Source organism: Diplotaxodon limnothrissa, linkage group LG18, assembly GCF_057381915.1.
Source record: "Diplotaxodon limnothrissa isolate DT_005_m linkage group LG18, D_limnothrissa_male_GT1.1, whole genome shotgun sequence".
NCBI lineage: Eukaryota > Metazoa > Chordata > Actinopteri > Cichliformes > Cichlidae > Diplotaxodon > Diplotaxodon limnothrissa.
The window spans coordinates 16889941-17032207 of record NC_140613.1 but is presented as its reverse complement, the minus strand read 5'-3'; the positions used below and the strand labels follow the sequence as shown (position 1 = coordinate 17032207).

Sequence of the window (142267 nt, the reverse complement as noted above, 5' to 3'; positions counted from 1 at the left end):
GACCACCGGTGAACCAGGGCCATTTGGTGAACCTAATAACAATGTGCATGGGAGAGCCAAGGGACAGGAAGTGCAGCCAGACAAGCTGGTGCTGAGAAAGGCACTTTTTTGAGAGGGAGGCCTCCTTGGAAAAAAACAGTGACAAGGCCTATTTCAGCCCAAATCACTCTCATAGCTTACTTCCAGATGACAACAGATCACTTGACACTTTTGCTCAAAACATAGCATAAACAATAATGATAGGGGAAAATGTGAATCTGGTGAAACTAGTCACAGCATCATACAAAAAAGTTAACAGAATTTTTTTTGAAATGCAGAAGAACTTCAATTTCTAAAGATTTCATCTGTCTTCTCTCCTGTAACCCAGGTGCTTGGTTGAAACCAAAGCTCATTTGACAGTGATTTGGGACCCCACGTGTTTAACTGCCCATCAACATGGGAGGCTCGCGCTTTACAGCCCGGGCTTTACTGGGCGACAGCTTAAACGTAGCTCATGTTTCACACAGGCGTTTTTCACTGTTCAACCCTCACCCTTGTCCCTACTGGAGTGTGGATAATGAGGAACCGACGCTTTAAGTAATCTTCATCTTAAAAACCAGATTAAGCAGACAATTTCGACATACATGACGAAATCAATAAACTGCACAAAGAAACATCTGAATCTCATTATTCACCATTTGTTTACGCAGTTTTTGCAGTTTGAAAACATGACCCGCAAAACGAAACCTCTCTGAACTCACCGTAGCGTTTCTAGGGGACATCCATCTTGAACTCTAAATAATGTAAAAGGATAAATTCCAGGAAAAAGTCATTCTCATATTCAAAGATATATGAATAGAGTGGTTTTGCACCTTGTGCAAAATTTGAAGGTCACATATGTCCAAGCTATAAAAATATATTTTCAGCCTATACCAGCCTATAAATATCAGTACTTTGCAGGATCATTTAACAGTTTATTTCCTGTGATATGTCTATGTGAAAACAAGGCAAGCCAGCAAAGTCATTAGTGGCTCTGACATCAGACTTGTGTGAGGCCTGGAATAACTCCTTATCTGGTTAAATGGACCAACGGCTGAGAAAGATTTACTGTTCAGCATAAAGGCAGCCCTGAAAAAGGAGACATTAGACCGGTGTTTTTCAATCACTTTGAGCACTGTAATTGCACAGAAGGGAACGCACAGCAAAACGATACTCTGAACTTTTGAGGGAGTCACAGTTTAGGTATTCCCAAGCTGTCATTTCAAACAAAGGTGCATTCATCTCTTGTATATGTGACACGGCAGCATACTGCGCATTTATTGACTGTAAATATCAAATATTGGTGTGGAATTTTCATTACAGAAGATAATAAAAAATCTGCATTGTGAACAATCATAATGTTTTATTTTTTTATACTTGGTCACTAAGAAACAGTTCTGGATTTTAGGTATGGCTGAAACAGTTTGTTATATCTGGGGAGCTCATTGGCTCGATGTCAAGTCTGCTACGAGAGACTGAGGAAAGATGAAATGAAATGATGCTTAGCTGGATGGAGATCCAAATCCGCAGCTATAACGCTGACCACTAAGACCATCCGCCATAAAAACAGGCGCAGCTTTTTCTTTACCATGAAACCCATGAGGCAGAGACGCCGAAACTAAGAGAAACAAATATAATCTATTTTTATAAACAACATAACTACAGTATAAACACTGAATAAGCATTAGTAGTCACTGAGATAGTATAGGTGCTGTGTCATTATCTGGACCAGCAGTGCATTGCTGTATAGTGTATAGCATATATTTCTGACATGTGTGTTTTCCTCACAACAACAATCCTTTGTATCCAAGTATACTCGGAGCCATTTGTTGTAAAGGAGGGGAGCATGTTTCATATTTTTGAGAGACACTGAAGCTCTATGGTTTAGGGGAATTAGCTACATCAACTTTCAGAGAACTGTCAAAATATCAGTTTATCAAAATAAATTCATAAATATATGCAGTGAAACACTCCTAAATAAATCATCTTTATTCCGTCATGCAGAGCTGTGACATAAATGTCAATTTGTCTGACCGTTTTTTGTTTCATGTGAACCATTACTATCTGGAACAGAAATGGGTGAATTCTGGGAATTTTGGAGTTGTTGTCTGAGGATCTCAGCAGTTTTGAACTCCTTCTTGGCAGAACTTCATAAGAGGACTCATGCAGCTCAAATATTTCAGCTTCAAATGATCTAGAAAAACACATTCCCACTGGGTGGTTAAAAGTGGGCATGTACAATGTGTGCACTTGTAAGGATGGGGTTGTGTGAGTGTGTATGTTTATGAGCAGGTCAGTGTAAGACTTTATTTGTCTATAACTCGTCAGTGTAGTGACTCACAATGTTTTAGATCCCGCCGATTTCAGATACTCGTCCAAAAGATCTATCTCTTCTACTGTGATTATTTTTGTGATTAAATGAACCCAAACAAACTCTCCTCCTGCAGATGATAATGAAAATGCACCAAAAGGAATTATATCACTGACAAAGAGATTAGAAAGCTTTTGCAGCCACACAGTAACTTTTCCTGGGACCGGTCATGAGAGAAAGTCCAGAAGCCTCATCATGAAAGTTAAAGTTACACGTTCTAATTTCCATGTTCCTCATCCAACCGCGCAACATATATTTATTAGGTAAGCATCAGTGTTTAGGCTCATGGCCAAAGAAAATGAAATGGAATTTCAGTTATCAAAAGAAAATGTACAAAGTTACACGAATGGCTTTGTGAGGCATTTGTTGGGTGGTTAGTAAATCAGAGACTATTGCTATAGTTCTGTAAGACCACCCTGGTTTTCAAGCTCCTAAAGCCTGCCCACAGGCCAGAAAACAACAACCCGCTCAACTGCTGACCTTCCCTTTTCTTACTCAAACAGACATTAAAAAAGCAAAGTCCATCAGCAGCCTCAAACCAGAAAATCATGATCACGTTCATGGTCCGGCGAAGATGTTGAGAAGACTAGATCTATTGTGTCACAGTTATTTTTTTTTTTTTTAAATTATTCAAATTAAATTATTTTTTCATCTTGTGGACAAAGAAAAATCTATTCATTAGATCTATAAGCTGTGACTTATAGATAATAATTCTAAGTTCCCTTTATTAGCTATGTTCTTAGGATGTATATCAAATAAATAACAGGCAAATATCACCTAGTACTCTCAACATTACAGCAACTAGTTATTGTCGCATACTATTATTGGTTTGGTTATTGTCGCATTTTTACAAGAAATATTTTGAACATTTCTCTTCATATTTATAGTCAGAAGACATTTATTTTAATGACATTTTTAATGTAAAGCAATTCCATGTTATTTCTACATATTTACATTTTATTAGCTCCTGTGTATATATACTGCTCTTTATTTTATTAAAACACATGCAGTAATATGTTAAAAATGCATTACAAGATCCATTAGAATACATCTGCAGTATTAATATATTCATGTATTCCTGTGTATTCAGTATTACCTCCACATAAATGTAATCCAGTAAAAACTAAAACCTCTTAGATCTTCAAAACATACATATAGTATGTTTTTTTTAATATGGGGTAAGCATTAATATTTACATTTTGAGGTACACAAAAATACATAAATAACATTCCTTCAGATAGAGAAGAGAAAAATAGAGTTATCCTTGAATGCTTTTTATTTTAAGTCCTCTCAGCTGTGTGATAATATTTGTTTTATAGTGCATACTCATCAAAATGGTCTTGCTATTGCTTATAAAACTGAATTTACTGCATGCATATGTGTGTATATACTGTGTATATCAATTTTGATGTGGGTACTTGAATTTGGGTGCACCTCAACAGTGAGCCCTGTTGGAATAAAGTTTATGCTATGCTTGGTCATTCTGATCATAGATATTACAGATATTGCTTTTCTTACACTGGAGTAGCCCACGCTTTCTTTAATATGAGCCACACATAAACATATTTAATCTCTCGTGATTCTCATGTAAATGTATGCTGGAAAAACACACATAAGATTACACATAAAATACTCATAAAATGTCATATTGAAGCGCTCTTTCTTTGAAAAGTGTAAGTCGAGCAATAATCAATCACTAATAATTGTTTGTGAACATACAACCAGGGTGGTTCAGATTATTTTAGTAGGTTGTTATTGAATGCAACTTACCTAAATGTAAATGTAAATAAAAAGTAGGGGATTCTACAAAAATCACATCATATAGTTATGAATTATTCAAGCACCAAATATATTTCCTTAATGGTCAGAAAATTAAATATGAATAAACAAACATACACACAGTGCTAATGGTGGGTCAAATCAGATTAGTAATATATTTTAAAAATTAGATGCACTATAGCAACAATGTTTCTTATAATGAATTCAAGACATACTTTCTAATGTAATCTGGGTAGTTGTTGTTTCTGTTTTTTATAATCCATTTATAATATATCACTGCACATCTTTATATACAGCTAATATAAGGCTAATGTAAGTGATTCCGTGATAAGTGAAATGTTTTGCTCTTTGCTGGCTGATGATGGTGTTAATTTGTTTGCCTCAGCTGGCGGCAATTATCATGGCCTTATGAACAAAGCAATTAACACATAAAAATACAACCTGCCTCAACAGTTGGCCTTTATGTTATGTTCTAGTTTTGCATCGCTTTCTCGAAGAACGTTCGGATTCATGTAATACAAACATAGAGCAAAAACTCATATTTTGCTAACCCAAAGCTCCTATAGTGTCCAGGTGCGGCAATAAAAACACAGGTGAGAAGAACTGGGGGAGCTCAGTAAATTCCTGTGTTATATTATGTTAAACCTCTTGAGTTGTGATTGAATGTGCCAGCCCCTTGCTGACCGCCTCCCATGGGCAAAAGTGGTAAACAGGCCCTGTGCAAAAACTGAGAGGATGAAGTAATTTCCTACTCATGTGGGCTATAAAATCTGGCAACTGTGTGGCACTATACCTCCCCAGCATTTCTGGAGACAATGATGTCATAGCTGTTACCTCAGCCCTACAGACTAAGTGCTGTAAAGTACTGGTGAGGCCACAAGCAGGTGACTCTTAGCATCAGTAGTGGCCCCAGCTGGGCTGTAATAATATCCTGATTTTTCATGAATACTGTCCCTCAAGACTTATATTTCACAAATTTGAGACAATTATGTGCTTAAAGTTAAAGTTGAGCAGTACTGAGACTCTTAATCATGGTGTCACACATTCTGTTTGTCTATTCATAGCTCATAAGAAACTTTAGTAAATGTTTAATGCGTGAATTAATATGCTCATATTAATCTGGATAAAACTGAATCTAACATTTTTGCTGGAAAATGTTTCCACCCGTACAGGAAAAAAATCACCAAAATGAGATTAGTCAAAATCAGTTTACAAATATGTCATCACCAGGCGTTTTTCTACATTCTCACATTTTATTCTACAAGCACTCACATTTTGCAACATATTTACCTTCATAAATTTAATCATCTTTATTTATTAATTAATTGTAACTTAAAAAAATATGGTAACAAATTGCCCGGTAACAATGAAAACACACAAGTTGTTCTAGCTAACTTTTATACATAAGAACATTTTTAATATTTCTGAAAAAAAAAATAATAATAACAATGTTATAGTTAATACTATTATTTTACTCTCTGTCTGTCTTTATGTTTGTGTAAGAAATTATCATGAACCCAAGAATTGAAGATTACCCAGCAAGAGGCTAAAAAGACCTATTTTAACATTTATGCACCTTATAACACCTTAAGAACGCTCCATATCAATTTTGCAGCATGTAAACAGAAAAATGTCAGTTATGTATAATCTATTAAAAATCAATCACGTTGCCCGGCAACCATTTAGTAGCAAGTTAAAAGTGGCTTTGGTTTGTTTTGTCTTTAGCCACCTATACCTACAAGCATCATATTATTTTAATGTCATATACAACAGCACAAAAAGGCCAAATAATTCTGTAATAGTAATAACAGTAGAAACAATAAAATTGCATATATACCTGTTAATTATATATAATTATATATATTATAATTATTGTCTTTATCTCATTATTATTCTCAGTTTCTCATGCCTAGTGGTTCCGCTGACTATTTAAAGGGCTAGTTCACCCAAATTATCAAGTGACAGACAGTATCTATCAAGCTGCAGAAACATTTCTTTTACCTATCACTTCTAGTTCACCTAAATAGTGTAATTCATAAAATTTTGGCTGCAATGTTTTTGGGTTTTTTTTTTTCATTTTCCATTTTTCCATTTTTTCTAATTATATTAGTGAATTACATTAGTAAACTTGCAAACAATCAAGATGATGCCTCAAGTTCTGATAAAATAAAATTGTTGATAAAAGTCTATTGAGTTAGAGAAACAAGTTGTGTATCAGTCAAACTGGAGTTTGATTATTTTAACCAATCTTCATTTCTATGTAGTGATGTTAGTAATGCTCTACTCTGTCATGCATGCACAGGCATGACATCTTTCCAAATCCCTTACTGAGCTGAGTTATCAGGTTGTGCCCGATCCAGAATGGTCTGTTACAGTCATTATTTACAATGGCTCCACTCTGCTTGAAGGGTGCAAAGTGCTTCTAATAAACGGTTTAGGGTTTCCTCATCTCCCCGCTGCTGCCAGCCCCTTTACAAAAGACCATCACACTACTGACAGTAAATGGGAGAGCTGAACCCTTTCCAAAGCAAAAGCTGTGGAGTAGGTGATGGTGGTGGTGGTGGGGAGGCAAGTAAGTAACTGCCCTATGAAGCAGATGCATGTTAGTCAAATGAAACAGACAGATTGACATAGAGTATAAATAACATGCAAGCCATAGCATCCATAACTGAAACCAGAGAACTGCTAGGCCTTGTTGAAAGAGCTCTTATGTGGAGACAAGCCAGGCGATAATATTTCACAGGTAAAAAGATGTCCACCTCATGATAACACCTTCTAGCAGAGAGGATGAGAAGGGGTTGAGTGAGAGGTCCCAGACCCTTAAACATCCCCCACCTCGCCACTCACGGCTGAGAGGAGATACCACAGAAGTAGGGAGTCTGTTATTCCCATGGCTGCCTGGTTCATCAGCAGATTCTTACTTACGCCCAGAAATTCCTCAAAATGCTTAAACTGTGACCGTAATGTCACTTGAGGTCAGATTTAATTAGTAAGGTTATCACTGATGCAAATAAAGTCAAAGGGAGATTACTGACTTTTAAAGTGGAAATTTTATCTTCACCAGGCTCATCACTATACTGTAGCTTGACACGCCTCTTGTCACAGCACTGTTAGTGCTGCATTTAGCCAACAAAGAGTATGAAACTTAATCACTCCTCCAGGTTATCTCCTCAAAACATTAGCAGGTTATGGAATGAGAGAATTTAATATTTGATAGCACTGTCTTTTCCTGTCTTTTCTGGGCTTATTTTCCTACACAATGGCCAGTATTTCCATTTTTGTGATTCCCTAGACCAATGCCATGGTTTCTCTCTATGCACACTATAAATTAAAAAAAAATTAAAGCTTATCTAAAGCAATATATTCATCTTAAAAAATGGCTTGCCTGGATATTACAAATTAAATCCAATTTTAATGCTTTAGCTTTAATGCTTTAGCTTACTGCTAGTAGGTCAATATTTAAAAAAGATCAAATCCAGTCCAAACACAGAAAGAAGATAAATGCTAGCATTCCCCCAAAATCAAATTATGCCTCCGGGATGATAAACATTGTGCTTCTTGATATTTACAGGCAGAGTTAATGTTAAACTATGTGTTCAAGTTGTGCAAGTCTAAAAGTAATTGTGAGTATTTTTTACCTGCACTGTTTGTAAGATAAAGATGTTGTTTTCATTAGTATACCACATTTCTAATGTCACCCTGTTTCTAACTCAGTACAAGAAAAAAGAAATGTTTTCTTCTCTGTAAATGGATGTGAGGTTAGTAGTTTCTTAAAGCTGTAGATTTGTGATTTAGTGCTGTCTTAAACAAAGCAATGAAATTATCTGGTAGATCTGGTAGGGGAGGTAACATGTGGGGTGGAAAGTTTCAGCTTAAATGAGTGAGATTTCCAGCCGTCCTCCCTACTGCCCTCTGAGAAATGGAGAGGGACAAAGATGCCTATCTGGCACTAATCTTCTGCATCTCTCTGGTCAGTGAACTGTAGTCCACTGGCTTAGAAGAAATGAGTGAACACAGAAAGAAGACAACGAGGTAGGGAACGTGATAATAATGAGGTAATGGTTATTCATGGTCTCTCTTTCACTGCTATTATATTTTTATGTAGGTTTGAAAATTAAGCCAAATGAACATGTAGTGTAAAAACAGCAGGGATTAAGGTTATTCATCAGATAGTCGTACATGCTTTCCAAAAAGGAGAGGTTAAGATAAGAAAATAAAAATGTGGTATGATTTTGCTTAAAAGTGGATACAGACACTTTTGCAGGTGAAACATCTAACGCTATAGCAGATGCACGTTTTCTGTTAGAAAATTGGAGCAAAAAAAGTGCAACCTAAATCAATCACGATAACGTTATTAGTGTTTACTCACCAAGATGACAGAGAAAGTCAAAGTAACTGAAACATTTCTCAAAAAAATCTGAAATTTGTAGAATCTTCTTCCCTAAAAAGAAACCGCAGAAGAAGTTTTTCAGGTATGAGCTGATCTGTGACAACTGGTTAAAAATGATAAAACAATAGAGACCAAAACAAAAATGATGTAGATTAACCAAAAGAGCGGTTCTTTTCCCATCACTTCCTGAATTCACTCCTTCACTGCACATGTAAAATTGCAAAATGGTCATTTTTGCATCCCTAAAGGTTGACACTGCTGTAGGATTGAGGCTACGGCCGTGTATATCTCACTATTTCACTTTAATTCTCTCACCGCTGTGCTGCTGTTTATATTCATGTATCTTTTGTTATTATTGTTGTTTTATTAAAAGCTGTCTAATCATTGCTAGGTATGTAAAACCATGGAAACAAGGTCATCTGACCGAGAAAACTCATACTTTAAAATAAATTATGCTTTGTGATATATTCAAGTGCTTTCATGCTGCATGTGGATTCTTCATAACGCTAAAAAGTTACTTATTTCTGGGTAATATTGTATGAAAATACAAAAAAAACAAAACCCAAGTGACTTGAAGTAAAATTCTTGCATGTTAATTAAATGTTAGCAAAACATCATTAGGAAAATACAAAGCTGCTTTTTAAATTTAGCGTGCGCTGATATTGTAAAAGAGGATGTGCTGAAATACTACTAAAAAGAAAAAACAAAATCACTCATCAACCTCTGTACAGATAATAAAGTACAGCGCTGTTCTTTCTATTTTACGCTTTACTGCCACCCCGTTTGCCGAGTTCACCTCTCCATCTTGCACCTCTCAGTCCTTAAAGGAATGTGTAAATATGACTGATAAAGGAGAAGGTGAGTTGAGCAAGCAGAGGAGGGAGAGCTTAAACTGCTCCTTGTAATAAGCAGAGCTGTAAAACTGTGTCAGAGAAATGTTGCCTCGTCGTTCTTCTTCTCTCCCCTCCCTTTATTCTTTATGGGTCTGTAACCGCATTTGTTACTCGTTTGATGGGCTGGGGGAGCCGTCCGGGCCCTGGAGTACAAGATATTATTCTTCACTCGCCCCCTCGCCCCTCAGCCCTCCCGAAATAACAGCCTTCAGCCTACTGTTTAAAGTCTCTCACCAGAGGGAGCGAGGGGGAGGAAAACAGGAGAAGTGAGAGGAGGGGTATGAGGAGAGGAGCAGAGAGAGGCTGAAAGATGTCTCCATAGCTCTCCTCTGAGGAGATCAAAGTGGACTATTCCTTCAACCCTGTGGCACCATAATGGTTTCGTGGAGTCAGAGTGAGAGCCCTCGCTGCTCAAGATGTTGTAACATGGATGATTAGTGACAGTGTAATACTTTGAACATTCTCTGTACAAAGGGAGAACCCAGCTGAGAAAGAGGCTTTAAACTTTTCTGGCTGGGGGAGGGGGTGGATATGGGGGTTCCTTGGCCACCGGAGAGCATTAAGGACTGAGATGTAAAAAGATATCACATTCATTTTTTCCCCCTTTTTTTTATATGCGTCATGGGAATAAAGGACAACAAATAGAATGTGGGAGGCAGCGTGCATGCCTGTCATACTTTCCCTTATTAGAAAAGGGAAGTCTGGGACATGTTTTTCAATGTCTCACTGACACATTTAAACAGAAAAGTGTAGTTATTTGATACACACACTTTATCCATTTAACATAATATTCAAGGGGATGTTGTTGATGGACATTCAGCCAGCTAATCTGTAATTTGAATAGTTTACTGAGAGTAAGTCTTCAGCGACAGTGTAGAGGTTTCTGGATGCCTAAATTGAGCTGCTTTTACACATATATAGATCATGTGCAAGGTTGGTTAAGGTAATGCGGGACTCTAGTGAAAGCTGCTTTGTAACAAAAAAGTGACAAATGTGTGGGAAAAATTATTTTCAAAAAGTCAGGTAATTAGATCCTCTTGTTTTGAGTGTCAGCTAGTCATAAAAAAGGGTAAAAAATAATACTGTTTAAGAAGAAGAAAGTTTGCATTCCAGCAAAACAAATAAATACTAAAGCTGAATAAATTGTTATATAGTGACAACAAATACAGTGGAAGACATGTTTACATGCAAAAAAAGATGCAATGCTTGCACACAGAAATTTGTAGGTTTTTCTGCTCCATATGAAAAGTTGGTACCTTAAAACTTAATGAATCTGATGTACAAGAACAGAGCAAAGCAACACCGAGAGCTCCTCAGTTAACCCGGATGTCAGTCAGACTGGTGCCTGCCTCGTGACTTTGTGCAGAGTCTTGTCAAAATCTCCAAATACCCAAGATGTGACTAAGAGAACATGCTTCTTTTTTTAATGATTACTCGCTGAGAGCCTTATATAGCAAAAACATCACAAGCTGCTCTTTTTAATTTATGAAGAAACAGTGTTGCTGTATATTGAACAGACAGTTCCAGAGAATTCAGTCATTTTTGGATTGTTTAAATACAGACCATCAAGCTCAGTTTGTTTTGTGAGCTCCAATTGTTTGATTTCTCTAAGTGGAAAAAGTTGGAAGCCAGTGGCCCAATTGTAAAAAACCACTTGATTGCGCTGTAATATCTGTGTAAGACTACAGCTCCATTTCCTCTGTCAGTTCAGAGACGTGGAAGTGATCGTTTGTCTTTATTCCCTCTGTACTTTCTGTGCATGCTTCACTCAACAAACCCCTTACTTTCTACACTCTATCACCTACTGACAGAATAACTCCAACACTACTTAAAGAAACTAAAGAAAGAAATTCAACAGATATTTGCATTCCGCATAATTGTGCAGCTACTCTTGTGGCAGGAAAAGTGATTGTTCTGGACAGGGGGTTGTAAAGAGGTCGCTTACTGTATGTATTCCCAAAACAAACTGCACTAGTTGTCCCATTCTCACGCCTTGCTCTGTATCTTTTGGTTCTGAGAGATGATTCCAGTTGTGCTCTTATCGTGCAAGAACACGTGGATCTTCATTAAAGCTGCTGTAGTTCATTATATTAAAAATGAATTGGGAGGCAAAAGGGGGGATTTGTAGTAATGAAACCACGCACAAGGGTGTCAACACAGATTTAAACCTTAAATAAATAAATATTAAAGACAACAAATTGTAATCTTAGGGGAGGGCTTAACCTTATATTGTTATCAGAAATCAGTATTTATGTATGCAGAAGTTTCAGTAAAAGTAAAGGTGAAAGTTTTTGGTGCATACTCACGCACCAAGAAAACAACACAATAATGAGAAAGACAATATAGCCTCGTGTATTACGTAATGCTGTGGGAAATCTCTCGATAACATAAAAAATGCTCTGATGGGTCCCATACAAAAACACAACCAGTGTGTCGGCGCTGGAGACCGATACGGTCACTGCAATGCTTAACATACAGGCTATGTAATCCACTTATCTTAAGTGGGCTTTGCCTGCTTCACCTGCCCAGCTTTTAAGAAGAACAGGAAAGAGGGAGGAAAGGGATCGTTCACCTGGCCTCAGGCAGCCATGACAGAATGAACCACTGCGCTCTCAGATCTATTATCACATGCTGGATCGCTTGACAGGTGGAGGTGTTTTGGTGGTCGCTTTATGGTTGCAAAGTTCAAAGCCGGATGTTGTGATATAGTCTTTTGCATGTTCCACAGTCACGTGTAATGCCTTGCGTATGGTGTGTGTGTCTGTGTATACATGTGTAAGTGTGTGCATGTGCATGTTTAAAACCAATGTCTGTCTTTTTTTTAAGTCTGTGACCCTCCTCATTTAGTCTAAAAATACCACAAATATTCCTCTCATAAATAAACAGGTTTAAAAAAAGACAAAAAAATGAGCCTTTTATGGCTCAGAATAGTCGCGTCTGTTTCCGTGCGTCTTTCATGTTAGAGGAAGTGCAAAACAATCATATTGTTACATTGTTACATTTCCTTCTCTGGCTGTGAAAGCCTCACATTGATCTTTATGAGGTCGCAGACAGTCCTTTGGGCTCCTTGTGGGTTCTCTTAACGCCATATTTAGAAATAAGAATACCTCTTTATAATAGTTCATTAGAAAATCATAATAATAATACATCAGTAATCACAGTCACAGTTTCAAAAGCTATTTGTAATTCAAACTGAATAATCGAGGCACATTCAGATATTTTTCCTTCTTCTATTCAGAGTAACACTGAATTTCTAGACTAACTGCCTGATTAGAGCCTAAATTCTTGAGACTCTTGAGATAAAAATCATTTAAGAGAAAGTAAAAATACATTTATACTAATTCAGTGCACATTTTTAACAGAATTACAGAGCTTATTGAAACGGGATACTTTACATGTAAAAATGTTTAGGAGTCATTTTTAGGATGAAGTTTCTTTTTCAATCAGATGTTCAAATGATAATAATTGCAATAAATTATATAATAATGTTAATAATTTAGCTTTTGTTTGTTTGTTTGTTTGTTTTTTGTAAAGAATACATTTTGCAAAAGATCACTTCTATAGTTAAAAAATAATCATCTCAAACACACTTAAAATGCATAATAATGCAGCGCGAAAGAAACGAAACACGGAGAAAAGGCTGAAGTATGGAAAGTTACACAAGACCTGGACTGAAAATGTCTGCAGTGGCTTGGGGCTGCATTTCACCCAGCGATGTTGAGAATCTTGTCAAATTGATGGACTTATGAATACTTAAAAGTACAGAACGAACCATCTGGAAAGCATGTGATTGGCAGCAGCTTCATTTTTCAGCATGACAATGATCCCAAACACCCTGACAATGCAGAAAAAGCATACCTGGATTTGATCACGTACAGCAGAACACTATTAGTCATGGACTGGTCTCCCCAGAGCTCAAACTTCAACATTATTAAAGCAGTGTGGGATGGTCTTGTCAGAGAGCAGAACAAAAGGCATCCAACATCCAAAGAGGAGCTTTGACTGTCCTTTAGGAAACTTGTGAAACTATTCCTGAAGACCAACTAGATCTAAACAACAGTTAATGTATTAATATAAGACCAGCATTGCGTCTCGTTTGGAGTTTATGTTGGTCTTACATTAATAGGATGATCAGAAATCAATACAAGTAAATGCTAATGTAATCTTTATGAGTTAAAAATACAGCCACACCATGCTTGGGTAATAGAAATCAAAGTTGGCTGCCTATAGCTGTTATTACAGCAACTTCTGAGAAAAGACCTTATTCAAACAGCCAACTTTTTCAGGGCAATCTATGGGAATTTATTGTTTGATAAAACCAATCATTTGTCTTTTCAGGACATAAAAGCTATAATGCACCTCAGCCACTCAGTCAGGTGACTAAAGACACACACGAGAAACCAAATAGAACATGTTTTCCTTTTTTTTATTGTCTCGTAAAAATCACTGGCCTTTAAATGGCCGTGTGGCAGGACTGTGTAAAAACATATCTGAAAACCAGAGGGAGGAAGACTGACAAGAGCGAAAGAGACAGACAAAATATGAGAGTGAGCTATTGAGAAAGAGCCATAATTCATCAGAGTCAAAATGTTAAGTCATGTACTTAAACATGGCAACAGAAGGTGAGTGATGTGCTGAGCTCAGATGGGGATAAGACAGAGGGCGGGGGGAATCCAAAATTATCTCTTAGCAGTCACCGGCTCACTCTCACTGTCAGGGTCAATCATCCTGGGGGAGAAAAACAGCATTCTTGTCCTGCAGCTGGGATTAATGAACTGACAAACTCTGTTAGAGGCACCTGCCAGGGGCAACCATAGATAACGGCACAAGAGAAATGAAGGTTAAATAATTCCCATCAGTGCAATTAGCAACTGCCCTTTTTGCCTTGAACACATTATACGTCACAGAGATGATAAAGGCGCAAATGAAATTCCTCAGAACCATCTCACTAAATCCCAAATCTGAGATACCGTGAAGACCTTTTTGTCCTGTAATCCTGTGTGTGGTGTCTTCAGATGATTACCTTCAACCTCCTACCCCCACACTGTTGTAGAACCCAGCTGTTGCTGCTTCTGCTGGCCCATTTGGAGGTAATCAGGTACAGGCCAGAAGGCACACATCCTCTCCCTGATTAACACTTCTCAAATTCTAACACAGCTCTCAACCCCTCCTCTTTTTACATATTGAGTCACAGACCGAAGATCTGCGCACCTTCTGAGAGATGAATAACCCCGTTGTTGACATGTAAAGCAGCTCCACATCTTTGCGACCCAGCTGTAGACTCTCTTTTTACTTTGCTCCTTTGGAGAAAGAAAATAATGTGCCCTCCAAGCCGATCCCAGAACCCTATTACAACTGATGGGTTTCCATGCCATATTTGTTTATTTTACCAAGCCAGCGGTGGAAGTGTTCCCCTTTTTTGTAATCAGCTGAGTTTCTGAAAGGTTCCTGGCCTCAGGTTCTCTGTACCTGCACGGGAATCTGGACCATTCATACGCTCCATTACCCGGGCTGTCAGGCCCAACAAAGTCAAGGCACAACACACAGATTAAACTCCGACTGCCTGTTACAGGACATTTGGTGGAGACATTTTTTCTGGCAAGAATAGTTTCGTGAGATGGGGGTAGAAGTCCCTCGAAGGGAATGTTGTCCTGTCGAGTTTCCCCCTCTGATCTCAGAGTAAATGTGCCAAAATCTACAATGTTTCAAAATTCGAAGGTGCCGCGTAGACCTTGTGACATTAACGATGCTCTCTGAAGGAATGTGTGATCAAGTGTTTATCAGTTTGTTTGCATGCTGCGATCTGCACTTCTATTGTACAGATGGACATTTAAACAATAAGAATTGATTATTGCAAACCGATAAATGTTCAAGCTGTAGGTTTTAGCAAACTTTATAAATCCAGTTTTGCATCTGGTTTAAGAGTCTTTTAAAAAAAATTAAGCTACTTTTGCCAAGAAAATTGAATTATATCATCAAATTTGGGTCTCTTGTTTGTGGGAATAAGCTATAAAATTGACATTATGTTACTTCAAGAGCATTAAAGCCAATAAACTGCAGGTTACTCTACTGGCTTCCTAATTTGAGATAGCAAAGAAAAGCAAGTTTGTTGATAAATTTGTATGTATGTATAAATATTTATGAAGTAAATGTTAAATAAATTTATTTTATTGATTTCTAATAGTAAAAGCTATTGTAAACATTATCCTATTAATGTTTTTAAAAAGTCATACATTTCAATATATGGCAGCGCCTTCTTATCAAAGCCTTGTATGTCTTGTGTGATATCTTTATTACTCACAGTCTGAGTCGGATGTGATTTATTTTTCGGGCCTGCGATGATCGCTCAGTGTTTCTGTATTAGTGCATGTTTGTGTTATTCGGATGCAGCCAACAGAAACTGGAGCTGGCTTTGTGGTTAAATAATCAGAGACTGCAGGGGTCTCTTCCCTCCTCGGCACAGGCTGTGAAGTTTACAACCTTTCCATCCTCCTTTTATTTATCAGTTATTTTCCTTTGATACATTGAACATGCCTGACCACATTTCCCTCCGGTGACACGCTTCTTTTCATTCAATCCCAAACATGGTCTTTTGTGGCATGGCACCCCACTGTCAAATCTACTTAGAAGTGTCTTTGAAGTTCCCCCCTCCTTTTTCTTTGCTTTAGTAACCCTGGATCAAGGGTGGTGACATTTTTTACTTCGTAGGTGTCTCACAAACGTACGGAGCAACTAATCTCCATGTGTCATTTTCATAGGTAGAGACCACAGACAATGAATACCTTGCCTTCCTAATTTGAATATTTGTTCTGACTGTGTGGGACACATGCAAACGGCCAAATTAAACAGTAATGAACAGCCTTTTCTGCAATCCTATCAGTGGTATTTGATTACAGAAGGATTGTTTGGCCGTGGGTCTATTTCTAGTTTGGCATGGCATGAAAAGGAAGAGACCTAAATTCATCCCGGGCTGATTGGCAGATGCATCTGTTTGGCACGGTTCATTCTGGACAAAGTGACAGTCACTCTATCTGTCTTTTGTGTCTAACTGTCTCTCAGATAAGGATTTTGTTTCATTGTTTATTTAGAGGGATTGATTTTTATTGATACGTATCGTGTAAAAAAAGTGTTTGTGTACACAAGGTTTAGGTGTACAGTAAACGTTATTTTCTAGGCAAAAAAACATGCTTTTTCAGTTTTAAACATCACCTGAACTACTCTTGTCTCTTTTCTCAAAGACAGCACCAGCCACTGGACACCAGGGGAGTTATTTCACAGGATGGTGACAGCATGCAGTAGAGGTTACTTACCAGCTCCAAAAGTGTAGCCACCTGGCAGAGATGAGCCCTCCTGAGAACATTTACAATCCCCACAGTCACAAGTACCAAAACAATCTGTCTCTCTTCCTCTCTCTCTCTGTCGCTCTCCTTCTAAACCACCACAATCACTTCAAGTCATTGCCTCAGCTTTTATGAAATAAAAAAAAAGTTAAGGGTAAAACTGACAGACTAGAGTAAGATTAACATTATTTATCTAATTCAGGATTAAATGTTCCAGTATCTTTCAAAGCTGGACGTTTCCTGTTCCTCTTCTCCCAGTTGTCCTCGGCATTCTTGCTGAAGCCGGAATTATGAGGAAAATCTGCATCATTTTCCGGCAGTTGGCGGAGTGGCTAGTGATCTAGTTTCACTACATTTGCATTCAATCTAAATTACGACTTAACACCAGCGTTAATGGTTTATTATCGTGTTAGAGAATTGTAGGGCTCATAATCTGGCAGAGCGTGGAGATGCAGTTTCACTGGACAAAACTAATTCAATCACATGAGTGCGATCTTCTTTCCAACGAACAATCTGACTTTTAAACAGTTTAGCGAGGCTCTCGTTTGCGTAGGGGTTCTATTATCATATGTTGATTTTATTGTTTGTTCCCAAATCTCCTTTTTCTTAACTTGCCCCTCGAGGGTTAAATATGAGTAATTAGAAGCGAACTTGAAAACAAGGAGTCTTTCTTTGTGTGAAGTGAGCCACAGAGACGCAGGGAACGAGAGGAGAGACTGATTTTTTTACACTTTCTGCACAATTTCCTCTCTATTTCCTCCCTGAAGACCCTTGTCTGCAGAATGTGCAGAGTATGCTTTCCGTGGACAGGCTATGAAACCTGCCAGAACAAAAAAAAAAAATGAAAAAAGAAGAGAGAGAGAGAGTAACACTCCTCCCTCCCTCGTGTGCTGTGTTACAGAATGATGGAATTATTATACAAAAAACCTACTGCCTTATTTTTTTCACTTTTTTATCCCGGAGTTCCCGGAACACTGAGCTACTATTATAACCAGAATACTTGGACCGCACACACCGGTTACCCGCTCTGACGTCGGGAGAGAAGAAAACACAAATGCTCTTTTTGCAAAGTGCATCTGACTTTATTTCTGTCCTGAATCATGCTTAATTGGTGTTCATGTGAGAAAGTCCATGGTAGACTGTGGCTGAGGTTCAGCGACGAGTAGTGTTAGAACACCGGGATTTCCCAGCCTGCACCTTCTCAAACATATGTCGGGACTTTAGCTAATGATAGTGACAAGGCTGTTATTAGACCATACACTGCAAAAACGCCCTTGTGAATTTAATGCTGTGCTACAGTAGCAAGAGTAACATTGAAATCCTCACTAACTCTGACGCTCATACAGGTAAAATTGACCATTTGTATTTGCTGAGTGATCGTGTTTTAGAATTTTGGTGTAACTCTCACTCATGACTTTTTTGTAATGTGCATTTTGCATATTTATTTATTTATATATATTATTTATCCTATCAAAAATAGGATACCAGTACATGCTAATGCTCTCTTTTTTAACCAACCCTTTAAGAACCAACACTTTTGACTGTTGTATCTTTTTCGGTGGTGTATGTTGATTTAGTGCAACATGCACAAAGTCCTTGCTATTACCATGTTCTACAATATGTTTACCCTTGCTGCAATCAGTCAACCAGTATTTATTTTCTGCAAAAAGTCCACATTTAACAGCCTTGCTCTTCTATCAGCGACACATCCATTTTGGTCGTTTTAGAAGGAAAACAAAAGTAAACATCAACAAACCACCTCGACAAGGACACAAGTTTTCATTCTTTTTTTAGAGCCATGGTCAATGACAACTGTCAGACAACTTTTCACTCTAATAGGTGAGAATCGCTACGCTCGGTGAACATTTGTCAGCGAGTTAAAGCAAAGGTCAGAACAGCCACATGAAGGCACCTTCTACCGAGAGAACCTGTGAAGACGCCCATTGTGCACACTGGTGTTAGAGCAAAGGAAGTTGGAGAAAAAGAAGGAAGGATGCCCTCTTAAAAATCAGGAAATGAGACTCCAGGATGCCAACTGCTCACCCTGCAGTGTCTTTTTAACCTCCTATAGTAGCAGCACACCTAGTGTTAACACGGGTCCGACATAGTGATGAGGCACATTGGCAAGAAAAGGTGTTAAAGGTAATTAATGCTCTTAGTCAACAGTGTTGCAAGTTTCAGTTCCCAACATATGCTTCAGGTTATGACAGGTGTGTTTTTGTTTGTATCGTATTTGTTTCTCAGACAACATGACATAACCGTTGTTTTCCACCTACTCTGTCGTGAGTCATCAGCAACTGCTGTTGCTGGCTGTCAATAAAAGATCATTTTATAAGCTCCTAAATTACGCTTCACTGCAAACTGTGAGGCAGCGCGGCAATAACCTCCTCCCTCCAGTTTAGCGCGCACACACACACACAGACATACACACTTAATGGCAAAAATCAGCTCTGGATATTTTAACAGTGGGAGGATGGAGGACCAAGGCCAAGGGCTGGGAAAGGGAGAGGAAGGAAAGGGGAGATGGGTAGATAGAGGGAGTCATTAAGATAGCTTGGGTGTCAGCGTAATCCGTCAAGCCTGATAAGGCCATGGCCTGCTGCCAAAGAGCAAGGTGTGGCAGTTTCCCTCACCAATCACTGTCACTGGTAGCATCCCTCATAACAAATTTGTTGTACTTACTTTTGGTATTAGTACCAAAACTGATTAAACAGAAATGAGGGAAAACATCTGGCATATGAGGGTTATTTAATGTTGTGTAGTAATAAAATCATTTCAATTGGCCTCTTTACACTTGTCCCCTAGATTAAATCTGTTTTTCCGGCAAAGCCACATTAAGCCACTGGTCCACGCTGATTTTGAGTTTTAATGCGTTTAAATGATTTAAACACACTTTAAATTGTCCTTTTGCCAAATCACTGCTTGTTTTGTCAACACAAACGCGGAATTTTTAAGTATAAGTATTTATGAAACTACCAAGAACACAGAATACAAAATTTCCGAGCAAGAATGTTTATTAAATATGTTATTTACAAAAGTGTTTTAAAGTAAATAAATAAATAATTACATTAAAAAACTATTTCTTCCAGCAGGATAAAGTCAGAAATAAACTGCAATGCAGCGACATACACGCACAAGATAGTACATTCACAGTACAGTCATTTTAATTGACATTTTTTTCATTGCAAGTTTGCAGCAAATATGACTAAAACAGTGGTAAAACAATTATTTCAAAAGCGTTTTGACTGTATGCAGACATGACAAGATGCTTTGTGAAAGGAAAGATATGTAGATAAACTTTTTTAATGACAGATTAAGAGGGAGAGCTTTGAGTAAAACACAAAAATATACCAATAAATGTAATAACTAAGTACAAAAAAACTGTATAGATTGATTTGTTCATCAATGTCATGGCAGGGTTTTTTGTTTTTTTGCACTTCCCCACTTCTTGCAGTTCTTAGGTGATGACACAAAACCTGTGCAAAGAATGAACTTTGCCTTTGCATGTTAACTCTCCACCCATGACTGCAATTTATGGAAACCAACTACACCTGAAGCAAGATTTTCACTTGCACAATCGATCAGGTTCACACACACGCACACTCTCCCAAGCAGAAACAATTCAAACATACTTTTAAGTACTTTAAGCATCTAAAAAGACGTGGCTAAACCAGAGGAGTGATCGTGTGTGTTTTTCCTCTTTAAATGACCCAGAAAATGGTGTGCATCACTATAAGTGCTGTCTCCCCGAGGGCGATGATGGATGGCTTCATCAGCCCTGTTGTCTCCTGATTAAGTGGCTCTTACTAAATTCCAATTTGCCAGTTTGGTGCAGTAGCAAACCACACTGACTGACTGGACCCCTCCAGAGCATTTCACTTTCACACTTCATTCTCTCTCATCAGCTTGCTCCGCCTGCCGAGCGCTACCGTGACCAAGGTGCACTGCTTCTCGAGTGGCTTGCCTCGCAACAAGCCGTGCACAGTGAAAAGTCGCACAAATGTTCATTCATACATTCGGTCACTAAACATCATCAAAGAGAGTTTCTGTTTTCATTGGCACTGAGGCAAACACACCCAGTCCTGTTCTGCAATGAAAAGTTGCCTGTGCCTGAAATTCAAGGTGCCAAGGAAGTGTTTCAGTAACGGTGAGGTTCTCTCAAAAGTTTTTAATCAGCAGCGTGCAGGTGAACCTTGGGAATGTTTCAACATTTCAACACTTGTGACAGAAGCTTGCAAGATATTTGATATTATTTACTATGCACTGATGAAAAAGAGAACTATGCTGATCTACAAAAGGAGGTGAAGAGAGGAGGGAAGGGGGAGAACAGAGGTTTGAAAGATGACGCATAGGAGAAAGCTGAAGCCTCCTACTTGCACTTAAGGAGGTGTGAAGAGCTGTTCAGGTCCCTCTTGTTCTGGATTTGTCCCCCGAGCAATAAGAGGTAACGTGTGGGGACGAGCTTACCTTGTTGCACAAAGGATATCCTGTGTTTTTCACACAGACTCACACACTGACCCACACACTGAAATACAAAACCCCTTAAGCTTTTCCCTCTGTCAGAAGGCACACGTTTCTGAGCCCCAGCTTACAAATATTTGTTTGCTGACAGCCTGCTGGTTTTCTGAGCCACAGAGGAGAGAGAAGAGCTTTAACCCACATCTCTTTCCCTCAGGCTGATAAAGTGCTCTGATAAGCTGTGAGGTGCTGGTGAAAAGTGGCTAGCCCTCAGCCCCCAGGGTTACAATATAAAAGAGTGGCTTGTTTGGAGAGAAGCAGAACAGAAGAGATGATGAAGCCAGGGAGAGAAAAAAATGTAGAGAGGGAAAAAAAAAAGTCCAGAAGAAAAGAGCTGGATTAATGATGAAGTGGTCTGGGTGCAGCTAGTGTGTGTGTGTGTATGAGAGAGAGCTAGAGACTGAGTGTGTGTGTTTGCGTGTGCTGGTGAGAACTTACTTTTGCCACCAGCTGTGGGCAGTTGTGGGGGTGGTGGGTAGAAATGGGGGAGCCATGCCATGTGTTTATGTTGACTAATGAGCTAATTACCCAACCCCTAATCTACTTCAACTTGTGTCATTTCACAGGAATGCTGCAGCAGTCAAACGCTTGCAGATTATGGGTCATTTCCTGACAGTTAAAGGCAAACTACTACAGCAGTAATTCCTCCACACCCCAGGCATTAAACCACAAGTGCTACAGCCGCTCCATTTGCCTCTTTATGACTTTATTGTCGTGAAATTTGACTACAGGATTAGAAAGTGACAAAGTTGATTCAAGCAGGGGTTTTTTGTTTTTTGAATATCATTTTTGCTCTAGAAGACTCAACTCTCGGTGAGCACTTTTCAAAAGCATCCCTTCCTTTTTTTATTGTTTTGTGGAAACCGGTTAAGGTCTGTGCACCATACGTTTATGTAGCATTGTGCCTAAATGTATCTGCGTGAATTTGTATTTAAGTTTAGTCTGTACTGTTTATTAAAAAATAATGAAAAACTTGTCACCTGTTGTAAAATGACCAAACATAGTCATTTTATAATTTATCAATCAGTAGATAAACATATATCTTCTTTTTTTTTTTAAGTTAAATCTCATCTGAGAAATGCAAAAAGAAAGTATGGCTGTATGTTTGGCTAAGCTAAGCTAGCTAACTGCATGTCTTTGAGTTTTACGAGTTGACCTGACATCCTGGATAAAAATGATGATGCATGTGAAATGGCTACAAATGCTTGGACCACATGAGCACTGACTGATTTGATCATCAACACATATCTCTTGAAGAATTTCTTCCTTTCATCTAAGAATATAACGCATAACTAGAATTGCTGCGGCTCCATAATTTATTTATTTTTTAAAAGTCATATTTTTTAATGGAAGTGATGGACATTTTAGGATAAACAGGCAAAAGTTTTTCTGAGAATGAAGTCTAATTTCAAGTCAGCATGGGAGGTCTCCACCCGCTCCACCCCAGAGCAAGAGGTGTGAGTTTGGATTTGGTGAACTCTCCCCTGCTCTCCCACCCCCTGTTCATCATCCTCCCCTCCCCTGAGGTGTATGCTGGCTGCTCTACTCCCCCTCAACAGCCTCCCATCCATCACTCCTACAATTTCACTTTAATAGGTGGTCCTCTTCCTCCTTTCACACAGCCTTATGGGAAAATTCGGCCAAAGAGAACAGCAAAGACAGCAGGGGGTGAAAAGTATAGGATTAGATGCTGATGAAGATATTTACCAATAACTTTCTACGACACGTGAACTTCATTATTCATGCAAAAATAAATAGCTTTATGCGCTATTTATTTTGGACTAAAGCTATCATTTGTGTCATTAAATGCTCAATCACAAACAAGTCAACAAATGCAATAAATTTACCTTTGAATGCCATCTTTTACCATTAAGCCCTCTGGATTTGTGTGGTTTTCTGTTTCTGGGATAAGCTGCCTTATATTAGATACTATACTATAATAATTTTATACTATAGCCTTGCTTTGTTGTTGCTTCTCAGTTTGCTTTCCAACCATGAACCCAAAGCCTGAACACGTTTGCACCACAGCATACCGGACGAGCTGAAGCCGAGCTGCCGCAGTAGCCCCTCCATTCAAACAGAAGGCAGGTTTGGTTGATATTTAAATTGCCTCTGTTTATTTTTCTTCTGGTCCCGTGTGTGCATGTGAGCCCAGTATAAAGGACATGTCCTTTTGAAGGGGATAGCACCAGGAAAGTGAGGGGGAAGGAAACCTTGCTTTGGTGTTTTATATATCAGCGGAATGACTTCCCTCAAATAAAGACGTGTTCCATTCTGCCGGTGGGTCTGGAACAAGCTGCTCGTTTCCTGTCCTGAAAACTCTCAGTGTGCTCGAACAATGCTCTGGGCCAGAATAGAGGAGATGTCACGTCTCGAAGAGCCGGTGTGCTGCTTTTGTTTGACCGAAGGTTCAGCTTGAATCTCGTGTTTACAGTATTTGTGACATTTGAATGAACCGACACAATTGTGGCATTTGAATTAATATAAATGCTGAAACAATAGAGAAAGCGGCTTTTGAACTGTCATGTGCGCAACAAAAGGCAAACATAAACGTACCTGCCCCAGAGGGTTAAAAGTCTCTTTAAACTGGCTTTTCAGCCTAATATAGTAGCAGTGTTATAAATCTGATAATGGGGATTTTTTTTTAAAAGGTCTCCTGCAAGTAATTTATCTCAGATTCATCAGATTCATCTAAACAGTTACATTTCTACCAAAAGGCTTGGTCGCGCCACGGACAAAGGCTTCTCTTTGCCTCCCGTCTGCCAGGAGCTTGCCATGCAGAGTTTCTCACTCGCGCAGCCCCCTCATCAAATTACAGCCCTGCTCCCTCCTGTCATGTTGGCAAACAAAGGTCTTGAAGCGCACTCCCAGTGTAATTGCCTCTAATCTCAGACATAATGTGGTCTTTCATGTCAACTGGTTGCAGAGAAAAGGGAGCTGTTGTTCTCTCTCAGGCGTTTTTTTTTCTCTGCCCCTTGAGTTGCTCCACTTTCACTTTGAGAGAAGTCTTAAAGCTCTTTCACTTTGTTTTGTGGAATGAGAATTTTATTGTGATGTTGTGCAATTATTTTTTTTTTTAAAGAAAAAGAAAAACAGCCTCAGATTCTACAGGCAAATGCTTGGTGCTGCAATTAAAATAAACACGATATGGACTCAAACCCAGAGAAATAGTTGAGCTCCACTTCTCCACCTTTGGCCTGAATTCTCTCTGTGGTGAGCATCAGGCAGCCTGCAGCTGGAAGTGTTTCTGTAGTTTGGCCAGGTGTCTCTTTGCGCTGCCCATGACAAGGCCTCAGCGGGGCCTGGGACTCGAGTCTAGGAGCAGGCTGAAGGCATTGAGAGAGCTGGCTGCCCCTCCGTGATCTAAAATCTCCCGCAGACCCACCTGACTGGTGGTCAGCTGTAACTGATACAACACGATAGCAGAGCTGGAGGGGGGAAGAGAGAAAATTAAGATGTGTGTGAGCATGTGGGGAAGAGGCAGGGAAATGTAGACATGTGGAGAAAAATGTGGGAAAAGAAAAGGAGAAAGGGGTTGATGGAAATTTTGGACAAATTCTTCGACTTAAAGAGGCCCATTGGTTGAAAATATGGAACACAGACTTTAATACGGTTTCCAGGGGCTTTGGCAAGCAAAGATGAACATATCAAGTAAAAAACACAGTATCTGATATCGGCGCTGTTCTCGATGGAGAGTGAGTGTGGGGTAAGAGGAGCTGCAGTGTTTCTAAAACCATTCAGCTGGGCTTTTTTAAGGGACCCAGCTGTGCGCCCTGGAGGTCCTGAGCTCTAACTGGGGAAAAATCAGCACAGTGAGGCCAGGCTGCCGCTTCAGAGCCTGGTTAGCCATGACCTGATGTTCCAGGAGGCTCGGCGAATTGATGGGCCCCAGGAGGGTTGTCACAAGGGCCAAAGAACAATCATCCATTCATCCCTGCAGCCACAGCGAGAGGGCAAACACTCTGCAGTCTCACAAAACTTGCAAAAAGGCTTCAAGTGCAAACTAGCAACACGTGATCGTTTTTGGTACTTGAAGTGGCACAGAAGTTTTGGTGAAAAATTAAATATTATAAATATTTTTAAATATTTTTATTGGGTATCATTTTGTTTCCACCGACATGGAAATTCTCAGGCAAGCAAACTTGGCTTTCAGTTTTGAAATTTTAAGAACTCCAAATACGCTTATATTATCCCATAAATACGGCTGGTATATTTTTGGATTATGTGGCTGAACTGGCTTGAGCCCATCACGCCTCATCTGTCACGACTACAAACTGCTGTTACATAAGACAGCTGAGCCGGTCCAGACATCAAGACCGGTCTTTATGTGGACAAAATGGGTGTGCTCACTGTGTCCCTTAGCCCAAATCCATTTACCATGTCTGCATCAGCCAACTTTTCTAATGCTTTAGTTGCTTCTTTTCAAAGTGTCTTTCACTCCCAAAGATGAGGGGCTCAGAGGTCAGCGGCGCATCGGTTACATTTTTCTGTGACTTATACCGGCCAGTTATTTATAGAGCAAGAACAAATATACAATGGAAGGCGAGTGGTGGGTAGGTTGGGTAGGAGGCAGGCTAAGCCCAGGAACATCTGTCCTTTCAAAGGCATCTCCTCCTTGGTATGCTCAGAATCCACTCCAGGGGTGTCGGCACTTCACTCTTAGTCAGAGAGCTGGCATGCTAGTCAAAACATAGATGAAAAGGAGGGGGAATGAACATCCTCATCCGAGCCTAATCTTCCATATCAAGAAGTGCAATGTATGTTTCCAAAGTCACCCAACTCTTAACAATACTAGGTTGGTCTTATGTAACAGACAACATTGTCCCCTTTTGTCAGTGCCGGGAAGAAACTTACAACAAAAGCAAAACACAAGGTGCAAAAAGAGAAACCACAGTGAGGGGTTGCAGGATGGGGATGGGTGGGTGAGTCTGAGGACTGTTTCACTATAAACATGACTTTACCAGTTACGTTTTCTGCTGACACCAGTATAATTTTCCTTTTAAGAGCTGCAGCCACGCAGCAGCCACACGGCCTTACAGTTCGACTGGTCAATGGATAAAATAGAACTCATCTTTATGATTAATTCCACAGTTTGGCTTTGTGCTGTTTTTCATGTCCCGTGATGTCTTCTCTGATGAGGGCAGGATGTATGTATGTGTTTACGTGTACGCACAGACTCTGTTTAGTCATCAGAGATACTTCACGACACACTCATAAATTCAACAGCGATGGCAGTCCCACCCCGACCTCCCACTCTCTATTTCTTTGTGACAAGCATGAAAACAAGCAAACACACACAAACATTAGAATACACGCAAATGGCATGACGATGTCAACACCTTTATTGACCACAGAGAAAGGTGACTTCTGGGGAACTGAAGAAATAATTCATATAACATTCCTGTTTGACACAAACATAACAATATACTTACAGGACGGTTTAGTCAAAGTGCAGCACAGTAAGAAAGATCATCCAAAAATGATTCAGCTCATAATGTTTATATATTTCATCCTCAAACTTGTTTCAGTCCAAGCTTTTATAAATTCATACATGTTGACTAATAGTGTTTTTATATAGCAAATAGCAAATAATAAAATAAAACAAAGCAAAACTGGTTAAAAAAAAAAAGAATTTGTTGTGAGATTTCTTCTTTTTCTTCTCGTCTTCTTCTTCCTATGGCCCTGGTGTGTTTTACTTTCTCAGCCATGCTCTGCAGAACAAGTGAGGGCACTTTGAGGATGAATAGCAGACTAAATAAACTTGCTGAAAGCAGCAATGTCACATACTTGAACTGAAGGAGAGATGTAATATTCATGAATCTGTAAACCTCTATAATGTCTGCTCACGGAAAATTTCCAAACCTATTATGTAAATTCCATCACAAAATTAATAATTCATTCATTTTAAGTATTTAAGATTTGTGACAGAGTTATCGTTATTATCATAATCCTGAAAGTAAAGCCAACAAATATCTGTTCGAGGCCCTATTTTTCGGGGCTGCTTTGATGTTTTAAAACACGTGTAAATCTTTAACATAACAAAACATATTTTTCGGGGTTTTTTTTTTTTTATTTTTTTTATTTTTTTTTTATTTTACTGTGAATAAAATGTAACCTGCCAGCTTTAAGGCAGATTGTGGATTGATCCAAATTTGAACATGTTTAATTTCACATGTAAATTAGCCATGACGTCTGTTAAATAGAAGTAGTGTAAAAATAGCTCACTCATTACTTTAAAATCGTCATAAAAACAAGTGATTCGCCTTTCCGCTCCGGTTATCCGACAATCCTTAAGTTTAAAAAGTTACTTTACAATCAAAGCAGCTGAACCTCGACTCACCTCATTATGTTTTTAATCCACTGTAGGCTCTGAAGGCGGTCTACGCCACCTCTTCAGGTCGCGCTAAATTCCGTGACCTGATCCTGGTTTGTGCGTAACTGTCAGCGACGAGGGGAGAGGCATCAATTAGAGATCTAATACAGTCCCGATGGGGTGGACTGCGCCGCGCTGGATCTGCGCCATCTCTAAACATCAACACACACTCAACATTAAGGTCTGGCCTTAAGGGAATACATGCTTTTAGAAAAAAGCATATACTAGATAAACCCCACAGGCCTAATCTTTATTTTATTTTATTAAAATCCCTTAATTAGAGGGGGAAAATAGGACTTGTCTCTTTTACATAAAAAATGGGCTGTATTTATTTAAAATTGAACACGGAAATTGTTAACCTTTTAGCATACTTTTAAAGAGGAAATTTTTATTCTAAATCCTATTTATAGGGAAATCATATTTATATTTTTGTTTTAGTTCAGTTGTGTTTTGTTTGAAATTTGTCCATAATGTGTGTACTAAGCTGGGCTATATCTTGTAATAATTGAGAGTAAAATTTCAGTGCACTTTGAGTAGTCCAACATAACATCAATATTTGGCCTAGTTCGTTGTTTTCATTATTTTTCTTTTACATCATTGTAAAAGCCAAAACACAATCACACACTTCCACACTAAAATACTTTTATTCCTACTGTAAGATATTTATTTATATAACAAAATAAATGTTTGTAGGTTTTACGTTTATCTAAAATAAATAAATTAAAATAATGCCCCTCCTTTTTTTTCTTCTTTCTTTACAAAAATCAGAAATTATGTTAAATAACAACTTGTGAATATTAACAAATCATCTTGGCTCAATATATTACGCAAATGGAAAATTTAAACAGAGTTGTCAAATGCCTGTGTCAAAAAATAAAATAAAATTCACCCTATAATTACATTTTAAGAATGGTGGAAGGGGCCTGCAGTGAACTTGGGCCTCACCAGAGACTCAGATGTACTCTCACACAGTTGCACTGCTGTAAATAATAAATGTCATATCCACGAGCACCAAAATCAGGGGTCAGGATCAGGGTGCGTGACTGCTCAGTCATGTTATTGAAAGCATGTATACTGAATGTGGGTTACTTTTTAAATTGCACAAAAAATATGGAGCATATTATCACTCTAGTATATCATCCAGTCGCCTATTGTTAAATTATAAAAAACTGCTTCTGAAGTGTAACACAATCAACAGAATCTGCCAGTTTTTCAGGATGGGGAAAGATCAGTAAGCAGCATGTTGTCACTTGTCTAGTAGCGTAGTGCCACACAATATCAGCAGACTGTAAACAATAGCAGCAGCATTCTTATAACAACCGCTGAGGTGACCTATGGAGTAAAATATTTTTGGCTGAGTGAAAACAACAGGTTTAATTAGAGAGAGAGTGAATGCGTTGAAACGCACAGAGACGTTTGCAGGATTTCCACTTGAACTGAAATGTGATATCCAACACATGCCATGGAACTTCTATTCTTCATCTGCCCATGCTTGTCTTTGATGCTGTTGCCAAAGCTGTCAGTGCAATAAACTTCTATGAACCTGTGGAGATATGCATTACTGAGATATTACACTTCAATTCATTTCAGTGACAAACAATTATTGTGAGTGGTTTTAAGATCAAAAGCAAAAACTTGTTTGACACTGAAATAACAGGGTCATACTAGCATCTAGTGCTCTTTGTAGGTATTATTTTTATTTTATTTTACCATTTATTTATTTATGGATCCACTTTTTTTTTTCTTTAATTTGCATTGAAAAAAATTAAAGCTGGAAGTTTAAATCATATTTTTACGCTTTTTTCTAAAGGTATTTGATTAAAAAGTGGTCAATATCTCTTTTCAAAGAGATTAACCATCAATTAAATCTCAACTGCTCAGACCTAAGAGACGTCTATGAGCTTTGTCCCGAGCTTTTGAGCTGTAGCTCGGTGATTTAGGTTGAACTTTGTAATCTTCAGGTCAACATCAACATTGTTTCAAGGTGGCACAGCGAAGCGGTGTTGATGACACATTTTGAAACATTGGATCTGAGCACTAATTGAGGTTATAACCTTAAAAAAACCCTTCTACTTGCCTTATCAAGTACTATTGTTTTGTCTATGAAGATGCCAAATGAAACAAAACAAGTAGACTGTCAACTATAGGAAAAACAGAAACAAACCTACTACTCATCCATATCCCACGCTTATGGTCTGAACTATGCAACGCACCAAATATTTAGAGTAATAGCTAGTTACTGTGCTATCACCAACACCCAGAGCTGTCAATCTGTACCCTGGAGCTAATTAAAAGGGCTGTGGCATTTTATTTGTTTGCATACACTTTGAAGGCAGACTGGAACAGTCAGGTGAAGGGCATGGCAAGCATGCCATGCCTCCTTAAATCACTCCCCTGTGCCAAAATGCTGACACCAGACCAAAAATGCTTTTAAAAAAAGGCCCTCTGTGTGGCCATAAAAGACATAGGGAGAAAGAATCATGATGAACATATTTTAAATATGTGATTTAATTAAATGGCAAATCATCAGCTTGTTCAGTTTTTTCATTAATGATATCACCTGTGTGCTAAAGCCCATTTGCCTTCCATGAAATGCCATTCAGACACTCCAAATGACATAAAACATGTTCAAGAAATGTCATTACTTACAGTGTTATCCAGGGCTTGCGTCCCATCACCAGCATGTGTGTGGCTTCATCTTCTGCTCACTACATTTCTTTGGCTTTGTCACTTCTGCCGTTGTTCCCTTGCTTTTCTACCTTCTGAATGTCCTGACACTAAGATGGAGCTGGCATGGAATAAAAGACACATTCTAATTGTGTTGCATGGGACCCCAGGGCATTAGCTGCTCTGGCCTCATGGCTCTCTGCTGCCACCTGTCTGTTCCTAAAAGATCACATGAAGAGCTTGCATGAAGACCTGCAGAATTTGCTGAGTAATGCAAAGAGATCACATTAAAGTCGTTTGCTGTTGTAATTTTTTTTATTGCAATCAAATGTCAAAATTTGACTTTGTCAGTATGATGAGGGGAAATTCAATTTCCTTTATTCTACACTTTTATGGGCCCCAAAACTGATACACGGCTTTGTTACTTTAAAAGTACTGTATGTTTTACCTTGAAAGATTTCTACAAATAATCACATGATCTCGCTCTATGTCTAAAGACCTCATGTGAAAAAATGGGAATGTTAAGTGACCGGACTTGCATGAAACATAAAAACAAAACAATTTCATTAACTCTAAAGAGCGGCAGAAAATGTATCTGTAAAAGAGCGTTTGCAGATTAAACCCCTGCTTTGTATGATGTGATAGCCCAACAGGAAGCCATTGAAACTCCAACATAAATAGTAATCAGGCCATGGGTAAACCAATCAGCAGCGCTGTTTCAAAATATGCACCAATCAATTAGCAAATGTATTTTCTTTCAAATGTGCAGACCAAATCAAAGCATTTCAGGAAACAAGTTACGGCTAATCTACGTTTTGTTTTTTGTATCTAAGGCTCTCGTTGCAGTTTGCACTCTCAACCTCCTAGATTTAAAATCTCAAAAATGTGTTTACATTGCAGAGATTTTAATCATTTGTTCAATCATATGTGTATAAAGAGGATTTGCAGTGAGTGCCTTTATATTTTTTGCAGTTACCACCAACTGTGCTCATTTTCTTCTCACACTTTCTCTGTTGGCAATGTCTTCTCATAAGCTCTGCAGACACTGAGCAGTTAATCAAAGGCTGATTATCTCTTGTTCATTACTGCTGTTTAAATTTAAAACGCTTTCGTTACCGAGTTTCTTTACAGGTTTTGGAAGCCAGCCTCTTGGCTTCATATGTACTCCAGTCCCACTCACACACAGCTGTCTTCCAGGCTCCATCACCTGCATCCAGCTACAAACCACAAACAGATTGCAGTATTCCCCCGGAGGGAGATTTTGTGCAGTCGGGTCATCATCGGCACGAAAGATGAAGGGGCAATATATTAAGTAAAACCTCACTGCTCATCAACCAAGGACATTTTGCACAACACTAAGCCCCTGTGCCAGTAAGGACTGACACAGTAGTAGCTAACAATGTTGTCAGAGCATGTGACAACATTTCCCAGACCACTAAACATTGAAAACAGACCAACGAGGCAACATACTGCTTTGATTTACTTATTTGAAAAATAGCTTTGGAATGAATATCCTCGTCCAGTTGTTCCTATGTGGCTGCCATACAAGTAGGGGATAAAAGGAAACATGATTTCTTATTTTAAGCGCAGGAAATGAGACAATGACAGGAGACAAATTTATCACATATTGATGTGATTGTGGCGATAAATGCGTTCTGGATGGTGATTTTATTGTCTCTCAGTGGACACATCTTCTCGTAGTTATCCCATTCATAAAAAATCTCTCATGCTTGTGTTTTAATGTGTCATCTCACGTCTGCGTGACAACAGGACGGGATCAGATCAGCTTCCATGTCTTTCACTACATGCATTGTTTGGCTGAGTCTGTGTTGCCCTTTTACCACAGCTATTTTTATTTAGTAGGATAGCCATTTGACTTGTTTTAAGAAGAAACAGGCTCAGTCCTTTGTGGTGACAAATATCTGAAGTATAGCTTTAACTTACAGTAATAATCATTTGAACTAATGTGTAGCCAAGCCCCTACTCCGATTTCTCTGAAAACGGGCAACAGCAGGAGAAAATCCTCGTGTGAATCACTGCAGAGTTCTAATTTAATCTCATACGAAATGTAAATACAGCTGCTGGATTCAAAATTATTTGACTACAATCGTCCAAAATTTTCTTTTAAAATTTATCAACTCAGCCAAAATCCATATTACACATAGCACACCTGCCCTATGTGCGAACAAATATTTTAATTAGCCGCATCTGGGAAATCTGCACCAAGCACTCATCAAGGCTAGCAGAGTTTTGCCTTGTCAAAACAGACTGATTGCCCTCCATTTGATTTTCCTAAACCCTGCAAACACCAATGTGGAACTTCTGTTGAGAGCGAGAGGAGGGCAGTTGAATAAACAGGATTACTTGCTATGGCAACACCTGCAAGCAGCACGTGCGAGCAGGAGAGGGAAAAGGATCCTGGTTAACTGCTGCAGATAATGACGCTGCTATATTTATATTTGTCTTTGGCAAGGGATCCTCAGCCATTCTACTCCAAACCACAGCCAGCGTTTTTTGTTTTTTTTTAGTCTGAACAGTGCCAGTACGTCTCTTAGCTCAGTGTTAGAGTGAAACACAACAGAGGAGTTTCAAAATACTCACACAGCCAGTGTTGAAGCTGAGTCTGCAGCGTGCCAGTGAATCAAAGCAATAATGTGGCAAACAAAGAGTGAACACACGTGAACACAGTAGAATGTCTTTAATTATGATAATGACGCGGTGATTAGTCCATACATTCATGTGATTACGATGTACCACCTTCCAACGTTGTGTATGCTCATTTGTATATTGGGGAAAGAAGCGTGCATTTTCCAGAATCCCAGCTAAAGAAAAGCTTAAAGACCAGGAGGGAGCTGCCAAATGTGTGGTTTCAGAAAGGGAGACCTGATGGACCACCAAATGCAGGAAGGGTATGCTATCGGATTTCCTCAGAGCCCAAACAAAAACACTGTTTTTAACGCAAATTGAGTTATTAATTGTGGAAGGAAATCATCGGCGCTTAAAGAAAACCACACAATACACAAACAAACATATTTATGGTGTAGAAACACATAGTGTGAAAGTGGTCACTGATGATGACGAGCCCACAGGCTCCATTTGTTGACAAATCTTTTGGGGCTTTCTGTGGTCTTTTAGCTCAGTGTTTCAGTTTTTACACAACAGTTGAACTGATTAATTTCACTCATTAACATTCCTTTCAATGGGAAGCTATGGTTGGAAAAAAAAGACCAGTGAAGTTATATTAACAAACTTAGTTAGTTCCCTGGAAAATACCCAAAGGATGATCCCAATTTATCCATCAGTCAGGACAGCAGATAATACCTACCCTCCCAGGTTCAAGGTCAAATTCAGGTGGAGCTCCCGTTTGACGCCATAGAACTAAAATCCCACTAAACAGGCCCCTTTTTCTAAATAACTCTGTGACCCAGAGGTCCCAGACAGTACGCCAGGCTGTGTTCTGGGCCCGTTTATCAAGGCTTTTCCGCTCCATCGGTGCAAGCATTGTGCCAAAAAAGATGGCCACTATCAAACGAGATGGAGAATATGAGGTGAGAAAGGGCAAAGTGATGTGAAAACAAAGAGAGTGGACAAGAGATAAGGTGTCAGACAAAGAGATAGCGAGAGCAGCAAAGTGAAAAATGTGTTATCACCATGCCTGTTCATCACAAGCTCAGGTCAGAGGGGCGTGAACCGCGAGTTGGCAGAGCTAAGAGCAGGGGCTAGTTGGAATATGTGTGGGGCCATAGGAAGTGCTGTGTGGAGAAGATAACAGAGTGCAAATGTGTATGGGTGTGTGTGCGTGTGTGTGATGGAGAGGAGGCATGGGAGGTGGAGTGGGGGAGTAGAGTGAGTAACAGTGTCCATAGCTCTGCCCCGCTTTCCTCTATTCACTGCCCGCATCCTGTCTGCGTGCTGCTCCTTAATGGCTTTTAATGAGCCACCGGTGAATCGTGCTCCTTCCTGCTTTCGCACATACCAGGCAAGAGCAAGCGAAGGGAAGAGAAAGAGTGAGAGAGAGTTGATCAGTCAACATCACAGGCTCCTGTGGTGGTCACTCGCTCCCCTCCACAAGTCTGCGAAACCATCCATTAAAGGACCATGGCGACTAAAATGATACACTAAGGTCATGATGAGAGGGTCCCACCCTGGGTGTACACAGTGCACTGTAAATAAGGCAAGACGTTCAAAAGTATTTCACATATTTGTCTTTTTCAGTACTTTTAATAGATGCCTTGTTTCCAGAGAAAAGAAAGATGTGAGCCTGGTTGTTTGGATTTTGCAACCATTTCTTTCCAACCAATCTTATATAAAAATAAGAAATCCATAGATAGAATTCCTCTATCGCTTTTGCTCAGTATCTGATAATCAGGAGAAAAAAATACACAAGAAAAATGTAGAAATATAAACATTCATAATTTCTTAATTAACATGCAATTTCAAGTCTGCTCTCAAGAGAACTTAACATTAAAAATTGCCGTTTTCTGCTATTAATTTATTATGTAGTATTGTCTTCAATTACTTATTTAGAATCTACTAATTAGGAATCCCTGATTTTCTAATATTACTAAGTTAAGTGTGCAGGTTGAACCTTTGCAATTTGTCACTCGTGTAGAAAGGTATGAAGCACTCTTTAACACCACCTTAAATGTCACGCTCTCATTTGCTCTCCTCTGTCTGCTTTCCCACTGGCGGGATTTCATAGCTCACAGTGTCTCGTCATTGTGATAGATGACAGGTGAGAGAGTTTCTCTGATCCCTCTGACACTCTGTAATCGAGTTAAGAACGCTGGATTAGAGGCTCCTTTTGAAAGGAACTGAGGTCAGCTCTCTATTCTGCTTGATGCATAGCTTCAGAGAGTAAGAAAAGTCCTGACATTAATTGCAGGAATGTGTGTGTGTGTGTGTGTGTGTGTGTGTGTGTGTGTGTGTGTGTGTGTGTGTGTGTGCGAGAGACAGGGAAAGGGGAGGGAAAGAGGCCCCACACATAGTTCATGTAGAGGAAAATGTGTGGGGCCTAGAGGGTGCTCTGAGTACCGAGGCCCGCCCCCCTCGGTTACTGTTGCTATCGCTGTCAATCTTTCCATTTTTGCCTCAGCAAAAGAGTGGTTTGCAGTGGGAGATATACCACCTGAAATTACAAGTGGTTTTTGGATATGCAAGTTTAAAATTTCACACAAAATTACACAAAGGCTTCAATTTTGTGGCAGTTGTTACTCGGGTAAAACTGATTCTACAGTTGTCTATCTTGGCACCAAAAATAGAAGATCTACACATTATGATCCTACAGGTAAATTTAAGCCTCTTCAGCAGCTGATATATGTTGTATTGCAGGTTAAAAATATTTTAAAAAGACTGTGTTATTAAGGTGATCTCAAAAAACTAAGTCGTTAACAGCACACATGATTTAAATGTGACACGCTCTGTCTTATCCGTATCATCCAAACAGACATGCATCAGCTTGAAATTAATTTAGGGTAGAGGAATAAGTCACAGCAAGCCAAATCTGGCTTCTAGGTCAGCAAACGTTGTGTATGCGTGGCCAGTAAAACTCAAGCCTTCTCAGTTTGCTGTGAATGGGAGCAACTGTCCAAAAAGTTCTCACCAAGAAAATTACAGAAAGCTCAGTGCTGATTTTCAGACTCTTGGGAAGAATTCAAAATGCACAACATGCAACTGGAAAAAAAATAAAGATAAAAATAAACCTGGTCACGTTCTTGTTTGATCTCTGGGTGGTAGATGATCCTCAACATAACTTTTCATGTCTGTCAGAAGTTGATGTTCACCCAAGCTTAAGGCCCATTATACATTATACATGTGCACGTGCAAGTGGTCATTCAGAGTTGGACTCCAGGGAGCAATCTAATATTAGTAGCAGTCAGTGTTGGGGAGTAACGGAATACATGTACCGCCGTTACGTATTTAAAATACAAAATATGAGTAACTGTATTCCGTTACAGTTACCGTTTAAAAAGGTGGTATTCAGAATACAGTTACTTTGTTGAAATAAATGGATTACACTGCAGTACTTTCCTGTTTCATATTGTCGCGGGTCAGGACTGTTTCGGTTTTGTTTGACAGCTACGTTCTTTTGTTCCAGGCGGCAGCGTTACGGTTGCCATGGTTACAGGGCGACGCTCTCTCTGCGACTGTGTGTTTCTTGGGTGAGAGAGCGCATTTTCGTTGTTGTTGTGCTAAGCTAACAGGCAGAATGCTACAAGAATGTAGCATCATGGGCAGTGTAGTCCGTGTTGCAGGGAGAATGGACTGCCATACACGTTATGGGTCTGTGAGCGCGAGGAGGGAGAAAAAGGGGAGTGGAAAGGTACGAGTTGTCATCGAGGAAAAACGGGAGCTGGAAGCATGTAAATATAATAATAACCACTGCAGCCAAGAAGAGTGCCTGACGAGCCCAGTTGTAAGTAAGCTATTAAGACTCGACTGTACACTGTGTTCGTGTTTTCCTCCGAAAACAATAAGTTCCGTTGGAGCAGTCTTTCAACGCCTCTCTCTGTCTCTCGCAAGAAAGTTGACCCACACAACAAAGTAAAGCTATTTTTCGGCTACGAGCCGACAGGGACCCCGCCGTATTAGTCAGAGGTCCCTTTACTACAGTTCGGAGTCGCGGACCTTCAGTAATAGTAATAAATCACACAGCAATAGTACATTCACGTTGTTGTAAAAAGCATGATAATATATTAAGTAATCCAAAGTATTCAGAATACGTTACTGTCATTGAGTAACGTAACGGAATACGTTACAGAATACATTTTGGGGCATGTATTCTGTAATGGAATACATTTTAAAAGTAACCTTCCCAACACTGGTAGCAGTACTGAAAAAGGCTGATAGGCCCACAAGAGCACTGAGCACTTTTTCAATTCCTTATGAAATGTTATTGCTATCAACACAATCGATCGTAGTTGGACAGAATACAACAGAGAATGAAAACGGATGGCTCGATGATGGATGCAGGATGAAAATGAAGGTCAAGGTTAACAACAAACATATGTGACAAACATAGTCCTTTCAGATTTGTGTTGCTGCATAACAAACCGAATAAACAGGGATGCCCTAATGTACTTTACTCTAGTAACAACAGAACAAATCTTCCATAAAGTCCAGCCCACGTCCTCACATTGTAAGACAGAAAGCAGTGTGAAATGTGGCGGGATGTTTACTGTTCAGCTTTCACCTCTGATTTGAAGGTGCGGGTGGCTCCACTCACTAATCTGAGGAAACTGGGGGTGAACCACCACCCAGCTGATAAAGATCCGAACATTAATGCATTTTAGTAAAATAAGAAACAGCTTTAATAAAACTTGAAAACAAATAAAGCAGACTTGCCAAGTAGTGTTGAGCACGGCCAACAGATGGTGGTTAGTTTAACATTAGTCATAATAGTCATGAAGCCGGTGATGATGACAATAATAGCTCAAGCAGCAGACTACAGTCGCAGGTGGGGATACAAGAAGGAGGAAACTGTGTGTGTGTGTGTGTGTGTGTGTGTGTGTGTGTGTGTGTGTGTGTGTGTGTGTGTGCAAACACCTGAGTGTCTTGGCAGCCCTCAGAGGAAGGGTCCCGGTCATCGGACATCCCTGCTGCAGGACCCACTCCCTGGAGTGGACCCCCTAATCAGTGGGAACAAAAGGGTGAGGGTGTGTAAAAGAACCAAAATAGCACAAAGAGTAGTGGAAGGATGGGGAATTTGATGCAATGCTTCAAACTGCATGCCTTGGTTATGGCCAAAGTTGACTCTAGTACAGTACACGTGCATAGGTGATATCTGCCACAAAACTATACAGGAAACCAAATGTTTAAGTGAGAAAGTGCAAATGAGAAAAATGATTCCTGCGTTTGATCGAGTGTGTGTGTAATACCCATCGTATTCAGAGGTCCCTCCTCTTAAATCATTACTTTTAAATGCAAGCTAAAGGTGTGAGGAATAGGTGAGTAGTAGTTAAGGTTGGGGCTTTGAGTGAGTCTCTGGGAAATGAATGTGAGTCAATGTAATCTCTACTGAGGGAATGGAAGCGTCACTCTGCATGTGTGTGTGTGTGTGTGTGAGAGAGAGAGAGAGAGAGAGAGAGAGAGAGTGAGGGAGAGAGAGCACATGACTTCCTCAGCTGTTCATTATGGAGTGACAGCCTGACAAACTGTGGCTCTAGTGGTTGCATCGACTTCCTGACCTCACAACCCATGGTGTTTTCCCCTAATTGACTCTACCTCTTAGACGGGGAAACAGGGAGAATTACATCACTTATCGCGACACAGATCTGGTGTGCTGACTACATTAAATATTGTAAAGATTGTATTGATTTGTGCTTAATAATGAGTGCACACAAATGCATAACTGCAGCAAAGACAGCAGAGAGCTTTTTTCCATGCTTAGTAACCCCCACGTTTCAGTGATACATGCAATCTTACTTAAAATTCCCTTTGTGCCGCCCTCTTTGTCTCCTGTGGCTCTTTTTCACGAGGAGTCCCTGTCCAATATGAAGAAAGGCCCATCAAAAGCAGGAGATGATAAACTGGACAATAAGCGGGGGCCACCAGGTCCCCCATCTCTGGGGGCCACAGATTAGGTCTCCTGCACTTCCTTTGGAAAACAGGCACCGGACCCAGAGGAAGCTCCTGTCAGCTGCGCTCCCTTAACTCCCTGGCCTCTCTCACTCTAACTCCTAGCTCCCTTTCTCCACCGCTGTCTGTCTCCCTCATTCTCTTTTTTCCTTTCTTGCTTTTATTCTTTCTGTCTCAGAGATAAAATGCAGGCCTTTCCATTCAATACTTGCCATCAAACGCCACTCGGATACTACAGAGCAAGCTTCGTCAGCCTACTGAGCAAGCTGACACTTGGCTGCTTTTTTTTTTACTTTCATACTGCCACGTTAAGTTGCAATATCTTATATGAATAGCATCCACAAATACATAGTCACCCGTGTGTGGGTGGAGCAGTAATTAAAGAGGTACAGAGATCTATGAATAGAAGCTCCTGCTGTGAATATCCTGCATTCTGCTGTCTGGTGGAGGTCAGGTGGTCACAGTAATGGAGTGTGGACACTCCCCTTAATGCAGAGCCAAATCACAGTTTAAGTCCTTAGACAGATACACCTCCACCCTTACACTGTCTCTGGGATGACCCAGAGAATTATGTTTGGATTAGGTGGATCTTTGGCCTTTAACATCTCAGGAGTATGTCTGGCCTTATCAAAGTAGCTGCTGCATACTTGAAATCATTCATTTGGTAGTTTTGTTGAAAGACAAAGAATAAGTAACCAAACAACTAATAAAAACTCAGAGCAATCAATACACACACACACACACACACACATATACATATATATATATATATATATATATATATATATATATATATATATATATATTTATATAGTGTGTGGGTGTGTGTGTGTGTGTGTGTGTGTGTGTGTGTGTGTATAACCTTAGAATATATCAGATATGCAACAGCAGTCTGAAGAAAGTGCTTGCAGATGGATTAACATCAACATTTCCCATCATAGTTTTTAGATCAATTTTTTGGTTTACCTTTAACTTTGAGTTTCAGTCCGCCTCGTTTTCTTGTGCAATGAGTAATTATTGACATGTTTAGTGTCACATGTGTGGCTATTATTCCATCCAGGATTGCGTTCTGGTCTTTGTAGACATGACAGGCACTTCAATACACTGCAGGACTGTGGATTCTATTTCCAGCAAGACGGCCACAGGCAATTTGGATCTCCTACTAGCCAAGTAGTGTGCTTGGTGTGGGCGCACATGGAAAGCCTAAGTAGGTAACTCTGTCAGGCTTTCATGCAGGCCCAGTGGCCAGTGAAGGTTGGCACATAGTGCCCTCCTCACCGCAAACACTGCCGCAGGTAATGTTTTCCTGAAGTCACGCCAGTCTTTTAAGAATTTCCATGCACTGAGGAAAAAGCCCCAGGCCTGACTTCTGAAATACAAGTAGTCTTTTCAGCCAAGACCAGCACTAATGTAGTCTGCCGTTACAGACAGCAAGCAGACTAAAGCGCCTCCTGTCTTGAAACCAAAGAGGTGAGAGGATTAGGGCTTGCCACAACATTTAACGACACTGAACCTTGTTTGATTCAATCAAGCGTGGTAAAAAACAGGCACAGGCAAATCTGACCTAAACCTCCTGTTTTTGACCCTGCCATCCAATGTGTGGTTGTGTTTGGGCTTCTGTAAGCATGCGTCTGTTTATGTGTGTGTGTGTGTGTGTGTGTGTCTGTGTGTGCCTGCTGAGGCTTCTGGCACCTCGCCACACCATGAGCAAGTTGAGAAGACAGATTTATCTTGAAGCAAATTTCATCATGTTATCCCCTGACAAATCTGACAAATTTACAGGAAAAGCCCATCATTTGTAATCAACACGCACTTTAGGTGTGATTAAAGGTGAGGCACGGTTCTTTTCAAAAAGGGAACCACTCAGAAAAAGTTTTTCTTCCTTTTTTTTTAACTCTCTGCTTAATCTATAAATGTCATCTCCACGATTTCTAAAACCATGTCAGTGGCATTCAGTGCCTGAATGACATGCTATCATTCCCACCATAGCCAAAAGCTAGACCTCAGCTAGACACCAACCAATTCCACTTGCTCCTTTGGAGCGTTGTTCAGTGATTTTACAGGGTCTAAAACTCAATCTGGTCATTCCAGAGATAGGAATGACATATGATAAATGGACCTTATCTGGAAGTTGTGGTGTTGGGAAGCTGACTCTGTTTCCCTCCGATTACATTAGCAGGCAGGAAAATGGGACACTGGGGAAAGACTGGAATTCCATAGAACGAGGGGCAGACACCCATTTTTACTTGTTTGCCGATTGATAAAGAGACCAGAAGGAGGCATCGGGAGTACTAGACACCTTCTGGGTGTATAATAAGTCTGTTTAATATGTCAGTATTATTTATCTGACAAACCACAGTCTAAAGTGTCACAAGTAAAGGCTAAATGGCAGTTCAAGTCCACGTTAACAATTCAACAATTAACAATTCAACTGATGTTCATCTGCAGGATGGTGGTGCACCATATGTGTTGTTATCTATCTGACCTTCCTGGAAAAACAAACTGTTTTAGGCCAAAATACTGGTGCCTGCACTGGTCCATACTGGGTGATTGATTGCTTGATACACCTGCACCACTTGACTACACTTGACTGGAGTGTTTCCTGTTCGCAAACCTTTTCAGGGAGACCAGAAGTGTCAGAAAGTGAATCTGCAGTATGATGCTCAGGAATAAAATAACCCAGTTATTTTTAACAGTTTTGGTTCAAATGTTGATAACGCAGCACATTTTGACACTAATAGCAATATTTACCAGCAGATGCATATTACTTTAATTACTGTAGATACTAAAGAGAGCTGTTGTTATATTCTTAAAACATTTTATTCAGTAAAGTTTCATTATTTTGCTATCACTATGTTCAATTGGCTTTTTCTGTTCCAAAATATAAGTCTTGAAGATAAAGTATTTGCCCAAAACTAGATAAACTCCTTAGAAACTGTTTGGGGAACAACATCTGAGGTGTCCCCCCAAAGAATGATGAACAACTGTGCACGTTCCCTCAATATACAATATGTTTTTAGCTACTACTTGTAATATATCACAACCCAGTCTACTTTTATCAATAAAATGTAATGTCTCTACAAACTGGGAGTGTAGATCATTTCATTCCATGTAATTTAATCCATTATCTGTGTGTCAGAGCACCTTTGTAGACATGCCTGACGCCGCAATAGCACAAAGAATAAATTGTGGAATTTTATATATATAAATGACACAGTCAGGTAGTGAATGTGGGCATCTTGACCACATGAAGTCTTCTTTTCTGCCTACCCAGATTTAAAAAGGTCCACAGTTTTCAGTGTAAAACTCGGTCAGCAAAAATATCAGATTTGTGTGTGGACACAATGTGTAAACGTAGCACAAGTTTCACATTTTGTGTGGAAAAAGCCAAAGATAGTTATCTGGTGGAAATACTGTGGCTCTTTGTAAACCCACAGCTCAGATTAGTCAGGGTCCATGAGTTGCTAAGTATAATGCAAAGTTATCCCTTATCAGTCATATGTATACAGTATATGCACAAGCTTTTTACAAATGAGGCAGCGGAGCTGAATATTTCTTTTTAAACATTTTATAGCAGTGTTTTGCTTTTAAATATAGTTTCTCTGTTTTTCTTTTTAACATTTTATTACCAAGTGTCCTGCACTTTTTATATTTATGCCCATGAAGGAGTGACAGTTTCCAGGCTTTCCAGATTTTTTGAAACATAGATAACACAGAGATATAATAATATGATATTGAGGCTGAGCTCAAAAAAGGAAGAGAAAGAAACTGAGATAAGAAGTAGGCAGCAGCCCAGACGAACATGGCGTGGCCCTTCCTTACTGACATCCTGAGGAGGAAGCTATGTTGCTCCGGCCCCTCGGCTGCAATCCCAGAGAGACGAGCTCCTCCAACGGGTCATCGGAGTGAGCCAAATAATGCTTATTAACACTTTCCCTTCCGCTTTTCCTCCAGTTCCAACTCACTTTTGTTATTTATTTTTATATTGAACTCAATAGAGAGCAGCCTACCAAAAAGGCTTTCTGTCTGTCTAGATATCTTGGTATCTATACTATATCTATTCAGTTTTCCTGCCTTTTTTGCTCCCACCATTGTCTCTTTTCTACAGTCTGGCTCTTTTTCCACAATTTCAATCAACCTTTCCCCTTTCCCTTCCTTTCCACTCGCCACATCACTTATTCCCCACACCTGCTTGTCATGATTTTATGTGGATATCATATACCAAACAACTGCAGATATCCACCAGACATGCAGGAGAGCAAGCATAGGGAAAATCTTGCTCCCAGCTCCATAAATCACTATTCAGTCAATCAAGCTAATTGCTGCCCAAATGGCTTCTAACGAAGCTCTAATTGAATAAGGTGGCTGATGCAGTTAAGCAGCACAGTGAGTTGAACTGGAAAGAATATTTTGTTGTGTGTGTGTGTGTGTGTGTGTGTGTGTGTGTGTGTGTGTGTGTGTGTGTGTGTGTGTGTGTGTGTGTGTGTGTGTGTGTGTGTGTGTGCGCACCAGGCCTGCTGGCACCAGACACACAGTGGTAAACGGCTCAGTTTAGCATTACAGTGGTGACTCCCCACGGGCCTGTCCTCCACTGCAGCAGCAACCTGAGGAATTGCAGGCTCTTAAAGAAAAAAGGCTGGAAAATAAAGAGTGAGACCAGAAGAGAACCAGACTGTGCCAGTAAAATATGTACTCTGCAAACACACAAAAGCAAGCAATATACACATTAATCCAGCAAGTTGTTGTGCAGTTTAAGTCATAGTTTATAGATTTCATTTTATTACATAGACACACCAGGCAGAAAGTAAGTGTTTGTCCAATCCTGTGTTGGCAAAGCACATCTGACCATGTCTGACATGGGTGTGCAACTTCTGGGGTGGGCCTCGGGTTTTTGACACCAGGACTTTGACACAAATTGTTTTGGTCTTGAGACTTGTTAGGTTCTGCATCCACAGATGCTCAAGCACATTGGGTTCTGGAGGTTGGATCCAGATTCCTTGAGCCATTCAAAAGTCGGCTTTGCAGTGTGGCTTGGAGTCGGTGTAATATTGCATTTTAATGAGATAATCAGTGTTATTCACTTAACTTGTCGCTGTTGTGGCTGATGAGTGTATTTCTATCTTGTTTTGAAATGTGTTCCCAGCTATCAAGGATTGGAGTCCACAGACATGTTTTCAACAAGGTGTGGTCGTCCAAGCATACGCCAAAAAACAATGGGAGAGTCACTCTTTTTAAAAAAAAAAAAAAATACCATATTGGGTAAGTATGACTGCCATGGATTGTTATTCCCCTTTCATTTTTTTCTCACATCTATTCATCCTCTATCATGGTTATCGGTTCTCTGCATGCCTGTTCAGCACAGCAGGGTTTCCCCGGGAGAACAAACCCAAACTCAAGGGTATGGAGCAGTCACACAGTCACCCCTCTCCCTCCTCCTCTCTCCCACTCTGTCTCCCACTGTGTCCCTGCCCATAAGCCCCATCAGTCTGCCTTATGACTGCATTGCTGATAAGACCAGGGGCCCCCACAGTGCCCAGCTCCTGGTGCCAGCACTTTCCTCTCATACAAAGTCAGTCCCGCTGTGTCACAGATGTTATGGGTGATCAAAAGCAGCAGCCCTCCTTAGCAAAGACCAAATACTGTAAAACAATAGGGTTTTGCTGATATGGCAGCATGTAGCAACTTTCTCACCAGAAGAGATTTCAGTTTCATTTTATCCAATAGTTCCTTTGGTTTGTGACCAAGTGTAAGCACAATTAATTACATTCTCATGTGCCACAGCTATACTCCATGCTTAATGCTAAATGGCACTTGTTAGCATGATGCAATGCTAAACTATTATTGTTAACATGGCAAATATTATATTTGACTAAATGTGCAACAGCTGTTTTGTTCGCCAGTGTGGAGCAGAAACAAGATGCAAACAGACATTAGCATGGCACTGAAGAACTGTATCAGAGTATTTCTACTCATTGCCCAAAGGATCTGCTGTGAGAACATAACAAAACTTTCTTTAACCTGCCAGGTGTGCCCATACCCAATTCAGTCATCATCAGTGTTGGGGTCATTACTCAAAAAAAGAAACGTGTTATACATTACTCGTTACTTGTCTTAAAAGCAATATAGTATGTTACGTAATTATTTACCAGAGAAAGTAATTAGTTACACTACTCATTACATTACTTTGTCATTACTACATAAAATAACTTGCAACACACTGTCTCATAATTACCAGTTATACAATAGACCGTCAGCATCACAGCAAAACGTGTAATGCACACACCGGTCTAGGGTCTCGGGCTATAGTTCCACACACCAACACAAATCCATATCCAAAGAGGACACATACAATCTTTCTGTTAGGTTAAACACAAAGTCGAAAACACAAAGCATGAAACCAGCCCTCAGAGCAATCACCACAGTGATTCTACTGTAGAAACATGAATAAGTACAAACAGAGGCTTCTAGTCTGCTTGCACATCACTGCTTTTGTTATCTGTTGAGGATCAGGCTCAGGCTGCTGGGCTGGGTCAAGCTTAAAATCACTCTGGGTTCTTAGCTAGCTTAGCGTTAGCATGCTGTCTGTGCAGACGCTCGCAAAGAGCCAAAGTTTTGTTAGCAGTATAACTGTTTCTGACTTGGATGAAGTTTCTGTGCTCTAGTCCTTTTGGCAATAAAAACAAAAGTCATGTCCATATCTCCACTCCTGAAAAGTTCTAGACCGCTCCACCATTGTCCTCCTCCTGCACACAAGCTGTTGCAGAAGTGCCCAGGAAGAAAAAAGCATCCTTGTTCTATCTGCCCAGTGTGCAGATAACTAAAGAACTTCTTAAATGAAAGTAGCAACTGTAATGTAATTACTGAATTTACTACAGTAGCATGTTGCATTACTGAGTTACTGAAAAAAGTGATTACACCAACCAGTGGTCATGATCAACCTACCATGGATGTACAACTGCAGCAGTGCGAGAACAGCACATTCACAATGAGTGAGTGTGTATCTTGTGACTTTTATCAAGCACCAAACCCTTCTAGGCCTAACAGAGCAGGCCTATTTCCAACTGGGAACATGTGTGAAGCAGACAATCTCCTGTTATGCACTACATGCTAGGAAAGCTGTTTGGAACCAGCACTGTCTTGAGTTCATGTGCTAAAAGGTTATTGTCACCATGTTAACATGATTAAGTTTGCTTTTAGCTCAATTATGCAGCAGTTGCAGCAGTTCATCACTCAAATTCTTTTCCTTTCTCTATTTTGGATTTTTAATGAAGTTGCTTGACCTGAGACAGTGAGTAAAATCTATTTGTCTCCTTGCTGCCACAGGCCAACGCTTAAACAAGGAGGCACACGCCCTCCAGCTTCTCCAAAAGATACATACAACCCATAACTCATCCTCTCACTGATTCAGCCAATAATTCACTTAAGAGCACACCTATTGAAAGAGAACGTGTGTGTGTGTGTGTGTGTGTGTGTGTGTGTGTGTGTGTGTGTGTGTGTGTGTGTGTGTGTGTGTGTGTGTGTGTTTGCTGTCTGGCACAGCTGAGTGTAGTCCCTGTTACTATTTGTCTGGACATATATAACAAGGCTCATCAATCTTCTTCAGGGACTGTTCGGAGTTTGGATTAAAAACACCTGGGTCTCGCCAGACTGACTCATGAGGTGGAAACATGCTCCTATACCCTGTCAGAAACCAAATAGTGGTCAGTTTAACACAGCCTCACACAGATGGGCACACATGGGCAGGGTGAGACTGGTGGTGTGGTGCTCTGGGAGATGTCTGACATATTATATCTTCTTCCAGAGCAACTAATGGAAAGAATAGACAGAGAAAGACAGCATGTGAACCTCTTTGTTAAAACTCATAATAAATCTCTGGGGGGGGGGGGAAGAACTATATACCAGGAACAACCAAAACCTTTGCTTATTGATGATAAGTTGATGACTCAGTATGCATTCAGCCTCCTACTGGCTGAAAGTAGAAGAAAAACATCAAAACGCCCAGCAGTGAGAAGGATATTGGCTTGCTTTGTGGCCTGTTTGCCTTTCTTAGCTGTTCTTGGCACTCAGAGAGATTAAGTCAACTATGAAACAAGAAAGGTGAGACCTGAGGTGAGGTAGACTTTAAAGTGCACCCTTATTGAAAGACTGGTATAATCCACAAGAGGAAGGAAGAACAGGCAATCTGAGGGTGTTTCATAAATACATTCCTGTTCAAAGCTGAGGCAGTGCAGACAATAAATTTGTCTAAGTTGACATTCAAGTCTTTCCCTGAAAAGAAAAGATGATGGACAGTGTGTGTATCTGCATACGACTTTGAGTTCTTAGTCTGTGCGCATGCAATCATGGGTGTGTGGCTGACAGGGGTGCTATGACCCCGGTCAAGTCACTTGACTTCTCGGCACCTCAGCCTCCCCCAGCTGTAACAACACATCCCTGCTCTACCCGTACAGGCAGGCAGGCAGTGGGCCGGCAGTGTGTCAGGAGCCTGGCTTCAGCCCATCACATGGAGACTGACTGTTTGTGTGCATTGTAGGTGGAGGGGACCCTTCACCACAGCTCCACTCTGTGGAATTCTAATTATTCCTCTCCACCCTCACCCCCAACTGGCAACCATGCCCTGTGTAAACAAGCAGCTGGGGTCAGGGGCAAAGCAATCAGCACCACTGGGTAGCTCTTAATGGATTGCTGTGTTTGCTGACAGGTGGTTTGGTGGCACTTTGAAATCAATATGGACTCAGTAGAGGCAGGTTTTGGGATGTGTTGTAAGACCAATATGTATGTATGTTACGTGGCTCATGCTAATAACAATAACACTGTTATTGCTGTTATTGCAGGAGGTGCAGGTGGTGCAGTATTTAATAACAATATTAGACGTTAAAGTGTGATAAAAATCTTTGAATTTAATTCGCTATTTTCCACTGAGCCAAAATTTTCTCTAGTCTTGTTCTCTTATTCATCGTTATCCCTACATATGTGGATTTACATGGCTTACTTAGGTAACAGTGAATGACAAATGCATTTTCAAATGTAGGGACCACAAATTAATCAAATCTACATTTTGTGTTGATAATATGCTAATAGATGCATTTTCATCTGAATACATACCTGTAGCATTTTCCTATAAGTGAAGGTCAAAAATTTTATTGAAGTCTCTTGAGATGTAAAACGCGCAAGTGCTCGACCTATCATGGGACAAAGGGCAGTTAGCAAAGTGGAATCAAAAGCAGCCAACAGGATTCTAGAGGACAGTTAAGTTTATGGGGACCAGTGTCTACGAGAGAGAGGAGACGTGAGTTGATCTAGGTGAATCCTCAGATAAGGCTTCCACAGGAATGTATTGTGTATGTACACTCCTGAAATGTATTGTACACAGTATTGCGTTAGATGTGAGTAAAATTGTATATTTAGGTAATCGGAGGAGGATTCTTAGGAGGCGGGCTTTGGCTTCATTTAGTCCTGACAAGAGTCATAGGACGGTGGGTCAGCAAGTGAGTTGATGTGCTCTTCAATCCAAAGAGGAACAATAGGAAACAGAGAAATGCAGACATTAAACAAGAAAGGTTTACAGGAATATGATGGAAAGTCCTGATCACCACAGTAACGTAGCAGATGATCAGGTGTAGAATGGACTTAAGAGCTGGTCCTTAAATACTGGCTGACAGTGAGAGTTGATGATCAGTTGGTGTGACGACCAAAGAGCGGAAACTCAGGGAAACCTTCACCTGCGCAGCCCAACCAAGACTTTGGAGACTTCTGTATTGGGTCTTCATAGAGACTATGAGTCAAACATATTTGTCCCTCGAGTTTTTCCATTTCTTTGTACATTCCCTCGCATCCATTCCAATTACTTTTGTGCACAACATCTGTGAGTTCACTTCAAACACTACGGTGTAAAAGTATCCAGAAATACACAGGAGGACTCCATGATAGTGAGCATGCCAGTCACAATAGTTGTGGGCTGTGTTGATGCTACGTGTTGTTACATCTCCAGGGAGGTGTAGCTCAGGTTACAGGGTAGGTTTAACACAGGAGCATAAATCTCCTCTAACACTTGCTGTTGACCTTCTATTATACTTATGGTAACATAATACCTTGTTGTCAACATTGTAAAGTACTATTTCACTTCAGGTGACTGCTGTCAGCTCCACACCTGTGTGCAAGGAGGAGAAAAGGAGAAATCAGTCTTACTGTAAATTTTAGCAATTTGCAGCCTAACGACTCTCACTTTGATCCAAAGTAAGACCAGTGAAAATAAATGAGATGTATCGCACCAGCAAATTGTTTATTCGTTCCCCCTATTCTTCTTGGGCTTGTTTTCATTTATTATTTCACTAATAAATATCAACAGTTTGGTAACTTCATAATTTTTTTATCATCAGTGCTTCGCTTCACCGCAAACATCTTGTGCAGCTGTAACTTGTGTATCTGTAGGTTCAGGCGCAAAGGTGAATCACTGCATTGTGTTATATGTTTAGCTTTAAGTAATGTGATAAACGTTTTAGGCCCCTTTGTTGTTGAATCCCATGTAATCCTTTCCACTTGCACAAAAAATCTGGAGAGCAAAGAGCCTGAGTTTAAAAAAAAAATCCTGCTTTCATCCACCTGAGGTCATGGCAGTTTGTATATGTGTTCATATCATGCTTCACTTCAGGCTCACTACGGAAGGTAGCCGGAAGAGGATGTGGATATGGGTGGAGGGATAGAGTAGTCGAGCTACACACTGCAAAGGGTTGTTTGTGTGGACATTGATACGAATACCAGGAATGAGCATAGGGTGTATCTGACCCTGGGATACAAGTGCGGAGAGACGCGCTTTTAAAAGAAATAAACAAACAGGTGGTCTTGTTAACAGCTAAGATTTTTAACACCCTTTAACTATTTGTCTACCTCACTTGGATTTGAAATATTAAACTTCTATAATTATAACAATTATAATTACAGCTTACATTTATAAAATCCCCTATTGAAATGCACAAGGTGCTTAATGAGTAAAATCACAGCTTTAGGGAAAAACATGAAAATGTTTTCCATTTTCAAAGACACATAAGGAAGATTTTCTTTTTAAAATTGCAGCTCTCCTTACGCTGCTGTTAAAATTATAATGCATGGCTTTAAATGATGACGCGCATGATGCATGTTTAATTTCTGCCCATTGGTTTTTATGTGGATTAAAGGATGCTGGATGCCCTCGTAAGTGGCATTTAATTTAAAAAATAAATTAAAGTCTGCCACTTTACTAATCCTCTCTCAATCTCTAATATCATTACGTTGATAAATTCATCTTGGAGCGGGAAGAATGAATGGGCCTCTTGTGTTATTATTATTATTTCTGGCACGGAGCACCACACACACGCCTGTGTAGCACTGACTGAAGGTCTATGCCCAGATGGCAATGGTGCTACAACTTATTGTACAACAAACACAACTTTCAAGTCTCCAGCCAGCACTGGCCTCAATATGGGCTGGGACAAGGGCCAAACAATGCATTACCTCTCACCGCCTAACCTCCACCGCTTCCATTTCACATAGTTAGCCCTCCACTGAACAGGAGCATACCAATCCCCAGGTTGATTTACTGTCCGAGGGATGCTATGGGTTTCCCTGCTCCAGAGTAGCTGAGGAGCTGCTGTAGAACACAGCATGTAGACAAATAGCCTTTAACACAATGGCACAAATGAAGAATAAAAGGGAACATTCATACATTTAATTGGTTATCAAGTTTTGTATGGTTTCCACTGGATGACTAATGACTATTTGGAGTTGAAAGCCTTGGGGCCTTGAAAGCTTGGGTGTGTGGTTCTATACAGTCTGTGTTCTGACAGCTGGTAGAGGGGAAAAAAATAACTTGGCAGAAGTTTGCAATCCACAAAAAAAGTAGTCAATAACAGGAACTCAATCAAACTGCCCTGGTTTCCGGCAAGCTATGTACTCTGGACTGCCTGGTCTGACAGGGGCTGGCTTGCAGAAATACTGTTGGCAGCAGGTTGGCCCCCACTGCAGCACAGAGTGCACTCAGTTGGCTCTGTTGTGTGTGCCACACTCATTTGTACCTAATCTCAGTGAGGTTTTTGTGTTTTATGCCGTATACTGCAAAAGAAAGTCATTGTCAGAAACATATATGACTTGTCACAAGTCAATTTACTGTAACCTGATCTGAGTTATTCTGTTTGCAGGATAAACAACATGTGCTAGAAAAGGAACATTTGTGGAAACAGAAGTTTCACATAAATAGTGGTGTGAGTGTGTACAATACTGATCAGCAGAATGTCTCGAAACCATGGACGTCACGAGCTGATGCCTTTACCCCCTTGAGATGCGTTTACTGCAGCCATCTTTAATTGCTGCTGGTCTGTGGGTCTCTGCGTTTTATATTTAGGAATTGGAAAACATGTTGTGTTGGGTTGAGATCAGGTGACTGTCTTGGCAATTGAAGAATATCATATTTCTTTTCCGACTCTTGGGCTGCTTTTGCAATACGTGTTGGGTTATTATCCATTTGCACTGTGATACTCCACCCAATCAGTTTTGCAGCATTTGGCTGAATCTGAGCAGCGAGTATAGCCCTGCACATGTCAGAGTTTATCCTGCTACTTCTATCAGCATTCAAATCATCAATAAACACTAGTGACCCACTTCCTCTGGCAGCCTTTCATGCCCATGTCATTAGCATTCCCTCTACCGTGTTTAACCAATGACGCTCTAGCATCTTCTCATTGACTGGCATCTAAGATTCCAGAGATGATTTCCTTTTATACCACATCCCTGACATAATATGTCATCTGAAACAAAGCTACATATTTATACAGATATAAATACAGTCTTAAAGATTTGGTTTAAAACTTTCCATACAGTTAAGGTTAGATCCAGTGAGCATGAATCATCGTTTAGTTATGCTGCTGTAGGTCTAGGCTACTTGGGCTTACCATGATGTACTTAGCGTTTCTTATTCAGTCGCCTTTTTTTACTCACTGTGTTTATATGCCACTTTGCATTTAATCATTAGTTATTATTTGACTCTGGCTCTCTTCCACAGCATGTGGTTTGTCCTGTCTTCCTTCCCTCACCACCAACTGGTCGTGGCAGATGGCTGCCCTCCGTGAGCCTGGTTCTGCTGAGAGAAAAGGGCGATAATGTTGATGCTCACATTGTATGATTTTGTGGTACACGTTGAAAATAATGTCATAGCGAGTAAACCTCCAGAGTGACATGCAGCGTTAGCTTTCCACACTTGGATTCCACAGCACCTGTCATCACCGCTACCTTGTTTAGTCTAAGTGTCTCTGTCTATCAGCTCACCTAACACAGAAGAGGCAATGCTTTGAAAATCAGATCCAGAAGTGAGAAATAAAAGAGATGTTTACAGGAGAATTTTTAGCATTAGACAGATTTTTATTTTCGTAATAATGGCCAAAATCACAAAATCATGGCTTCAAGTGTAATCTGTCTTGAACTGGTAGGGAGCGAATAGGTACAAATACTGTGCTTAATTTGTACTTTATTGTCGTATTTATCTTTCTGACAACTTTTTACTTTCACTCCCTACATTTTTAAACAAATATCTGTGCTTTCTACTCGTTACATTTTCAAAACACCCTTGTTGCTTTAGGGTCAACGTTCACAGCGTTTATACTCGGAAGTTAAAGTGGGCCGGATGGACTGCAGGTGTCCGTATATTATGTTTGCGGTACTTATTTATCTAGCCAGCACTACAGAAGAGGTGGAGGGAGTGATGTTTTTTAAGTGGTAGGTAATTTAAAATTCAACATTTCTATCAGACTGAAAACTGTTTGTGTGCAGTTTGTCGCATAGTGTGTTGCTAGCTAAAGGTCTAGCTGCTGTATTTAACAGGAAGAGAAAAGAGTGCGACATAACTAAAGTGAGAGATGGAGAAAGATGTAGGAACACAGACAGGACAGGAAAGGAAGAAGAGAGGTTTGATTTAAAGGTAAGGTCTGCTCATTGACACCTGATAAACTCCAAATTTAAAGCTAAATAAACTAACACAAACTAAGCTGCGCTAACTTTGTGTTATTCAAATGTTGCATGAAAATACTGGGTAGCTTTGTCCAGGATAAACAGGTTAGCTTGCATTAATGTGGTGAGTTCACAGTAAAGCACTGTGTTGGATTGGTGCACGGTGCCTGTGGTGCTCATGACCAGAGGTAGGTTACATCAAGTGTAGCAGAGATGAATTTGGGTTTAAGCTGATGATGCTTAGATTAATTCACTGAATTCCAACTTTACACTGTGTAGTGTAAATACACAAGACAGTACAAACAGTATAGTGCCAGTGTAGGATAGACGTCAGCCATTATAGCTTGTGAAACTACTTGAATTCAGTTGTGTAAATCCACAAAGAGCAGCATCTTAGCGTTTTCCGACCTGCTGAATCTCAGGTTATAGGTTATAGGTGTGGAGGCAAGTCACCCTCTATAACATAGCCAACAGAAAATAGTTGTTTTTTTATTCTCTTTCACTGCTTTTGTCCTACATAACAGATTCAAGTGCAGTCATTAGAATTAGAATATAAATTTGAACATTTTTTCTTTTCATGTACTAATATTATTTTATTGTTATATTCATATAACCAAAGGGTTGCTTTGTACAAAAATTGTTAGAAGAATTGTCCTTCAAGGAGCTACTTTGTGCTTTCTTACTTTTTCACTTTTACTTGAGTAAAAGTTAATTCAGTACCTATGGTATTTTTTAACCTAGGTATTTCTATTTCTACTTAAGTAAAGAAAGTCTGTACTTTTGACACCTTTGTTCAAAGCAGCTTACTGATGACCCATCAGGAATGAGTCACAGCCTATTTTGTATCTTTAATCAAGCTCCTGTAGTTATTTACGCCTGCTTATGAGATGTCATATAGGCGCCACCCTCTGGCGGGAAGCCTCATCTACACTTAAGAAAAAATTAACATTATCCAGCGTTATCAGTCCTCTTTAAAGTTTGTGTCTTCTCCTGTCCTGTTTGGCAAAAAAAAAAAAAAAAACCATAATCATTGCCAGATCAGAAAACATTTGGGGTGGAGTTTTATCACATATGCCTCACACCACCACCTCCCGCATGTGCAGACCACCACAGTCTATCTGTACACTTTCTCACACTCTCTATTGCCCTACCCCATGTTTAGAGCCATGGCTTCAGACTAATTGAATAAGCAGCGACCCTGTGGACCGCCTCTCTGAGGGATTAGGATATGATCTCAAAAGAGCGCTCCTCTGAGGGCAAACATAGCCAATCTAGAGCCATTTCATGCTCTGGGCTCCAGCATATGAGAGGTCGGCATGGAGGCCCACACACACACCAGAGAAAAGTCATTCATGGGGTCTCAAATCAAACATGTTTTAAATTCTGGTCTTTCTCTTATGAAGCACAGATGTTCTTTATCTTTCTGTCAACCTCCCAAAATAATGGCAACTCTATTAAAAGTCAAAAACTACTCTGGCACTTAAATTCATCGCGTTCATATAGCACTAATTGTATTATAAAGAATTACAAAGGTAATATGTTTTGACACTTTTATTGATCAAGTGTTTGTGATGGCCTGCCTGAATTTCAGATGTCTGGATTTTTAAATCACTGCTGTCACACTTTTGCCTGCGTGCCATTCATCAAATTAACTGTATGAATCTTCTAATGACGCTTGCTTCAATTACAGTGATTAACGTTAGCTCTGTGGAGTGGTTCTCACACGTAACGTTGGCTACAAATCCTCCGATCCACCACTTTATTTTTGAGAAAATGCTGCAGTCTGCGAGCATTCACCTTGAGCAGCATTTCTGTGAGCTTAAGGGTTCAGAGGAAGCGAAGTCAAACAGTGTGGGTTTTATTACATGCCTCAGCAATCCAGGAAAGGGGAAGCACATGTCTCAGTGAAATATGATCAAATTTAGATTATCTGTGGATATTTTGCCCCATTTTAACCTCTCACATAAAATGAATCATATAAAAGTCTACCCTAATTCTGTGTGCATTATTTGTTACATGGAGCGTCTTCTTTTCCCCGTGGGCAGCCAGTGTAGCAGTTTATTTCTACCTTTCTTTTTCCAGCTGCCTATTAGGATTGTGGCTTCCCTGTTGCCGGTGTATTTCTCCCCTATGGCAGAAAGAGAAGCATGCCATTGGTTCACCAGACCTGCCATTGCTGTCAAAATATGAGTGGGCAGTAAGCATATTAGATACCTATATTTCCTAGTAGAGCAGCCTCCATCGCTGCCTTCTCTTTTGGCACGTGGAAGAGAAAGACAAAACCCAGATGACTGGGTCCAAATCTATGAAAACATGAACTAAGTACACTGCTTTGGATGTGGATTCCGAAAGAAAATAATGAAAAAGCCACTGGTGGAAAAAAAAAAATGCTTCTCAAATGACAATTCCCCTGAGAAGACAGTTTGCTGTCATGGTTAGCTACAATCCCAAGTGCATTGTCGTGCTTTGTTTACCTGCTTGCTCTTTTTTTTCACGAGTTTGTTTCATGCATTTTGTGCTGTACTGAAAGAAAACGTGTGTTTATTTACTTTTTTTCCAAACGCAATAATTCTATTTTTTTTTTTTTCAAACAGTGCCAGTTGCAAATGCTCACAGTGCTACTTCACCTCATCTATCTTCATCAAGGGACTCAAATAGTCGGAAGCCATTTTTTGCTATTTAGTACTGGGTTTCACTTCCACAGTGAAGCCAGTTTGATTCCTTAAGTAGCAGAGGGAATGGTGCAAGAAAGATTTGTAATAAAAGCCTGCACAGGTAAATCAATTTTCAACCTGTCATCACCCACAAGGGTAATATTATTGGAAACAGGCGGTGTGTATAGCATGTGGATGCTGGCAACTGATTTCATGGTCCCTTATGACTTGGGCACTGTTGAATTCAACACTTCTTTGTGAATTATCATCAAATATTGATGTTTTTTTTCCTCATTTTTTAAAGTTCACTTTTTTGTGCATAGACCCAACTAGCAAAGAAAATCCCACCTTGTAGTAAATATCTCAGAAATGTCACTCAGAATTTTATATTAATCTTAAATTAAGCATATATACACAAACTAAGACACTGTTATACCTGCCCTGTGCTAACAACAAGCTAAACAAAACAGGAATGTGTTAATGATAAATCATCAATAATGATAATAAAAGTTTAAGATCAGATTATAGTTTAGTTGTGTTAATAATCAAACAGTAATATTTAAATATATATTGTTGTTAATTTAATACTGTATTAAGCAAAAATAATTTCAAATCAATGTATAATCTCAAGTAAAATAAAAACTTTGTAATAGTTCAGTTCAAAACAGAGAGATTTGAAGGTGACTAAATAATAAACTCATTTTCTGGATTGATTATCTTAAAAAAAGGTTAAATATATTTATGTAACTATATATAGTTTGCTTTAAATTAAAAAAAAATCTAATTATTGAGTTTGTAAAAAAAATTTAAAATGTATATTTTTTTCCCGTCACAGGATTATTAATTCTGCAGTTATTTGAATACTCCCTCTGTCTGGCCAAAGCCTTATCCACTAAGCTGAATCTCAGGGCAGTCCACAGTTTGTGTGAGCTCTGAATCTGCAGGCTTTGCAGGCTTTCCTCTTCCCCGGGCAGGGCGGAGAGGCTGCTGACTCCACATTCTCATCCCTCTATCCCTTTTCCTCCATCCCTCCATCCCCCAGTGTCCTGTTTACTCTCTGTAGCCCTGTGGCCATACCACCTCGGAGACTCTCCAGACCACCAAGGCCCTGGCGGCCTCCTTGGATTGGTTGGTGACGGCCCTCACCATGGGAACTGCAGGGAGAGGTGCTGGAGTGGGTGGGGGAGTGGCACGGACAGTGGCTTAGTGGTGGGGATTTTTCATGCTGCGGACCAGGCCAGAGGGTGAAGATATGATTACATGTGGCCGGTCCTTGACATTCAAAATATATAGGTAGGATGTTGCATTGTGTGGCCAGGTGACCTTTTATAATGCTCCTCTGCTGCACTGGAGATTTTTTTTTATCTTTACACTGGCTAATGACTATTTCAAAACCATAAAAACCATTATGAAAAAGAAAGGGGATTTCAGATTATCGTTGGAGAAACTATAAAGATGTTAAAAGTTCCAGTTCGAATGTCTTCTCTCAGATTCTACCATTACATTCAGTCTCGGCTCTGGTTGGCAGGAGGTTTTCATACCATCCTTCTTAACTTTCCTCTATTGCCATGAAAGTAATAAGAGATGTTATTTTTGACACTCTGAGAAAACGGGAGGGAGTTATGCTGGCCTGCTAATGTCCTGGGATTCTTTCCAGAGCATTGGTCGCCCTCTGCTGGTCAGAGTCTACAATCTTGTCCTTGTCAGCAATAATGTGGTGTGTTTGCACAAAACCTACGGCCTACCACAAAAGCAGCCACAGCAAGCTCCATTATGACATTTATATTTGCATGGGTGGTCCCCTTTACATTGTTGAACTCAGTGACAGCAAGCTCTTACAAATCTAAAAAGACAGCTCGGGTCCAATTTTAGGCAGTAAAAAAACGGAGCTCCGCTTAGGTCAGTCCGTCAGCAACCCATTAAAGCAAACAGCACGGGCCAAACAGCATATTGAAGGTTTTCTCAAAACGTTCACTGGCAGGACATCGTATTCTCTTCAGGAAGGCCTGCCATGGTGGAATGATGAAGGAGTGAAGGAAATATGGGTTTCTAGTTTGGATGCGATATATATGAGGTGTTCAGGGCTAGACTCTGGAATAGAAAGAGATGAAAAAAGGAGGCTGGAAGAGGATACAGGTGTGTGTGTGTGTGTGTGTGTGTGTGTGTGTGTGTGTGTGTGTGTGTGTGACATCAAGGCATTCTGCATTAATTTTCTGCTGAGGTTTTGGAAAGCAGGTCCCAGCTCTGAGTTAAAAGTGTGTGTTTTCCCCACACTGGTGTGCTGACGTGAGCTCTGTGGGCCTACAAGTTTCTTGTGGCCCCCTGAGTTCTTTCAGAAAAGAGGGGGAGGGTCTGCTGAGACAGCACATATAGGTAAAGAGTGTGGCTTGCAGTGGTCAGTGATTAAGCAAAATTTTAGGAAATGAAAAACTTGTTTGCGAATTATTGTAAGCAGCTTCTTAACTGGACAGTGCATATGTGTCGTTTCGTGTTCCCTTTACAGTCTGAAAGGGAAGCTCTAGTTATTGATTCTAAAAACAATTATTTGTTTCCAGCTATATTCCTGAAAAATCTCACCAAACCTGAAGCAGTTCTGGAAAATGCACTTGGGGGGGGGGCTGACTCTAAAGTGTTTGTGTAGGGTCCTCAACATTTTGACAGCCACAGGATATGTGTGGGCCATTGTTAGTCACTCCAAGTGCTACCTCGGTGGTACAGCTTCCTCCTCTCCCACCAACTTCCATGCACCCACACACACTCAGACACACATTTACATGCCATTACACACAACTTTCCATATTACTATCACAAGTTGTTGTTTTTTACTTTTTGGTAAGTTTCAGATAAGGTTAAAGACTTTTCCTGCAGTTGCATTTCATTTACATTTACCCAACAGATACAAAGTGTTGATTCAGACAAGACTGAATAAATAACATAAGAGTAAAAGTACAAGAAATAAAAGCTAGGTTAGTGTTTCAATAAAAACCGTCACAAAATAATATAAAAAGGCATCGAACACGTCATTATTTCTTAAACTTTAGCTATATATGAATGATTTTTTGGGTGAATTTAACTGCTGGAAGAAAAGAGTGTCACCGTTGTCAGAAACATCCACCTGATAGTATTTTCCAGCTGCAATAAATCTCCAGCCTCTACCAGTAAGAGCATGAACATCATCCAAAACACCCCTGAATAGACAGTAAATCTTTTTTCTGCTTGCGCTGCCTGCCACACAACACATAAAATGTCTCCCTCAAAATGGGCTCTTTGTGTGGTCAAGTGAATATAGCCCGAAGAATGAACCGCAGTGCTGTGATTCTTTTCCTGTTTCCCCCCGTCTAAAAGCAGACTGCCCTGAAAATGAAGGCAGGCACAAAAATGCCAAACCAAGAACAAACCAGGGAGGAATTTTTAGCTTAGGTCAGGTATCAGTGATCCCCCAGCAGTGACCGCCAATCTACGATCAACACCCAAATGGATGTTATTAAATGCAGTCAGCAGCGGTGGACAGTAATATGAGGATATCTGGCTGCTGTAGCTGTATAGTGTTTCTCAAAATATGCAGTATTGCAAATGTTGGATCCATCTTTTGCGCTGTACTAAATGTTTCAACAAGACACAAACTAAGCTGACACCCATTAAATCATTAAATCTTTTGCTTCACCTCAGAGTGACCCTTATCTCTCAGTTTCATTGTTGTGTCATCCATATAATTCTCCTGTCCCATCCTGAGCTTCATCGTGGGAAATATTTCATACTACAATAGGAGCGGCTGTACGGGTTGCCATTTGGTTGCCTCGTGCTGTGTTTTTGTTGGCCATGATGGCTGTTTTTGGGAGTCAGACGGAGAACAGGCTAAGGGTCTTTTCCCCTCTGTACGGTCCCTGCTGCAGAGAGTGCAGCTCATCGATCACTGTGCACTGGGAGGGAGGACAAACTCTGTGGGTGGGATGGGGGAACATAACAGAGACATGTACAATATGGATGTAAGAAGCTTACATACATCTAGTATGCTGTATCCTGTAACATATGAGAGCTCTACAAGTTTTATGTGTGCGCAGGCAAGTCACACACTCACACACACACAGTTCATTGGACTAGATGAAGAGGAATCCAATAAAACATGACAGGGGTATGTTGTGGGAAGGATAAGTAGATGTTTGGGGGGGGTGAAAGGGTCAAGAAGGGAATCATTTGTGTCCCTGGAAAAATCCAAAGAGTTAAAACATGCGCACAAGCAGCGTGTTCAGACACCCACGCCTGCACACGAGCTCAAGTTAGCACACAAACCTCAGACACCAAGAACATGCGCCTTCGCCCTGCTTGAACAAGATGATCGGCTCCATTTAGTCACTTCAGCAAAAACTCCTCAGCAAGAGCTAAGGCATAAAAGCGCGAAACACATACATACAGAGGCCTGATAGATTGCGGCTCTTTCGGCCACAGAGGCCTCTCAGCGGGGCTGGCAGGATGAACAGAGACCCCATGCAGGCTGAGGGGTGAGTCGGAGGGATGAGTAAATACAAATCTGATGGAAAGGGACCGCCTAACCAGCAGTAGGGCCCAACCTGGAGATGACATGGAGCCAAGCTGATGACCCAACAGCGGGGAACCGCCAAGATCATTTAAGGTTTGAGCGTGACCATTTGATCGAAGCTGAAACCACTAAGTGAAAACACCGGACGCAGCAAGCTGCCATGTTTCTCCCTCGTCTGGAAATCAATCTGCCTGTGGGTGGGAGCTATTTTCATTCCAAGTCATGATGCACTCTCACTGAAAACAAAATTTTACTGTAAATATCTGTCAACCATATGAGACGTCAAGTTCCAAATAGTATCTGGAAAATTATTGTTAATATCAGACTAATTTGATTTTGGCATACTTTAGAACATCAACGTCCCTGATAATTTCTAGCTAAAGCTCTATTAACTGTAAGTGAACTTCTCATTGAAATTATAGCATTTTAGCTGCCTGTTAGAGATCCTGATCACTATTAGCAGCTCATTATCCAAAAGCATAGGCAACAAACCAGGTAAAATCAGGTTTCATTATTTTTGAGGGACATCGTCCATATTTTCTTGAATATATTAATTATGTTTCTGCTAAGAGTGACCAAAGATGGCAATTAAAGAGCAACAGCAGATGATATAACACAGGATACTCCAGTGTCATTAGAGCTTTTAGAAAAGTCTCTAAAAGCATCTGGTCGTGCCAGATTTAAAGCAGTAGGTGTAAAACCACTGAGTGCACTGAACTAAAAACGAGTGTGTTTTATTGCTTGTGAGTTACACATTGCTTTTTTCTTTCAAACTTAGATCGTCTCGGTTTAACAGGAGAACAGTAGTTTGCAGGTGTGGCTGTTCAGGGTGAAAACTGTGAAGGAATAATTGGACATTGTGTTCTTATTGGTGTCAGACTTCAGCAGAGTAAAAAACAGATCACTCACCCAGCATGTTCCCACCGCTGGACGTGACGACACGTGTACTGCTATTAACTGAACATAAACATGGTCTGTTCCTCCCCTGCACAAATCAGAACCACCTGCCCTCGGGCCCTGAGAACTAGCTGGTCCTCTCTCCGGACCTCCTTTGAGAGAGCGAGAGAGAGAGCACCTCTTGTTTGGACAAACGTCAGAGCCGGTCCAGCGGCCTCCTACATGAAACGAATAGTGGAGAAAAGAGAATCTTAGCCTTCGTGTAGCCTCCTTCAACTCCAGGCTTCCTCTCCACCCCGTTGCACAGAGCCCAATATTTTTTAATTACATACAGGAAACTCCTGTTACAAAGGACACTTTCATAGTCAATCTAATGGCGGGCTGTGAGAAGTGCTGGGGTCACCTCTCCCTGTCTAATTGATTGTGTGTGGGTGGTATTGACTAACAAACTGGAGAGTGTGCAACCTAGAAATTCGGATCCACTTTCTCAAAGCCAAGAAGGCACCAGGTGCTTGAATGCAACATGCTTCTTAAAGACACCAACAGCAAAACTACATGTACAGCTATTGTCTTCACTTTTACAAGCACCTGATCTAGCAGAGAAAGCTGCCTCTGTAGCACCTTCTGTCTTATTTCCTTGTTCGTGTATCCTGGATTAAAATACTTGTCAGTCTTAACAATATTTTATATTGCCAGACAAAGAGTTAGACATGTCAATAAGCTTTTTCAATTCTCAGATTTTTTGCTCTGGTGGTCTCTAACTGACAGGAACTGAGGCGCTATTTGTTATCTTTAGGTCCAATAAGTACATCTGGTTTTGGTTTGGCTCCTCAAGATCGCCCCTGGAGATGTGGATGGAGGGGACTTAGGGGTGAGGTGGGGTAGTGGAGGGGCAGTTCTTGGAGCCTTTTTTCTTCTCCTAAATTGAATTTCTCACCATTCCAACCTGGGCCTTGGACCAGGGATAGAGCGAGAGCTTGCATTTGGCTTCCAGCCCTCAGGCTCCTGAAAAGCTATTCAAAAAAAGAGAAAAGGTAGGGAAAAATCCTTGGCCCAAATCAGTATCACCTGTTTTGCCAAATGACTCGCATGTTCAGAGTAATGGTTATTAAGCGACTCAGATTCTCTCTGCCTGTGTTTGCAATAGAGGAATGTATGAACTCTCTCTGAACCGTTCCTGACATGAAACTTTTAGTGGGATGAAATGATGTGTGAAAGTAAACAAATAGTAGACTAAACAAGACTGTCAGCCTCAGATTGGAAACTATTTGAAATGTATTTTTAGGACGCTTTATGTAAAAGTTTTTTTTATTTTCATTTTGATTTTTCCCCTCAAAATTGGTTATAAATCAGTTGCCAATATTCTAGTTCGGTTCAAGCATCTGTAATATTTATACAATACTGTCAATTGCACGTGTTCAGTAGCCCACAGGAAAACAGCTGTTGTTGGAAGAAAGATTATTATAATAACCCACTAAGGTGGCCTATGTAAGGAAGTGTGTGTTACAGTTTTTTATAATTATTGACTTTAATTATTATATAATTATCATTTCAGATTCAGGGGAGTTTAATGATATAATCAATTTTTTTTTCATTTATGTTCTGAACATTTATAATTGAAAATAAATTAGTCAATTCAGCTTAAAGGAGACATTTGTGCTTCTTGGTTTATGTCTATTAAGTTTTTAAAAATCTGAAAAAGCAGAAAAAAGGCATCCAAACTGTTTTTCTCCCAGGTTGTTTAACTTTACTGTAAAATTGAGTGTCTGTGGGGTTGCCTTTAAAGCCAGCTTCAAATAGCCATTTAATGAAGTTCAGAAGTGACACTTGGTCACTCCAGACATTAGGATTGCAGTCCAATAGAATGCATAAAGAAATGTGTTCACTGAAAACAAAGCATACAAATACACTGCAGTGGTTTGTCATTTTTCATTTACAGAAATGCTCATAAACTTACTTCCTTAGACTCCATGTGCGACAATATGCTGCTTTATACATTATTTGTGCAGTTCAAAGTCAACCAAATCTTTACATTTAAGAGTATTTAATTGAATAAAAAGTGGATTTAATGGTTCTCTTTAACAAGTTTTATTTATGATTCTTATTGTTCTCTTTTGCAGAGTGCATATATTCAAGTTTTTGTCTTAAAGTTTAATTTATTTTAAGAACAAGAACAACAATAAGAACAATGATGAACATTTACCATCCTTAATATATATTATTGCCACATATTTACCTTATATACTCACTTTTCCAATATATATTGGAATAAAAAGCTTGAAAATTATTTGTTGTTCTTAGTGTTTGTTTTTGAAGTGCACTTATTCATGATAAAAAAAATTACATGTTTGGGTATGCTAACAAGCATAGTTTTGCATAAATGCATTTATTGATTGACTGATTTTGGTACAAATGGAGGTATGGGACATTATAGGGTCCCATATTGTAAAATGTTTATCTGCCAGTATTTACCATGTTTTTGACATATATTAGATATTCAGTCCAGCAGATTTTCATGAAGAAACCTGTCAAATAAAAAGCCATTTTAATATGCAAGAAATTTGCATAGGCCTGTTAATTCTGAGAGTCTGGTTTTATGGACAAAGCCAAACTGGAACTAAAGGATCAGGCTGTGGTGTAGAAAGGGCAGTTAAAGAACATCCTGAAATACCCGTTCTTAATGAAGAACAATAAGATTCACAAACTGAAGATAAATCATAGAATTTTCCAGCAAGATATCAAGAGTCGAACAAATATGAAAAATCTTCTTTTCCTATGGTTGTGCCTCATTCTTAAAAATCATCAAACCTTCCATTACAACTACAGAACATTTCATTATAGCTATCATGTTTTCTTTGTATTCAGTTTCGATATGAGATGATTTTTAGTTATTTTCCATGTTCAACTGCACTTTTCACATCATGTTCATTTCCTAAGAAGAAATTCAACCAAAATAATTCAAGCTTCAGCAGATTCCAGGTTTTACAGATGGAAGAAAACCCGTAACTGTCTAATGCATGCTACGCAAAGCAGAATTGCTATATAAATCAAAATAGTTTATTTTCTCAACTCTTACGATTCTGTAGCATAACAATTTCACACTGTAATTGTACTCAAATACTGGGTTCCTAAGGCTTTGGGGGCAGTTTGCATTTCTGGTATTTCTCTACAACTGAATACATGTTTTCCTGTTGTACTCTCCCATAAAGTCTTTACTTATCCCTGATTAAACCCCTGGGTTCTGTACAATAAGTGCGTATAATGCTTGCTTTGTGGGAAAGTTCTACTTTTCCTCACTGTCATTCTCCTTTTTTAAGACTCTTAGCCTGTTTTTTGTTGTCGGTACAATCCCTGATACCCTGAATCCCATTACTGCAACAGCATCGTCACCCCACACACTCAGTTTATTTTCTCAAGTGACTGTATTGCACAAACTGACCCCTTCAGATTCTCCTGATTTTGCTCCTGGAATCTGCTCTACTTTCATTCTGAGTGAAAGTGTGTGCTCCTGTGTTTCACTTATTATGTTTATTACATAAACTGAGCCAAGGTTTAAAAAAAAATAACTCTGCCAAAAATAGAATATTGCAAAGTTTATAAACACACAAAGAAAGCTATAAAGGTCTCTGTAATATTATCTTACTAAATGGATTTAGTTTTTGACAACATGCAGTATACTTAAAATTCAAAAGAAGAAAGGACAACAAACGCTTGAAGATACAATTTCAGTTTAATGAGTGTGTGCACACTTCAAAAATACATGCTAAATATGTTAGCAATCAGTGAGAACGACTTATTTTACCAGAACTACAATAATCTGGCATTTAACACGAAGGTAGATGAAAACGTAGCTCTAACTAGAGAGGCAGCAACAGGTAGACGGTGTGTCACTCTCAGTTAGTGAACCTTCACAGAAGGCGTTTCAAATAAACACTTGTTTTCTTTATTAGCGATTTTAGTGCGATGAATATGCAGAAAGAGAGGCTCTGAAGCACAAGGTACAGTTAAAAAAAACTAATGTAAATTATAACTACGTACCAAGTTCAAACTTTAGCTGCAAAGACATGCAAAAAAAAATGTATATACTTTGCTAATAAGACATATACTGTGTTGTCATGGTGTTTATTTTAAGGTGACATGTGTTGCCGACTAGTCTGTCCAGTGGAACCTCAGCAGCATTGTGTGATATTAGGTCATAAAGCGCACATACTACAGCTTGTTAAGCCAAACACACAAATTTCATTGTCTCCAATAAGCACAATGCACATCCAACACATTCTAATTTGAATTATTAGCACCTATTTACAGCTTACCGTGTTTATAACCAAGAGGGCAGCGCACATAATTACATTTATATTACAACTGTTGCTGTAGCCTTCAAGCAGTAGCAGCTGAGGTATATTTCTAAATGCATAAAGTTGTTGTTCTCAAAAGGACAAAAAAATCAGCAAGGAAAGGCAGTACAGTGTTTTTGGTTAGAGATAAATAAGGATGAGTCCAAGCGAGAATTTTATAGTGAAATAAAAGAGAAGAAAATGCGAATTTTTGTGCTTTCCACAAGCAAACACTATCATACAATATGTGTAATAGCAATTTGTAATAATAATAATAAGTATTAATATGTTTCTATTAAAACTACATCAGATTATGACTTCAGCACCATTTTGAAATGCCAAATAAAAGAATATTGCAAACCACCAGTTGAACATGTATACTTCCCCTGTCACAGTTTCAACAATAACTGAACAGTAGTAGCTTCACAATGATAGCACAGTAATCACACGTCACATAGTAATTCTACTGGATTTTTTAGTGTTATGTGATGGTCTGTTTTTTTTTTATTTACCCTGTTTTTTTGTGACATCATCACCAGTATTTAACACACAGAACTAGCTACTGTTATACCTAAACTGAGCTATTTTCCTTTATATATTTCATCAGGGTGTTGCTTACAATAACACAACACAGTGGATCACATGTCAGGAAGAGGTTTGCGGTGTAGACAGATTTTCAGTCAGTGTCATGAGTACACTGACTAAAATCTAGGTAATTTACAGGGACAGAAGGGTTGGTCCAAGTGGCCACAGGTGGAGCGTCACCTCAGTGTAGCACCCTGGAAAGAAACATTGCGATGGTTTACTGTGAGAGAACCACATCTGTATCGCAGCATCCATTCTGCTACTCCAAACAAAATTTGAGACATGCTTCCCTCTTGTGGATGATTTGAAAGCATAACTCTGACACTGAATTTTTAAGATGTCGTCCCACAGCCCAAAAAAAACACGTCGGTTCAGTTAACTCATGATTCTAAATTGGGCGTGCATGTGAGGGTGTGTTTCTCTGTGTTTGCCCTGATACACTGGCATCCTGCCCAGGGTGAGTATAAGGAGGTGTGTGCATATAAGAAGGGAACAGATTTAAATATAGAGCAATACTTTCAGACCCACCTCAGCTTTCAGTATTGGGCACACATGATGATCTCCGTGATCTGCACATAGTTTTCTGTGAAACAGACAAAAAACAATAATCACCAGTACAACGGTAAGACAGGAATAAATATCCACAACAAATGTAAAGCACAATAAGATGCATTCAAATAATTTTCTTTACTAGGTTCACATATTTTACAAATTTAAGTACTTTTCCAGCATAAAAAGCCTTTACCCTCACAAACGCATGCTTTACCTTTGTGTGAAGACGATGATGAAGAGCAGGGTCGGCAAGCCAAGGATGCCTCAGAGCCTCACATGCCCCCATCCTCCAACTAATGGGAAACACAAAATCACAATATTTGTTTTTACACACTTCATGTATTATTAGCTTTCGTAAGATCAGAGGTCAGTGTATGTGTACAAAATCCAAATACCTTTTATTTACAATCAGGAGTCTGGAGATGAAGTCTTTGGCTTCTTCTGATGTATCTACAAACTCTTGTTCCTCAAAGTTCCACTGACAGGCCAAGATGTTATTCAGAGTCTCATTGTCATCATCGCCGAGGAAGGGACACAGACCGCTCAGACTAGCAGGGAAAAGGGAACGGATGATCAGCAAAGGTTTGTGGATGTGCATGCATGCTTCTGTGTGTTTACTTACAGCATATATGTAATTACACCAAGGCTCCACATGTCTGTGTTGAATGACACAAAGTCATAGTTGATGACTTCAGGAGCGAGAAACTCTGGAGTCCCAAAATTCACTCGGAGTTTCTCCCTTGGTTTATATCTAAGTTTGAAATATGATTGAAATTCACAAAAATGACATGTTGCATGTTGTACGACCACAGCAGTTCATCCAAGTGGGAATAAAACAGAAGTAAATACCAGTACTTACATCCTGGCAAGACCAAAGTCAATGATCTTGACCTTATTTGTGATTCTGCTCACACACAGGATGTTTTCTGGCTGAAATTCAGCAACAACAAAGTATTACCATTTGACTTTTTGAATGGGATAATCCTGTTATGCAATATATCTACAAAGTAATCACTGCAAACATGTGTGACTTTGTTACCTTCAAGTCGAGATGCAGGATGGACATTTTGTGCATGTGTTGCAGGCCATCGCAGATCTGCCTGATGAACAGCACAGCATCCAACTCCATCAAAGTGTGGTTTTCATCAATAATCCTGTCAAACAGCTCGCCTCCGGCAACGCTGAAGGCAAAGACGAGCACATGAAAAGCATTAAAAGAAATTTAAAAAAGAAAAAAAAAAGGCAGGTTAGATAAAATATGTAAGCAAAGTAAGCTGCATATGAAACCAAATTAGAAAAAAGGTAAATAATAAGCTATAAGTAAACCAAAATCCCTTCTGAAATAAATAAACATGTTTTTTAATAAAGGAACGTACTATTCAAGTACAAGGATGATGTCATTTCTTGACTCATAGGCCGCATACAGCTTGATCAGGTTGGCATGGTCGAGATTATTCATGACTTGGATCTCATTCTTCACGACCTCCTACCAAAGAGACAGAAACACAGACACACGGATGCGATGAGAGGTGTCAGCTGTTCTCTGCTAGGACAGACAATGCTTCTTCTCTTCTAGGTCAAATACTTGTCACCTCGGTGACAAGTATTTCCCTCTATCTCTGTTCCAAGAGCGATCTTGTTTTGTACTAGCGAGTGTTTAAAATTCGAAACCAGGACTCTGCTTTTTATATCATGTGATGTAGCTGTCACTGTACTTTGTAGTCGTGACAGTACATGAGAGGTGTCATACCCTTTCTTTCTGACTCCTGGCTTTGATGACTTTCGCTGCCAAAGTGAGACCGGATGAATTCTCCACACATTTGTGCACCTGGCCGAAACGACCCCTTTGAGGAGAGAAAGCAAAGACAAAAGTCAGATTTCTGTAGCTGGAGAGAAACGTGTCAGTTCCATTATCACATCAAGTCAGACGATCCAGCAGTTGGGAAAGATGGTGCTGTGATAGATGTATTTTCCCACGACGAATCAAAAACTGATCTTCCTTCATACGGGGATGTTTCTGGAGAGTCTTGTGCTTAATCTGTTATTTCATTAAATGTGAGCCAAGCTGTGTCTCCACTTTGAAGACTTGGATTAACACTTTGTGATTAGCTACCAGCTGGCACCGGGGATACAGTTTCACATGCCAGTCGGTTCTAAAGTAAAAATAACTGCCGTGACTCTGAAGTTATGAAACATCAGAAAGGCGGGGGTTGGGGGGACTTTACGCGGTTACATTTTACGGGTAATTAAAACCTGTTCTTACCATCTTTGATCTGTGATAGATCAACTTGTCGATATCTTTTACTTATTTTGCATTTCATGGAGATTTGAGGAGAAGTACAGCACTCACCCGCCCAGGATCTCCTGCCAGCTGATGGTATAGAAGTTTGTAATCAGGTTGGGCTTGGCTGACACAATGCGGTGATTAAAAGGAGCCACTGGAGGTGGAGCGGTGTCTAAAGTCGGATGGGGGCACAAGAAAAAAGATGTAATCTGTTTTAATAAGTTGAGGAATGTGAGAACATACAAGCTTCACTGATAATTAGCTACAGTGAGCCTTTGGAGAGTGTAGATAGCTGTCATAATCAAGTTAGCACATTGTGTACTAAAGTGCTATGATAATCAACAGCTACAGAGTTGCCGCTTTAATATAACAGGTTACCATTTCACTTCATTTTGTAGTATTCCATTTGTAATTATTTTTCTTTTTTTATCCTCCCTCCCCTCACCAAGAGCCAGTCATACCAGATGGTCTGGCTGTACCTGCGGTTTCTTCCTGTTAAATGGGAGTTTGTCCTTCCCACTGTCGCCAAGTGCTTGCTCAGAAGTTCTTTTGATAACTGGGGTTTTATCTCTGTTATTGCAGTCTTTACCTTACAGTGTAAAGCAACTTGAGGTGACTGTGATTTGGCACTATATAAATAAACTGAACTGAATTGAATGAAGTCTGCGACTAACTATGCTCAGAGTCCCAATAAAAAGAGTGGGAACGCATATAAATGTATGTACTGATATATAAAGCTATATAAAGACTCTTTACAGATATTTGAGCAGTTCCAGTCAAGCCATTACAAAGACTTCTACTATACAGTGTACTATAAATGATACATACAGAATTTGTTGCTACCTTGAAAAAGCAAACACATTTTCAGTTTAAAAAATGTATAATGCTACAAAGATAAGTATATAATAATTTACTGGTGCTCTCACCGATAAAGTACTGCTCAGGACCATCGTCATCCTCCTTTCCTGCATCATCTTTTTCTCTCTCCTTCTCCACCTGTTGTTTCAGGTTCAGCTGGAGTTCAATTCCATCTGCCTTGAAGACACCCCAACCCTCTGACTCAGCCTTCTTCTCGTCCTTATTTTTGTTTTCTTCCTCCTCTTCCACCTTCTTTTCCAGCAGCTGGCTCTTTGGGTGTTCCTCTACAATAAAGTGTTCCTGGGTGACAAAGGACTTGGTGCTGCTGACCTGTGATATGGTGTCCTGTTCAGCCTCAGGAGATGGTGCTGCATCTTTGTGGTCATCTCTACTGAATGAAAGTCGATGTATTAGTATGTTTTTTGCATTTTTAAAAAAAAAATTTGTTATGTTTTTGTGCATAAATTTGACCAAAAAATAGAAAAAACACAAACAAACAAAAATAATGTAATAACATATCTAACACTGTTATGAATTGTTATTGAATTAATGAAATGTTTTAGATCTTAAATATATACTATACAGTCGCAATGTGACACCATACAGGACGTTCATGAAATATCATGTTTTGTTCAGCAATTTTTAACAGACACTAAAATGTTTAGTATTATAATTGTAATAATAATAAATTATTACAGATTGTTTTAGTCCTTAAATGTAATAATGGACTACCTGATTGGAGTTGCTTCCTTCTTCTTGTCAGGGGAGGTAGAAAGACCTGAGTCTTCTTCAGCTGCAGAAACACCTTTTTCCTCTTTGTCCTCTTGGACTTCAAGCTTTTCTTCTTCTTTTTGCTTCCCTAGATTCTCCACACTAGGCTTGAGCTCCTTCTCTGTAACATCCTCAGGCACCTTCTCTCCACTTTCCTCCTCACTAACTGCCTCAACATCCTCATTTTTCTCAGCAATATCCACTTGGGAGTCTTCTTGCAGGTAGTCCACCAAGCTGCTGGCAGAGGCATCGGGTTCTTGATCTTTAAGGGGCACTCCAGCTTCTAGATCCCGAAAACCAAGGGTGATCTGCTGACCTGATTTCTCAGCGTTCTCCCTGTTGAGTTTCTGAACCTCCTCAAGGAGCAAAATCTGCTTCTTCAGTGAGATATGTTCTACAAGAATACCAAAGAGAAGTTAGATTTAGTCTCTTAGGATCTGGTTAATATTCATCACTTTAAGAAGAATTAACATTTTCACTCTGAAAAATTCCACTCCGATCTTTAAACGTAGTTTCTATCCCAATTAAACGCTAGCAAGCAACAGCTACGTGTAATAACACTGTAATACAGCCACATGTTCCACTCATAGAAGGTATTTTAGAGTATTTATTTACATTTTGCTGCTGCTGTGTCTCAGATTATTTTGACTTGCAAAGAGACACTGGAGTTTGTAGAAGTAACAGTGTGTTGATCTCAGCACCTGCTGTATCTGGAGGCTTCATCTTCTTTTGTGCTTTCAGACCCTTAGGGCTCAAACGGGGTGTATCTGTCCCATCTTTGCCTTTGTGGTCTTTCAACTGTGAAATGCAAAACAGAAACTGTCAAACCAGAGACCCAGACGAGTACATTAATATGAAATGAATGCATGATCAAAGCTTTATTAGAAAATAAACAAAGCAGTTGTGTCGCCCTGGTACTATTTCTTGTCCCAGAGCGATTATAAAATACAAATGGTCTTCTTTTTTTTCGTATCTCTGGAGTGGCGATGCAAATATTTCACATGTTCTCTAAGCACATAAACGTACAAAGTTTCCACATTTGCGAGAGGTGAGGAAATGCTTTGGTCCGTGAAGCTTTATCTTGGGAGAAGACTGCAGAGTACTGGGCTCGCATGCAGGCGTTATCTCTTGTTTCCCTTTTTTCCCTTTATTAGAGGTAGTTTTCTAGTAAAAAGACAAGAAGACAATGCTTAGAAGGGTTACATGAATGCACACAGAATTGGTGGCATTTTGGTAAGTTAGATTCACACGTTAATGCACAGGATGAATCAAAAATCAAAGACATGTTGGATTTAGTGTCACATGTAAAACGCAACAAGAAGTTAATAAAACGTTGAGTAATTTGATGACAGGTGAATGAAGGATAAAATACGAAGCATTTTCTCTGTTCTCAGCACACAAATTAGCACAGTTAGTGCACATCTTTATTGCACTGGTAGAATTGCATGCCTTTGATTATTTGTGGCAGACTTGGATAGACAGGAGCAGGGCAGTGAATTTATAGCTTATCACTGGTCACACTCAGCGATGGAATGCAATGTCGACCCTGAATGGAAAATATTGCAAGTGACTGCAGGCTGTAGTTCAAATTTCTCAGCTAAGGAAACTCACTAAACACTCTCTGATCACCTTAGCATGGAAAAAAGCCTGTCTTGAACATCAGGTGTCTCACATTTGTTTTCTGTATGCTGTTGGGACATAAACAGCAGGGGAGCTATTTCAAGTGCAGCGTCTCCCCAGTGACCACGGTGATTGGAGGGTGAGGAAGTGAATGCAGATGCCGCAGTAGCCCGAATTACTTTCAAGCATGTCACACATGTGGAGGTGGAGGAAGACGGAGCAGCCACCTGGCAAGTGCTCTGACAACAACATAAATTCCCTGAAACGTGAGTCACGGTGAAAACATCACATTGGTATTTGGTCATTAATCATCAGGGTATAATTAAGCCATAAAATGTGACACAAACTTTTAACGGGCTTGATATCGTTGAGTCTGATTTTAACGTAACCAAGTATGGGCATATAAAACCTAAGAGTGCACCACTGCACAATGTGCACTGTTACGTAGGTATTTTTTCCAAGTATGTGATATCGTTATCATGTTACGTCAGAGCCATTTAAGTGAGTTTGCGATTTGCTTGTACGTCATACATCAAGAGAGATACAAGCTGTGTGGCGAACTGATAGGAGTGTGGTGTAAGATGTCAAGCAGCACTCAGTGACCTTTAGTGAGGTTTAACTGGATGTGAGTGGATCCTAAGTTTTCAGTTGGTGAATTGTTTTTCCTTTAAAAAAAAAGTCATGTAAAAATGCATATTAGATTTTTTCTTTTTCTTCAATAAGTTCAACATTTTGAATCTTGGTAGACTTGGGGGCATTGCCTCAATGGGACTGTATTACTTCCATGAACTTGTAGCAGACTTCTGAAACACTATCTGCAGTTTAAAATAAAGACAATTACTGGAAGCTGTAATTCAAAAATACCTTGGCAGCATTGTAACAAGAACTCTCACCTAAGTTTTACATTTTATGTGCTGCAAGAAGTTTAGAAGATTGCAAGGAATCACAATGACAAAGACTTCAGACAATGACTGTTCATCAACAAAGCAATAATGGCAAAGATATGACTTGGATAGTAACACTAATAGGTCTGCACAAGAGAGCCGCAGAAATTAAATGGAAATGAAAGAAATGGACTGCATGACAGAAAAGGAAAGAAAACTCTACAGTTTGTTAACACCTGGTAAGCTGAAGGGATGCAAGACTATTTGGACCACAAACACTGTAGCCCGCATCCAAAGACAGCATTTCTAAACCAGGCCACTCGTATTTCACCGCAGACCTTGCACTGGCCCTCTCGTGCCCTGCTGGAGGTCCCCCCGCAGGCTTCATGCGAAGGAGACCCTCAAGTTACACTCGGAGATCCAACATCGACACGTGTGAGTTAAACTGGGAGTTTATATATGGAATAAGTGACATACTGTCCAGTAGCTTACCCAACACTATAAAACTAGTCTTCTTGCTTACTTTACCTTTAATCAGCAGTTGGCAAGTTTGTACACGCCAAAACTCAGACACTACACCAGTCCATTATATGTGGAATTTCACACACAAGCCAAGTCGCATTTGCTGCTATGATCATTTTCATATGTCCTGCCAAGAACAACAAGATCCCAGTGAGATCTTAAAAATCAAAGTCAGCATGGAAAATACAAGACTTGATGCTCATGGTGATGCATGGGCTATGATGCCTAGGCCACCTTTATATACATCAAAACAAATGCTTGTGAATCTAAATTGGATCAGTAATAAAGGTTGTCCCCTTTTTCTCCAAAACCTCATTCATGACCAAACATCTTACAGTCCTTTTGCAGTATAGAGCAGGTGCACACTTCAGCCTATATGTGCAGTGTCTTACTTCAGCTTGTCTCACCTTGTCAGGCTTTTTCGATACAGTATCTGAAGATGATTTCCTCTTTATAGCTTGCTTCCCTTTACTGTCTTTTGACCTCGAGCCCTTCTTAGCCGTCGGGCCTTTGAGCATCAGCTCCATTATCTTCGAATGTTTCACCGTCTCCCCGATGAAGCTGATCACCTGTTGCATGCTTAGGACCAATTTTTCCATTCCTTCCAGCTTCTGAGCCTGCTGCTCGGACCGCTGGTTCACCACCGACATGATGGAGCTCATCTCCTGGCAAATCTGCCCCACCTCTCGTCCCATGACTTGGGTCTGATTCATTACCCTGGGCGGGAGATGGATCTCCTCCTTGTCGACCTTCAAATTCTCCATATCCTTCTCAATGTCGTCAATGTCGTGAGACATCCCATCTAGTCGGCTGAGGACTTTTTCCTGAATATTGATGAGCTTGTCCATCTTGCTGCTCAGTGTCTCTATGCGATTTTGGATGATATCAAAGCCTGCGTTCTCGCCATCACCCACTGCATTTATTACCAGGGAACTCATGGTTTCCAGTGATGTAAAATTCACGTTAAGACACCAACTTGAGACAAGAATAGGACCAAGAATGCCCTCAAAAATACTTCTGCAAAAATCTTAGCCAGCTCTACAGAAAATGAAATAAAATTCAGAAAAAATATTCTACATCGAAAACTGCCAGGTGACAGATCAAATAAACTATAAAGCTCAATTTGTGTTTATCTCAGTTACTACTGAGTCAGACTTCTGTTCCTCCCAAACCTTATCCCTGAGCGGCTGCTCCTCTCTTCTAGAATTGGTATCTAGAATGGAGTGAGCAGGTGTCCCTAAATGTAAACGGCCAGCCTACGTCAGCAGGGTTTAAGTGATTGGGGTGGGAGCTTGGCAATGCTTGGGACATATGAGACGTTTGAGAGTCTTTAAGTGTTAAGCCCACCACCGTCACTCGCCTGCTGGCTGTCAAAACGTTCACTGTACACATTTCTGCTTCTAAGGACAATGCTCATTAATTTGCACAATTTATCCTATTTAACTGACGGAGGTATTAACTTGTTCCAAGAGACGGATACATGTGGTTCACATTTTTGAATCAACTGCACTAAAAAAAGACAGAGAGCTGAATGTGAAGTCCATGTGTGGCTTTTTAGGCAACGCAAGAGTACGTTTGAGATCATTTCAAAAGAGAAAATGTTCCGTTCGAGTGTTTATTTGTTTATTTGTTGTTTAAATGTTTGTGACATCAAGGGAAGGACTGGGCTGTAAGATATTTGGCACTGATGTATGTGACTGTGCGTGTACTGTTGTGAATGAGAACCATGTTGCAATGCAGATTCCCTCCTTATCTTTTGAATGCCTAAAACTCGCATTCAGTGTCAGGGCAACCTGAAGAGGTCTGTGTTTCTTGGTTGGGTGGAGATAGATTAAAATGTTTATCCCTGACCTGAAATAAGAGATGGGTAACATGGGCGAGTTATATGATGCTTACTCACTGACAGAAACATCCACCGATAACCATCCTTAAGACAGCAAAGGATCCATTTTAACTGAGCTGCTGTAATATGACCGCAATCCAGGTTCACTATATATCAAAATAGGCATGATGTATTCTACCAACAAATCAGAGAAAAAATATAAACACAAATGCAGCCTCGCTGTCGGTCGGGTTTTTGTTTCGTTTTGTTTTTTGCCTTTCTGAGTTCATTCTGTACCCATAAGTACACGGATGCCAAAATGAAGGAAGGATCCAGCTTTGCTCAAGCTACCATGAAATTCTTTTGACAACAGAGGCACAGAGCACAAATTGAGCCACGGTGACCTTAGCCAAACTCGTTGTGACTCGAGCCAAAGTCTGACCTCACTGGTGCAAAGGACCAGGGAAGGTTCTGAACTCTGCAAAGGAAAGTGCAAGCAAGTGAAGTGGGACAAAAAGAGTTTACCTGTCGGCTTATGTTTCATGACAAGTCACCACACCGGGTTGAACATTTGTCTAATTTTTTTTTTTTTTTTTTTTTTGGTGTAGATACGCTATGTTGAACAAAGCCTTCACAAATCCTTCTACACCAGTGAGACCAGAGAGTGAACCGAACCACTGCTTCCTCTTGTATTTGTATTGTCTCGTGTCTCGCTAAAGCAAGACAGCTGCAGCGGGAAGACCAAGTAACTGTGACAGGGCAGAAACAGATGGAATGAAATGGACCATCAGTCACTCAGGGTAAGACACCAGTGCTCACACCTGTCTTTGAATGCCAGCAGATAACAGACAGCATGGGAATTAACAGCATGTTGTGTCAATTTAATGAGCTCGGACACTTTGCTTTCTTACAGTGTACATGTGCATGTAACAAACACAAATATTAAAGACAAGACAGAGCAAATGATTCTGCAACATGGTGTTGTTGTCATATCAGTGGACATTAAACGCAACCTTGCAACATCCTGGCACAATCTCGATAGATCTGTCAGTGGTCAGCGGTGGGAGGTTACGAAACCCAGCAGGAGATATAAAGAGACATTAGACTTATGACATAAAGCAAATGTCAAGTTTATATCACTTACACTTTACAGTGAAACTAATACCAAAGAAAGTAACAGCATCACGGCCAGGGCTCAAAGTCGTCTCTCACCATCTCTGCCAAGAGCGAGTATGTGTACACACAATGTGGAAGCTGTGAAATCTTTGCCCGGTCTGCTGCTGCGTGGTTAAAAGTTGTTACGTTAATGTGACAGCAAAATCACTGGGATGTTTAGCGGCATTGTGTAATGCATAAATGATGAATGCTTTATAAATTATTCAAAATAATTCTTTGTTATATTTACGGGTGCGTATCCCAGTTGAACTTGTAGTTCTCGAGTGACTTCTAGAGTGGAAAACATGTGAAGGTAAATTGATATACAGCACAGGGGACAACACCTTTAAATAGTAGAACTTAGAACTTTTGAGATCACCGTGTACCCTTTGTATCCCCAAAGTCATACGTAATAAAAGCACTAAGAAGAATCAATCTAGTTTATGCCACAATCACTTGGTTGCAACTGATGAAGCTGATTTATCACTCAGTGAATAAGTTCTTTGCCGTGTTGCAAAAAAACCCCCAGAAAACAGATGATGTTTTTGAATGTCTTATTTCTTCTACAACCATTCAAAAGCCCAAATATATTTATTTTCCCTGGTAAATTGCAGAAAAATCCTCTGCGAATTCATAATTATGAACTAACTGTGCATAGATTTTTGTCACTGACCTCATTTTTTTAAGCTTCAATAAATTGTCACATTATTTTGGTTATTTATTATACATTCAAGGGACATGCTTTTGGAAAATGAATGCTTAGAGGCATTTTTCTGCACAAATAATTGCTGAAAGACTTACATGTTGCTTCAAATTTCCGATGAAACTATGTACCCCTCATTGTCCTCACCTGTATGCATACATCCATCTACACATACTGTGTACATGCAGCATAGTATGTTTTTTTTTTGTTTGTCTGTTTATTCATTTAAGCTTCTGTTGACAGCAGTGGAAGAATATAAAAAATGAAAAGAAGATACAAAAATGTAAAAAAGTTTACCTAAATGCCCTACAAATGTGTTTGTTTGCTTGCTTGCTTGCTTGTTTAGACAGCATTTTTTAAAGGGTCAGTGTGTGAATATTGTGGCATGACCCTCTGCATTAGGTTATTTGTTTGGCACTGAGACAAGATTAAAAATGGGCTGCCCTTACAGAGAACACAATGTCCTGGGAAGCTCTGGGGATGTGTGCTATGGCCACCATCCAGTCACCTCTCCGTCTCCGCTCACACACCGCTCTGTCTGCCAGCTCTGGCTATACTTTCTCTTGGAAACTTGTGGGCTTAAATGTGACTGGCAACCATGAAACTCAACTCCTCATGCTAATGTCTAAGAAGCCTCTTCTTTTCTCCCGCTGTCATCTCAGATTTTGTCTTGGCATGCAAACACGTTTTGCTGCTGCACTTTGACAGACTTTCTGGTTCTGTTTATATAATGTCATGAAACCACACTACACAGCGTCCTGATGATTCAATATAGTGAGACGCACACACTCCAACTTCACCCTCACCCTCTCGTTGCATACAAATATGTCTGTCTTGTTAAATGCAATTGTCACGAGGACGCATTGTGTGCACATTTCTGTATGCAAACTGAAATATGTACATATTTTGAAAGCAGCTTTTGGATCCTCCATCCAATGACCATTTAAGAAAATACAGTCATTTTTTGGGTGCTTTCACTGGTTTAATTTTTCAAATAGAAGGTGTTGTGATTTCCCATTATATTGTTAGTCATATACCACAAGGAGTGCTTCAAATAAAACCAACAAAGTGCCAGAAAACTTTCATACACGACCACCTGAGGGTCACTCCAAAAAGGAAGCTAATCCTGATAGACTCCTGTGTTATAATTTCCAACATCAGGGTAGAAATAAACATACTTACAGCTTGGTACAAAAAATATTTTCCCTTTTATAGCATATTGTCCACACCAATGACAACTGTACAGTGGTTCCATTTCTTCCTAATTCTACAAGCTGCAAATTCTACAAGCTGGATACATTTTTTTTACATCATCTTGTAATTTTCTTATATTGTGGTGACTTCTGCCTTATAGTGCATCACATAAAGTTACAGAGATTATAAAAAATGACTGACTGAATGCTGCTTCAATGTTCCTCCACACAACATATAATCAGACAATATACATCTACAACTGTATGCAAGTCTATAAACACAATACACCCTCAAAATTTCTGTATCTCTTGAAAATAATTTATTTTTTATCTTTAAACATTGCTTTAATTCCACATTTAAACTGCTTCCATATTTCACACAAAAACTAGAGGATTCGTGTATTTATAAGCAGCGGTGTATATAGGCAGTGTATATATTTACTCTCAGTCAGATTTCCCTCAGTATACATGAGCTTTCTTCAAAATAAAATGCCATGTAAGAGTTCTGATGGAAACAAAAACACATAGGAGACAAAGTGAACTGAACTGTTGAGCTGCAAACAACAAAAGACAAAACTGTTGAGTTGCAGAAAACATTTTTTGCTCTGATGTCAGCCCCTGAATGTACTACACTAAATCAAGGCTGCCAAAAATCACTAAGTCGCTAGATGGCAGCAAAGCCAGAATCTCCTGTCTGTTTCATCATTCAGCAGAGACACTACATTATTGTGTCTGTCATGCTCTGCCACTAGAGTACACTGTACCTTTACAGGTGATTCTCTAATGTGCTCCCACAAACGCCACCAGCTACAGTCCTAAATCAGTCCCAACAAACTGAATGTTGTGCAAAGAACTTTCCAACTTCTAATAAGCATAAGAGGAAGCCAAAGATTGTGCTGACATTCCCTTGTGGCAGTAACTGTTAAAACACAAGAAGAACAAAGCAAGTACTAAACTACACAAATAATCTAGCTCAACTATAAATTCTGCATTTACAAAGTTATTAATCTTCATCTGCTATTGACACTGACAGCGGATTTTTAGTTAAACTACTTACTTGTGATGTACTGTGGCATTGTATGTAACAGGATTTAGGCCAATTGGGTACATAAGTTTGTCTTGTTGTAATGAATTACAGGCAAATATAGTTTACATCTGTGGCACTTGTGTTGTCTGAAGTGTCATACAGACTTGCTGAGGCCAGACTTTCCATGAAACCTAAGGGTACAATAGAGCACAACATCATTTTCCTGTGTAGTATACAACTTGAACTGGACTTCACCTGTAGAATAAAAACTTTTATTATGCATCAGGTAATATTTATGTATTTTGATCCCAGCAGTGAATCTTTAGTCTATTCCAAGGAACTGAAGAAGACTAAGAGCAGAAGAGAGGTGATTATGTTCAAGTAAGGGGATATCTGCAGAAAACAGCGGTTCTTTTGACATAGTAAACTAAGTAAGTAAAGTTTATTTATACTTTATAGAGCTTTTCATAGACATAAAAGTCTCAATGCACTGTACAAAAAAAAAACAAAAAAAACCACACTTAATACCAATAGATACATGCAGCAAGACATAGCTGTAGGGTTAAAACACTGTATATCACTATCCAAGAATATTGATTTTAACACATACAGTGGTGTAATGTCCTTTCATTTAAATAATAATACTAATAATACTACTAACTTAAAAATCACCACTAGAAACATGAACACTCAAAAAGTGCAAACCTCCACCAAGGCAGCTCATTTTCTTTATGGTACATATATTTCATTTGTTCTTTTTAAACATACTTTGGAAATTGTACGTTTTTATTTCCGTAAAAAGAAGTGCAAAGTGCCGGCTTTTATTATTCACCCTGTGGAAACCCATTTTAATGTACTTGACATTATTTTGATTATAGTTATTGTTTATTTGTCTAACTGATTAGGCAGCTCATTCTCTTGCTCTTGACATACTTTCGTCAAAGATATAACACGTTTTGGGGCAAAATTGAAAAAAAAACAGACAGATATGACAGGTCAAATGTGACATGATATTTGGATGCAAACTATAATGTAATATTTAGAATCCCCATAAATCACTCTAATATTGCCAATATAAACATTTTTTTTAAAAGATAAAAGACATATTATGAAAGCTTGACCTAATTAAAGTTTACTTAAAGAAAACATCAGTGGTCCAAAGCAACATGACATTAAGAATCCTCATAAATCCTTCCCTATATGCCTATATGCTGTCGATATAAACAATGGAAGTAAGAAACACAATTTTAAATAGCTCTGTATAGCATTATTATCACTTTGACCTTCAGATCAATTTATTAACCTTGAAGGAGAGGTCAGAGGTCAGATGTAACATGATATCTTAAATCTTTATATGGTACTTTTTATATGTTAATGATACATACCACACATGTAGGAATCGTAGTTTATACGTTATAAGGGTTTTTTGGTCAATTTATGACTCATAAATCGTGAAGTTGACCTTGATGACTTTGGTGGATGTGCGCCAAATTTTCATAGGTTGTTAACATGCCCCCACTCGGCGACTCTTTAAAGTTTTAGCAGAATTCATTGAAAATTTCTCGAGCCATCGTGTTTACAGACAGAATGACACTCGTGCACGCACGCAAAACTGACAAAGCATAACTTCCTTAGTGGAGGGAATAATTCTATTCTGCAAGAAAAATACAGTCCTGATGTGACAGTAAACACTGTTCTGCCCTTCTTGAAGGACATAGCAATGTGGACGGTGATTACCAGGTAAGAGCTGGTATTAGATGTTGCTTTAAACGCTGCTGCTGTCACCTCTTCTTAACACAGAGTTTTTGGTAGGATTGATACTATTTGTTGTAGGCCCTTTTTAATGATTGCCAGCAAGCAAAAACACAATTAGTGTTTCAGAGTAAAAGAAAACATAACTCACAGTGCAACAGTATTGTTATATGTGTACGTAATAGGGCCATTAACATTCACTTATTAATACCTCAATAAATCAAAGATGTCTTCTTCTAATTAGATTTTAAAACAACATGGCATAGCATCTTACACAGATCCAAAAAAAATGCAATTAAACAAATATGTTTTAGTATTCTGTGCTGTCTCATTAGGACTTATAACAACAAAATGATCCCCATGATGAAAAGACTGGATCTGAATATAATGTTTTTGTTTGCAAAGGTAGAAAGTTTTCTTTGTCCCATCTGCTAGCTCATCAAAGCATTAAGACAATCAAACTCTTCACAGAACAACTGCTGACTATTCAAATGCTTACATTGAAACCCATACAATGAAAAAATGTAAAATACTGATAACCATTGTTTAAAAACACAAAGATATTTTAGCTTTTTACGATTAACGTGTAAATATTGTCCCACATATCAGAAGGTTTTGTATGTACCTGAATGGTGAACGCTCTTTGCTGCCTCCTGTAGTAGAATAAATCATACAGGCTGTGCCAGAGGTAGGAAAGAATCAGACACATGCTGTTGACTAGCCAGATATCCCAGAATGTGACAAAGTTGTCCATGGCTTTCACTTTACCCTTCATCCTTCCCTTTCCGCCTCGCTTTGCCTATATTTAACTACAAACGGCCTTTGAAAGCTCAAGGAGGAGTCTCTCAAGTGAAGCTGATGAGCGTATACTTTCTCAGGATAAGAGCTGGCAGGACATTAATGCTACTTTACCTCCCGCAGCCTCTTTTAATTCAGCCAAGGGTCCTACTTCAATCAGCACTTGCAGCTAAAGGAAGGGCAGTGTGTCCTCATGACAAAAGAGTGACAGGTGCCAGCAAAGGGTGTCTGGGAGATAAGCTCTCTCTCACGCTGTCCAGTCACTCCAGCTGTATTAGGAATCGACCTTTTTTAAATTTTCTATATCACTTTTGTCCCATTGATCTCCACTTTAAAACTGAGAATCACAGAATGAAGAAAAACTAAATTAAATCAGCACAGCATTGACTCTGAAGAGTGAGAGAATTGTTATGGGTTTCCAGCTCGCTGTCAACACAGACCCAGTGTAAACCAATAGCCTGTGCTATGCAATTCCCACTGCAAATGTCACAAAGACTATTACATGAAGGATTAGACTCAATGATTCCAGCTGTATCAGTTTCATATATAATAATTATTAAATGACACTACAAATGAACTTCTAATCAGTACTTCATGGTGGCTCTGAAGAGCTTTAAGCTCAGCACCATATCTTCAGTATATTGTGCAATAAAGACGTGTGTGAAAGGTGTGTGAATATATATAACCACAATCCCAAGAATGTGTTATCTGGCTAAGAGTGGTCAGTCACAGCTACACAGCTATGTGTAGCATGTCTGGAAACCTCCTCTGACTTGACCAGTCATTCTGCCAAACACAACACAGAGCTCACTTTTGGCTTCTGGGTGGAGGCATGTCTAAGATTGCTTCTTACAGACAAGACAGAGAAGTGTTGAGGCACATTAGTTATTGGTTTGTTTTTTGGGTTTTTTTTTTTTTAAATATTATTACTATTATTAATATTGTGTTTTATTTTTAATATTTGATCAACTGGAATTCCTCAATTTACTGAGGTCAGATTTAAGTTTCTTTTTCCCCCAATGTATTTCAAATGTTTTGTAAAATTATAACAAGTGTTGCTGATTATGTTATTTCTGGATACTGATAGACATTGATCCTGAATATGAGATCTTAGAAGTTTATCATTTAAACTTATGAACTGTGAATTTTCGCAGTGGTGTATTTTTACTGATACAGTTCAATAAACATTTTCTCCATTATAGATATAAACAATTAGATAAAGATGAAGAACAGTTAAATGGGTCATTTAAAAGACATTTAACTGGAAATAAAGAAAGCACATTCAGAATTTACAATAGAGAAATTATTAGAGAATTATTTGAATAGCGAAAACTTGCTGAAAACTTAAAATGCTTGTTCCCACAGTCTTGCAAAACCACAGCCACAACTTGCATGCCTGGGGGCATACAGGTCCTCCCGACTTTTCAGAGGAATTCACACTTTCAAACAAACAGCTCCACAAGACTATATGATTAACTTCACCGAGGTTCTTTTACTTTGACATAAAGCTACTTACAAACATCCTGGCACAGATACCTTTCACCCTGAACTCTTACAAAACAATTAAAAAATAATTAGAAATAAAGAGGGATAGAGAAGCTAAAAAAAACTGTGTGGTTCACCTTTTAAGTCCCAATTTTATTTTATTTTATTTTTTTTTATAATTAGGTTCTGACTTTTTTTTTTTAAACCTATCGACACAATGTGCTTTCCTGGTGACGGACTGTCTAATCGGCACGTAAACGCACACAGGAACGTAATCCGAAAACTCGTCTAGAAAGGCAAAATGTTCATTAAAAATGTTTTTAAATCTACACACCACACCACAGCTGGTTAAAAAGAAAAAATTAATCATTAAAAATGAAAACGTCAAAAGGTCAACGCCTTGTTTTGGTCACGTGATCAAAGGTCCAACGTTTAGCGGGAACCAACATGGCGAACGAGAAGACAGCTGCAGCACCAGACTCGGTGCAGTGTCCCGTTTGTTTTAAAGACTTCACGTCCGCCACAATCAACGGACATCTGGATATATGTCTGCTGAAAGGCGTTACCGACAGCAGCCCGTCCACAGCAGACGAGAGCGGACCTCCCGTAAAGAAATCCCGCACTGGTCCCGAGGCTATCATCAAACCTGCAGCCAGCTCCTCCTCCGTGGCCAGCGCGCAGTCACCGGGGATGTTTTCGCTGTTTCAGAGCAACAGGGGGAAACCTCCGGTCCAGACTGAACGGAACGGTTTGTTTGTCGGTAAACAAAGTCCTGGCAGTGCTGCCAGCAAGGGGGTGAAACGTTTACTGAACGAGGAGGCGGATCTTGGAGCGGCAGGTACAGAGACTTTGAGGAGTCAGCAGCCCGCGCCTGCATCCAGCGGGCAGGGCTTGAAAACGGCGAAACGTCTGTCACCGCGGACGTTGCTTGCAGTAGACAAACCTCTGGCGGAGGTGCTGAGACCAGAAACACTGGAGGAATACTTTGGGCAAAATAAAGTTGTAGGAGAGCAAAGTCTCTTCCGGCCACTTCTTGACTCCCAGGAAATACCGTCGCTGATCCTCTGGGGACCCCCGGGATGCGGAAAGGTGTGGAGGTGACCCAGTATGATGCTGCATCTCTCCCCAGCTTTGCTTAGTATTTTCCTGCTGTTTGATATGTGATGGTTAAAACACCTTATTGCCACTGATTCAGCTCCCCTCACTTTATTTGTGGGGGACAAATTAAAGGAAAAACCTGTATCCTTCACCCCTAAGATGATAACCGGGCGGTATTATTGGGTCAATTCCAAAGGTCACTATAAATCAATGCAAAGTATTTCGGCATGATCACGTTTTATGTCTTATTGTAAAGGAGGCGATGAGTTTCAAAATTAAGTGAATCACGTGCTGTGCTGTTTTGTCCTTGTCCTATGCCACGCTCTCCAAACACCAACCGAGATGACTAAAGTCAGACGTGTCGCATCATTCATTAAAGTTTTCCTTTAATTTGTCATTAATGATATGCAGATGATGACAATAAGTCATCATCTGCTCTCGGCAACTAGTACTCAGAATTGAAGATGCTTGAACCGACTGAGTTCTAATTTCTAAAAAAAAAAAAAGAAAATCAGGGATATTGAACAAAAACTTGTACTTTAAAAAATGTCATTATATAAAATTATCAAATGTTAATGTACAGTATAACCATATAAATATTTAACACTCTACCTCATCCATATAGTGCTTTAAAGGTGTTTTTTTTAAATATAACTTATAAAGTTTCATCTATTCAGTGATTCTTAAAGCTCTACTCTGATTGTTCACACAAAAAATATTTTAATTTAAGAAGCTTTTATCAGTTTTCTTTTAGTAATATGGCAATTTTCTGTTGAATTAATAATCCACAAATTGCTGAAATTATTGTGGGTAAGAAAAAAAAATTATTGTGATTAATTATTCGAGTGCAAATTTCTTATATTCTAATAATTACAGTCTCAGTTTTGGCATGAAACTTGGGGCTTGTCCATTTTGCACCTTTTTTCTTGTATGTTTTTAAATAATTATTGTCTAGATTAATGCTGAATATCCAATACAGTGGATTTAAGTGAATTTTCAGCTGTGGTACTCTTTGTTGTATTCAAGTAGAACTGTCGTGTTGAAAGAGTGAATGATGGCGTCTGTGGCTGCTCGGTTGGTGGTACAGCTTGTTAATGACTCCTTAGGCATGTTGAGCTGCCAGCGTGGCTCATTGAGCAGTCACTAGCCATTCCCAGACTTTGTCGGCATGCTTTTCTGACACTTTATCTCTTCTTTGACCCTCCTGTCGACTGCTTTGCCGCAGTCAGGTTTCCTCATTGAATAGACGAGTCACAAAATCAGCTCATTTAACTTGATTACACATCACAGAAACTTCTCGATGAAAGCTGCATTACATGTTCTGCCTGTGAGTTTACGTTAAATTACTCTCCATGTGGCTCGCTGTATTTCAGACCACTCTAGCCCACATCATTGCCAGCACCAGTAAGAAGAAGGGGACGGCTCGCTTTGTAACTCTGTCCGCCACCAGTACATCCACCAATGAGGTCAGAGAAGTGATAAAGCAAGCGCAAAACGAGCTCCGACTGTGCAAGAGGAAGACCATCCTGTTCATCGATGAAATTCACCGCTTCAATAAATCCCAACAGGTGAGGAGGTATTTTAGAGCAGAAAGTTGTACTCTGCTTGTTGCAAACTTTTTTTTATGTTCTTCCCCCTGCTAATAAGATTGTATATCAGCACGAGTGTATATGTATGTATAAACAGCTTACGGGACCATCTTTATCCCTTCAAAAACAGCACGAGTTCTCCAGCTCATGTCTTTGATCTATTGGAAACATACATTTTTGGGGTTTCGACTGATAATAATAAGTAGAAATGATTTATTTACATTTTGTCTCCTAATTCATTGGTAACTAAATGGTTCATGTTTATGTTTTACAGAAATCTTAAATGGTTCTATCAATCAATATAATCCATTGTCCTTTATTTGCAGTAGTTTATTCAGAGGTCTGCTTCACTACTGGTACCAAATATTGCCAAAAGTATTCACTTGTCTGCCTTCAGATGCATATGAACTTGAGTAGCATCCTATTCTTAATCTATAGGGTTTAACATGATAACGACTCAGCCTTGCAGCTTTCACAAATGTTTGTAGAAGCAGTCTGCATGCCTATGTGCTTGAATTTATAGACTTGTGGCCATGGAAGGGATTAGAACACATGAATTCAATGCTTTGGATGGGTGACATCCAATTACTACTTTTGGCACTATACTGTATTTATTCTGAAAACTGAAGCTTTAAATTCTAGCATCCTGTGAAATCCTGTATTATGTGTAACAGTAATATAACAGCCATGTCTAATAGAAACAAGGATTGGTCCAGATCCTTATTGAATGCCCAGTAAAATTAGTCTCACTTGAATCTGTATGTGTTTGCGTCTGTAGGACACCTTCCTTCCACATGTGGAGTGTGGCACAGTCACTTTGATTGGAGCGACCACTGAGAATCCATCCTTCCAGGTGAATGCTGCCCTACTGAGCAGGTGCAAGGTGCTGGTTCTGGAGAAGCTGTCTGTGGAGGCGATGGGCTCGATCCTGAACAGAGCTGTGGCCACACTTGGGATCAGAATCCAGGGACAAGATTCGACAAACCCCAAATATGAAGACCAAACAGATGGACACAGGTAGGTTCCCACAAGCTTCTCGACTGTAGTGTCACACGTGACCAAAAACCTCACTATCTTTGTAATCCTCACATAGTGGGTATCGGAAGATGGAGCCACAGCAATAGTCTCAGCTTTGGTTTTGTTTGATAGTTTGACAGATGAGGTTCAGCACGAGCTATAATCACCTGTTAGCTGCCAGCCGATGATTGCATATAATCTACTATCTGTTTAAGGTAGATTACACAAATCCATCGTTTTAGTTAATTATTTTTTTATGGGGGAAAATAAAAAACAACATTTTGACAAAACTGATGAAATCATTTTGCTGCCAGTCAGAGTGACTTATATCAAGATGTTTTTGAGATGAGTGCTGGTTAAAACGGAAGAGCATAAGACTGAGAATATTCATGATGAAAGGCATTTAAGCATTTATCTGTTTTTTATTTTTTCAATTTTATTCCATATTAAACAGTAGAGGCACTGATACAGTGTATATTTTTAATGTTTTTAGACCAAAGATTTACATTCAGCAAAAAGCCCTGGACACCATGGCCTACCTTTGTGATGGCGACGCAAGAGTCGGACTCAATAGTCTCCAGCTGGCTGTTCAGGCTCAGATGTCCAAAACAAACCTCTTAGCACCCGACGATTCTCCTCAAGAGATACTAGTGACAGAAGAGCATGTCAAAGAAGGTCTCCAAAGGTCCCACATTCTCTATGATAAAGCTGGTAAGCGCAGATGTACTCACATTGTCATTTTAGCATCGACGCTCCTTTCTTTTAAGTTCCTTTTATCAAAGCTGGTCTTTTGGGTGTCACTATGTGCAACTAGGCCTGAATAAATATTCCAGCTCATAACACTGTGACCCATGCTTGCATCATCCTCACCCTCTGTTTTCAATTGTATTTCCAATACTCTTACATGGAATCCTGTTTATGTGGAAAATGTTTTTGCAGGTGGGACCAAGAGGCAGAAATTACCGGCCTCTTGCCTCTAATTTCTTATTGAAACTGTTAATTTTTTACGTCTGTTTTGCTGGAAAACGTCACCAGAGGTCCTGGGATAACGGTTGTTTCAATAAAAGAAGAGGCTTTGTCTTTAAGGATGTGGGCAGCACAAATCGCTCCATACTTTACAAATCCACATTTTTTAAATTCCTCTCGGCAGCGTCATTTATAGCACTCGTCATGAGTACTTTCATGCTTTGAGCTTAACAGCTCTATCATATTACGCCCCAGTGTCTTTGATCACCGTTATATAACGGGGACAAACCTTATTTCTTGCGTTTCTTCGCCCCTGCTAGGTATTTAAGTGTGCTGTGTGTTTCTTGTGAGTGCAGTGCAGGTATTTTAGCTGAGCGTCAGAGCAGCGTGTGCTATTCGTTCATACCAGATTCATAAAACGAAGCGCTTTGAGACTTTTTTTTATTTTTTTTTATTGCATTCATAGCTAACTGATATTTTAATGTTTTTGCTCATTACAATAACTTATAAGGCCCGCGTTTACCTATAATCAGTGCTTTTTTTTTTTTAGTCTGCTGTAGTTTTAGCTGTTCTTATCACCTTTGCTCATCATGCACAGAACTCCTCAGACTCATTAGTCCTCCACACTGTCCTGTTATACAACACGCAGCTGTCCCAAAAGATGGAGATTTACTGTTCCCTGCTTCACTGGGAGATGAAGCCATCATTCAGCTTGACTAATGACTTTAATGGAGACGGTATTCATCTATTTTTGCCTGATCAGTCTTTGTTTTTTTAGATAAGGTCGTTTTTTTCAGTATGTAATGTCCTTCAATCTCTTGGTTTGAAAATTGCTGATGGAATGCCACCTGAAGAAAAATCTTCTTATCTGTTTGAAACATTTCGTGTGTGTGTGTGTGTGTGTGTGTGTGTGTGTGTGTGTGTGTGTGTGTGTGTGTGTGTGTGTGTTACTTAAAGGTGAAGAGCATTACAACTGCATATCAGCGTTACATAAGTCTATGAGAGGCTCCCATGAGAATGCGTCTCTATACTGGCTGGGCCGTATGCTTGAGGGTGGCGAGGATCCGCTCTACGTGGCTCGCAGATTGGTCCGCTTTGCCAGTGAAGATGTGGGTAGGTGAATTTAATTATTGCATTATCTCACCTCTACATTTATATATATATATTTATATATTTTAGAATTTTCCAGCTGCAATCATCCGGTGTGTATTGACCTTTTTTTTTTTCCCCTGGCACAAAGGGTTAATAAATAGCAAGAAAATCAAAATACACACAGAAAAAAAAAGATACGGGCACTGCTATCAGCCCAATAATTTTTTTAAACATTATCAGTTCATCCCTAAGTTAAAGGCTTCTTACACTTTTTTCCAGTTTTTCTTCTCTACAATCCTAACCACATTTGGCTTTATTATGTCAGTAGAGCTATTTATACTTTTTTATTGTACAATTTTAAGACAAAATAAGGCAATTTTGAATTTGGTGGCAACAATATGTCTCAGAAAAGTTGGGACATGGCAACAAAAGGCTGGAAAAGTAAGAGGTACTACAAAGAAACAGCTGGAGGAACATGTTGCAACTAATTAGTGTAATTGGCAATATTACAGCAACAAGATTAGATATAAAAAAGCATCTTAGAGAAGCAGAGAGTTTCTCAGAAGTAAAGCGCAGAGGTTCAGCAATCTGCCAAAAACTGCATCTACAAATTGTTAAAAAAATGAACTAATTTTCCTCAATGTAACAAAGACTTTAAATATCTCATCATCTATAGTACATAACATTATCAAAAGATTGATGATTAAAGAAATCTCTGTGCATAATGGAGAAGGCTGAAAATCAACATCAGATTCCCGTGATGCTGCATTAAAACCGGGCACGCCGTTGTCATGGAAACCACAGCACGAGCTCAGGAACACTTCTATAAATCGCTGTCTGCGAAAATAGTTCAGAAACTACTGACTGGACTGAAATGCCAGAGAGAGAGAGGAAGCTTGACAAAGTAGTCATAATGTTTTTTTAAAAAGTGCTTCTTATTCTGCAGCGTTGCATCCTTCTTGTCTTTCAGGTATGGCAGATCCCGCCGCTCTTACTCAGGCTGTTTCTGCCTTCCAAGCCTGTCATTTCATTGGGATGCCTGAATGTGAGGTAAGCTCAGTGGACCAATCAGTGACTGGAAGTCTCCTGTCTTGTCAACCCTAAAGTTGTCTTCACCTCAGTTTTCTTCCTTTTGTTTCATCTGCTGATCAACAGGTGATCCTCGCTCAGTGTGTGGTCTATCTGGCACGAGCACCCAAGTCTGTTTCGATCTACAAGGCCTATGATAATGTGAAGACCTGTTTGAGAAGCCACAAAGGTCCCCTGCCTCCCGTCCCCTTGCACCTCCGCAATGCCCCAACCAGGCTTATGAAACAGCTGGGATACTCGAAAGGCTACAAATACAACCCAGCCTTCAGCGACCCCGTAGAGCAGGAGTACTTACCTGAGGAGCTGCAAGGAATCAACTTCTTCACCTGGAAGCCCTCAGACTCATGAGTACTTTTGTAAAAACAAAAAACACAAAAGTAAACACAGCAAATTTATTTTCTCCACATAAGTTATATCCACTCAGCTCTGCTTCACTGCATATTATTCTGTAGTTGTCCAGCTACCCTGCTGTACTGACACACTGAACCACAGTTTGAAAACCACTGCTGTCATGTTCTTTAAAACTGAGGCTGCTACAAGGACCAGTTAAGGCTTATTATATAAGCTGTGTATTTACGCTGGCAGTTAAGATTTTTTGTTTGTGTCACAAACTTGTTAATTACAAAGGTTAGAAAAAAATAATAAAAAACTGCACTCATTCTATAAACGGTCATTTCTCATGTTATAGTTTTTACATTTGCTTTGTAGTTATACAAATAGATCAATGACACAGTAACTAAATACACCCAACTCACCTTTGTATTTTCATAATGCTAATTCAGACTTTTTAAAACTGTCCATGTTTGGATTTATCTTTGTAAAACATGTATATATTGTTTAAAATGAATAAATGCATTTCCTTATCTGTTCAATCCTGCATGTTTCTTATAATGTGTAGATGCTTAAAGGAAATGCAAGTCAGACATAATACAAACATTTTATTATACACTTTAATGTTCAGTTTCTTCACATGTTATGAAGTCTAAATCAGTTTTGGGCCGTTGTCTGCAAAGAAACATCACCAGAGTTTGTACCTGTCTCGGAGAGAATTTTCTTTACAGGGCAGTGAAACAGATTCCTGTCATCGACTTCCTGATTTGTTCTTTTTCACATATGAAATATGAATATGAAATATTCCAGATAAAACAAAATTTAATGTCAGATAAAGATAACCCAGGTAAATACAGAATGCAGTTTTTAAATAATTTAAGGGAATAAAGCTATACAACCCTACCTGGCCCTGTGTGAAAAGGTAAATGGCCCACTTAAATTATGAATTAACTTAGAAAACAGAGTTCAATTTCACTAACCACACACTGACCTGATTACTGCCAGGCCTGTTGAATCAAAAAGATTACTTTAACAGAACCTGTATAACAAAGTGAAGTATGCTTAAAGATCATGCCACGATCTAAAGAAACTCGAGAACAAATGAGAAACTGTTAAGTTTCCAGATTGATACAAGTGGATGACATCTATCTGTCTGTAAAGGTTACGTCACATCTAAGGCTTTGGGACTCCAGAGAGTAGACAGCCTACCAAAATTACTCCCAAGAATACATCAGCACCTCATCCAGATCACAAATGAACGCAGGACAACATCTAAAAAACAGCAGGCTTCACTTGCCTCAGTTAAGGTCAGAGTTCATGATTCAATAATAAGAAAGAGGCCAGGCAAAAATGGCATCCATGGGGGAGTTCAAAGGTTAAAACCACTACTGGCCTCCAGAGTCACCCTGAACCGTAACACATACACTGAACAGTTTATTTTGCAAAAATATAACAAAGTTCTGTTGTTGTTTTTCACATGGCATGCTGACTTGCTTTCACCTCCTGCACAGACCATTGTTGTCTTTACTGAACCACCCCACCAGTCACTTTAACTGCAGACGCTGTGATCCACCACCTGCTGTGGTGTAGCAGGGGGCTAAAGATCACAACACCAATCAAATCGAATGCATAATAACTGAGTATTTAGAATTTAACAAAGATGTGCCACACTTGACAATAGCAGTGGGTCTTACTGTAGAGACGACCCCACCCTGTGATGTAGCAGGGCTGGTTGTGGGTGAGAGTAGCATCAGGCAAGCCAGCTGAACCTCATCCCTGATAGTGGTTCTCTTCTCCAGTTTTAGTAGGGCAATGTCATTCCTGTGAACAAGGATGAGGAAAAAAATAGACTGTGTCATTGTTTTCCTACAAGTTAAAGAGTAGAAAGCAACACCATATCCACACGACACACAGTTCCATTTGGGGTGTATGAATTTTTCAATGATAATGAACTATTCAGGTCCCTCCTCTTTGTTCATGTCATGCTCAGCAAGAACCACCCTGTATGTGTAGCAACTGGAATTGAAACGAAAAAGGCTTTCAGTTCATGTTTATGACACTTTTTTTAGTATTCAAAACAGCTGCTTATATGTGATCTGGCCATGAAAACACCAAGAACAAATTCGCTCTTCTGTGATGCAGTGTGCTGCTGTCAAGACCCAGTTAGGTGCAATTATTGTCCCTCCACAAGTGGGTTAGAAGGACTGCAAAGAAACCTGAAAGTAAAGGAAAACTTTGATTGATTTGGATCAGAAATCACAATTTTGTAGGAAGGGTCTGAGCTTTACTTCTACGAAGGCTCAGATCCTTCAGTGTTAGCAGCAAGATGCTCTATATGTTTTATCAGTCTGCTGTTGCAAGAACCGTCTTCTTTGCTGTAGCATGCTGGAGTCCAGGCATCAAAGCAAAGGACACAAACAGACTGTACAAACTCATCTGGAAGGCAGAGTCTGGAGGTGAACAGTGACAGAATGCTGGCAAGACTGCTGGCAATCATGGACAATGACTCCCACGCCTCCATAACACACTGGACAATCTGAAGAGCAGTTTCAGTAATGGGTTCCTTCAACTTTGCTATCTGAGGGAACGTTACAGGAGGTTGTTCCTTCCTGTTGCTATCAGACTCTTTAATTTATCCCCGTGGGTCACTTTTGTGCACCACAACATATATTTTCACACATACTTGTCCTATTATATTTATATGTATATTTATATTTATACCTATATCTCTATATTTATCTATATGTCTTAATGTTTATTTATTAATATCGCCGTTTCTACACTCATTTTGTATGAGTGCTTGATGTTTGTTGTATATCTGCTGCTATGACAACTCAATTTCCCTCTGGGATTAATAAAGTTTTTCTGATTCTTATTCTGATCTGCTCATGTTTTTACGAGGCGCTCTAAAAGATGCAGTTATACTCCCTGCCACAAGAGGGCGTTTCATGAAAACAGCTTGTAGAGGAGCCGAAGAAGAAACTTTAATTTAAAGATGGCGCTACCCGGTGTTTTACTCGTGCGTTTGAGAGCGCTATGCAACATTGGCAAATGCGTTCACAGTGGCTGTAAAACGGCGTCTGACTTGAGTAAAGAAATGCGGTGGTATGGGACCAAATCTCCAAGCTTTCAGATGAATGCGACATCTTATTTCCAGAGTAAACGAGGTGAGTGAAGATGCCGGTTAGCTAACGGGTGACAGCTCGCCAGCAGCGGCGCTAAAAACTCAAGGGCACGTCATTTAAAAGGTTATGGTTTGTGCTTGTATTTCGCAGTCTTGCTTCTTTTATCTCATATTTGGACTCCCATGTATCCACTGCCGACAGTCACCTTTTACAATTTTTATTATATTTACTATTTAGTCGATAGCAGACGCCACCTCCTGAAGGAGTTTCCAGATCCTAAAAGCCTCCTGCACAACACCATCTCACGGTCACTGGGAGTCAGCGACCTCTCTCAGCTCATCCAGTACAGTTGCATGGAACATGCTGGTGTTAAGGTCAGCGCTAAAGTCAGAGCGAGACAGCATTATTGCTTTCACTGTACATGTGACAAAATCCGTTGATGGTGTTAAGCTTTGTGTTGTGGCTCCTCTGTAGAAGGCCACTGTCACGCTGCAGTGGCCCTGCAAGATAGAAGAGGAGGGTTACGGCTCAAAGAAGAGCGAGGCAGAGCAATTTGCAGCAGCTGCCGCTTGTCAGAAGCTCAGAGTAAGCTGAAAACCAGCATGTGAGTTTGCAGTATATGATATGTCTCTTTCTCCCCTCTCACCGTTCTTTGATTGTGTTTGTTTACAGGAAATGGGTGTGATAGGGCCAAACAACCAGCTCCCCAGGAGGAGAGCTGGCCGAGGGAGAGGAGGGCTGCATACACCTCTTCATGATAATGAGGATAATTCCTGGACAGGTGATATCTACAGAGGCCGAGCAAATGACCGGGCACCTGCTAAAGCGGATGACTCCAATGTGTCAGAAGCTCTTTCCTTGTTTCCACAACCTAAATCTCTGTTGAATAGGGTTATCCAGGTGGCCACATCGTCCAACAATATCTGGGTTTGTAGTTCACTTAGTTTTGGGCGGTAACAATCTATCCTCTTTAAACTCAATGTGCATTGTAAGCTACCATGTGACTTATTACTGCAGGAGCTACTGCAGTTCAGAACAACAGGAGGGAAGCTAAAGACGTGTGAACTGACTCTGCTCTGGCCCGAGGAGATGACATTCACAGCCAAAGCAGGCAGCCGGGCGGCAGCAGAGGCGAGAGCTGCTGCACTTGCCTGCATGAAGCTAAAGGTGAGTATTTGTCGAGAACTACTGTATCTTAACAAGTCAAGATTGTACTTAATATATGCATCTCACCTGCTGGTTACAGGAATTGGAGCTGCTGGATAAGGACAACAACCCACTGACACATGCCAAGTATCATCGAGAAAAGGTGAGGGAGGCTGGAGAGAGGGAGAGGCGCCCACTTCCATTGGAGATTCCAAAATATCTGGAGCAAAGCGTGAGAGAGTACCTCACCCAGGTGAGTCTTGGTACAAGGAGGATTAGTGGTGTTTGACTGAGTTTTGACAAAAATGTAAGTTTCTGAGTTTGCGCATTTTTCTAACAGTACCCAGTGACAACAGAGGTACAGAAACTATGGGAAGAGGAAGAGGCAAAAGAACAGCAGACAATAAACCGGAATGATGAGGAAGAGGAGGATTTTATAACAGATGCCATCACAGGCAGGCCGTACAGGCCTCTTTCTGAATCTGAGGCTCAGCAGCTCAGCATCCACCTGCAGGAGAGATGGAACAGAGCGAACCCCGAACTGAGCCTCGAGCTCCCGGTCGACGCCCACCGTCAGCGTGTGATCTCAGCTGTGCAGGCCTCCAGGGTAGTTGTGATTGCTGGAGAAACAGGATGTGGCAAGACAACTCGGGTCCCTCGTTTTCTGCTGGAGGATCGCGTGAGAGGGGGCAGCGGGGCTGAGTGCAACATCTTGGTAACCCAGCCTCGCCGGATCAGTGCTGTGTCGGTGGCCCACCGTGTTGCTCAGGAGATGGGTCCAGCTCTGAAACAGTCTGTAGGATATCAGGTTAGGACAGCTGCATAGATTATACAATATCTTAGTTGAACACAAAACGATTTGTTTTGATTTCTCTAATAAGAGAAATGTATTTGCACAACTTCAAAACTTCGTCTTGTGCTTTTAAAACTTTTTATTCAGTAAACGTATTTGAAATTCCTCTCGGCAAAGCTGTTTTAGGGCTCACACAACAAAGTGCTCTAACTTTAATTTCAGTCATCACCGGGACATAAAATTATGTCATAGGTGTTTTTGTTATTTTTGATTTTATGAAGCTATCTAGATTACAGTAAAATGTTTGATCTGCCTGCACCTCTCTCTAGAAAACTTGAGCGTTGCAGCTCATGCAATGACTACAGATTTATATTAAAGTTCTAATTTTTGAGGGCCTTCCTCATATCTATTGTTTTTAACTATTTTCTGACATAAAGAGTAAAAAGTAGAATAAAATAAACTGGCAGTTTTCTCATTCTACCACATTGGTTTTGTAACTGAACCCTTGAATTGTGGCTGGTAGCATCGCAAGGATATGAAGGGTTGAGTAATCTTTTCCATAGTAATGCATAATATTTGTATTATCTTTCTCCTGTAGGTGAGACTCGAGAGCCGACTCCCAGAGCACAGTGGAGGAGCGTTGCTCTTCCTCACAGTGGGTGTCCTGCTGAGGAAGCTGCAGTCAAACCCAACCCTGAAGGGAATCAGCCACGTGGTGGTTGACGAGGTCCACGAGAGAGACATAAACACAGACCTGCTGCTGGCTCTGCTGCGCACAAGCCTGAATGAGAACCCTGACCTGAGGGTCGTTCTCATGAGTGCCACTGGGGACAACCAGAGGCTGGCACAGTACTTTGGCGGCTGCCCGATCGTAAAGGTGCCAGGGTTCATGCACCCAGTACGAGACAAGTACCTGGAAGATGTACTAAAAGAGATGGGGCGTCGGTCTCAGGTCCCAGAAAGGGCGAAGACGGACAAAGAGGTGGAACTCACATCTGCCACATTTTTGTTTTTCACACATTTTCTTTTTCTTTTTCTTTTTTTTCCAAACTGATGAGTTGCTCTGCGTCTTCTTCTTGTTTAGAACGATGCCACACCGGATCTCGATTTAGTCGCTGATGTCATCGAACACATTGACAGATGTGGAGAACCAGGTGCCTATTTTACCAAGCTGTTAATTCACTTTAAATAATAGTGTTTGAAATTTTGGGCAGAGTCATATTTTACAACAACTCCTCTCCCCTCGTTCTTCAGGTGCAGTGCTGTGTTTCCTCCCGGGATGGCAGGACATAAAGGCTGTTCAAGAGAAGCTCGAGGAAAAACCGCGCTTCTCCTCTGGCTCCCAGATGATCCTGCCCTGTAAGTAAGGCGATGGATTTCCAGAGGCCAAAAAGGAGGCCTCTGGAAAAAGGTTCCCCACCTATAACCAGTTTATAATTGGTTCTGCTTTTCTTTTAGTGCACTCAAGTTTATCAGTGGCTGACCAGCAGGCTGTGTTCCAGCGCCCCCAAGTGGGACAAAGAAAGATTGTCCTGGCCACAAACATTGCTGAGACCTCAGTTACAATAGATGACATTGTTCACGTGGTGGATGCAGGAACTCACAAAGAACAGAATTATGACCCAAGGACTAAGGTTAGTATTGACATTTGATTTTATTCCAGGAAAATGTCAGCAAAAGTAATCTCATTTATTTATTTCGCCCCAGGTGTCCTGTCTGGATACAGTTTGGATTTCCCGTTCAAATGTTACACAAAGAAAAGGGAGAGCAGGCCGGTGTCAGCCGGGACAGTCCTACCACCTTTTCTCAAGAAAACAGCTGGAATCCATGCCTCCCTTTCCCATCCCTGAGATCCTGCGCATCCCACTTGAGAGTTTAGTAGTGCAGGCTAAAATCCACAGTCCAAACTCAAAGGTACAGGAATAATTTTTTCCCTGTTCTTTCTTGTATCTGTATTTACATTTTTCTTCTATTTTATATTTATTAATGGCTTATCATTTTTGGTGCTTGTAGGCTGTAGATTTCTTATCCCAAGTATTGGACAGCCCAGAGCCAGAGTCTGTGAGAGACGCTGTCCGTAATCTACAAGATATAGGTAAGCGCGTCTTTACTCGTCTTTGCTCGTCTTTACTTGTCTTTACTCGTCATTTTGATGCACTTTTGTTTTGCAGGAGTCCTGGACAGGACCGAAACACTGACTCCATTAGGGGATCGTGTCGCCTGCATGTCATGTGACCCACGGCTGGGCAAAATATTAGTCCTGAGTAGCATGTTTAGATGTGTTATGCCTATGTTGTCTGTAGCTGCCTGTCTCACTAGAGACCCTTTCCACAACAGCTTGCAGAACAGAGCACTAGTCAACAAGGTGAGATGTCTTCACCATAATAAATTTTGCCATATTTTTGTTTGCTAAGCTGTTACTGAGTCGTCTGCTTTGTTTGTTCAGGCCAAAGAGGCTCTGAGTGGCTCAAGCTACAGTGACTATCTGGTGGTCAGTAGAGCTGTTCTGGGCTGGAGGAAAGTTCAGCACGACGGCAACCGAGAGGACAGGGATGACTTTCTGGAGAGACACACCCTGTCCAAGGCCAGCCTTCGTTTTATAAACGGTCAGTCTTTTACACCCTGTCTCAGTCCACTTTTGGAAGTTAAAAATCCCTGCCCTCTTGTTTTTTGCTAAATTCAAATATTTCTGTCATCTGATCCTATTGCAGGTCTTATATCTCAGTTCAGTGATAATCTGCATGACGCCGGGCTTGTTTCTCATCCCAGTGACTGCCAGCGTTACACCTCTCTCTACAATGAGCACAGCAACCAGGATGAGCTGCTTAAAGCTGTGCTGCTGGCTGGGCTGTATCCCAACCTCATTCAGGTACATGGCAGCTACCCAGACTGACTTTCATTGCCTATATCCTGCTATAATCCCCCCCAGGGACTCATAATTAACTCATAACAGTGATGTAACGGTTCTATAAATCTACTTGAGCTTTTCTAGGTTAAAGCTGTATAGGTGTTTGTGTTGAATCTGACATTGCATTGCATTTAAATTAGACCTGGTTTGTTTTGTTCTTTTGTTTTTAGGTGAAGAAAGGTGTTGTGACTAAAGGAGGACGCTTTCGTCCCAACAGCATTTCTTTGCGAACACTCAGTGGGCCAGTGCTGCTTCACCGCTCCTCAGTGAACCGGTCAGAGCATGCCCTAAATATTGAGTTGCATCACAAACAGACTTGATGTGCATGTAAAGTTTGTTTTCATTTTATATTGTAGTGGGAAAGAAGACCTCCCTAGTCGGTGGTTGACATTCTTCAGTGCCATCAAGTCCAACGGGAATGTTTTCATCAGAGACTCTTCTACAGTCCATCCACTCGCTCTGTTGCTGCTTACAGACTGCGATATCACAGAGATGGGTAAGATGTTTTCTGCTCTCCCTAAAGAATGCATTTGTAGCACAGGTTGGAGGATGGTAATCTGACTGAAGTCCGTTGTTTGTGCACGTCTCTGATCAGCTGAAAATCTTGTTGGTTTAGATGTGTTCAAGTGCTGACTAATGCTTTTGGACTGTTATGGAGTGCTACAGTAAAAATGAAATTATTTCAACTGTGCAAGTCTGTCTACATGTTTGTAGTTTGCATTTTAGACAAGCACCAAAAATGAAATCATCCCTCTGCATTAGCAGACTTGAATACTACTCTTCTTTTTCTTGTGACCAGTGCATGGCGACAAAATAGAAGTATCATTTTCTGGACGATCTCTGGTGCGCTGTGAGCTGCAGGTTGAGACGTGGGAGCTGCTCTGGGAGCTACGCACTTCCATTCAGACCATGCTGCACCGAAACCTCAACAGCCCCAGTAACACAAACGCTTCTCAAGATGGAAAGCTCATCTCTTTACTAGTACAGCTGCTGAACAATACAGATTCAAACCCTCTTGTTCACAGCAGTGACAGTGAGGTGGATTGATAAGACTGAGGGTTTTCTACATGTCTGCTGGCTCAGACAGATTAAGTGGCTAATGATTTGCTGTTTTGACATCACTTTTTTCTTTTCTTTTTTTTTTTTTTTTTTTTCCCCCCCCTATTTTAGTGCTGGATTCCATTGTGAAAGCACGGAATTTATCAGGAACTCTTTAAAGAACACACTACTATTTTTTTTTTTTTTTTTTTTTTTAAATTTAATTTTTAATGATTGCTGATGTAAGGCCTCATTTGAATTTGGAACTTGTAATAGACGGTTAGTTGCTTTCTGAAAAGCTGAAGCTGTATCTTACTCTAATGGGTAGTGACAAAAGATGGCTGACCAAAGATTGTATGCAATAAATGTCATATTTATTAAAATCAACATCGCTGTTTCAAAAATTGGTTTGATTTTCTATATAGAGTTATGGGATTACAGAAAAAAGAGACTCCAATGGGAACTTTGTCTTTAAGAAAAATCCTTCATAAATGTCATGTGGAAGCTGCTCAGGCGTCTCAGTAATTCCTCCATGACGTCCTGAGGGACCGCGATGCAAAATCTGCAGAGACAAAAAAAAAGACTTTGAGACTTGGACCATGAAATGAATCCATCTGCAGTCTAAACACAGACTTCTTTTAACAATAGAAATTATTTTTTGTTTTATACCAAAAATAAAATTGCTTTATATAATATCTATAATTTCCTAATGATGTACTTTGAAGAGTGCCCGACTTGTGTTGTACCTGATGTGGTAGGTGCCCTCCTTTTGTCCGTACTCCCAACCAGGACCGGTAAACACTCCACCTTCTTCTAGCAGTCTCGTACAGTAGAATGTGTCTGGCTGCAGTCCTAATTCCTGAAATATCCAAGGAAAACAACAAACACATTTCAGGAAAATGAACCAGGAGAAAGTTCAAAGGGCTTCAACACAGATTATGTAATACATCCTCTTGCATTTCTGCTGTAACCTTGGCTTTCTGAATAGCTTTTGGTGTGAGGTGCAGTCTGGGGAACGCAAACAATCCTCCTTCAATGGGTGGGCAGCTGAATCCCGGTAGGCTGTTGACAACCTCGTGGACTTTCTTCACGCTATGAACCAGCACAGTCCTGATCTGCTCAATTTCCTGCAGAAGACATCAGCTTGTAGAAAATGGCAAATTCTTTATCAAAAACAGCTACAGCGCTACATGTAGTTGGTCATCCTCAGCTAAACAAGAGTACAGTTCTCAGGTCCAACCTGTTTATAGAGCAGGTACGAGGGGTCTCCTGGCTTTGGAGGGTCCGTCATCAGATCCAGGGCAATCTGACCTAAAACTGGTGAACAAGAATCTTTGGAGAACAGTGTGTGGATGTATTTCATGACAGCAGGATCCAGATTTACCAGCTCGACATATCCAGCACGGAGACCACACCTAATGAAAGAGACTTGCATGTAGAAACAACAAAAATGTAGCTGTTCTGGAGCTTTGCTTCTCATGATCACTCTCAGTGGATGACCAGTTTATCACTGAATTTCATTGTTTTGTTTTGTTTTTTTCATTTCACACTATTCCTACCAACCCTCTGCACGCCCTTCTTTACGACATCCTATGAAGATTTCTTCTTTACTTCTTGCCTGCCAGCTCAAGGGGACTGGTACATCAAAGCTCAGGTTGAGCAGGTTGGAGACATAGTTTGAGACCGAGATGGTTTGGACATGTGCAGAGGAAGGATAGTGGATATACTGGACACACAACCTTCCTTTTCACTCTTGCCATGAAATGCATCCCTATCCTCTCCACCCTGCTTGCACTCTTAAAAATATCACTGCTACACCTGTGATACTTTTAAGTTCCGCATTTTAGCTTGTATAAGAAGTGTTTAAACTTACAATGAGACTCTGGTCAATGATCTCTTTGTTCATACCAGTCTAAAGAAAATGTCCAAAGCTATTTTAGCACACTTGGCACTAATTTGCATGAATTTCAAAAAGACATTTCTACAATTAACACCGAAAATATATGTTAAACACAAAAGTGTAATTGTCACGATGCAAGTTGTGCAATGCAATCAACTTTGGAAGATTTTACCTGACAGCCATAAAAGACTGACAGACAACATGGGCACCCAAGTTTGTGAATGTGATAACTCGAGAACAAACTGATGTAGGAGTTTTAAATTACATCATAGGTGTATCTACTAGAAGGCTGAGAGGTGCCACTAACTGCCGCCAGTATCAGGGTAACCATTGCACTGGTTAGCATATTAACTTGGCTGCAAGGAGGTTCAGGGGTCAAACCTACTGACCAGCTGGAGTCTCTCCCTGTGCATATGTGGGATTTGTCCAGGTTATCTGGCAACCTTTCAGAGTCCAAAGATTGCATGTTAGGTTAATTGGTGACTTTAAGTGTGAATGTGTTTATAAATGACTGTCTCTCTGTGCTGGTCCAATAACAGCCTGCCAGCCTGACTAGGGTGTATCTCACGCAGTGACGCTAAGGTACCCAAAAATCTCCTCAGAACTTGTTTTTTTTTCACTAGTATATCCAGTGTTCAGATTTCTCTTCTGAAAAAAGCATAAACTGTAGAGAGTAGCTTATGTCACATTTGTGTTTTTCAAGATAAGATTTCTTAAAACTCAACAATACAGAGAAATAATATTTGTAATGCAGTTAACAAACTTGAGAAGTTTGGTGTATAAGTTTTTAAAAATCCTGATCATCTTTGTAGTTGTGCAAATAATGCACAATAGCACTTATAAGTATCAGTGAGCAAACTAACGTCTTCATCTTTTTGATCTTGTAGTGAGATTGCTTATTTGACTGCTTTATTTCTTTAAATTTCAGTTTAATTTTTGCCTCAAGCTTTGTGAGAATCATCCATTACAAACCAGATACATATCTGGACTGAACACATACTCTCCCGAGAAGCCTTTGGACACTGAGTGAAAGGACGCCAGCTCCACTGTGCCTGAGAAAGGAGGCCCCATCTCGCTCACAGCCCTTTTGTAGGAGACAAACTCACAGTTTTCCCCATAAACACAGTCCTGATAGACCTGCAATGCAACATGTAAACATCCATAAGTTCCTTTATACAGATGCATTTGGTTTTTAAAATATGCTTGCATGGATGATAATAGCTTCTCCACCTCATCAACCAGAAGAAAGAGCCTCTTTTCCCAAGCAAACCGGATCACCTCTAGCACTGATTTTTGACTCTGAACATAACCTACAGGCAGTGTGGCATAAAAACAAGTAAGGGTATAATATTCATCCTATAACACAAAGAACAAACACTTACAGTAGATGATCCCCACACTGGCTGGAATAAATACCTGCTGGATTTCCGGGGTTGATGACGTACAGAGCCACAGGATTACAGACTCCCTTTGCAGATTCGTGCGCTCGCTGCAGCTCTTCCACCTGCAGCGCCCATCCCTGCTCCTCATTCAGGTAATAAGGGACGGCGACTGCACCCAACTGCGTTATGGACAACACGGTTTTGTTGTGGCATGGCACTGGAATCAACACACCTGTTCTTGGTGAAGCCTCACGGTTCACTAAGACATTGAGAATGTTCTAGAAAGCACAGAAAAGAGAGATTGTGATGATCCATTAGAAAGCACATACACATGGCCTTATGGCCTCTGACAGTGAACTCATCTCTGTGCTTGTCCTGGTAGACCTTAGTGCAGCGTTCAATACTGTTGACCATAATATCCTATTAGAGCGATTAGAACATGCTGTAGGTATTACAGGTACTGCACTGCAGTGGTTTGTATCATATCTATCTAATAGACTCCAATTTGTGCATGTAAATGGAGAGTCCTCTTCACACACTGAGGTTAATTATGGAGTTCCACAGGGTTCAGTGCTAGGACCAATTCTGTTTACATTATACACGCTTCCCTTAGGCAGTATCATTAGAAGACATAGCATACATTTTCACTGCTATGCAGATGACACCCAGCTCTATCTGTCCATGAAGCCAGATAACACACACCAATTAGTTAAACTGCAGGAATGTCTTAAAGACATAAAGACCTGGATGGCCGCTAACTTTCTGCTTCTTAATTCAGATAAAACTGAGGTTATTGTACTCGGCCCTGAAAAGCTTAGAAATATGGTATCTAACCAGATTCTTACTCTGGATGGCATTACCTTGGCCTCCAGTAACGCTGTGAGGAACCTTGGAGTCATTTTTGACCAGGATATGTCCTTCAACGCACATATTAAACAAATATGTAAGACTGCGTTCTTCCATTTGCGCAACATCTCTAAAATTAGAAATATCCTGTCTCAGAGTGACGCTGAAAAACTAGTTCATGCATTTAGTACTTCCAGGCTGGACTACTGTAATTCATTATTATCAGGATGTCCAAAAAACTCACTGAAAAGCCTTCAGCTAATCCAAAATGCTGCAGCAAGAGTCCTGACAGGGACTAGAAAGAGAGAGCATATTTCTCTTGTTTTGGCTTCCCTTCATTGGCTTCCTGTTAAATCCAGAATTGAATTCAAAATCCTGCTCCTCACATACAGTAATCAGGCCCCATCTTATCTTAATGACCTTGTAGCACCATATCACCCTATTAGAGCACTTCGCTCTCACTCTGCAGGCCTACTTGCTGTTCCTAGAGTATTTAAAAGTAGAATGGGAGGGAGAGCCTTCAGTTTTCAGGCCCCTCTTCTGTGGAACCAGCTTCCAGTTTGGATTCGGGAGACAGACACTATCTCTACTTTTAAGATTAGGCTTAAAACTTTCCTTTTTGCTAAAGCATATAGTTAGGGCTGGACCAGGTGACCCTGAATCCTCCCTTAGTTATGCTGCAATAGACGTAGGCTGCTGGGAGATTCCCATGATGCATTGAGTTTTTCCTTTCCAGTCACCTTTCTCGCTCACTATGTATTAACAGACCTCTCTGCATTGAATCATATCTGTTATTAACCTCTGTCTCTCTTCCACAGCATGTCTTTTATCCTGTCTTCCTTCTCTCACCCCAACCGGTCGCAGCAGATGGCCGCCCCTCCCTGAGCCTGGTTCTGCCGGAGGTTTCTTCCTGTTAAAAGGGAGTTTTTCCTTCCCACTGTTGCCAAAGTGCTTGCTCATAGGGGGTCATATGATTGTTGGGTTTTTCTCTGTATCTATGAAGCGCCTTGAGGCAACTTATGTTGTGATTTGGCGCTATATAAATAAAATTGAATTGAATTGAATTGAACATGTATGCAGGATGTCGGTAATCATGGAGTTACCGAGATTGACCACTGTGAGCCAGGGCTGATGTAAATGTTCTCGGGGTGAGATGGAATTCCTCCGTCTCGTCTCTTTATGAATTCAGAGATGCTGTGGATGATTTCTGGTATGCCAGGTACAGCAGAATATGAACCTGAAGAGATTGAAAACAGACTTTAACTCACATAAAACACACCAACAACTTGATCCTGCAAAACAAAGCAGACTTTCGGTATTATTATTTCTGCCTAGATTTGAATTCATAAAATGGCTTTTTTAAACCATTTTATAAGACATATACATTTCATTGTATTTATAATGTTTGTCTATATGAGCCTATAGTTCATTAAACACTATATTGGAATAATTTTTCTTTTTTATTATTGCTTCCTGCTTCTCGTATAGAGACTTTTATGTATATAATAAGCATAGATGCCAGAGTCTCGTCTCTTTATGAATTCAGAGATGCTGTGGATGATTTCTGGTATCCCAGGTGCAGCAGAATATGAACCTGAAGAGATTGAAAACAGACTTTAACTCACATACATTGGGGGCGATCGTGGCTCAAGAGTTGGCAGTTTGTCTTGTAATCGGAAGGTTGCCGGTTCGAGCCCCAGCTTGGACAGTCTCGGTTGTTGTGTCCTCAGTGTTGGGGAGTAACGGAATACATGTACCGCCGTTACGTATTTAAAATACAAAATATGAGTAACTATATTCCGTTACCGTTTAAAAAGGTGGTATTTAGAATACAGTTACTTTGTTGAAATAAATGGATTACACGGCGGTACTTCCCTATTTCATATTGTGGCGGGTCAGGACTGTTTGGGTTTTGTTTGACAGCTATGTTCTGTTGTTCCAGGCGGCAGCGTTACGGTTGCCATGGTTACAGGGTGACGCTCTCTCTGCTGTTTCCTGGGTGAGAGAGCGCCTTTTTGTTGTTGTGCTAAGCTAATAGGCAGAATGCTACAGGTACAGGGAGTGGAGAATTATTAGGCAAATGAGTATTTTGTCCACATCTTCCTCTTCATGCATGTTTTCCTACTCCAAGCTGTATAGGATTGAAAGCCTACTACCAATTAAGCATATTAGGTGATGTGCATCTCTGTAATGAGAAGGGGTGTGGTCTAATGACATCAACACCCTATATCAGGTGTGCATAATTATTAGGCAACGTCCTTTCCTTTGGCAAAATGGGTCAAAAGAAGGACTTGACAGGCTCAGAAAAGTCAAAAATAGTGAGATATCTTGCAGAGGGATGCAGCAGTCTCAAAATTGCAAAGCTTCTGAAGCGTGATCATCGAACAATCAAGCGTTTCATTCAAAATAGTCAACAGGGTCGCAAGAAGTGTGTGGAAAAACCAAGGCGCCAAATAACTGCCCATGAACTGAGAAAAGTCAAGCGTGCAGCTGCCAAGATGCCACTTGCCACCAGTTTGGCCATATTTCAGAGCTGCAACATCACTGAAGTGCCCAAAAGCACAAGGTGTGCAATACTCAGAGACATGGACAAGGTAAGAAAGGCTGAAAGACGACCACCACTGAACAAGACACACAAGCTGAAACGTTAAGACTGGGCCAAGAAATATCTCAAGACTGATTTTTCTAAGGTTTTATGGACTGATGAAATGAGAGTGAGTCTTGATGGGCCAGATGGATGGGCCCGTGGCTGGATTGGTAAAGGGCAGAGAGCTCCAGTCCGACTCAGACGCCAGCAAGGTGGAGTACTGGTTTGGGCTGGTATCATCAAAGATGAGCTTGTGGGGCCTTTTCGGGTTGAGGATGGAGTCAAGCTCAACTCCCAGTCCTACTGCCAGTTTCTGGAAGACACCTTCTTCAAGCAGTGGTACAGGAAGAAGTCTGCATCCTTCAAGAAAAACATGATTTTCATGCAGGACAATGCTCCATCACACACGTCCAAGTACTCCACAGCGTGGCTGGCAAGAAAGGGTATAAAAGAGCCGCGAACCTTCAGTAACAGTAATAAATCACAGCAATAGTACATTCACGTAGTTGTAAACAGCATGATAATATATTAAGTAATCCAAAGTATTCAGAATACGTTACTCTCATTGAGTAACGTAACGGAATACGTTACAGAATACATTTTGGGGCATGTAATCTGTAATCTGTAATGGAATACATTTTAAAAGTAACCTTCCCAACACTGTGTGTCCTTGGGCAAGACACTTCACCTACCGCCTACTGGTGATGGCCAGAGGGGCCGATGTGCGATATGGCAGCCTCGCTTCTGTCAGTCTGCCCCAGGGCAGCTGTGGCTACAACTGTAGCTGCCTCCACCAGTGTATGAATGTGAGAGTGAATGAATAGTGGAATTGTAAAGCGCTTTGAGGGTCTCGAAAAGCGCTATATAAATGCAATCCATTATTATTATTATTATTATAAAACACACCTACAACTTGATCTGGCAAAACAAAGCAGACTTTTTGTATTTGTATTTCTGCCTAGATTTGAATTCATAAAATGGCTTTTTAAAAATGTTTTATAAGACATATACATTTCATTGTATTTATAATGTTTGTCTATATGAGCCTATAGTTTATTAAACACTTCTATTATTACATATGCTTCCTGTATAGAGACTTTTATGTATATGATAAACATGGAAGCCAGAGTATGACAGTATTTCTGCGCAGTTTATTTGTAATCTGTGGAGACCTGTTACTGTTGTTTTAAGTGAATCACTGAAAGTAAGATATTCTCACCCAACTTTATGAATTAAACTTTTTTAAAAGAATTCTTGCAAACCTCATTTTTTATACATAAACAGCTATCTTATTTTATTTTAGATTTGAATTGAATTTAGATTTTTTTTTCTATTGCACACAGTGGGCGAAACGCATTTCAGTGCTGTGTATGTCCTGTACATTGCAGAACTGACAATAAAGTTTGATTTGACTTGTTTGATTGTAGTAACCCTAAGAACCTTAAAGGTATTCTCCAGTTCCATTTTTACCAGTTGAAGCTCTCTAGATCTGTATCTGTAGATAGTTTTGATGCCATCTGCCCTGTTTTGGGGGTTTTAGTCTTTTGCTATTTCTGCCACCACACGGTTACTGCAGATAAAGCCTTTTGGCAGGGGCATGGTCTCTGGCCTGCTGCAGCGGAGAAAACGTCACAGTGAGCTCATGGGGTGGTGCTGAGGCGGGGAGAATAGGTGCGCAGGTGCATCAATTGACTGTGTGTCTGCTTTTTGTCAGGGAAAGCTAGCTGGGAAGGTGTGGCAGCGAGATGGGGTGCCTGTGTCCGGAGCCAAGGGCCGAAACCACAGTAGTAGTTGTCACACAATCTTTATTGTGTGACAACTACTACTGTGGTAGGTGGAGTTTATGCGCTCCACCTTGGGGGTCCTGCACTACAAGCATTTTCATTTTTTTCCACGTCATTAGACCGCATACGTTGCCCTCACCTACACTCCCTCCAACACATCTCCCCAGCTCCTCCTGGGCCCTCTGTCTTACATCAAGTGGCAGATTGCTGCTGTTGATAAGCGGCGGGTAAACACACGCTGCAAGAACCTGTGAAAAAGCGCAACACGGGCAATCCTTACTCAAAGGAAACGTAATGAGTTTACACAGTGTGTAAAGGTCCAAGTTTACCTGTCTGACAAATGTCAGAGGTTTCATTCCTGCCCTGTGTAAATCACCCTGGAAGACATCGATCACTTCTTTGTAGGGTCTTCTTACTCCCTGTAGAAGAGGAATTGAAAGCAAAGGTTAAAGATATTACAACAAAGACAGCATGACTAACTCTGGTTTATGCTTCCTTTATTACAACTCTGTGTAAACATAGTTTTTCTTGCCTGTCTGAGCTCGTTCTTGATCTGGTTTGCTCGTCTTGCCAGGGCTCCATACTCTAACTGCTTCATGTTCCACATGTTTGGATGGATGTCCTGCTACGCAGATATTACTGTAACCTTCTTTACTTTGTTCAGACCAACAGAAGTGTGGAGGAGGTGAGCTGAGTCTTTTCTTCCTTCACGGCTTGATGTGAGAAGAATCATTTACCAAAGGACTTGTTTTTTAGTCAGATGTGCACAGAATTAGGCAATATGTGCCTTATTAACAGACCCTGTGCTGGAAGGACAGACTTCTTGAATTGACTCCAGAGCACAATTCGATGCTTTACTTCTGCATTGTGTATAAACTTTTGGTCATGACCATGCATGACAGAGCCCATTAAAGTATCTTCTCTTAGTGCCTCTGTGTGCGATCTGTCAGTCTTATTTAGAGAGAAGTTTTAAACAAATAATTATGATTTGTTTTTATTTATTTATTTATGTATTTATTTAGATCTCCATAAATAGGAATAAACAACTTATGTGCCATGTGGTATGTGCCACTGAACAGCTTTCATTATGGCACAAAGGTTAGAAGGAGGTTAATACTTTCCTTAGAAGAAAATGTCTAAGAAAGACTCTCCCTCTCTGCTGTTCAAGGTTATCAGTGCTTGTACGTTCATCTACGTTTGCAGTACCACGCAGAAGTTTTGATCCACCCTCATTTCTTTATATTTTGCTCACAAAATGAAAAAATAAGTGCATCAATTTATTGAAATGTGAAAATATACATGGAAATACAGAATACAAGGTAAAATTGAGCTTTTATAGTTCAAATGTGCTTGAAAGTCGATATTGTGTTTGACCACCTTTATTCTTCAGCACAGTCTGACATCTCTTAGCCAAGCTTTCTGATCATTTCTTTAAGTAGTCTTAAGGAATAGTTCTTCCTTCTTGAAGAACATCCAAAGCTCTTCTTTGAATGTTGGCTTCCTTTTTGTTCTGTTCTAAGTCAAGATGATCCCACACTGCTTCAATAAATGTTGAGGTCCGGGCTCTTGGCAGGCTGATCCATGACTGTCAGTGCTCCATTGTGTGGTATGCTTTTACTGCATTGGCAGTGTATTTGGGATCACTGCCATGCTGAAAAACGAAACCCTTGGAAATCAGATGTTTTAGAAATAGTGTTTCATGGATGATCAAAATCTGGTGGTACTGTTCTGCATTAATAATTCTATCAATTTTGACATGATTCCCACTGGCTGAAATGCGGACCCCAGACAAAACCCAAAACATCCTCCACTGTGTTTTACAGATGGCTGTAGACACTCACTGTTGTACATCTTCACTGATTTTCTCTGTATACGTTGATAATTTGAACTACACGTTTCAGTTTGGATTCATTACTCCATCAGATCAGTTCATGTGAAATGTGGCATACCTCAGCCACAAAGAGGAGAAAACATCTTTCCCTTCATTAACAATGGCTTCTTGACAGCCACTCCTCCACTGAGACCATATCCGATGAGGTTTCAGTGAACAGCATGAATTTAGCTGAAGGCCCAGATGCATGTCTCAGGTCCTGTATTAGGTCTTTGCTGGATTGTTTCCTATTTTTATAAGGGCATAACTTTCAGATTCTGTTCAACTGTTTTAGATAGTTTTTAGGCCCGACACTCTTTTTTTTCCTCCATTTGTCCAGTTTCCTAAATTGTTTTTAGGCACACAGTTTCGAGATATGTCAGGTTTTTGACAAACAGCTCTTTGGGAATCACCTTACTGGTACAAAAGTATTTCACTCTCTCTTTTTTTTGTCTATCAAACCATGTTATGTTTGGTATTTTTCATAGATCCAACCAAAGAAACTGGAACAAGTTATATGTTTTGCACTAGGTTCAACCCTTTGTTATGCTGCTACAACAATGTGAATTTCCCAACTCTGGGATTAATAAGGGGTTAGTAAAGGGTGTTAACATCCATGTCTTACCATCCATAAAGCTTAAATAACTTATAGCCTACTGGGATGACTGTTTCTTTCATTTTCTTTTTCTGAACAGTGCATATAAATAACATGAAGCAAAGGCAAGTATGATTAATATTAGAGATATAATTCTTTATTAGAGATGATTAGAGATTAATATTTTTAATTTTTAATCCGAGTGTGTGTTTTAAATCTTTCTTATATTGCGCTGTTTTAAAATTGGAGTCGCTGTTTCTTTACGGAGAAGATTTACAGTCGTACTCTTCAGCTTCCTGTTTTGTTTTTCTGTCGCTCGGCTTCGGGTAGACATGGAAGAATTTGCGAGGCGCGGAGACAGCCAGAGCCTCCCCGTGATAAAACGCGCTCTCTTTAAACACCGGTGGACCTGTTAAACCCCGCAGAAGACACGGGCAGCAGTACCGAGCCTCACCCGTCCGTGGTGTCCGCGACATGGCTCTCAGCTCGGGCGGCTGGGCTCCGCCAGCCCCGATTCCTGCCTCGTCCCCACAGGCTGCATGCGGCGGCCCTGCACCTACCGCCTGCTGCAGTACAGTCTTAATGTCCGTCCGTGTTTCGGTGTGCCATTCCGGGATCCGACCGCTGTACCTCCCCGGAGCGGGCAGCGAGGCTCTGCGCCTGCAGCTCAGCATGGACCCGAGCCGGGCCGGAGAGTTCCGACTGGCTTTACGCGATACGAGCGGAAACCGCAGTGTGGTAAGCGTAGACACACACACACATCTGTATGTTTAGAACAAATGCTTTTGTTATCAACCTAAACGTGTACGTGTGTGTGTGTGTGTGTGTGTGTGTGCACAAACGCCTTTTTAAAGTGACATTTATATTCTTAACTAACAAAAGGCCTTTACGCGCAGTTTTACGGATCTCATAGCACGACATGTGCACCTTGGTGGATTCAATTTGAGGCACGACAAATCTCAGAACAACAGAAACTCTTTCCTCCAGTTTACACCAGGATCCACTGTGACAATCAAGCGCCTGATAGCAGAGCCTTCAGACTCCCTCCCCGGTGTCGTGCTTATTACCAAACAGTATGTTTTTAAAAGGGGGGTCTTAAAAAGCCTCACATTGTTGTTTTAACGGAGAAGTAGTGTAGTTACTAAAACTTTTAGTTTCGTTTTCATTTTCGGCCCTTCCACGACATAACAGCATCACGGGGGAAGTCCTTTATAGTGGTAAACTCTCCAAATCTTAATGGCAAAATGGCAGGTGGGAATTTCCACGATTCTCTTGTCATCTGAACAAACATGCAGATTTCAGCCTTGTACTGGCAAGTCATTTCTCATTATGTGTGTTGTAGGAAGTCTGTATTTATTCACTGGTATTCTACACCAAATGATTCAAACAGTGGCTTAAGCAGAAGAAGAAGCTTTAGTCATTCTGTTAGCCAGTTAATGGCGTGACTAACCTTAGTGCTCAAGCCCTCCTGTGATTGGAGAGTTGGTAATGACAGATAAAAATAACAGCATGGCTTATCAGGAAAACCACACTGAGCACAGAGGTTCATTTACCTTAGCGCTTTACCACTGTTTCCATTTAGATTGTTGACTGTGGCTCTAACAAAAAGACAGCAGGCAGAGTTGAAGATATATTTGATTTTCATTGGAAGTGACCAGGAATTAGAAATGAGTACAACAGAAGGACAGCTCAGGTTGAGCGGTTTGGAGACAACGTTAGAAAGGCAAGGCTGAGTTGGTTAGAACATGTGCAGAGGAGGGAAAGTGGATATATTGGAAAAGGGATGGTGAAGATGGCGGTGGGAAACATCAGGCACCCCAGGATATGATAGTTATTTAACATTTTATAATATGAAGAACTGTGTCACTAACAGATTATACTTTTGAACAAGAGAAACAGTGTAAGGGTTAAACACAGAATTATGATTCATTTGTGAGTTTGCAGGTAGTTAATTATGCACAATACTGATCAGAACATAATCAGAAAATATAAAAGTGTTTGAGTTTGGCTAAAATGATGAATAAGAATAAAGGTAAGAAAAGAAAATAATCATTTTAGAGACAGGCGTAAGTCAGGCCTGGATCGCAGTCGGTCCAAGTCAGACTGCGACTGTTTGCACAAAATTTGTATCCTATCAGGTGAACTCTGGGCAACCATTTAATCACAACAAGTTACCATCCGTCACAAAATGTGAAAAACAAAAAACAGTACAGTCTCCAGGCAACCACCAGTTTTTTGAAATCCATGGAAGGATGTTGCTATCCTGTTTTCACTGAGCTTTTAGCTTTGTCGAGCTAAGAGTGTCCACTGTTGGATGGTTCTTTGGTTGACCCGATTAAAAAGTAAGAGCCAGGAGGATTGCTGTGGTTTATACAATCGAACAACCTCTGGCTAAGAGGATGGCACAATGCAGAGCCCACAACTACCTCTTCAGGCCAGGACTCTGCAGTCTATTTACTCCTGTAGGCCAGTGGACACTTTCAGTGATGTGGATGTACACATATTGGACAGGGATGAGCATTGGGGAGTCTAGGAGGCCACGCTCAAGAAGAACATAGAGGAGATTGATGGATGTATGGTGGATGACGGATGTGACAGAAGAAGATGGTAGGGATAGGGTGAGATAGAGGCGGGTGATGCGCTGTGGTGGCCCTTAAATGGAGCAGCAGAAAGAAGAAATGAATGTTTACAGGCTGTATAAAACACCAAATGTAAGCGTAGTACTTTCAACTTCTAATGTCGGATTAGTTCTCGCATCTTTAGTGCTTCTCATTCGTGAAGTGTCTCCATACTCTTTCCCATGGTTCTTGTGTGGTTTGTGGCGTTTGAACCTGTTGTGTTTGGCATAATTTGCTGTGTTTGTGTGTGTGTGTGTCAGCCCTTCGTTTAGGAGCAAGCTCCTCGATTTGTCTCGGATGGTCCTGCTGCTGTTCAGAGCTACCTATGCAAGCCTGCACACCGTCATCCAAATAATTAAAAAGTATTGCCGCAAAATGTAACGTGTGACACCATGAAATAAATCATGGAGCCTAATATGAAACTGTAGATCTATGATATGATATTTAGACACATTTTTCGGACAGTTTTTGCCCATGCAGCAAAGGGCCACCATTCAGACTCGAGCATGACATACGGTCATTTTTCAAATTTACTGCTTGTTTTTATGTTTTATTGTCTCTCTTTCAGTAACAGCAACTTGTTCAGTTTAAATAAAGCTTTGATCTTAAATACTAAATACTTAAAAACCGACCAATTCTAAGCAGTCTGTGAGACTAAACGTGTATTTTTGCACAATTAATCTGGCAAAGCAAGCCATTTAAAGCTGTTTGGCTTCACATAATTGTGCTTTTTTTTACTACTTTTTGACGATCAAAGGATCAATTAGCAGATTGTGGCATGCAAAAGACATTTCAATACAAACACAAGTTTAATCTTCTCAATACTGGCAATAAAATAAACAAAAAAGGCACACATGCTTAAGCTCACCTCACTTTGCACAGTGTCTGACTGGCCAGATCATAACTTAACTCCCAGATCTGCCCTTTGTTTGTCACATTCACTGTGTGTCATCTTCCTGAACTCTGACAGGCTCTGAATTTGCTTTTGCATCTCCACTCTGACAGATTTCCCCCTCGACTACCGAAACACGTCTTGATTCAACTTCTTTTAGCTCGTCTGTCTCAGCTCAAAGACTTGGCAGCCACCCCGCGTTATCGTATCAGACAATGTGCATGCATTCCTTCCGGCAGAAGGCAAATCCATCTTCCCGGCTTTTGTCTGTGCCCTGAAGATCCCACTGCCACAGTGAATGTTCCAAGACGGATTGTGTGTAAAAGAAATCTCTGCTGCCAAATTCACTCACTGATGACACGTCTTTCTCTGTCAAAGTGAGGATTTCACATGCTTCATTTTGCCATGTATCAGGGGATTGTTTCCTTTCTATTAAACTGTGATAGTCCTCCAAAGAGAACTGCAGTTTGGATTTGTTGCATCTACTGTTTGTTTGTTTTCCTCCCTCAGCTCTTGTTCAGTGCAAAGGAGGGTCTTCCTTTTTAATATGCTAAACATTCGTTAGCTTTTCAGGTTTGAGGTGTTTTTTGACATATTAAACAATTAGTCATGTGGATGCAAACGAAAGTGATTTGACTTGTTGGTGTTGGAACTGAGTTTTTGGCTCTAGGATTCATTTGTCACACTTCAGCTAACGTATGGGGAAGAAATTTTCTTACATCACTTTGTGTTTTTACCTGCAGTTTATCGCAGAGTTTGACCTGCGCTCTGTGCAGTATGAGGTCAAGTCCTCTCGCTGCCATGAGATGCGTCTTGTTGCTCCGCCTCATGACTGCATCCGCTTCAACTTCCGCTGCGACCGAGAGGCCGAGGAGTGGGCCACCGTGATGATGTCTTCACTAAGAGAGGCACACAGAGGTCAGTTTGACAATTTTGTTTCTTTATTTCCGATAAAATGAAAAATGGTTTATATCAGTCAAATATAAATGTAACACTCATTAAACAACATTGTACATCCTTTCCAAAAATCCATTTTAGTAAACATTAGGACTAAAGACTCAGTAACTGAAACCAGGCCTTTTGTTGGTTGTTGTTCTGAGATTTTAAGGTCCAGGTCACTAAGATCACCCTTCTCCCCTGTTGTGATACTCTGTTCAGCAGGGCATCTCTACCATGTCTACATACCAAAATGTGCCGAGGTCCTGTCCTGTGATTCGTGTTAACAAGCAGTTGAAAAAGGTGTAGCTAACAAAGCAGCCAGTGAGCATACAGTCACTTGACTCCTTCAACTTCAGCAGGTCGTCTTGACCATGCCTAAAAACATGGAGCTGTGGATTTTAAACCACAGCTGCTGCACAATTCTACTAAAGCAAATCCAGCAAACAGCAACCTATTTTAGTCGATTTTAGTTGCACAGTTTCTGCCATGTTTGCTGTAACTAATTAGATATTTGTTAACGAGTGGTTTGAGAGGACGTAAAGTGTATTTCACAATTCTGTTCCCTGTGACGCATTTTTTTCCGCTGTGTTGCTTCAATTTGAAAACTCAGTTCAACTTTCACCCAAATATCTGCTGAGTAAAGGATCCTCTTCTGCGTTTTGACTGGCAACGGTCCATTTTGAATCAGCTTTGATGAACTGCAAATCTCTTGAAAGCACAAAGCATCAGCGTCCTTACTTTGTGCATACACAGCAAAACCGTTTCTTACTGGTTCTTTTTTACAATGACGCAAAACTTTTTGTCTTAATCTGTGTTGCACTCAGTTTTTGCTGTAACAGTTCAACAAACAAAATGCTTTCAAGCCTCCACCCAAAGGGAGAGAGTATGTAATCGGTCTGTTTCCTAACAGTCTAGCATGCTGAGTTTTCAAGATATCGTTTTCAAATTTCCTGTGATGGTAGATGCCAGAATCAGGTCAAGTTAAAGGTCATACCAAATGTGGAAATCAGTACAAACTTTAAATTAACCACAATTTTTCATGGATCATCTTCAAATTTTGCAACAACATAGTAGGCCTTGGGGGACATGAGTACCTAGGTTGGTTAAGCATTTGACCTTGACCTTCAAATGACCGTGAAAATAAATCCAAGAACACATATGGAGTAATATGTCATATGAAAGGGCATGGAGACCCTGCGACGTCACAATGACGCCGTAAAGCTTTGCAAAAGTCACACAGAGCATGAATAAATGTTTTTTCAGCTTACAGAAGCCAAAGATTTCAGTCAGTTGGGTTCCAATCATGTGGGTGAAGATGATAAAATACACTATTCGAGTATTTAATGCTTCAAGGTCATAGGTCAAAGGTTAGGGTCACACCAATTAAGAAAAAAACTGTAAAGCAATATATTGGTCATTGGGGGACATAAGCTTTTTTTTTCTTCTTTAAAACATTTTTTCAATATAAGATTATATAACTTCACAATGACTCAAAAAGATTAATAAACTACACTTGCTACCCATATTTACAATGCTGACGTCAGCATGTTGTAATAAAAACATCATAAAACATTAAAGTGTCAGTGTAGCCCGCTGAGAGCTCTTGTTTGTAAAGAATTGATTTAATGTTGATAATCCATCAAAGAAATAAAACCTGAGGCGCCCTCTGGTGGCGGCATGCTGATGAACAATCTATTTTTTTTCTCTACCCGTTTTGCCTGTCTCTCTCTCCCCTCATACTTTTGTTTATTACATTTTTCTTTTCATAAAAACGTGAAAATAGGGTTTACCTCAGGTTAAAGGGGATGAATAAAACCATTTGTTAAACCGTTAAAAAGACTCTTTATAAACAAACTGAGTAAATAAGGGCAAATTACTGACCCTTGTTATACTGTAAACGTATTGCACCTAAAAAAAATTTGTGTCTGCGAAACGTAACTCACGCTGTGAGAAGTCAAAGAAAAAGCACTTTAGATGTTTTCTATCTGAGGTTAATGGTAAAAGCTGGAATCAAATCAAAGCAGCGTTACACATGTTAGTTGGAGGAGATAAAGTATCGTTTGGTTTGGGTCAACTGTTATAGGGCGTTAGTCTTTGTATGCTTTTGCTTTGTTGCTTAGTGATAAACGTGCGCAGACGTAGGACCTTTATCAACCCGGTGCAGCAAGTGTAAACACTGATATCAGCTGAACTTGGTATGTGTTGACTTCAAGGCGTTGTAAAGCACTTCAGTGACAAACTTCTCCATCTCTCCTCTGACAGTTGCAAATGTGGATACATACGAATCAGACAGCAAACAGAACAACACGGCAGTGGCGAAGGAGCAGTGGAGCTCAGCCTCGCTCCCGCTGAGCGGTGAGCATCCATGTTTGTCGCCATGGTTTTTTTTTTCTCTCTCTCTCTCTCTTTACTCACAGTGTAGTTTAATAATGTCACGTTTAATTGCTGTGCTGTGCTTTTCAGAGGAGCTGTGTTTGGAGCTCACCAGGGCAATCGAAGCCGGCGACACGCAAGCTGCTTCACAGCACGCGTCCGCGCTGGCTCGACAGAAAGCGGCGCTGACGATACAGCTGTCGGAAAAAAACTACGCAGATGGGGAAATCAGGTGAGGAGGTGGAGAAACGTTTGGCTGCGCAGGGCTATTCAAGGTCATTATTATGACCGCTGTGTCTTCCAGGGTTTACCCGTGTGCCATGTCTGTGTTGCAGTTTATCTGTGGTGGTGGAGGATGTCTCCTCGTCCTGTTGCGTCACAGTGAAAGTGTTTCCCTACATGACTGTGGCTGCACTCAAGCAACAGGTCAGAAACCTGCTGGTTACAACAGCTGGAAATGTAGCTGATCTTAAATTTGCACTCACTGACTTCCTCCTCCTTTCTTCTTCTTCTTCTTCAGGTATTTCTCGAGTACGGTTTCCATCCTCGCGTCCAGCGCTGGGTGATCGGTCAGTGTTTGTGCACCGAGCCGAGGTCATTAGCTTCCTACGGGGTGCAGAAGGATGGCGATACAGCGTACCTATACTTGATCTCTGCCCGGCAAGCCCGGATTACCCGCCAGCTGTTCCAGCAGGACCTGGAGAGTGCCCTACTCACCACACCTCTCCCCCCAGGCAACGGGCCCACCTCCCAGGACTGGAGGGGTTACAACACCCTCCCTTCAAGGCTTCCCCACAACAACCAGGGTGAGTTCAAGGTACATTGCGATGATGATGTTTCGGTTGCATCTGCAGTGCACTGCTGCGGTCCTGCTAATTAACAACAACACTTGTTAGCAGAGTCAGTCGCAGCCACCTTAACCATCCTCAGTACTTTAGAGCTTTTTGTCACTGATGTGCTGAGATAATACTGATATAAACTGAACCTTTCCTGCTGCTGAATCAGGGGGATGTTGGAAGTTATTGCATAATTAGTTTCATTTCATTAGGTAAAGAAACCCTTCATGGAGGAAGCGTTGCCGCCGAGCAGCCAGCACTCTGTGACCGAACACCGGAGCAATGTTTGCTGACTCGATCATCTTTTAGATTTACTGCGTCTCAAACTCGTGGTCAACGAAGCATAAAGTCTAGTAGAAAGTCACCTGTGTACACATTAAAGTCTCGTGATTTCCAGATTAGTTCCTGACTGCAGAAGATTTGCACCCAGTCTTTAACTGTCCACGTTTTTAACTGCCAGCCTGTCTTATCGTCTTTCGTTGGTGTCCGAAACACCAACATAGACCTTCGTTTCAAGAAGGATGAACACCTGTCCACACACATGGCATCGACCAAATCGAGTGCTTCCGAGCACCAAGATACAGAGTCCCATTTGTAAAACCGATGGTGCCCTGGGAGGAGCAGATAGAGGAGCATGACAGGAGGAAAGGGGAAATAGATATGATGGTACTACGCTGAAATCCAAGCCAGACTGCGTAACGGCTAAATTCCTGAAAAGCATGATGACCGCTGATACTGATGAGCATAAAGTGCTATTAGATTAATTATTCTAATTACTCGCTGTCTTTTGGGGGAAGCTATGTGGAGAAAATACAAGAATCCGGACAATCCCTACGGTTTGAGAGTCATCAAACCTGAATTAACACTGCAGGAAAACAATTCCTAATGTAGGAATTATACATGTTCTGTCAGGAATTTGTGAGTGGGGCTGCTAAATAACCTTAAGATATTATTCAAAAATTACAATTCTTTATTTTGGGATTTTTGTAGGCGTGTGAAAGTCTTTCAAGCTGGATGTAGATGCAGCCAGTTTAACATTGTGTTGTCCGCAGGTACAGGTGGAGGGAGCGACAGACCAGGTGACATCAAAGATGTTCTCGACATTGAGAAGCTGCAGCTGAATGATCATACCAGCAAAGCGAGTAAAACACAGGTATGTGTTTAGTATATGATGCTTCTAACATTGCAGGGACACAGGAATGCCAAACTTGATTAACTCCCCTGCACCCTAATAACAAGGACATGTTTTGGCTCTAGTACGCTGTATAAACTGACCCAGTCATTTTGTCCTGGAAGCCAGCCTACAATATGAAAGAAACTGCTCTGTTCAGAAAAGAGAAACAAGGGTTACCCCTAGTAGGCATCCCAGGAGGGAAGAGTTAAAGGATAGATTATGCTTGGAGTGAATTAAACCTTAAAGTAAACCTGTTTGTAATGCAGTCATAGGTCAGTGTTGGTGGGCTCTGGGCTCTTAATCCCCACAGACAAGAGTTAATGCAAAATCTACCTAATTTTTCAAACCATAGTTCCCAGCAAGAAAAGTAATGGTGTATTTGTTAATAACGAATAATGAACACCTTGACAGCACAGACATTATAGATAAGCAGTATTATTACTTTTGATAGAGCTCTAAATGAACTCCACATGTTTGTGAACTCAGCAGACAGAGTGGGCGTGTCCCTCGTGCACTTTCATCAACAAGCCATCTCGTCCCGGCTGCGAGATCTGCGCTACAGCCAGACCTGACACACAGAGCTTTATCCAGCAGGTACTATAACAGATACCTGGGAATCAATATTTGTTTTACTCTCCTGGACCTTCTCCCCCTGCTGACAGTGATCTTTTTTTCATCTCACACAAAGGAGAAAGGAAGGCGAGAGGATCGGGGAGAGTCTGGTTTAAGCAGCAGCTGACTGCCCTTCATCACTGTCCTGTTTTCACTTCTCACTCACTCGCACGCACACATACATACACACAGAGTGAGAAGACTAATTCTGCCACTTACATGTTGACAAAATACTTACACGAAGCCTGTCAAGTGCACTGAGAGTCCTCTGACAGCTGGCTGGCTGCTGAAGACGGGGCCGTTTGAAGCGCTGTAGCATGACGCAGAGCTGCACCCTTCGCTGCTCAGACGATGAACTGCTGACGCGAAGCTTTGACAGTTTATATGGACATGACCTGACCATGACATACATCTGCATCGAGCCAGATCTCCTTGCTATTTATTTTCCTGTGTGCGTGCGTGGGTGTTAGTGAGTGTGTGTGTGTGTGCGTGCGTGTGTGTGTGGAGCAAGCAACACAGACAGCCTAATATTTATTTTAGGTGGGAAGAGAAGGGAGGTAAATTTGATTGGAGCTGAATTTGTGGAAATGTCAAACTCCGGTGTCTGCCAACTGTGAAGTGATAAGAAAGGTTGAAGCCTTGTGCAATACCCTATTCTGTCTGTTAATATGACATCTGTTGGTGCCAAAAGAATATTAAAAGTGTTTTTAAAATAAAAAAAGAAGCAGCAGTGGCTGTAAAGAGAAGGATTTGTGATGCATTTACAGGGTTGTTGAGTGCTTTTATTTTTGTATAACATTGTATTACTTGTATTATTTTTACCAGAGGAGCATTGAGTAATTGTACATTTAGCAGCTGATCTAATTTGTTTCTTTGAGATGTGACAGCAAAAGAATGATCTGTTTTCAGTACATAATACTGTAAAAGCTCACATTATCTGAATAAACAAGATGGAATTAAAATAAATGCTGTTTCTTCTGTTCTTGTGAGATCTACAAATGTCACGTTATTAGGCACAGCCTGCTAGTAAGAGGTTGGACCTCTGTTTGCCTTCAGAATTAACTTAATTCTTCATGGCGCAGATTCGACAAGGTGCTGGAAACATCCATCAGAATGGCATGACGGCATCGTACAGATGCTGCACATCTGTCAGCTGCACATACACATACATGATGTTAATCTCCTGTTCCACATCATCCCAAAGGTGCTTTGTTGCCTTGAGATCTGTGATTGTGGAGGCCATGCGAGTAGAGTGAACTCATTGTCATATCAAGAAACCAGTTTGAGATGATTTGAGTTTTCTGACATGGTACGTTATCCTGCAGCCATCAGACGATGGGTCCACTGTGGTCATAAAGGCATGAACACGGTCAGCATCAATACTCAAGAAGGCTGCAGTGTGAATCATAGCCTCAGCTTCCTGCTCCTAGGTGAACAGAATCTGGTGCGATCTTCTGCTGCTGTAGCCCATCGGCTTTAAGGCTCAAGATGCTCTTCAGCATACTTTGCTGTAATGTGGTTATTTCTGGGTCTTATCTTGAAGCAGTGTGGTCTTCTTCTCCAACCTCTAGCATCAAACAGGCATGTTTAACCAGAGAACTGCAGCTCACTGGGTATTTTGTCTTTGACCGTTCTCTGTAAACCCTCCAGATGTTTGTACAGGGCCTTTGTGGAAGTCCTTTTAATCTGTGGCAACAGGTCTGAAATCTTTCTGTAGGAAAAGTGTCATTTCACTCTTTTTTTGTGTTTTTCTACACTAAAAAAACTATTTTTCATCCATGTTTATTATATTACAGATTAATGTTAAATAATTCTGTGACACGGTAAATGATATCAAATTCGTGAACACCCCTGTCCTAATGGAACGTTTTTATGTATTTGCCGCAGTAAATAAGATGTACGTATGTGCAGTGATAATACAGGAAGGTGTCAAAATGTATTTTATTTTTGACAGCCATAAATATGAAATAAACACAAACCAAAATTTCAACAAGTATAAAAATATTAGATGTAGTGATGGCTTGTTCCAATGCAGACAAACATTTTAAAAAGAGGCAGACGGCCAAAGTGGTTTCTACCATTATATCACTGTTTTATATGTTGGTACCGAGTCAATGTTTAGCATCCTGTATGATTAATAAAAAAACTGTATTGTTCTTTATGTATCCCCCCAAAAAACCTTTAGAAGAAATCCCCAAAAAAGTCTTTAATCAAAATCTCCTTTTACACAAATCAACCCAACGGTGACTTTTATAGTTATTGGGAAACTCATCCCCTTCATGCAGCTATACTGTGTAATTCTAAGACTGATGTTAAGTAGAAATCAGTTCATTTTGCTCACTTTCAAATAGTTTTTGGTGACTCAGAAATGCCTCTGATGTTTAAAGTCTGAAATATTTTGAGTAAACGTAATAACCAAATGTCCAAACATGGAGTTGGAGTTGCTGCGTCTTCTCCAAGGCAACTACAGTACATTGTTTTTTCCTCTCCAGTGGATTCAACTGGTAATTCTTCACATTCACCCAGCAATGACAGACCTGAGTACATTTCGGAGGGCGGTCGCACTCACGAGACCCTTCAGTGGACCTGTGGGCTACTTCCAGAAGAGGATGTTCCAGAAAAGCAGCCAGCATGGATAAACCAGCAATGCTATGAGTGGGTAGACTAAAGATCCGTACAGGGAGTGGTCCAGGATCCCCTGTGAAATGACTGATAGATACAGCAACCAGCCATCTTGGAAGCTGACAGGCATGTCTTGCAGCTCTTGAAAGAAAAAGACTGAAAACAGGAGCGTGCAAGCTGGGCTGAGGATGACCAAGATGAACGCTGACAAAACCCTGGAGAGAGAAAAAGAGCAGAACACGGTTTTAGTTCTGTATAGTGATAGAGGGCTATGAAGGCCAAAGTGTCTGTGCAGGTGTTTACTTTGGAACGTGGGGTGTGACAAAGGCAGCTAAGGGCACCAGAGTGAGAGCCAGAATGAAGCCTAAGGAGAAGTTGATGAGGGCAGTGCAGCCCAGCAGCACAGCCAGGTACAGCACCGCGACGAGCTTCAGCACTCTCCAGCCCTGCTCCGTGCCCTCCCCCGACAGCAGTCTGCAACAAACAACACAACAGCTCACTTAATCTCCTGCGTCAAGTTAGCCATTGTCTGATAATCAACTAAAAGTTATGTTTTGACATGTTTACAATTTAACTTTATGTACTGAACTTTGAGGGGTAATCCACACAGGAAGCTCACTTTAGTTGATCGACTCATTCGGGCCCCACAGATTTTACGTCGCCGTCCCCTTTTTAACTTAAAGTTACCAAGTGCTACTGACTTTCTGTGTTTTCTGGTCACTTTGAAATCACTTCCTATGTGGATGTCTCTTAAGTGTGTGCACTGATGCATACATAACTCAGTGTGAGAACCCTGAATGATTTGAATTTGTGCTCATACTGAAAACTCAGTTTCATAGTTTGTACATTAATGTTTTGCCCTCCTCGAGTCACTCTACTCTGACATCAGGAACTGTCGCTCACTGGATATTTTTCTCTCTTTTTCTGATCATTCTCTGTAAACCCTAGAGATTGTTGTGTGGGCAGTTTGTGAAATACTCAGACAAACCACTTCTTACTATCATCTGATTGATTGATTAAATATTTGGGTTAACAAGCAGTAGGACAGGTGTATTTAATAAAATGTACAAGGAAATAAACAAGGAAAATCAATTTACACACACACACACACACACACACACACACACACACAATGTAGTACCTGTGTGTGTTATGCGGCAACGCCAGGCCTGCTGTGTAAATAGCAATTGCTGTCAGAACCACAGCCTCGGTCTCAGACACAGGGAAATGTTCGACAGCAGTCTCCTGAAAACGGATCGGCAGCGCGTACAGAGCAACTCCTGTCAGGTGGCTGATCACCAGAGGAGTCAACACCGACAGCACTCCTGGACTGGACTGCTGGAAGGAAGCAGATTTTTATTAAAGTGTTGCTTAACCAGCAAAATTCAGGTTCAGTTTTGATGAGTTTGTCTTAGCACGTGTGTCTAACCTGATCAATGTCAGCAACTCCATCCTCTGTTGTCGATGGTGGAGTATTGAGTTGAACCCACAAGTCTAATGCCTGTATTACAGTCAAGGAAAAAAACTGAAGGTTGAATTTGTTCCCACCCTGCTCTCAGCTGTTATTAGGTTTCTTTTATACATTTCATTTCATTTTTATTTCAGGATACACGAAGCAGCAGAATAACGGCGAGCAGGCCGAAGGCTGGCATGTAGTATCCAATAGAGACAAAGTGAGAGAGTGACGGCATGAGGTAGAAGAAGTAGGACTGGTGCAGGCGCTCCAGGAGGTTATTCAGCTTACGATACATTCCTTCCAGCAGCCTGCAGGACATTCATTTAGACAAAAAAAAGATCATAAAAGTGTCAAATTACAAGCAGAACATAAAAGCCTTAAATATAAACAAAATCAGTATACACCATCTCTGACCTGCCGATGGTAGTGGCGTCAGTCTTGTACTGCCGGAAGCTGTTGACACCCTTGATGGTTGCAGCTTCGATGTGGTAGCGCAGAAACAGGCCGTGGTCTCCCCAGGGCCGCCCACTGGCCTGCTTCATCACCATCAGCATCATAGTCTGCACAGCGTGGTTGTACCCTGACACGCTATCCCAATCGTTCCTTTGCAGCTGTAAACACATCCACAAAGAAAAGCTACATAACGACTCTCCAACACATAATCTTAGCACTCTGCTAACCATGCACAGAGCAGAGTGCGTCTGTTTATAAGCATTTACCTTGCCCTGGATGGTGCAAAGAACTCCTATCTTCTGACAAAAGGCATAGAAGAGGTTTGCTAAGTCCAGGTTGGGTAACTGGCCATTGAGGCCTTCCAGTACCAGGTCCAAACTGGTGATGACATCACTGCTAAGCTCCAGGGACAGTGCTGCCTGAATTGATCCGCCACGGCCTTGTAATGGAGACCACGACATACCTGGATGAACCATTTCAGCAGTAAAGTTAACTTAGTTGTACATCTCTTTCCTTTATTTTACTGTACTGTAACTAGATACACGTGTTTGATCACCTGTAGTGTTGGTGTGATGGTAGCCCTCCAACCAGGCCTGCATACCAATCAAATCATGCTCATTGACAAGGAAGATGATGTCCTTTGCCCAGTAAATCTGATCTATTAAAAAAACAACATTCATTAAACCAAGAAAAGCAACTGCAGCATCATTCAAATTGTGGAGGAGGAGAGGGGAATGAGTGTTGTACTCACTTCTGAAGTACTGAGCCAAGCCGAGAAGCAGTCCCACAGCCTGGTTGTTGTTATCACCTGGGCTGCAGGGAGCACTCAGCACCAAGGCTTCAGTTCGTGGAGCTCTAGGAGCTCGAAGGATACCATATACATTTGTGCCTTTTACAATCTGCCAAGAAGAGGAGACAGCACCAAAAACAAAGTCATGAAATATTCATAAAGATTATGCAAACATCAGTCTGTCTCTTGCTGAGAACAAAATCAGTTTTCCACGATAAACGTACATATCGCTCTTTGTTTTCATCAGGGAAGGGTAGTGTGCGAGAGAAGCTCTGAGTAAACACTTCCAGTCCTCGATCCTGCATATTCTTCACAAGCCAGTCCACTGGCATCCCACTGCAGAGAAGCAAATAGTCAAACAAGATTACACTAAAAACGATCAGACTTCTACCTAGACTTGAGTTTGAAAAAACAACAAAAAACTAGGAACAAACTGCATAAAGACCCACAAGCTTATAGTAAACCTTACCCAACTTTCTTCTTATGGGCTGCAAACTCCCTCCCTGTGGCCAGCGCTCTCTCCCCAGCTGGAAAGCGCTCCTCCACCATGGTAGAGCCCATGGCATTCTCTGACATGTATGTCCGCAGAGTGAACGGCTCAAAGGCCAAACCCATGAACCAAGCCACACCGGCAAAGTAGCAGACCACACTAAAACAAGACAGAAGTAATATTAATAGAGAGAGAGAGAGAGCTAAACGAAAGTAGGCAGACGGTTCGCACTGACTAAAGCTCACCAGATTGGGGCATTGAGGCGAGTCAGCATGCTGATCAAAGCCCGTCTTCTGTTTGGGTCAGATAGCAGCCCCATATTATCAGCTGTAACGTTACTCCAAAGCCTGGGTTTACTGGCGGATCCTGAAGGAAACACACTAACAATCCGTCAGGATAGCTGCCGCTGAGGAATAAACATCGATATGAAGACATTTATGACCATTCGACGCTGCGGTAATCACGCCTTTATATCGAGCTAAGAAATAGCTTCCAGGGATCCATTGTCAGAGCATCTACTGACAGCTGAGGTTAGCCAGGACGATTTCGCTAAATGGTAAATGTTTAAACCCGCTATACCCTGCAAACGCGTTTTTAAGATGTTTAACAATAACTTTGTATTATTTTGCAGAATGTATATGAAAAACCCACCTGTGTCCACTGGTCACATCCACCTTCAGAGGTGGGGCTTTATCGCAGAAGCCGCTGCTGGACGTTTTCGATTTCCTTGTTCCTGCGGGAACATTACTGCGGCGCACCGACTTCCGCTCAACCAAGTTAAAAATAAAAGAAAGTAAAACAAAATAAAACGACACAAAGAAATATCAAATCAAATCACTTTTTATTGTCACATCACATGTGCAGGCACACTGGCACAGCACATGCGAGTGAAATTCTTGTGTGCGAGCCCCACAAGCAACAGAGATGTGCAAACACAACAACACAAACGAGCAAAATACAAGAATGGCCAACCTGAAACTAATAAATATATGTACAATATATAATAGTGTATTGAAAATACTCGATGAATAACCTGTTCCATCGTTATTTTAAGGTACATGTTTAAAACTTCCCATAAAATTTTTCTTAAATGCCTAAAGCTCGTAGTTTTCATTTAGCGTGTGAGTTTACGCGTTTATTTAGTTTTAAACATCTAAACTTAGTTTTTTTTTAAATTATTATTTATTGCTATAAAATGTAGAACATCAATGTGGTAGCTTGTGGTAGCTTGCCAGTGGAAATATATATATATATATATATATATATATATATATATATATATATATATCTCATCTCAAAATGTGTGAGCTCAGAAGTAAGACAAAATTTCAAGAACTTAGTAACTTAAACTTTTGAGAAAAGGTTAAAATCGCAAAAAAAAAAAAATGGAGTTGGACAAACAAGCTTCCATCGTAGACAGTAGGGAGCAGGTGGGGAAGATAACCGGGAGTGATGGAGGTGTGTCCTGGAGAGAAGGTCAGTAGAAACAAGAGAGGATACGTGTTTTAATGGCAGGTGGAGAGGTGAAGCTGCAGGAGCAGATGTCATATAAGTAGACAAGTTTGAATACCTCCCTCATAAATAAACAACCAATAAGGAAACGATGCATGACTAACATATTTATTATTACATTTATCACATTCATACAAAAGTATTCAGTGACTGATATAAATGAATTAAAGGTTAATATCATTTGTAAATATTTAAAGTCCAATAACACTTTCAAGCTGCACTTGGAATCCACATGTTCCCGCTGCCGTCCCACGTCACTCTCCGGTGAGCACCGAGGCTTCTTGAAGATGCTGCCTCACCACCTCATCCAGCACTTTGCTCACACCTTTACAAGCAGTCATTGCAGCCTCAATCAGAGTCTCGAGGTGATCCTGATGCAGTCTGGCATCCATCTGCAGCAGAGCGATCTGTCCACCTCGGGGCAGAAGCGCTAAAGCCAATGAGCTCACGCCTCCATTTTCCTCCGCGTAGCACAGGTCAGCAAGGGGGGACTCATCCACAAACCCCACAGTGCAGGCACACACATAGTCCCGCATGGGGATGCCAGCGTCAATCACTGCCAATGTGGCAGCATTCACGCACACGCTGTAATTCCCTCCGTCTGACTGCAGAATCTGTTGAAAGACGATGGAAACGTGCTTGTGAACAATTACAAAAAAATCTATTTCTGCAATAATACCTCTCACCAGATGAAGCGTCAGTCCAACACGAACCTTGACATAGATATCAATTTGAGATCGAGGGTACAGCTGGGTCATCACAGCAGCCTCAAATGTCTGCTTCAGGTGGAGGCTCATCTCAGTGGATTTGCGGTCTCCGTGTGGTCGTCTCTTCCTCTCCGCTGTGCTGAACGTGGCCATGCTATACTGGCAGTTGATAACTGCTCGATCATGAAGAGTCCGACTTCGAGAACCTCGCATCTGGAGGAAAACGACAGGTAAGAACTGATGTACAGCTTGGACTAGACGTTACTGTGCTTACACACTGGAACAATGTTAACTGCACCCAACATAAATAAATGCTGCAATATACACCAACTGGACACATTTTTTGGTGCACTTGTTCGACGGCTTGTTAACACAAATGGAATATAAACGTATCATTTGCACAGAGTCAACCTGATTATTGTTGCTGACTGTGTTCATCCCTTTATGATCACATCTTGGGATGTTTGCTTCCAGCAGGATAGCACCCCACGTCACACACCTCAAACAGGTTTCTATAATATTCTCAAATGACCTCTACAATTACCATGTCTCATTCCAAAGGAGCACCTTTAGGATGTGGCGTAACAGGAGATTAATATTATGGATGTGCAACCAACAAATCAACAGCCACTGTGTGATGCTATTATCTCAATATGGACTAAAAAACTCAAGTGGAAAAGTGTTGTTGAATTCATACCATTAAACAAGGTATGAATTCAACAACAAGTGTAGAGAATGTATATGCTATCATAACTTTGATTTCAATTCATACTTCATGCTGTTGAGCCTTATATAAAACTTACTACACATCCCGTCTGCTTTGAGCAATAATTTAATAATGATACCACACTGTGCAAGTACTGCTACAAGCAAAGGGTCTCGCTGAAAATGCCCCTTTCTCAGGTATTTACACTATATTATATCAAAATGTGGCGACTTTATGTTACTGGTGTGATGACCATAATCAAATGCATTTTATTGTTTATCCCCACTAACCCTCTCCTCCATCCGCGGCACTTACTTCGTGGGGACCGTACACCACGGCCAGAGCTTTGGTGTTCCCCTGCTCTAAATACGCAGAGCCGTCGGCCTGAGTGAACACACCCATACGGGCCTGAAGCTTCCGCAGCTCGGTGGCTTTCCTTCCATCTAAACGGTATCCTTGATCAGACAGCAGTTCCAGGCCCGCCATGTTTCCGTAAACTTCGAATGAACGGCAACGCAGCGTCCCACGTGTCTCCTGCTACACTACATTACCCATACGCCGAGTACCTAATAGAAATACGGCAACAGCATAGGTCCAAACCGAACGACAACTTCCGGAAAAGAAAACCAGGCAGAACGGAAACCATGAGAAGCACAGTTAGTATCCACAGTAAACCGTTTTCATTGTGTTTAATACTCTGGTTTCACGTCACTGGTGGCTATGGTCATCTTTTATATACACTGCTGTGGTCCAAGTTGTTCATACCAAGATGCCAAATCAGGAATCCGTGCTCATTGTGACGATTGTGATACAAACTTGCTCAAAACGTCTAAAATAAAATATCTTCTCTTGAGGCCTCTGGACTTTTGTTACTACCCAGATCACACAGTAGGATCCGCAATCCACAATGGAAGAAAGGGTGCAAGAAAATTCCAACACTTTTAAAAATAAAATTTATTAGCATCTCTAATGTGTATAAATAAAAACATATATGAAACAATGCATATACGTATGATGTAATGAGCTTAACAATAACAGGGTTACATGTGATACAAAGGAGCAGTCTTCATTTTAGCCAGTGTATTGTGAGGAAAACTGAAATCAAGCTTTCAAATATGCATACCTATAAGTTGCAAATCTACATTCTTTGACAAGAATGAAATAAAGAATCTCTTTGGGGCGATAACAGGGAGAATATGGTAAATATCCTTTTTATGCATTCCTGTTCAAAGATTTTAAAACATCTTTCATTGAGTACATTATACTTCTTTTTTTTTTTTTAAGGTTCACTAAATGTTGAGGCGCGGAGATGCAACACTATTCACACTGACCCTCTCAGCTTTACATAAAAGTTAAAATCCTAAAAGGATTTCTCTTTACTCCCTTTTACCAAGGTCACGTTGTTCCACAGACTTGTAATGAGGGTCTTTATAAGCAGGCCCGATGGGAACAATATGACTATAATGTTTGACACAGCGACAAAATATTGGAACATATCAAACTTTACATGTAACTAGCGGACCCAAGCAGATCAAACAAACAAGTGGATTTTACATTTTTACTAATGTAACAAGGTTTGTCATTTTCTGCATGGCTTGCTGTGCCTGGGTCACGATACAAAGGAGACAGTGAACATGGGGGTGAGGGGGGCTCATCTAAGGATTTGGCTCTCTAAGGCTTAAAGCAAAGAATGGAAAGGACCTCTCTTCTTGTGTCACTTAGCGTTTTCCCATTTGGTCATCCTTTAATCAGTCAAAGTTGTCAAATGTCTGGACAGATTTGCACCTAAGACAAAATCTAAATGTGATGCACACTCTTAATTTACATTGCTGACAACTGGACGGGAATCCCTACAACCCAAAACGTGTGTATCATTATTGGCCACTGTCAGTTTTTCCTCATAAATTGAAAAATATCACATTTTTATAGGGGATAACAACATCCAAGACTAACTGCTTCAAAGTAAAAAAAAAATGGATAAGTACAAAAAAAAAAAAAAACCAAAAAAAAAAACAAAAGAAAGAAAGAGAAAAGTGATGTGTCTGCTTTAATATGCAGGTGTACGTGACGGTGACAGGTTATCGGCACCCAAGGATCATGGCGACCTCATTCAGCCTTGTGGAATGAAGGGACTATGTAGTAGATCTGAAAAAGATGGTCTCTGCTCCATCCCAAGTCTTCAGAAGAGTGCAAAGATCCCCTTATTTTCCCTGATATATCCATGTTCTCACGTCCTAAAACTCTGCGAACTCCTTTGCGCATTTTTCCGTTAAAGAAACACGGATTTCCTCCTCCTCGTAGTCGTCGAAGTTGCTGGTGTCCCCCGGGCCTCTACACTTTGGTATGAATGGAGCTTCAACCTGCAGAAGAACAGAAGGACTTGTTTTACTGGGTGAGATTATATATTTATGCCTACACTGGCTTGTCAGTAGAGCAGGCAAGACTGTATTGTATTACAGTGAATGTAGACAGCATCTGTTGTCCTGGCAAACCCCGAATGCTGTCAACTTAAATGATGTGCCTGTCAGATAGCTAGTGTCTGAAGCCTCTCCCTTTACAATGGAGGCAGTTTTTAATAACTTAACAAAAACTGTCAACTCTGCAGTTTGTGTAACAATTCACCAGATGTGCAGATACGAGAGCACACACATCTAAATTTCCCTCTAAAGTCTGCTTTTCATTCCTAAAACTACTTTATTCACGTCCTATGAGTACAACAAAGCACAAAAGCATGAATCCTTTGATTAGACATCTTAATCCCATCTTAAAAATCATCTTCAAAGCATCTGATCTGAAGAGCTTCCACACCACAGATATAGACACTTGTGCCTTCATACATAATCAGACACACACTGTACAAACCAGCTGATGCATAGCAAAGAGTTAACCCTTTAAAGCCCTAACCAAGAAATCATTCAGAGAATTTGTTCATTGAATCTTCTGACAATTTTTGCAATTTATCGTTTAAAAGTGTGTTGTCCAATTTATTTAGGTTTTATGGGAGAAGAAAAACCCAAAAGAGCAGAATCAAAGATGATGAAAAACTGTATGTATCAAATATGTTACAGGTTAATGGGTACCTCTGGTATCGCTTGTACTTTCATCTTTGTCCCCTCTAATTTAACAGGATTTTGTATAGCTACATTTTAACTAGGGCTGCACAATGACTCAAATTTTAATCTCAATCATTTGAGAATTTGACTTCCCATAACTGTTCAGCATCACATTTCCTGAAAGCACTTGACTGGGGTGATATACTCCAGGTAACAGCCATCGAAACAAAATTTAAATGTCTGGCGCAGCACGACGTGGAGCTTGTCCCTAGAAGCGGATCATCATTCATAGTTTGGAAATACTTTGGATGTAGGGCAAGCAACGTCAGCCAAGTCATATTATGTCTGTGCCACAAAGCAGCACAAGTACCTTATTGAAAACACATCACAAACTGCAGGATAATTAATGCATGAAGGCTAAGGAAAAACAATGCAATGGCTGCTAACAAGAATTTTCCAACATCAACTCAGACGTTTGTAAAAATAAGCCAATGCAACGCCTTCGTATGCGTATCCGTCTGTCTCACAAAGACACGCTGAAATCAAAAAAGTAGCCACATTAATTTAACCAAAGATATGAGAGTTTAAAAAAAAACAGGGTGAGTAATGTAGGCTTCTGGAAAATGATCGACAAAAGAGCCGTTATCCCCAACGCAATTATTTTTCCAAAGTGGTAATACCTGCCCTGTATGCAAAACGTTGCAGGGGAAATGGCAAATGATCTCACAGCTGTCGGGCACTTGGTACTCCAAGCTTAGGTCACTTAGGTCACTGAAATATTTGTCTGCAAAGATGTTTTAATTAACAGGAATTTTAGAAAATTTTTAGAAAAGCTAAAAGTCGCTGACTCAACTATGCGTTAAGTTCTACTTTAATTTTTATAAATATTTATTTTTCTTCTAAATGATGCACTGAATTTAGTCATTCAGTATGTTTTATTTGTTTGTTTACATCTGGCTTGTGGACAACAGTTAAAAATTAGCCATCTGGCAAACATTGTATATTTGACCTCTTCGGACAAAGCATTATCCTTGATAAAATTAATATAATTTATATGATCTATATTTAACTTTCTTTTAACTTGCTCTTTGTACTGTGTTTGTACATTAATTTTACCCATTATTTAACAGAAGTCATATGATTGCAGCTTATTCAAATACATAATACACATAACTGAGACTAAAGACAAACTGTGATTGGATGATTTTCTCAAACAGCAGAGTTGCATCTGTAATGCTTCAATACATCACTTACTGAACACTACTTTCAAAGATGCACTCAGTACAACACAACGTGTATATCTTAAATACAAAAACTGTGGCATTTTTTCAGAGTTGCCCGTTCAACTCCCTCTGCTCTGGATTTACTACATGTCAGAGAATAACCTTACACGCAGAAGCATGTGACATTAGCCAGGATCCAGAAACAAATGTTATACAATTAATCTGATCATTTCGTCGTAGTCAGATGTCTACTTTTTTCCATAATTATTCCATCCTGAAAATACATATTAAAACAAAATGATCAAAGAGAAGAAAGGACCTCTGCAAATATAACAAAATATGCTTATATGAGCTGGACTAGAATATTCAAATAGGATATTTGTTCACTGGGACTTCATAAAATCTCAGCATGGGTGCCCGCCAACTTACAGTGAGACTACACAGTGATTGGCCCAAGATATTACATTCTAACACTGTCATACAGCAATATACTAAAGGCAACTGTCCACAAAGAAAAGGTTCCAACTTCACTGTAAATACAAAACGGCTTCTCTTCCTTTTTGCAGCTCTTTATCTTACTTTTACTTCATAAAACCCCAGGAAGCAATTCTGCTCATGAGGAACTACTCTGGAGTTTTACTGGACTAACTTGAACAGAGAACGCTGCTTATTTTCATCTTATAGCAAATCACAGGTAGAGTGCAAAAACAAAGTTAATAAAAAAAAACCCATAATGATTCCATATTAAGCTAAACTAAAGGAAGTCTATAAGATTTAAGCCCAAGCTAAATAACTAATTAGATTTATCCAAACAGTCCATTATCACTGTCACGCCTGCAAACTGGCATGTGGCACCATGTGCAGTAAAGCTGGGTGATTTCCAAGTGAAAAAACCCCACACCTTTACTGGCCAGTTAAAAAATAAAATAAATATATTAAGTAAATACTGTGCATGCAACAGTAACGACAATCAGAAAGGACCGTGTAGTAAAACTGATTGAAGAGTATTTAGAAACTTTCTAGAAAATAAATAAATAAGTATGGGTGTAAATCGATATGTAATTAACTCTACGAGCTAATTCTGTATGGTGTCACTTTAATGTGTGTTTGGTATCTTGCCTTTCTCTCATAAATTGCGATCCAGTCTGTTGTGGCGAACCATTTGTGTCCTTTGATGTCATTGACTCCATTCTTCAAGTTGCCGTAGCGTTTGGTCAGATCCACCTGCAGCAGGTTTCTCAACAGGTCCTTTAAATCGGAGCTGAAGTGAGACGGGAACCGAACCTGAAAAGGCCACAAGTGTTAGGATTTCATTTCTAGTAGTTAATCGTTAATCGTGCACATTTAATTTAACTTAGCTATCATGCATGACCGTTGCTCCTCATGCCATCATGTTTGCATTTCCAAAAGAAGCAGCTTCTTACCTTTCCAGACACAATCTTCTCATAGATCTGAATAGGCTGATCTGCAAAGAAAGGAGGGTAGCCAGCTGCCATTTCATAGATGAGGACTCCAAGGGCCCACCAATCCACAGCTTTGTTATAGCCCTAAAATGAACATAACACATGTTAATGTAACAGAAACACACAAGAAGAAAAACACTTCTAGTATATAAGTGGAGAAAAAGTAGGCTGTTTTTAAGACATTTAAGACTTTCTCATTATAATTTATCACTTGAGAAAACTTCCAAATGGCTCCCGCAGCTGCACTTGGATAATAACACTGAGGAGCTTTGGTTAGTTGCATTGTAAGAATCTGCACGTCACCAGTAATTTTACTCTGACCTGCAGTTAGAAAACTGGAACTTTGTATATAGAAATAAGACATTTGTATAGCAAGCACAGACAATTCTGTTCCCTCTCTAGATAAATTCCTGCAACAGTTCTTTTCTTTTAATGATGATTTTATTTTTTGGTCATAGAAACTTTTGTAAAATATGACTCATCTACAGACCAGTGTTTAGGCTTTACAAGCATCCATTAGCAGAAATGAAACTGTACTCATAAACGCAATTAACGCAAATGTTTAATCACCCAATCATACTGCACATCTCAATTCATTTATGCACGGTCAGGACAACCTACTGAAGTTCAAACTGAGCATCAGAATGGGAAAGAAGGGTGTTTTAAGTGACTTAGACCTTAATATAGTTGTTGGTGCCAGGCAGGCTGGTCTGAGGATTTGAGAAACTGATCTGCTGGGATTATCCCACACAACCAACTCTAGGGTTTACAGAGAATGGTTTGACAAAGGGAAACTATGCAGAAAGCAGCAGTTCTCTGTGTAAAAATGTCTTGTTGATGCCAAAGGCCAGAAGAGAATGAGAGGTCAACAGCAACTGCATTCAAAACTCACTGAACCTTGAAGCAGATTGGCTATAACAGCAGAAGAGGACACCTGGTGCCACTCCTGTCAGCTAAGAACAAGAAACTGAGGCTATAAATCACACCGGTTCACCAAAACTCAATAATAGCAGATGGAAAAATGTTGCCTGGTCTGATGAGTCTCGATTTCTGCTCCAAAGTTTGGTCAGGTTTTAGTGAAAACAACATGAAAGCATATATCCGGCTGCTGGTGGTGGTGTAATGATGTGGGGGATATTTCTTTGGCACACTTTGAGCCCGAGTACCAATTGAGCATCATTTAAACATCACAGAGTATTGTTGCTGACCATGTCCATCCCTTTATGAGAACAGAATCTATATAAAATGAAGAATTCAGTCAGTTCTGAAGCCAAATGGAGATCTGTACCTAAAGTTGCCCGGGAGTTTTTATTACTGTATCACCTATAACTAAAAGTTTTGTGTTGTTAGAATGTGCCCTTCTTATTTACACAGGCAGTAGGTCCACTTCCATTGAGCTGCAGCGGACACTTAAAGCTCACCTACATGTCTAGAAAGGAACCAGTGATGAGGTTGCTTGCAGTCCTACAGACAAGCTGTTTAAAAGATAAGCTGTAAACCTTTTCTTCCTATGTAGTCACACAATTCTTGATGTTATTTTGCTTCAACATTTCTGTGTGGCATCGCTGATTTTCAATATTAATCAAATAATGACTAAAGTAAGAAAAAATGCTTTGATGCAGTGCAGAAAAGTAATGAAAAAATAAAGTTACAAAATGACGTCCATACTTTGCTGAGTATGATTTCCGGAGCCAGGTACTCCGGTGTCCCACACAACGTCCATGTCCTGCCTTTTACCCGCTTAGCAAATCCAAAATCTGTCACCTGGAAGTCAGTCGCACATTGTTTATTCAGCAAGTGTGGACACACAGAAAACACAGCAGAATTGTGTATTGATCTGCGTTCTGGCTCACCTGAATGTAGCCGTGGTGGTCAATGAGAAGATTCTCGGGTTTCAGATCTCTGTATATGAGATCTAGTGAATGGAGGTATTCAAATGTCAGCACTATCTGGGCGGCATAAAACCGCGCATGTGGTTCACTGGAACGGAAGAAGAGATAATTCTGTTTAGAGTCGTAAACAAACACGCGCGAGTAATATCAGAAAATCTATATGACGAATCAAAACCGCAGGAGACTGCAGACGAAAACTAACCTGAACCTTCCAATTCGTCTTAGGTGTGAGAACATCTCACCACCTGGAACATACTCCATTACCATGTACAAATTGGAGTTGTCCTAAAACAAGAGGGGAGGGGCCAAAAAACACACTTTAATTTTACTGAGACTCAAATAAAGGAATTTTAATTATATAATGCCAAAAATCATACTGTACCTTAAATGCGTACTCAAGTTTGACGAGAAAGGGGAAGCTCACTGCCTGTAATATCCTCTTCTCATTTAATGTGTGTTCTATTTGCTTGAGTTTCACCACCTGACAGATAAAGAGATAAGATGACCTTGCCGGGCAAATCTCACTAACATTAGCAACAGACACGGCTGAACACTGAAAGCAAAGGCAGCTTTTAGTTATAATTTATTTTACTTGTGTCCCCCAGTAACCCTTTTAATACAACAAGAACAGGTTATAATGTCATTTTTTTAAGAAGATTAGCAGCCATTTGTTGGATGTGTTTAGCGCCACCTCACTTTCATCGTCATGCGTGGTTCCCGCTTATGTCAACACTACTGTCTGTTTGACAGTGTTGCCACTGACCTTCTGCTTGTCCAGTATTTTCATGGCGAAGTATTGCTCTGTTCCTTTGTGCTTCACCAGCATGACTCTACCGAACGAGCCGGTACCCAGCGTCTTTAATCTGTCAAAGTCATCTAGGCACGTCGTGCTCTGTTGAAACAACATTATGTTAGCCTGCTTCGTGTGCCAAGTCTTTAAATAGCGAGTTCAACTTTTCGAGATTCTGACCTGTGGTGGGCATTCCCATTTCCGTAAGAAATCTTCTTTGGCTTTGGCTAGAAACTCTTTAACTAAAAGATAAAGAGCACAGACAGGCGGTCAGCACACACTTCTTTATGCCAAAAGAGCTTGGCTTATGAGTACAAAAGTTATATTTGGCAAAAAGAACGAAGGGCATTGTTATAGAAGGGAAAGGAACAAATGAGGAGAACAATACGGGCAATCAACTCTCATCTGGATATGAATTAAAACATATATTAAAAGTATCACATACTTTAGTTTAAAGAGGGGGACAAAATACAAACACAAGACAGCAACATCCACAACAAGCAGACTAGTGATGCATTCCAAGACACTCAGAACGTTCTCTGTTATTTTGTAGCCTTACTAAAAACGGTAAGAGGACCACAGCACTCAGAAATGAGAGGGAAAAGTGTATCTGAGCATCTTGTGCATCACTTACAAGGAGTTTGTGGGAAGGCTACCAAACAAAGCATAAAATGGTAAGCATAAACAAACCAATGTATGGGACACACAGCAGATATCCAGATTGAGAGAATGCAGATAACAAAAAACACTGAATTATTTTCAAAGCAGGACAAAGTAAAAAGCAAGCACGTCTAGCAGGTTTTCACAATAAGACCAATTCTGTTTGCCATTCTGGTCATCTTTGGAGGAATTTAGCATACCAAAGGTCTCTATTGATCACCAAGGTTTTTCAGGAACAATCACCCACACGGATGACGTGATAGAAAAGAGAAGACAGAGAGAAATATAGAGTTCATGTACATAAAAACAAGTATAACACGTCAACAAACATGGAGCATGTGTAGTGAATAGAAGCAACAGGAATGAAAACAGAGCTGAGAGTCACGTGAGGAATCGAAGAAGAGACTGACTGCCTACTATGGTGTTTTAAAAAAAAGCTGTATCAGAAATTCAGCCATGCGTGCTAGATCAGCCTGAAAAGATCATCTGTAGCAAAGATAAAAACATTACAAATCTAATCTGAACTACAAACTTTTTTTTATTTAAAGCATCTTCTTTCTTTTTTCACTCCCACTGAAAAAAGAACAGCTATGGTACAGTAACAAGTGGCTACCTCAATGTCGGAATTGAAGGTTTTTAGCAATAACTTTTTGTTGATAAACTCTATGGACACCAAGACATTTGGGTGTTTTTGTCTTTAACATGAGTATAGTGATTTTGTCAAATGAGGTTCTGGTTTCTAAGAATCAGACACGTGCAATCTGAGTCACTTCCAGCACCCTTTCAAAACAACAGCAGTTCCTTAGTTCCCAAACTCTTCCATTGGGCTGTGAAAACAAAGAGGTGATACAATACAGCAGTAAACATCCTCCTTCACCAACTTTTTAAAGCGTGCTGTTGGTATCAAGTTCAACACAAGCATTTTTATGAGGGAAAATAATACAGTTTTTCAGTTTCCATTGGATATATTGACTGGCAGGTCATAGCATACAGATTTTATTTGCATTTAACAGTGCCCTGTATATCATCCATTACACATTTTCACAGCAGATGCTGTTGCAGATGCAACATCACTTATCCTGCTGAACCACTGCGCAATATTTTTGTACTATTGAGTGATTATTGTTATCGTTTTGTGTTTTTTGTTACCATTTATATGCATTTTTATACTTTTAACTAAAACATCTGTAGAGCTGCAAAACCAAATTTCGTTTCACTGCATATTCTGTTGTTGCCAACTTGTATCATCTATTCTCTTAATTACTTTTCTTAGCTCTAGTATGACCTTTTATAAACTTTAATCTGTTAAAAATAAGAAAATAATGCCCCAAACTGCAGAGGTCAAAGTTAAAGACATATTTTTACCCTTGCTTAAATAACCCATCACAAACTAAACATAAATTCCAATTCCAAGGTCTGCAAATACATTAGAAGAAAATATCCAGCTTGTTAGAGAAATAAATGAAGCATCTAAAAATTATATCAAAAACTTGAGGAATATACTGTCTCAAGTCTAATTCAGTGCGGGGGTTGGAAAAAACAAACTGTGAGGTTTAGGCTTGTTCAGTTTAAATCTTCAATACTCTTTGCAATGCTGCGTGTCTATAGAGTAAAGTTAGCACAGTCGACAAGCCCTTTCTGAGATCAATGCCAAACTCCACACAAGCAAGACATGGTTGAGTTATGTTGGCTTATCCAGTTACACTACAGTACACGCGCACTGTGATATAAAACAGGTGTCATGATGGCAAGTGTTTAATCTCTCCGTCCAAGTGTGACCGTGTCAGTGCTCTTCCAACCGGTCCAGCTTGTTGCATCAATGTACAGTAAACACAGGTAACGTGCAGCTCTGTGGGTAACCAGGTCGTCTTATCAGGGCGGCTACACTCCAGACAAATCTGCCCCTCGGAGCACAGTGTCAGCTTAAATGGGTTTAACAGTTAGCTATGGCCCAGGATCTAGGGATCATAGTTGCATTCAGCGGAAATGCTTGGCAGTATAGATAATATAGCTGATCTGATCATCTCCATCTGCCTGAGTACGTCTGCTTGGAACTGTGCACAGGGCCTGTCTGGTGTCTCTCTACAGGTCAATAAATCTCAGCAATCACTGCATCATAAAGTGGCATTACCTTAAACAAACTCAGTGTACAACTCAACACAGATGGTTCTCTGCTTTGTGTTGTTTTTTTTAAGAGTAAGAAAATGCACTGGGCGTGTTTTTGTTTGTAGCCAAATACAGGAGGATTTCTTTTTATTATTTAAGAGCAAGGGAATGCTCAATGATGACCAGCTGCACACATAAAAGCATATGAGCACAAAGTAACACTGGCCTAGTCTGAGCTACGTCAAACCTTTCAAAGCTTGTAATACCCCTTATCCTCTGACGAAGGTCTGATGACAAGCTGCTCCAGTCAATGACACTGAGTGTGAGAAGTGAGCCCTGATGGACCTTTACCACAGTAAGATTAGCAAAGGGACTCTAAACAAATGAGTGACACGATTAAAGTGTGCTTTCTGGGGAGCGTGCGGCCCTAATGCTGGGAAGACGGCAGCAGGTCCAGGCTTTATGAATGGAAAGAGGGCATTTGTCATTTCTCCACCATATTTGGTCATGCTGCTGTTTATGCAGCCCAGAATAAAATGTGGCAGTGAAGAGCCCGGGGCAGGAACAATCCTACGCTGCCTTCAGATAAAATTTACTGTCTATTTATTTAACAATTACCCAAGAGCCTGCGGTTTATTGCCGCAGATTTAAGACCATCTGTGAAAACTTTCTGTTTTCGTACAACTAGCTGCTGTTGTTATTGTTGAGAAGAAGCCTGCAGTCAAATATGCAGCAAGAGCCAAAGAATTATAAAGCTCGAGATGACACAACAAAAGAGGTGGCGAGGTGATGCTAAGGCTCAGGATTTTTACTCATTAAGCAGGGATTTTGACATGAGACAAATACAAGTCGCTGATGAGTGTGTCAGTGTATGAAGGCCCTAGAAAGCTACAACCATCAAGAGGCAATGAAGTGACAGGGGCCTTCTGAGGGCTAATCCCCCCACCACTACCACCACCACCACTTAAAGCTAAAGTTAGCAGGCTAGCTGCTCTTCCAGGCTCTCTTGTGCTCCAGTTTGCATGCAAATCGCCTTTTTAACATTTGAAATTACCATAGAGAGCCATTAATAGACACGCACTGTTTTCCTGGCTACTTAACAGGCTTTAATAGTCTCCTAACACTGCCAGGGCTCCCCTTCCCCACCCCCCTGAATGCCAAAAAACCACAACAATCCGGGGGTCTTCTTGGCGCTATAGCTACCTTCAGTAGCCCCCCTACTTTAAAAAAATGGATATATATACGCAGAACCACAAAAACAATACTTCATGCTCATTTTTCTATCTAAACGCAGAGTGCTTTCAGCGTCGGTGCAATGTGGGAATGTGCGGGGGGCGATGACGGACGGACGGCCCTCCCTTGCTTTACTCTGGCTGGTAGTTTAAACAGTTTTTAGTTATAACAGGCTAGCTGGCTGCTTCGTGGCATCTTGTTGAGATGACTAAACGCAACACAATAACACTTCTGAGTTCAAACGACAGCTCGCACTCACCGCTCTCTAGCTCGTTGCCCTTCTTGGCGGTGGCAGCGTTCCCCATGGTGTGGAAGACACGGCGGTCGCTCCGACTGAGAAGAGATGGCGGCGGCTAGCTAACCTTCCAGCTTATGTTTTCGAGGTCTTCAAAAGAGGCTAGCCCGAAATCGATGCAAGTGTTTACTCGGTTTAAAAGGCGAGGAAAGCAACGTCCAGTAGCCGCCCCCTTTCCTTCCAGCTGCCCCCTCGCTCTCCCTCTGTCTCTCCCGCTCCTTCTTCCCTGCGAAAGATGTTCCGCTCCCGCTAGTTCACTGATGTCTGCACGGCTGTCATGAAGCTAGCGGTCACTCCTGTTTCTGACTAAGCTGCTCCCGAGAACCGTCACCAGCACTCAGCTGCGTTCACGGAGCGCTCAGGGGCTTGGATTGGCCACAGATGGCTCTGAGCAGATGCCAAACCAGGCATGCTTCCGCGTTTTTGGAGCATCGCGGCGATTGTATTTCGCAGATGTGGGATACCGTTAGAGTGCTCTTTTGTCTGACTTTAGAGGAATGAGTCTTTATTTCATTTGTGTGTTCAGAGCCAAACGCTATTAGTGTTCCCTTACACCATGTCAGCTGCACATCTGCTTTGACAAGTTCATTGCACAGCTTCAAATGTTTATTTGTATGCCTGTGTGATTTATACATGACAAGTACGCGATAGACAGATATAGTATCACAAATATAGTAGTAATAACTCATATATTATCATTATTAGACTTAACTGAAAAGGAAAGGGAAAATTATGTTAAAACCATGTTGTTTTTCTATCAAAAATAACCAAGGTTTTTATAGTTAACTGAAAGTAGACAAAAAACTAAAACTAGATTTGTTTTTATTTAACTGAAAAAATAATAAAAACTACAAATGTAAAAAAAAAAGTGCAAAGTAAATTTC

At 40.4% G+C, this 142267-nt stretch overlaps 8 protein-coding genes and 1 pseudogene across 14 annotated transcripts; 3 read left to right on the top strand and 6 right to left on the bottom strand.

The window, feature by feature from the left end:
- Positions 1-64708: 64708 nt before the first annotated feature.
- mylk4a (myosin light chain kinase family, member 4a) lies at positions 64709-74626 on the bottom strand. Of its 3 annotated transcripts, none has more exons than XM_085377900.1 (15): positions 73806-74626; positions 71399-71536; positions 71074-71170; positions 70334-70766; positions 69670-69992; positions 68810-68915; positions 68210-68303; positions 67836-67945; positions 67499-67640; positions 67319-67389; positions 67082-67210; positions 66855-67007; positions 66674-66752; positions 66436-66490; positions 64709-66101 (listed from the first exon to the last, which is right to left on the bottom strand). In XM_085377900.1, the coding sequence occupies exons 1-14, from the start codon at positions 74334-74336 to the stop codon at positions 66437-66439; spliced, it is 2460 nt and encodes an 819-aa protein (XP_085234026.1). In that variant the 5' UTR covers positions 74337-74626; the 3' UTR covers positions 64709-66101; position 66436. The 3 variants fall into 3 exon arrangements, with proteins under 3 accessions (XP_085234026.1, XP_085234027.1, XP_085234028.1); XM_085377901.1 differs by having other exon boundaries at positions 69670-69989; XM_085377902.1 differs by lacking the exon at positions 71399-71536.
- Positions 74627-83780: 9154 nt separating this feature from the next.
- Positions 83781-90532, top strand: wrnip1 (WRN helicase interacting protein 1). Of its 2 annotated transcripts, none has more exons than XM_085378298.1 (7): positions 83781-84422; positions 85805-85999; positions 86799-87027; positions 87533-87748; positions 88961-89116; positions 90066-90145; positions 90251-90532. In XM_085378298.1, exons 1-7 carry the CDS (start codon positions 83781-83783, stop codon positions 90530-90532), a joined length of 1800 nt encoding a protein of 599 aa, XP_085234424.1. The 2 variants fall into 2 exon arrangements, with proteins under 2 accessions (XP_085234424.1, XP_085234423.1); XM_085378297.1 differs by having other exon boundaries at positions 86799-87037; positions 87531-87748.
- A 1367-nt stretch (positions 90533-91899) lies between these two features.
- On the bottom strand, positions 91900-92703 carry LOC146613372 (chymotrypsin-like elastase family member 3B; annotated as a pseudogene).
- Positions 92704-93488: 785 nt separating this feature from the next.
- dhx30 (DEAH (Asp-Glu-Ala-His) box helicase 30) lies at positions 93489-99576 on the top strand. Of its 2 annotated transcripts, none has more exons than XM_085377406.1 (19): positions 93489-93685; positions 93887-94013; positions 94114-94224; positions 94312-94566; positions 94657-94806; positions 94886-95038; positions 95126-95593; positions 96177-96530; positions 96663-96732; positions 96833-96937; positions 97037-97212; positions 97286-97492; positions 97592-97673; positions 97750-97943; positions 98025-98184; positions 98290-98447; positions 98657-98760; positions 98843-98982; positions 99286-99576. In XM_085377406.1, the coding sequence occupies exons 1-19, from the start codon at positions 93510-93512 to the stop codon at positions 99531-99533; spliced, it is 3438 nt and encodes a 1145-aa protein (XP_085233532.1). In that variant the 5' UTR covers positions 93489-93509; the 3' UTR covers positions 99534-99576. The 2 variants fall into 2 exon arrangements, with proteins under 2 accessions (XP_085233532.1, XP_085233531.1); XM_085377405.1 differs by having other exon boundaries at positions 93510-93681; positions 93877-94013; positions 96177-96560.
- A 308-nt stretch (positions 99577-99884) lies between these two features.
- On the bottom strand, positions 99885-108654 carry LOC146613370 (alanine aminotransferase 1). The gene is made up of 11 exons (XM_085378704.1): positions 108556-108654; positions 108353-108442; positions 108163-108271; positions 104756-104889; positions 102841-103084; positions 102655-102734; positions 102425-102561; positions 100765-100939; positions 100496-100651; positions 100271-100383; positions 99885-100086 (listed from the first exon to the last, which is right to left on the bottom strand). The coding sequence occupies exons 1-11, from the start codon at positions 108628-108630 to the stop codon at positions 99996-99998; spliced, it is 1404 nt and encodes a 467-aa protein (XP_085234830.1). The 5' UTR covers positions 108631-108654; the 3' UTR covers positions 99885-99995.
- A 2082-nt stretch (positions 108655-110736) lies between these two features.
- sharpin (SHANK-associated RH domain interacting protein) lies at positions 110737-120878 on the top strand. Of its 3 annotated transcripts, XM_085378703.1 has the most exons (9): positions 110737-111226; positions 114742-114916; positions 117200-117292; positions 117401-117542; positions 117646-117736; positions 117831-118116; positions 119199-119299; positions 119807-119914; positions 120009-120878. In XM_085378703.1, exons 1-9 carry the CDS (start codon positions 110963-110965, stop codon positions 120057-120059), a joined length of 1311 nt encoding a protein of 436 aa, XP_085234829.1. In that variant the 5' UTR covers positions 110737-110962; the 3' UTR covers positions 120060-120878. The 3 variants fall into 3 exon arrangements, with proteins under 3 accessions (XP_085234829.1, XP_085234828.1, XP_085234827.1); XM_085378702.1 differs by lacking the exon at positions 110737-111226 and having other exon boundaries at positions 114680-114916; positions 119205-119299; XM_085378701.1 differs by lacking the exon at positions 110737-111226 and having other exon boundaries at positions 114680-114916; positions 119810-119914.
- A 1143-nt stretch (positions 120879-122021) lies between these two features.
- gpaa1 (glycosylphosphatidylinositol anchor attachment 1) lies at positions 122022-126453 on the bottom strand. The gene is made up of 13 exons (XM_085378073.1): positions 126395-126453; positions 125989-126109; positions 125723-125902; positions 125478-125589; positions 125215-125362; positions 125020-125121; positions 124730-124926; positions 124425-124621; positions 124165-124318; positions 123984-124055; positions 123696-123892; positions 122858-123028; positions 122022-122769 (listed from the first exon to the last, which is right to left on the bottom strand). Exons 2-13 carry the CDS (start codon positions 126060-126062, stop codon positions 122526-122528), a joined length of 1848 nt encoding a protein of 615 aa, XP_085234199.1. The 5' UTR covers positions 126063-126109; positions 126395-126453; the 3' UTR covers positions 122022-122525.
- Positions 126454-127418: 965 nt separating this feature from the next.
- exosc4 (exosome component 4) lies at positions 127419-129165 on the bottom strand. The gene is made up of 3 exons (XM_085378488.1): positions 128984-129165; positions 127969-128175; positions 127419-127869 (listed from the first exon to the last, which is right to left on the bottom strand). The coding sequence occupies exons 1-3, from the start codon at positions 129152-129154 to the stop codon at positions 127510-127512; spliced, it is 738 nt and encodes a 245-aa protein (XP_085234614.1). The 5' UTR covers positions 129155-129165; the 3' UTR covers positions 127419-127509.
- Positions 129166-130844: 1679 nt separating this feature from the next.
- prkacbb (protein kinase, cAMP-dependent, catalytic, beta b) lies at positions 130845-141749 on the bottom strand. Its single transcript, XM_085376913.1, has 10 exons — positions 141348-141749; positions 137270-137331; positions 137063-137191; positions 136682-136780; positions 136502-136584; positions 136261-136387; positions 136076-136171; positions 134369-134491; positions 134064-134228; positions 130845-131028 (listed from the first exon to the last, which is right to left on the bottom strand). Exons 1-10 carry the CDS (start codon positions 141391-141393, stop codon positions 130903-130905), a joined length of 1056 nt encoding a protein of 351 aa, XP_085233039.1. The 5' UTR covers positions 141394-141749; the 3' UTR covers positions 130845-130902.
- Positions 141750-142267: the final 518 nt, after the last annotated feature.

What these genes read in the sequence shown, in the direction of transcription:
- mylk4a (XM_085377900.1), bottom strand. Translation starts at nt 74,336, where the DNA reads ATGAGTTCCCTGGTAATAAATGCAGTGGGTGATGGCGAGAACGCAGGC. An exon ending in CTCGCAAATGTGGAAACTTT is followed by an intron (nt 71,171 to 71,398) that starts GTACGTTTATGT and finishes TGCATTTCACAG; the next exon opens with TTGAAAGACCACAAAGGCAA. An exon ending in ATCATCGTCTTCACACAAAG is followed by an intron (nt 66,491 to 66,673) that starts GTAAAGCATGCG and finishes TCTGTTTCACAG; the next exon opens with AAAACTATGTGCAGATCACG.
- wrnip1 (XM_085378297.1), top strand. Translation starts at nt 83,781, where the DNA reads ATGGCGAACGAGAAGACAGCTGCAGCACCAGACTCGGTGCAGTGTCCC. An exon ending in GCTTCAATAAATCCCAACAG is followed by an intron (nt 86,000 to 86,798) that starts GTGAGGAGGTAT and finishes TTGCGTCTGTAG; the next exon opens with GACACCTTCCTTCCACATGT. An exon ending in GACCAAACAGATGGACACAG is followed by an intron (nt 87,038 to 87,530) that starts GTAGGTTCCCAC and finishes TAATGTTTTTAG; the next exon opens with ACCAAAGATTTACATTCAGC.
- sharpin (XM_085378703.1), top strand. Translation starts at nt 110,963, where the DNA reads ATGGCTCTCAGCTCGGGCGGCTGGGCTCCGCCAGCCCCGATTCCTGCC. An exon ending in TACGCAGATGGGGAAATCAG is followed by an intron (nt 117,543 to 117,645) that starts GTGAGGAGGTGG and finishes TCTGTGTTGCAG; the next exon opens with TTTATCTGTGGTGGTGGAGG. An exon ending in GCAAAGCGAGTAAAACACAG is followed by an intron (nt 119,300 to 119,806) that starts GTATGTGTTTAG and finishes TTGTGAACTCAG; the next exon opens with CAGACAGAGTGGGCGTGTCC.
- prkacbb (XM_085376913.1), bottom strand. Translation starts at nt 141,393, where the DNA reads ATGGGGAACGCTGCCACCGCCAAGAAGGGCAACGAGCTAGAGAGCG. An exon ending in GGGCAACGAGCTAGAGAGCG is followed by an intron (nt 137,332 to 141,347) that starts GTGAGTGCGAGC and finishes TTTATCTTTTAG; the next exon opens with TTAAAGAGTTTCTAGCCAAA. An exon ending in AATGGGAATGCCCACCACAG is followed by an intron (nt 137,192 to 137,269) that starts GTCAGAATCTCG and finishes TTGTTTCAACAG; the next exon opens with AGCACGACGTGCCTAGATGA.
- LOC146613370 (XM_085378704.1), bottom strand. Translation starts at nt 108,630, where the DNA reads ATGTGGAACATGAAGCAGTTAGAGTATGGAGCCCTGGCAAGACGAGCA. An exon ending in TCTTTCTTCTGGTTGATGAG is followed by an intron (nt 102,562 to 102,654) that starts GTGGAGAAGCTA and finishes GTTGCATTGCAG; the next exon opens with GTCTATCAGGACTGTGTTTA. An exon ending in GAGGGCACCTACCACATCAG is followed by an intron (nt 100,087 to 100,270) that starts GTACAACACAAG and finishes TTGTCTCTGCAG; the next exon opens with ATTTTGCATCGCGGTCCCTC.
- gpaa1 (XM_085378073.1), bottom strand. Translation starts at nt 126,062, where the DNA reads ATGGGGCTGCTATCTGACCCAAACAGAAGACGGGCTTTGATCAGCATG. An exon ending in CCGTTATTCTGCTGCTTCGT is followed by an intron (nt 124,056 to 124,164) that starts GTATCCTGAAAT and finishes ACTGTAATACAG; the next exon opens with GCATTAGACTTGTGGGTTCA. An exon ending in TTGCCGCATAACACACACAG is followed by an intron (nt 123,029 to 123,695) that starts GTACTACATTGT and finishes TGTTTGTTGCAG; the next exon opens with ACTGCTGTCGGGGGAGGGCA.
- exosc4 (XM_085378488.1), bottom strand. Translation starts at nt 129,154, where the DNA reads ATGGCGGGCCTGGAACTGCTGTCTGATCAAGGATACCGTTTAGATGGA. An exon ending in TGGTGTACGGTCCCCACGAA is followed by an intron (nt 128,176 to 128,983) that starts GTAAGTGCCGCG and finishes GTTTTCCTCCAG; the next exon opens with ATGCGAGGTTCTCGAAGTCG. An exon ending in AAATTGATATCTATGTCAAG is followed by an intron (nt 127,870 to 127,968) that starts GTTCGTGTTGGA and finishes GTCTTTCAACAG; the next exon opens with ATTCTGCAGTCAGACGGAGG.
- dhx30 (XM_085377405.1), top strand. Translation starts at nt 93,510, where the DNA reads ATGGCGCTACCCGGTGTTTTACTCGTGCGTTTGAGAGCGCTATGCAAC. An exon ending in CTCCCAGATGATCCTGCCCT is followed by an intron (nt 96,938 to 97,036) that starts GTAAGTAAGGCG and finishes CTTTTCTTTTAG; the next exon opens with TGCACTCAAGTTTATCAGTG. An exon ending in TCCACAGTCCAAACTCAAAG is followed by an intron (nt 97,493 to 97,591) that starts GTACAGGAATAA and finishes TGGTGCTTGTAG; the next exon opens with GCTGTAGATTTCTTATCCCA.